Genomic DNA, 144179 nt, shown 5'->3' with positions numbered 1-144179 from the left:
AATAAAGAATGCCTAAATTAATATATTGTTTTCCAACTCTTCTAGTTGATACTTGGGAAATTTACTGGGAACACTTAACTTTTTCTACTGTTTTCATTGTTTGAATTGTAAGATTCAAAGTTATCATATTCATCAAAAGGAAAATGAACATTCTCAGACATGCAGTAGGGGTTACCATTAAAAAATGTTTCTAAGCCGGGCACGGTGGCTCACGCGTAATCCCAGCACTCTGGGAGGCCTAGGCAGGCAGATCACAAGGTCAGGAGATCGAGATCATCCTGGCTAACATGGTGAAACCCCAAGTCTACTAAAAATACAAACAATTGGGTGGAGCCAAGATGGCCAAATAGGAACAGCTCCAGTCTACAGCTCCCAGCGTGAGTGACGCAGAAGACAGGTGATTTCTGCATTTCCAACTGAGGTACCGGGTTCATCTCACTGGGGAGTGTTGGACAGTGGATGCAGGACAGTGAGTGCAGCTCTCTGAGCGTGAGCCAAAGCAGGGCGAGTTATCGCCTCACCTGGGAAGCGCAAGAGGTCAGGGAATTCCCTTTCCTAGTCAAAGAAAGGGGTGACAGACGGCACCTGGAAAATCAGGTCACTCCCACCCTAATACTGCGCTTTTCCAACGGTCTTAGCAAACAGCACACCAGGAAATTATATCCCACGCCTGGCTCAGAGGGTCCCACGCCCACGGAGGCTCGCTCATTGCTAGTGCAGAAGTCTGAGATCAAACTGCAACGAGGCAGCCAAGCTGGGGAGGGGCACCCGCCATTGCCGAGGCTTGAGTAGGTAAACAAAGTGGCCGGGAAGCTCAAACTGGGTTGAGCCCACCACAGCCCAAGGAGGCCTGCCGGCGCTGTAGACTTCACCTCTGGGGGCAGGGCATAGCCAAACAAAAGGCAGCAGAAACCTCTGCAGACTTAAATGTCCCTGTCTGACAGCTTTGAAGAGAGTAGTGGTTCTCCCAGCACGCAGCTGGAGATCTGAGAATGGACAGACTGCCTCCTCAAGTGGGTCCCTGACCCCCAAGTAGCCTAACTGGTAGGCACCCCCGAGTAGAGGAAGACTGACACCTGACATGGTGGGGTACTCCTCTGAGACAAAACTCCCAGAGGAACGATCAGGCAGCAACATTTGCTGTTCACCAATATCCGCTGTTCTGCAGACTCTGCTGCTGATACCCAGGCAAACATGGTCTGGAGTGGACCTCCAGCAAACTCCAACACACCTGCAGCTGAGGGTCCTGACTGTTAGAAGGAAAACTAATAAGCAGAAAGGACATCCACACCAAAACCCCATCTGTACGTCACCATCATCAAAAACCAAAGGTAGATAAAACCACAAAGATGGGGAAAAAACAGAGCAGAAAAACTGGAAACTCTAAAAATCAGAGCACCTCTCCTCCTCCAAAGGAACACAGCTCCTGACCAGAAACAGAACAAAGCTGGACGGAGAATGACTTCGACAAGTTGAGAGAAGAAGACTTCAGACGATCAAACTACTCTGAGCTAAAGGAGGAAGTTCGAACCCATGGCAAAGAAGTTAAAAACCTTGAAAAAAAATTACACGAATGGCTAACTAGAATACCAATGCAGAGAAGTCCTTAAAGGACCTGATGGAGCTGAAAACCGTGGCACAAGAACTACATGACGAATGCACAAGCCTCAGTAGCCAATTTGATCAACTGGAAGAAAGGGTATCAGTGATGGAAGATCAAATGAATGAAATGAAGTGAGAAGAGAAGTTTAGAGAAAAAAGAATAAAATGAACGAAGCCTCCAAGAAATATGGGACTATGTGAGAAGACCAAATCTACGTCTGATTGGTGTACCTGAAAGTGACGGGGAGAATGGAATCAAGTTGGAAAACACTCTGCAGGATATTATCCAGGAGAACTTCCCCAATCTAGCAAGTCAGGCCAACATTCAAATTCAGGAAATACAGAGAACGCCACAAAGATACTCCTCGAGAATAGCAACTCCAAGACACATGATTATCAGATTCACCAAAGTTGAAATGAAGGAAAAAATGTTAAGGGCAGCCGGAGAGAAAGGTCGGGTTACCCGCAAAGGGAAGCCCATCAGACTAAAAGCGGATCTCTCAGAAGAAACTCTACAAGCCAGAAGAGAGTGGGGGCCAATATTCAACATTCTTAAAGAGAAGAATTTTCAACCCAGAATTTCATATCCAGCCAAACTAAACTTCATAAGTGAAGGAGAAATAAAATACTTAACAGACAAGCAAATGCTCAGAGATTTTGTCACCACCAGGCCTGCCCTAAAAGAGCTCCTGAAGGAAGCACTAAACATGGAAAGGAACAACCGGTACCAGCCACTGCAAAAACATGCCAAATTGTAAAGACCGTTGAGGCTAGGAAGAAACTGCATCAACTAACGAACAGAATAACCAGCTAACATCATAATGACAGGATCAAATTCACACATAACAATATTAACCTTAAATGTAAATGGGCTAAATGCTCCAATTAAAAGACACAGACTGGCAAATTGAATAGAGTCAAGACCCATCAGTGTGCTGTACTCAGGAAACCCATCTCACTTGCAGAGACACACATAGGCTCAAAATAAAGGGATGGAGGAAGATCTACCAAGCAAATGAAAAACAAAAAAAGGTAGGGGTTGCAATCCTAGTCTCTGATAAAACAGACTTTAAACCAGCAAAGATCAAAAGAGACAAAGAAGGCCATTACATAATGGTAAAGGGATCAATTCAACAAGAAGAGCTAACTATCCCAAATATATATGCACCTAATACAGGAGCACCCAGATTCATGAAGCAAGTCCTTAGAGACCTATAAAGAGACTTAGACCCCCACACAATAATAATGGGAGACTTTAACACCCCACTGTCAACATTAGACACATCAACGAGACAGAAAGTTAACAAGGCTATCCAGGAATTGAACTTGGCTCTGCACCAAGTGGACCTAATAGACATCTACAGAACTCTCCACCCCAAATCAAGAGAATATACATTCTTTTCAGGACCACACGACACCTATTCCAAAATTGACCACATAGTTGGAAGTAAAGCACTCCTCAGCAAATGTAAAAGAACAAATTATAACAAACTGTCCTTCAGACCACAGTGCAATCAAACTAGAACTCAGGATTAAGAAACTCACTCAAAACCGCCCAACTACATGAAAACTGAACAACCTGCTCCTGAATGACTACTGGGTACATAACGAAATGAAGGCAGAAATAAAGATGTTCTTCGAAACCAACGAGAACAAAGACACAACATACCAGAATCTCTGGGACACATTCAAAGCAGTGTGTAGAGGGAAATTTATACCACTAAATGCCCACAAGAGAAAGCAGGAAAGATCCAAAATTGACACCCTAACATCACAATTAAAAGAACTAGAGAAGCAAGAGCAATCACATTCAAAAGGTAGCAGAAGGCAAGAAATAACTAAGATCAGAGCAGAACTGAAGGAAATAGAGACACAAAAAACCCTTCAAAAAATCAATGAATCCAGGAGCTGGTTCTTTGAAAAGATCAACAAAATTGATAGACTGCTAGCAAGACTAATAAAGAAGTAAAGAGAGAAGAATCAAATAGCTGCAATAAAAAATGATAAAGGGGATATCACCACCGATCCCACAGAAATACAAACTACCATCAGAGAATACTATAAACACCTCTACGCAAATAAACTAGAAAATCTAGAAGAAATGGATAAATTCCTTGACACATACACCCTGCCAAGACTAAACCAGGGAGAAGTTGAATCTCTGAATAGACCAATAACAGGCTCTGAAGTTGAGGCAGTAATTAATAGCTTACCAACCAAAAAAAGTCCAGGACCAGATGGATTCACAGCCAAATTCTACAAGAGGTACAAGGAGGAGCTGGTACCATTCCTTCTGAAACTATTCCAATCAATAGAAAAAGAGGGAATCCTCCCTAACACATGTGATGAGGCCAGCATCATCCTGATACCAAAGCCTGGCAGAGACACAATCAAAAATGAGAATTTTAGACCAATATCCCTGATGAACATCAATGCAAAAATCCTCAATAAAATACTGGCAAACCGAATCCAGCAGCACATCAAAAAGCTTATCCACCATGATCAAGTGGGCTTCATCCCTGGGATGCAAGGCTGGTTCAACATACGCAAATCAATAAAAGTAATCCAGCATATAAACAGAACCAAAGACAACCACATGATTATCTCAATAGATGCAGAAAAGGCCTTTGACAAAATTCAACAACCTTCATGCTAAAAACTCTCAATAAATTAGGTATTGATGGGATGTATCTCAAAATAATAAGAGCTATCTATGACAAACCCACAGCCAATATCATACTGAATGGGCAAAAACTGGAAGCATTCCCTTTGAAAATTGGCACAAGACAGGGATGCCTTTTCTCACCACTCCTATTCAACATAGTGTTGGAAGTTCTGGCCAGGGCAATCAGGCAGGAGAAGGAAATAAAGGGAATTCAATTAGGAAAAGAGGAAGTCAAATTGTCCCTGTTTGCAGATGGCATGATTGTATATCTAGAAAACCCCATTGTCTCTGCCCAAAATCTCCTTAAGCTGATAGGCAACTTCAGCAAAGTCTCACAATACAAAATCAATGTGCAAAAATCACAAGCATTCTTATACACCAATAACAGAGAGCCAAATCATGAGTGAAATCTCATTCACAATTGCTTCAAAGAGAATAAAACACCTAGGAATCCAACTTACAAGGGATGTGAAGGACCTCTTCAAGGAGAACTGCAAAACACTGCTCAGTGAAATAAAAGAGGATACAGACAAATGGAAAAACATTCCATGCTCATGGGTAGGAAGAATCAATATTGTGAAAATGGCCATACTGCCCAAGGTAATTTATAGATTCAATGCCATCCCCATCAAGCTACCAATGAGTTTCTTCACAGAATTGGAAAAAACTACTTTAAAGTCCATGTGGAACCAAAAAAGAGCCCACATTGCCAAGTCAATCCTAAGCCAAAAGAACAAAGCTGGAGGCATTATGCTACCTGACTTCAAACTATACTACAAGGCTACAGTAACCAAAACAGCATGATACTGGTACCAAAACAGTGATATAGACCAATGGAACAGAACAGAGCCCTCAGAAATAATGCCGCATATCTACAACCATCTAATCTTTGACAAATCTGACAAAAACAAGCAATGGGGAAAGGATTCTCTATTTAAAAGATGGTGCTGGGAAAACTGGCTAGCCATATGTAGAAAGCTGAAACTGGATCCCTTCCTTACACCTTATACAAAAATTAATTCAAGATGCATTAAAGACTTAAATGTTAGATCTAAAACCATAAAAACCCCAGAAGAAAACCTAGGCAATACCATTCAGGACATAGGCATGGGCAAGGACTTCATGTCTAAAACACCAATAGCAATGGCAGCAAAAGCCAAAATTGGCAAATGGGATCTAATTAAACTAAAGAGCTTCTGCACAGCAAAAGAAACTGCCATCAGAGTGAACAGGCAACCTACAGAATGGGAGAAAATTTTTGCAATCTACTCATCTGACAAAGGGCTAATACCCAGAATCTACAAAGAACTCAAACAAATTTACAAGAAAAAAACAACCCCATCAAAAAGTGGGCAAAGGATATGAACAGACACTTCTCAAAAGAAGACATTTATGCAGCCAAAAAACACATGAAAAAATGCTCATCATCACTGGCCATCAGAGAAATGCAAATCAAAACAACAATGAGATACCATCTCACACCAGTTAGAATGGCCATCATTCAAAAGTCAGGAAACAACAGGTGCTGGATAGGATGTGGAGAAATAGGAACACTTTTACACTGTTGGTGGGACTATAAACTAGTTCAACCATTGTGGAAGTCAGTGCGGCAATTCCTCAGGGATCTAGAACTAGAAATGCCATTTGACCCAGCCATCCCATTACTGGGTATATACCCAGAGGATTATAAAACTTGCTGCTATAAAGACACATGCACATGCATGTTTGAGGCACTATTCACAATAGCAAAGACTTGGAACCAACCCAAATGTCCATCAATGATAGACTGGATTAAGAAAATGTGGCACATATACACCATGGAATACTATGCAGCAATAAAAAAGATGAGTTCATGTCCTTTGTAGAGACATGGATGAAGATGGAAACCATCATTCTCAGTAAACTATCACAAGGACAAAAAACAAACACCTCATGTTCTCACTCATAGGTGGGAATTGAACAATGAGAACACATGGGCACAGGAAGGGGAACATCACACACTGGGGCCTGTTGTGGGGTGGGGGGAGTGGGGAGGGATAGCATTAGGATATATACCTAATGTTAAATGACAAATTAATGGGTGCAGCACACTAACATGTCACATGTATACATATGTAACAAACCTGCACGTTGTGCACATGTACCCTAAAACTTGAAGTATAATAAAAAGAAAAGAAAAAAAATAAGGAAATAAAAATACAAAAAATTAGCCGGGCGTGGTGGCGGGCGTCTGTAGTCCCAGCTTCTTGGGAGGCTGAGGCAGGAGAATGGCATGAACCCGGGAGGCGGAGCTTTCAGTGAGCGGAGATCGCGCCACTGCACTCCAGCCTGTGTGACAGAGCGAGATTCTGTCTCAAAAAGAAAAAATATATATATTTCTCTAAGTTATAAAAGGCAATAAATCTAAAATAATTTAAGAGTAGTCTTGATGCTAATACAGCATTGGAATTGGAATCTGAATAAAATTGTAGCAGTTGTAAAAGTTGCACCAAAAGAAGCAAACCTGGCCCATAATACCCAGTTACTTTAACAATGAGACCATCTTAAAGCCCTTTTATTTATTTGCAAGAGTATCAGAAGTAGCTATTCAGAAGTTTTCCCCAAAATGAACTGATTTGAAATACCACAGATGATTAAAATTTCTGTAGTTGCTAATCACCTTGTTGTTTTAAATAAACATCATCTAGATGCATGTTATCCTTCAGACAAATCCCTGAGGGAAACCTATGTGCTGACTATAAACATGTTACCATTTCTAACGTATTTTGCATGTTTTACTGAACTGCCCTACCTACCTATAAAAATAAGAACATAAATATCATTACTTACAAATAAGTACATAAATATCACTACTTAATAACCCACATTATTTTTGGACTAAAAATGGTATTATTCAGCTTGAATACCTTATTCTCCATATTTGGGTATTTGTTTATTTATAAAAGTTATTTTCATCCAAACAATAAAGAGTTGCCAACATTGATATTTTGGGCTGTCAGGTCAGACTGTACACCTGGAGTCCAATCTTAGCCCATGGATATCAGAGTGCCACTTTCTTCAGGTAATTCCAAAGAGTTGTTGAGAAATACCTTGAGCAATGGCAGCATCATAGTATATGTATGTATGTATGTATTTGTGAGGTGATTAAAGGAAACAGGGTGTTTGGATAAAGTCTGGTATTGTCTGTTTCAAATGAAGTTACGTTATCTTATATTGTATATGGGTTGTTTCTTATTTTTGTTCTGAAATTAACAGTTATACATTTTCTTCCAAAATAATGTAATTGCTACTTATCTGATATATTTCATAACTTTATTATGAGCCTAAAATTATGAAGTAGAAAAAACAGAATCTTCCTTTTTCTTTTTCTTTTTTTTAGGCTACAACAAAATCACAATTAAATCCGGCCTTTGAAGATGCCTGGAGCAGCAGTGATGAAGAAGGATGAATATCACCCTTAGTACCTTTGTGTCTCTGCTGAAACTTTTTAAATGAGACAGTATGTTTTTTTCAACCGTACGGTCTGTTCCTGACAGCCAAATTAGCCCTAAATGTGGGTAATTTTTTTCCTCATGTTTTAAAATGAGGCTAATATTTGCATAAAATCCTAAAACAGACTTCTGTATAGTCTATTTAGTCAAAATGTGTTCGTTGATCCCAGATGCTGTGGCCTGGGACAGCCCTCATTGCTACAGTACAAGTACACAAGTCATTGTACCTCACTTGTGACCTTCAGCAGATTTTATGAACTATAAGATGCAGCCTCAGAGGATCAGCAAGTGGAGGCCATCAGTATTGACTTTCTCTTACTTGCTGTACTATCGGCCTGCTCGTTTCCACCTTCAAGAATGATTTTGCCAAGAATGATTATATCAAAAATAGTAGTTGAAATGGTAACATCAAAATTATTTGATTCTTTCTTCTTCACATATTCACATTTTTCAATGGTTTCATTTAATTAACCATGCTTTATGTTAAACATTTTGAGGCTCAATGTCTCCTACTCTCCAAAATGTGCATCACAGGAGGCTTTTAACTTTGTGAAAATCCCATGTTTGCTTTATTTTATTTTAATGTCAGAAGGCAGTTTGCACTAATGCTTGAACTCTTTTTCTATGAAACTCATTAAGGTATGACCAAATCCTGCCTCATTAATTCAAGCAGAAAATATCCTGGCAGGGAATCTGGCTTAAACATGAAATGCTGTAATAAAATTTCTGTTATTGTCTCCTTCTGTGTCAACCCACAAGTGATTATCGTGAAGGTAATCTTAATATTCCCTTCCTGATCCTTACCAGCAGTAGACTAGTAAATGAGGCTTTTATGAGCTTGAATACCAAAAGTATACAGTTGTTGAGGGTTTTTTGTTTTTTTGTTTTTTTTTCTGAGATGGAGTTTCACTCTGTCACTCAGGCTGGAGTGCAGTGTTGTGATCTCAGCTCACTGCAACCTTCACCTCCAGGTTCAAGCAATTCTCCTGCCTTAGCCTCCGGAGTAGCTGGGATTACAGGCTCCCACCACTGCACCCGGCTAAATTTTTTGTATTTTTAGTAGAGATGGGGTTTCACCATGTTGGCCAGGCTGGTCGCGAACTACTGACCTCAAATGATCCGCCCGCCTCGGCCTCTCAAAAGTGCTGGAATTACAAGCGTGAGCCACTGCACCCAGCCAGTTGTTCAGTTTTTAAGTGTATAAGGGTTAGACCTCCTATCAGACCTTTCCAGCTAAATGTTTTCCAAACACTTGCTTTTACAATTGATTTTTTTTTCCAATTGACAGATAAAATTGTATGTATTTACCATGTACAACATACTGTTTTGAAGCATATATACATTATAGAATGACTAAATCTAGCTAACTGACATATGCCTCACATGGTTACCATTTTGTGATAAGAACACTTTACATCCATTCTCTTATCATTTTTCAAAATTAATAGTAATCTTGTAATTGTTAACTATAGTTACTATGTTGTGCAATAGGTGTCTTGCACTAATTCTTTTTTAACTGAAATTTTGTATCCTTTGACCAATGTCTGTCCAATCACCCTAGCTCCTGGTAACCACCATTCTACTCTCTACTTCTATGAGATCAGCTGTTTGTGTATATGTACTACATTTTCTTTATCCATTCAACCATTGATAGATGCTTAGGTTGATGCCATATCCTGGCTATTGTGAATAATGCTGCAATGAGCCTGGTAGTGCAGATATCTCTTTGACATACTGATTTCATATCCTTTGGATATAAGCCCAGTAGTAGGATTGCTGGATCATATGTAGTTGTATTTTTAACTTTTGCAGAAACTCTATACTGTCTTCCATAGTGGCTGTACTAATTTACATTCCTACCAAGAATATGCAAGAATTCCTTTTTCTTCACAATAATGCAAGAATTCCTTTTTCTTCACATCCTTGCCAACACTTGTTATCTTTTGTGTTATTGATAGTAGCCATTCTAACAGGTGTTAGGTGATATCTCGTTTTAATTTGCATTTCCCTGGTGACTGCTGATGTTGATAATTTTTTCATATATCTGCTGGCTATTTGCATGTCTTCTTTTGAGAACTGTCTTTTCAGGTTCTTTGCCCATTTTTAAATGGGTTGTTTTCCTGCTATTGAGTTCCTTATGTATTTTGGATATTAACCCCCTGTCAGAGCTATAGTTTATATTTTTTCTGCATTCTGTAGGTTGTCTCTTCACCCTGTTAATTGTTTCCTTTGCTGTGCAGAAGCTTTTTAGTTTCATGTAATTTCATTTCTGTACTTGTGCTTTTGTTACTGTGCTTTTGAGACCGTATCCAAAAAAATCATTGACCAGACCAATGTCATAGAGCATTTTCTCCATGTTTTCTTCTGATAGTTTCAAATCATTGATTTATTAAGCCCAGGCAATTCTACTTTCAATCTTGTCCCCTTGGTGACGGTGCATTTGACCTTTGAAAAAGCTAGTTTGAAAAAGCTATTGGCCGGGCACGGTGGTTGTAATCCTAACACTTTGTGAGCTGAGACAGGCCGATCACTTGAGCTCAGGAGTTCAAGACCAGCCTGGGCAACATGGCAAAACCTCGTCTCTAAATAAAAAATATAAACATTAACCAAGTGTGTTGTGCACACCTGTAGTCCCAGATACTTGGGAGACTCAGGCTGGAGAATCACTTGAACCTGTAAAGTCAAGGCTGTATTGAGCCAAGATCATGTCACTACACTCCAGCCTGGGTGATATGGCAAGACCTTGTCTCCCAAAAGAAAAAGAAAAGAAAATCTATTAAAATTGGAAATTTCTTTTTAAGAAAAAGGAAGTCTTCTTCCAAACTGCAAATAACTGTGTTACTTACTTCTAGTTATATAGATATATAGGCTCATTATAAATAATTCAAACAACATAAAAATCTAAAAAAGAAGGTAGTGGTCACCTGGAATTATAATACCATAAGGTAACCACCACTAACATTTTCATGGTCATTCTTCATGAATCTCTTATGATACATATAATTTTACATAATGGGATGTTGAACATGCTGTTGTTATAAACACCCCTCTCTTTCCACATTAGTACCACATTCCCCATTCCTTACCCCTGCTGCCACAAACCAAGTTATTAACCTAGACTGTGTTCATTCATATGGCAATCCTATATAGATCTATGTAGACATATAGGGGATGTATTTTTATTTTGCAGAACTGGGATATACACAGTTTTTTTATTATATTTTGCAGTTACAGCTTATATAAATCCCTGTCTGTCATTTGTTATAACAAAGTTACTCTTTTTGTTAACTGCATCATACTCCATTTTGTGAATGTACCCCAGTTGTTTTCAGCTGGTCCCCTGTCTAGAGCTACATGTTTATTAGTGAAGACTGGGAACTGACGTATATTTTTCTTAATTGGTATATTTCGGTGTACAATTTGCACAATTTAGTTATTGAATATCATCTTTTTTTTTCCCCTCTGAAATGATAGTTTAGCTGGGTATACGATTTTTGGGTTGTAGTCCTTTTCTTTTATTGGTCTATAGATACTGTGCCCACGTTTTTCTAGCTTCTGGTATTGCAGTTGAGAATTCCAAAGCCACTTTGGTTTTTTTTCCCTTTGTAGGGAATTCATTTGTTACAGCTGGAAGCTTGTAAACTGAGGTTTAAAAGAAAAAAGTAAAAACTTATAGTTTCTTAATCTTGTCAAGATATCTGATGTCTTTTTTTGTTCTCTTCCGTCACTTCTTAGACTTCTTGGGAGCTCTTTCAATGAAGGTCCAAACCTTTTCTCAGCTCAGGTATATTTTCTTCTAATATTTGTCTAATTGTTGCTTCTCCTTTTTCTTTCTTCTTTTTTTGGATTATCTAAAAATTGCATGTAATTGACCTCTCTATGCTTCTTCCTTTTTTTTTTTTTCTTTGAGACAGAGTCTCATTCTGTCACCCAGACTGGAGCACAGTGGCACGATCTCAGCTCACTGCAACCTCCGCTTCCCAGGTTCAAGCAATTTTCCTGCCTCAGCCTCCCAAGTAGCTGGGATTACAGGTGCCCGCCACCACACCTGGCTAATTTTTGTATTTTTTTTTTTTTTTAGCAGAGGTGGGGTTTCACCATGTTGGCCAGGCTGGTCTTGAACTCTTGGACTCCAGTGATCCGCCAGCCTCGTCCTCCCAAAGTGCTGGGATTACAGGCGTGAGCCACTGTGCCGGGCCTGACTTTGACTTCTCTTTCATTGTCTTATCTTTTCGTTTCTCCTTGCCCTTTTTGTTTTGTTTTAATTCTTAGAACTGTAGTTGGCATGTAGTAGGTGCTTAATAAGTACTTGTTTTGTTGTTTCTGTCCTATACTTTAAGAGTTTGTATTTGATGTTCAAGGTTACTAATTCAGGCCTGACTGTGATAATTAGGGGAGACTTTTGATTATTGTTTTATTCCCCTGCCCACCCTAAACCCTTGTTTTGTTTTGTTTTGTTTGTTAAGCACTTGCAGAAATATAGCGGAGAAATATGGGAGGCTTCCACCTGAAACTTCTTAATAATTGTTTATTCAACTGGTATTTGTCAACCCTTATTCACATTGTATATCAATGAATCTATTATGAAGGCAGTGATTACGTATAACTTCTCTCCAGTGCCTTGTACATTCTATATGTTTTCCTTCCACGCTGTCTTGGCTGTCTTTTCGTCACCTAAGGTACTTGTATCCTGCCATATTTCAAAGAATACTTAGGCCATTTGTTCACTTCAGTTTGATTCCATTTTTAACTAGTCATTATGGTACACCTATGAAATGCCTAGTTTTAAAAAATATGTAGAAATACTAAATGCACATTTTATTAACATAGCCATAAATCTATTTTTAACCAGAAGCCTAAAAAATCACATCATCGATCAGCTTGACCTCTCTTTTAAACTTGCTACCAAGCCTTTACTTTAGAATTAAGGAAACACCTTAATAGAGAAAAAAAGTTATCCCATGAACTGAAGTGTTCCTTGTGTCCAGTTTATACTAAAAAGCCCCATTTAAAATAGATTTTAAAACCTTTAAAAAATTCTCTAAAGACAAAACCTTAAACTGTACCAATTATAATAGATAAAGTAATTTCAAAATGAAGCTCTTCAGTAAGAGACACATAGGTTTATAGAGCTGAGTATTGGTGAGAGACACACCATTAGCTTTATTATTTAAAATCGAAATGAGACAATGGTAGAAAAATATTGCATCAGCAAACTAATCTCAATTATTTTTCAAAGAAAAATCACTATTTCACAATGGAAAGGAAAACCTCAAATTAGATACTTAAATAAGGGCTACACAGTTTTCATTCAGAAATATTTCATTACTGTTGAGTAATATACTAATACTTTGTTATTTCTATAAAAATATAACTACTGAAGACTAGAAAAGCTAAAGACGTTTCTGTGAATTCTATAATTTTTATAAACAAATACTTTGGTAAATTTCCATTTTTTTAATTTAATGTTTTCCATGTTCAGGTGCTAATTATTGAGCCTGAACTAAAAAACTTATCACTAAAGCAGTCAGCTTAAAATCAGTCTAACTATGCTAGAAATGGAATGACAAGCTTAGCACAATTAGAATATTGCCTGTCAAAAAATATAGCAGGGAAAGCTAATTACAGAAAGGAAAACAATCACTTTGCTTTCTATCGTAATGAATTTCTGGACATCAGAAGGTTAAATCTAGGGCTCAGGATAGTGCTAGTTCTTCTGTTTTAATTCTGGAAAAGTATTAAATTCAGGGAAGAAAACTAACGAAGTTCAATCATAAACATTTTTTCTTCTTTGCAAAGAATATGTGTGTAGTTCTTAATGTGCTACCTAGAATCACTGTTGTAAACCTCCTTGGTGCTTAGAATTATTATAAATCATTTATTATAATACAAATTTTTCTATCTTGCTAGCTCTATCAGCAACATCCTCAGATATAGAAAGCATGCTTCTTTTGCTGCCATGTGGCTTCTTGTTTTTTGTTTTTATTAAAAGTAATCACAAAAACTGCAATTACTTTTACACCAACCTAATAGACAATTAAAATTTCAAAGGAAGGGGGGAAAATTAAAGAACTATGTTGTGACCTCTCTTAGTTCTCCATGTGTAGGACTTTTCAGGTGCCCAATGTCCTCTTGACTGACCACTCCTCACGAAGATACTGGTAAACTTTGTGCTAGTGGATTGATAACTGCTCTCCAAAGTTCATGCTCTTCTGAGGCCTGGAAAGAAATGGGTGTCACTGTCCCAACCTGGTTAGTTATTCTGTCTCTAAAAACACAAGTCAATGTTAAGACTAAGTTCATTAAGCAGCTCGTGTTTTTATGCCTTGACAGTATGTTAATGGTGGTTGCATAAGTTTTACAGAACTAGTTTCGTCTTGTTGCCCAGGCTGGAGTGCAATGGCGCTATCTCAGCTTTCCACAACCTCCGCCTCCCAGGTTCAAGCGATTCTCCTGCCTCAGCCTCCCGAGTAGCTGGGATTACAGGCATGCGCCACCATGCCTGGCTTATTTTGTATTTTTAGTAGAAACAGGGTTTCTCCATGTTGGTCAGGCTGGTCTCAAACTCCTGACCTCAGGTGATCTGCCCGCCTTGACCTCCCAAAGTGCAGGGATTACAGGCATGAACCACCGCGGCTGGCCTGTAGTCAGCTCTTTAAGGCAACAATTTATTGGCTCAGGTGACTGGCACAAGCCACTTTTCTTTTGTTCATTTCATCCATTGTGGCAAGGATTAGCAACAGTACTAAATGAGAGCTTGTCAACACCTTCTGTAAAAACACTACCAGGAGGGAGAGCTGCTTCTCTCATGTGGCTAAAACACTTAATTCCAGCTTCTCTACACCCTGCATGATGGTATCATCCACTGTTGTGTAAATCCGTGTATTTTCTAAATAAATACACTGTTCAAAGTTATGCTACAACAAAGAACATTCCTAATAAGTCTTTGAGAACTGAGTTATTAACTTTTATTGTACTACTGTAATGGTTTCTTATATATATTATATATGCAAAATTCAGAGTACTATGGAAAAAGTTATTAGAATAACTCAGTGATGATCACTATGGACATTAAAGAATGGTAAGATTATTTTTAAAATTATAATGGTTTTATAAAGAAATAAGGCCAGGTGCAGTGGCTCACACCTGTAAACCCAGCACTTTGGGCATCAGAGGCAGGAGAATGGCCTGAACCCTGAAGGCAGAGGTTGCAGTGAGCCGAGATCGCCCCACTGCACTCCACCCTGAGTGACAGAGCAAGACTCTGTCTCAAAAAAATGAAAAGAAAAATAACAGTGGACTGGAAATCAAGAGGCCTGAGTCTGTCTTAGGTCACTACCAAGGAAACATATACATTTGGATATTTTTTTACCTTCTTTTTTCATTGGTTAAAAATGAAGGAAGGGCTGGGCATGGTGGCTCACGCCTATAATCCCAGCACTTTGGGAGGCCGAGGTGGGCGGATCACGAGGTCAGGAGATCCAGACCATCCTGGCTAACACGGTGAAACCCCATCTTTACTAAAAATACAAAAAAAATTAGGCGGGCATTTGTAGTCCCAGCTATTCAGGAGGCTGAGGTAGGAGAATGGCGTGAACCCCGGAGGCAGCGCTTGCAGTAAGCCAAGATCACACCACTGCACTCCAGCCTGGGCAACAGAGCAAGACTCCATATCAAAAAAAAAAAAAACAGGAAGGGGACAGAAAACTGGAATAGAAAATTATTAAGGTTCATTCCTGCTCTAAAATCACAAGTCATCATATTTTCTAAAGCATTTAAAAATGGTATGCATAAATAATTAGAGGCTTATGTTCTAAACTAATTAAAGTTCATTGAAGGCAGAGGTAGAGTGTCATTATAAAAGTTTCATGAATTGTCTTAATACTGAGTGAACACTCAAATTCTAATGGAATGAATTTTGCCTGAATTACACTTTTAAAGTAAAGTTTCCATGTGAATTATTATGGAGCCATCATTGATTAGCTATTTGATTTTGCAAGTTTCTTCATTTGTAGAAAGGGAATAAAATACATCTTAGAAAGTTGTAAGAATAAAAGAAATAAAGTTCTGAAATAGAAGAATCACTCAGCCAATAGAGCTCTTTTTTTTTTTTTTTTTTTTTGGAGATGGAGTCTTGCTCTGTCACCCAGGCTGGAGTGCAGTGGCGTGATCTCGGCTCACTGCAAGCTCCGCCTCCCGGGTTCACACCATTCTCCTGTCTCAGCCTCCCAAGTAGCTGGGACTACAGGCGCCTGCCACCACGCCCGGCTAATTTTTTGTATTTTTAGTAGAGATGGGGTTTTACCGTGTTAGCCAGGATGGTCTTGATCTCCTGACCTCATGATCCACCCATCTCGGCCTCCCAAAGTGCTGGAATTACAGGCATAAGCCACTGCACCCAGCCAATAGAACTCTTTTTACTTAAAATCTCAGGATTATTGGGCTCTGAGCTCTTGTCAAAATTCACTCAAATTTCACCTTCTCCAGGACATGATCTGCTTATTTAGTCTTTCTTTCCCTTCCAAAATGTATACCCCATAAGGGCAGAGATTTTTGTTCTTACTGCTCTCCAGCATCTGGAACACTGCTTGGCAGATAGTTGATGCCAAAAAATATATATATATTTTAATTAATTAGTGAATAACAAAATTACCAAGCACTTAACTATGAACCAACAGCTCTACCTCACAATTCACAAATGATTAAGTTCTTAATTATTATTTCTGTAATTTATGATGTATGAATTTTTTTTTTTTTTTTTTTGAGACGGAGTCTCGCTCTGTCGCCCAGGCTGGAGTGCAGTGGCGCAATCTCGGCTCACTGCAAGCTCCGCCTCCCGGGTTCACGCCATTCTCCTGCCTCAGCCTCTCCGAGTAGCTGGGACTACAGGCGCCCGCCACCACACCCGGCTAATTTTTTTGTATTTTTAGTAGAGACGGGGTTTCACCATGGTCTCGATCTCCTGACCTCATGATCCGCCCGCCTCGGCCTCCCAAAGTGCTGGGATTACAAGCGTGAACCACCGCACCCGGCCGATGTATGAATTTTTTAAGTGTTATTAAATACTAGTTGATAAGCTGGGTATCACATTAATCTTGTAGTTTTTCTTCTCACAGTGTGGCAGAGGGTGCTATTCTCAAAGTTGCTATTGGCCTGTACTCCCAACATAGATCCTCCCTGCATCTTTCTAGTGGGCTCTGTGGGGCTTAGTAATTTTCTCCTGTAGACAGGCTATATTGAGACTTGCCTTGTGACTCTCAACAGCTAAACAAAAGTAAAAGAACTTTAGGAAATCTTGAGTTCAGATTTTTTTATAAGATCTTCACCTCTAGTCTGTTCCCATTTGGTAATATTATGGTTGGACTGAATTTCTCCATTGCCCTTGACTCTAAAGTTCTGGACTTTCTGCTCTTGTTTTCCTCCATTATGGAAAAATGACAAATCCTTCTGAAAAGTCTGTATGTTTCAGGTCACTGCTTTGTACCCAGAAAAAAATACAGGAAAGATAAGATGAAGGCTCACAATCTCAAATCCTCACAAAAGGCTGGAGGACATGGCAAATTAATGAAGGAGTCAGGGTAGCAAATGTAAGAATTATATTTTTTATTTGTATTGTACTGTGGTATAAGCATGTAACATAACTATATTAGAGATTAAATTTTCTGATGTAAAATTCAAATATCCAATTAAAAATAGGTATTTTGATTATATTTTTCTTGTATAAATATTTTTGCCTTGAACCACAGAAATGTAACAGTTTCTCCTGCCCTATTTGGGATCAGTATTTTATTCAAATAAATAAATAAGTTTTTCACAGATACGGTTTTTCTAAAATTTCCTTGCTCAGTTTTGTTTTTTGTGGGTTTTTTTTTTTTCATACATTGAAAATATCTGCCTGGGCCGGGCATGGTGGTTTCACGCCTGTAATCCCAGCACTTTGGGAGGCCGAGGCAGGCGGATCACCTGAGGTCAGGAGATCGAGACCAGCCTGGCCAACATGGTGAAACCCATCTCTACTAAAAATAAAAAAATTTAAAAAAAATTAGCCGGGCGTGGTGGCACGCACCTGTAGTCCCAGCTACTCACAGGCTGAGGCAGGAGAATCACTTGAACCCAGAATGTGGAGGTTGTAATGAGCTGAGATTGCACCACTGACTCCAGCCAGGGCAACAGAGCAAGACTCCCATCTCAAAAAAAAAAAAAAGAAAGAAAGAAAAAGAAAAAGGGCAAACTGATCCAAGTTTCTTCATTTTCATAAATTTTAAAACCAAATAACTATTTTGGAATTCAATTATTAGCTCCCCAAGGGGTAAACATCACTTAAATTTCTGGAAAATAACTTCTGCATATGAACGGCCAGATTTTTCCTGGCTGAATTTCCCAAAGACACAGTTTGGCTAGAAATTAGATCAAAAAAATGGTTATGAACATAGTTGCAGAAAAATAATGTATGTAACTGGTTATGAACATACGCTCATTTGTGTAACTTGTTATAAACATACTTGCAGAGGAACAGAGTGTATATAATCTCAACCGAAGTCACAATCTTTGACTAAATCTTTAACATTTGCTTTAGACAACATAAACCAATTTCTCACAACCATCCAAGAAAATATCTTCAGTTTCGTACCTCTTCTGTTGTGCACAATTTATCAAGTAAAGCATGGATATGCCTCCTGTGGTTCAAACCATGGTAGCACATCCATTTCATAGGATGAACTACTACATTCATAACATGTTTTCTTTTTCAGTTAAACATTACTCCTATTGAATTATGAAACAAATGTCATATGACTTGTGCAAACTGCCTCTGTGGGTTTACATTTTGTAAACCAAGTTCAGTGTTAACATTGATTTGCTGGAGTAACTCCTGCAGTCCTGTTTATAAGCACTTCCCTCAACACACAAAAATGATTTCCTGATGTACCCACTGCTGTCAATACGTTCAAAAGTTATTCAAGGCCAGTCACAGTGGCTCACACCTGTAATCCCAACACAGAGAGGCCAAGGTGGGAGGATTGCTTGAGGCCAATAATTTGAGACAAGCCTGGCCAACACAGCAAGACCCTGTTTTAAAAAAAGGTTTTAGGCTGGGCGCAGTGGCTCACGCCTGTAATCCCAACACTTTGGGAGGCCGAGGCGGGCAGATCACAAAGTCAGGAGATGGAGACCATCCTGGCTAACAAGGCGAAACCCAGTCTCTAATAAAAATACAAAAAAATTAGCTGGGTGTGGTGGTGGGTGCCTATAGCCCGAGCTACTCGGGAGGCTGAGGCAGAAGAATGGCGTGAACCCGGGAGGCAGAGCTTGCAGTGAGATGAGATCGCGCCACTGCACTACAGCCTGGGCGACAGAGTGAGACTCCGTCTCAAAAAAAAAAAAAAAGTTTTTAAAAAGTTATTCAGGCTGGGCGCGGTGGCTCATGCCTGTTATCCTAGTACTTTGGGAGGCCGAGGCGGATGGATCACCTGAGGTCAGGAGTTCGAGACCAGCCTGACCAACATGACGAAACTCCATCTCTACTAAAAATACAAAAATTAGCCAGGAGTGGTGGTGCACACCTGTAGTCCCAGTTCAAAAGGCTGAGGCAGGATAGTCACTTGAACCCGGGAGGCGGAGGTTGCAGTGAGCCGAGATCGCGCCATTGCATTCCATCTTGGGCAACAAGAGCAAAACTCCATCTCAAAAAAAAAAAAAAGAGTTATTCAAACACTTAAAACCTTTCTGATACCACAAATGACTATAGCTACCTGGGTGGTATTTATATATCTTATATCTCTACTCTTATTAGCTTAAAAAAAGCTACAAATAATTTAACCTTTTCATGAAACTTTGTATAAGTCCCTTCACCCCAGCTTCACCATACTAAGAAATATTATACCTGGTTAAACTTCTATTTGCAAATATTAGTTTCTGTTCAGGACACAATTTTTGCTACAGTCAACCTTTTTATAAATCCATCATTGGCACAAGGTTTTCATGCCAAGAAAATTTTTCGTTAAATATATTTTGCACCACTACCACTTACTGTATTTTTATGAAAAAAAAATCTGCTGTAATTCTAGTCCCTTCTTTCAGTTCATTGAGTTTTTCATTAAGTTTCTCATTACATGTCTTTACTATTCTGGTCATATTTCTTACTGTATTTTGTTTCAAAATAGCTTCCTAAATCATGTGCAATTAGTCCATTAATAGTTGGTGTGCAGTATTAGTCATGTAGGAACAATCTCTACTTCCACAAGGACATGTGCTCTTCTTTTGAAACACATGGCTGTGCAGTCTTTCACTGTCCCATTTATAATAAAGAGAAAAACAGTATTGTGATGTGATGATAAATGGCAGCTCCCCATCAATGTTAGGGAGACATTAGGTAGTAGTGGGAATTACAACAAACTTAAGAACACTTGCCCAATGGCAATGGCTTTCATGAATTAGAAGTAGGTTTATCTAAAAACCCAAAATAACATAGCTACAATGGAATATAAGTTTATTTTGATAAAATCCAGGAAAGTAGTCCTCAGTTGGTATGCTGGTTCCAAGATCATCAGGAACCTAGGCTCTTTCTATCAGATGACCCTTGCACCCTCTCTCAACAGCTTCTTCCTTGTGGTGCAAGGTGATTGCTTTAATCATTATATCCACATTCCAACCCAACAAGAAAGAGAAGAAGGAAGAAGGCATGCTCCCTCCCTTTGGGAACACTTCCCAGAGGTTTCACACACCATTTTCACTGACATCCTATTGGCCAGAACTCCTGGTCATACCTAACTGAAAAGGAAGCTATCTTTATTCCAGGTGGCCATGTCCTCAGCGAAAACCTGGGAGTTCCATTTCTGTTCCCAAAAAAGAAAACAGAGACTGGGGAGTAATCAACAGTCTATGGTATTTGACTACTCAGCTCCAGCTAACTTACACCATGTGGGAATGTGGGCCTGATGTGGCTAGAAATGCTCATTATTCAAAGAGAAATGAAAAATTCATATTTTTATATGAAACTGAAATTTTCAGATGTTGACAAGCAATTCAAAAAATTTTCATAGCCTAAAAAACTCATAAATCCAATAAATCCTAGGGGTGGAAAGACCCTTACTCACTAAGCAAACAGTTTTACCAGCTCAAATTCATCTATTGAATCATTCATTCACAAGTTGAGCTCCAACTAAGTGCCAGTGAATAAAACAGACCAAATCCTTACCTATGCTCAAACATTCCCCTCAAGAGTGGATGTTTATTAGCATGAATTTAAAGTCGTGACTACAGAAATAGGCATAATGTAAGAAAGATGCAGGCTTGAAAAACTGAGCATATATGGCCTTATTATACTGACGTAGAGGAAAAAGACAACGTAAATGTGCAAAATAAGGTATATTATTGAAACTACAAAGGAGGAAAAAAAGGCAGAGAAAAGGAATGGGAAGTGGGAAGAGGGAATAGCATTAAAATTTTAGATGGGGTATCCAGGAAAAGCTTCATTGAGAAAGGTGAATTTTGAGTAATGACCTCAAGGAAGTGAGGGACTTACCCATGCAGATACCTGAGGAAAGAACATTCCAGACAAAGGGAGTATCAAGTATAAAGGCCCTTTGAGATAAGAGCACTACGGCATTTCCAAGGATCAGTGAGAAACCTGAATGGAGAGGGATAATTAGGGGGATAGTGGTAATAGATTATCTCAGGTCAAGAAGGGCCTTGTAGGTACCTATAGGGCTGACAGGAAGCCACTGGAAGGTTTTGAGCAAAGGAGAGACATAATCTGACTTTGGTGTTAACAGGGGAACTCTGGTGTCAGAGTGGGGATTGGCCGAAGGCAAGTGCTATGGTCTGATTGTTTGTATCTCCCCTAAATCCTTATGTTGAAACCTAATCACCAATGTATTTAGGAGGTAGGGACTTTAGGAGGTGATAAGGTCATGAGAACAGAGCACTGCCTTTTCCCCTTCCACCACATGAAGACACAGCAAGAAGACACCACTATGAACCAAACAGCTAACTAGTCCTGACCAGGCACCAAATCTGCTAGTGTCTTGATCTTGGACTTCTCAGCCTCCAGAACTGTAAGAAATCAATTTCTGTTGTTTAGAAGCCACCCAGCTTAGCATATTTTGTTATAGCAGCCCAAAGAGACTAAGGGAACAATAAGCAGAATCAAAGAAATCAGTTAAGAGGCTATTGAAATATTCCAAGCAAGAGATGATGGTGGCGGTACCAATATGATGGCAGTGGAGACAGTGGGAAGTAGTTTTAGATATATTTTGAAGAGTTGGCAGAGAGGAAGAGAAGAGTCAAAGATGACTCCAAGGATTTTGGCCTGAGCAACCAAAAGAATAGAGTTGCCATTGAATGAGGTAGAGAAGACTACAAAAAGGGGAAATACCAGTGGCTCTGTTCTGGACATTTAAGTTTGAGATACGAATTATTAATCAAATGGTGAGACCCAGTGGGCACTCAGATATACAAATCTGGAGTTCAAGAAAAAGATACGGGCTGGAAAACACATTTGGGAATCATGACTATAGAGATGGCATTTAAGCCTTTTCTTACTCAGATCACCTGAAGTATGAGTGCAGATAGATGAGAGAAGACAGCTAAGAACAGAACCTTGGAGCACTCCAAAATTTAGAGGTGGAAGATGAGGGAAAAATTGGCGAAGAGCCTGAAAAAGAATTTCCAGAAAAAGGAGAAGAGCCAGGCAAGTGTGGTATCCCTGATGTCAAGTGAAGGCAGCATTTCAAGAAAACTGTAATCAACTGTGTCAAATGATGATGATAGGTCAGCTAAGATGAGGACTAAGAAGTGACCACTGGCTCGTGCTCGCAACAACTACATCACCCCCTAGTCCTGGTAGAGGAGCAAATTTCTCCAGAAAGTTTTTCCCTGCCAGAACCAGTTTGAATTAGGAGTTTCTCTTTAGTGTTCCTTTGGCATACTTTGCTTATCTGTATAATAGCATTTAATTATTTAAAAAAATTTGTTATTGTTTGCCAAGTGCTACTCTAGATGGGCAATTTTTTTAGAAAAAAAAGGTCAAAAATTCTCATGAAGCTTTCATTTTAATCGGGGTGTGGAGAGGGGCAGACAATAAACAATACTTCAGAGAAAATGTGTATAGTATGTTAGGTGATAAGGGCTATGTAGAAAAACAATGTAGAAGAGAGGGATAGAGAATGTGAGGAGTTTTAGTTTTAAATCGCATGCTCAGAAAATGCCTCTCTGAGCAAACACCGGGAAGATTTTAAAGAGCAAGCCATGTGGGTATCTGGGAGAAGAGCATTCTAGGCAGAGGGAACAAGCACAGAAGGGCTAAGGCTAAAGCATGCCTGCCGGGTCCAAGAGATAGCAAGAAAATCTGTGTAGGTGTATCTGACTGAGCAGAAAGGGAGAGTATACGAGATAAGGATAAAAGGTAATAGTGAGAGGTGGCAGATCACAAAGGCTCTTGTAGGTCATTGAAAAGACTTTGGCTTATTCTTTCAAACAAATGGAAAGCTTGGAGGATTTAGCAGAATGTCCTGAGGTCAGTCCGGTCATTGTTTTGATAATAAACTCTAAGAGCAGAGGACAACCACAGAAGCAGGGAGCTAGTTAAGAGGCTATTGTAATAAGGTAAAGTTAGGAAAACTAGTCCATTAAGGAAGAATACCAAGAGGTTGTCTGCCCTTACCTAGCAAAATATCAAGGAGAGGCCAAAGGAAGAGCTAACCATTTCCTGCTTTCTGCAGGGTGAAACTGTCAATCCTTCTCTGAGTACTATCTTCTCTGAGTATTTTATCACTTGAGGCAGGCTAACTGTTGTAACAGATTAACTACAAAGTTTCAGAGGCTTAATGCACTATAAACTTGTTTATAATTCCTAGAAGATCCTTCCCCTCCACAGGGTAATTTGAGAATGCAGAATCCCTTCCATCCACCACATTCAGCATATAAGGCTTCCTTCAGGGTGATGCAGGAGAAAGAGCACACAGGATTTCACTTGTTAAGTGTGAATGAGCCAGGCCTGGAAGGGACAAGCAACACTTTGCTCGAATTCCATTGGCCAGAATTCACTTTCATGGCCACTGCTAAACTGTAAGGAAGACTGGGAGATATAATCCAGCTGCGTGCCCAGGAGAAAGAGGAAACAAATTTAGTGAAAAGCTAGCCATCATCTGCTATAACTGTGAGTGGGCATGCTTTGCATTTCTACTCAGGAGGCCGAGGTTGCAACGAGCTAAGATCATACAACTGCACTGCAGCCTGGGTGTCAGAGCAAGACCCTATCTAAACAACAACAACAACAACAACAACAACAAGTTGGTGTGGTGGCTCATACCCTCATACCTGTAGTCTCAGCTACTCGCCTGAGGATCACCTGAGCCCAGGAGTTTCAGGTTGCAGTGAGCTATGACTACTGCACTGCCCTGTAGACTGGATGACAGAGCAAGACCCTGTCTCTTAAAAATAGAATATAGAATAGAATAGAATAGAATTTGGCCATTTCTATGCCCATCACTGTTTTCCCTTACAATAACTATTTTCTTAAGCTTTCTGAACAAGTCTAATTTTTCCTCATCCTAATCTAGAAAAAAACAGCTGAAACAAATGAGCCGTAACTAAATGACTCACAAACTTTGCTTTGGGGGATATGTCACAGCTCCTTCACTCTCATTTCCTAGAATGCTTTATCTGCACAATTGCTTAAAAATAGATAGGGAACTCATTTTAAATGCATTAAATGGATATATAAAACCAAGAACAACAGAGATAAAAGATAGCATTTTTTAAATCACATCCATTTGCAGGGTCAGCTCTTGATGATCTATGCCAAAGAAAAAGAAACATGAGTAATATAAAGCAATTTACAATTTCTTTTCTTCACTTAGGAAGTCAGTCATGGCCAGGCACAGTGGCTTAGGTCTGTAATCCCAGCACTTTGGGAGGCCGAGGCAGGCGGATCACGGGTCAGGAGTTTGAGACTAGCCTGACCAACATGGTGAAACCTTGTCTCTACTAAAAATACAAAAAAATTAGCCGGGCATGGTGGCGTGCACCTGTAATCCCAGCTACTCAGGAGCCTGACGCAGGAGAATCACTTGAACTCGGGAGGTGGAGGCTGCAGTGAGCTGAGAACGTGCCATTGCACTCCAGCCTGGGCAACAAGAGCAAAACTCCGTCTCAAAATAAAAAAAGGGAAATCAGTCACTAACACATATATGCTCATCTCTACTCAGTCTGATTTTTAAAGCTGGCCTCCACTGTCATTTATGCCAAAAGATCAGTAAACATTGATTAACTGACTACAGTAAACACTGATTAACTGACTACAGATTATAACATGATAAATCATTTTGAAAATATACCTTAAACTGTAAAATAAAAACATTCTAATAACAGTTTAAAATGTACATTTAAATCAAAGACTATGTTCCTTGGACAAGTAAAAATAATTTGACTAATTTGATATTTTTGTATGCAACCAAGGTTCACAAATATTGTCTAATAAATATAATCCCCTAGGTCAGGCTCGGTGGCTCATGCCTGTAATCCCAGCAGTTTGGGAGGCCAAGGCAGGTAGATCATCTGAGGTCAGGAGTTCAAGACCAGCATGGCCAACATGGCAAAACCCCGTCTCTACTAAAAATACAAAAATTAGCTGAGCATGGTGGTGGGCGCCTGTAATCCCAGCTACTCAGAGGCTGAGGTGGGATAATTGCTTGAACCTGGGAGGTGGAGGTTGCAATGAGCCAAGATTACACCACTCCACTACAGCCTGGGAGACAGGGCAAGACTCCATCTTAAAAAAAAAAAAAAAATTATGTGTGTGTGTGTGTGTGTGTGTATTCATATATATAATCCCCAGTGCCTCGTTTTGCTTACCACAATTTTATTTGGGTAGCATTGCTATGGTCTGAATGTTTCTGTCCTCCTAAATTCATATGTTCAAACCTAATCACCAGTGTGATGGTATTAGGAGAGTGGGCCTTTCGGAGATGATTAGATCATGAGGATTGGAGCCCTCACACATGGTATTAGTTCCTTTATAAAAGAGGCCCCAGATTCTCTTTTCATAGAAAGAGCCATCAGGGCTGGGTTCAGTGGCTTATTCCTATAATCCCAGCACTTTAGGAGGCCAGGGTGGGAGGATGGTTTAAGCCCAGGAGTTCAAGGCCAGCCTGGGCAAAATGGCAAAACCCCATCCCTACAAAAAAATACAGAAATTAGCTGGGTGTGGTGGTGCATGCTGTGGTCCCAGCTACTTGGGAAGCTCAGGTGGGAGGGTTGCTTAAGCCCAGGGGAAGCTGCAGTGAGCTGTGATTGTGCCACTGCACTCCAGCCTGGATGACAGAGTGAGACCCTGACAAGAAAGAAAGAAAGGGAGGAAGGGAGAGAAGGAGGGAGGGAGGGAGGGAGAAAAAGAAAAGAAAGAGCCATTGATAAATCAAGAAGGACTGCACCAAACACTAAATGTGCTAGCTGCTTGATCTTGGGCTTCCTAGCCTCCAGAACTGTGAGAAATACATTTCTGCTGTTTATAAGCTACTCAGCTGTGGTAGCAGCCTGATCAGACTAAGACAAGAAGTCTTTTGGAAATATTCAAAACCTATAAAAAATTTAAGAGCTGGGCATGATGGCACATGCCTCTAGTCCCAGATACTCAGGAGGCTGAGGCAGGAGGATTGCTTGAGCCCAGGAATTTGAGGTTGTGGTGCACTATGATTGCATCTGTGAATAGCTGCTACACTCCAGATTGGGCAACATAGTGAGACTCCATCCCTAAAAAAAATTTTTTTAACAGAGTATCATAGAATATGTAAAATCAAATATGTAAATCCTAATGTTTTTATTAAATCTTATAAAATGCGATAGCCTATTAATAAAAGCATTGTTTTTTTCTTACCTCAAATTGACAAGCCTTTCAATCACTACACTAAAAATGTAATGGTTATCCAAGAAAGTAATCATCCAGGATTGATAATAAAGTATACAGGTTATCTCTCCAAAAGCAGGCATATCTAGGGAATAAAAATAAAATATACAATGTTAAAAGACACAGATAAAACTCATTGAAATTCTTTTCATTGGTTATTTCATTGCCATCCAAAGTATGGCCAGCTTTGTAGTGGAGGGGCCTCAAAATTTGTGTTTTTTAGCATTTATCCTCAGTGATTGTTAAAATCAGGCTAATTTGGGAAACACCAACCTAGCATAAATGAAACTCCTCCAGGAAAACAGAGCCTCTATTTGATAAATTGTTATGTAAACCTATGAGGTACATTAGACATCAGTTAACTATTATTACATAAAACTTAGAGTAACACATAGCACAAAAAAGTTATGAGTAACATGCAGTGCAAGTAACATATAGTGTCTAGTACAAAGTCCCAAAACTCATGAGAGTTAAATGGAGTTTTAAAGTGTAAATATTTATGTTTTCTTGTTTATTGTTTCCATTAAATTACTAAAATAGTTTTTCCTGATGGTATATTATTTACCCATGCGAATTATGATAGTAGTTTTATCTATTTGAAGAGCAGTTTATTATTATGAAATGTAGGACATGAGAATTTTAACTAGATACTATGTTAGATTTGGCCTTCACAAAACTGTGATATCAAGATAAACTGATTGAATAAACATTCAGATAATATAGTTGGCACAGAAAGCATTTTTATAATATTTGAAGTCAGATCAAAGTTAATTTCATGATCATAATAAGTGGCAATTCTTCACAGTCAAAAATCATGAGTATTTTCAAATGATTGGGGTTTACAGGAAAACAATTATATTGATTGTTATAATAAATTAAGGGATGTTCTCATTCCGTATCTCACATTGTCTTGGAGATATTAATTTTACATATATCTTAGATATGTGAACAGGATTACCAGAAAGAAAATGATTTTTCTGAAACTCATAGTTTGCATTTCAATGCCAAAAAAAATTAAAAGGATGAAGCCTTTAAGTCTGGCAGGCTACAGATACCTTGTGGTAAAGAAACAAGTTGTGGGAATGGTTGATAGTCACTCAATGAACCTATCATATTGCAATTATGTTCTTCCTCTGATGATATCAGAGTTATCATTATGAAATCTATATTAAAAAACATAGGAAAACATTTTAAAGCATTTAAATATGAAACTCACAAAAGTACATTCCACAACTTTTCTAAATTTCTTTTTGCCATCTACATACTTATTTAGCACCCACTGTTTGTAGGCTAATATCCTAGGCACCACAGATATAAAGAGAGAGTAGATAAAATATCTTCCCTTTAGGGCTTATAATGCAGCTGGGGAGGCAATGATAAATATCAGAAAAGATAGGTCACATGTAAGGTGTCTCAGCAACTCTAACAGAATCAGTTAGAGTGTGTGTTAAGATGCACATTCCTTGACCCACTCTCCTGATTCACTAAATCAGCATCTCAAAATAATTTTCAGGAACTTGCATAACATCCCAAGGATTGTGACTCTCAGTAAAGTATGAGAATCACTGGTAATAGTTAAATCCATATGACACTGACATAGAGTAAGGAGTTGACAGGGGTCAATTTTCTCTTAAAGAATAAAATATAGTGAAAAAATTGTAATTATTCACAAGGATTATCATTGCCTCAAGAGGATACCAGAGGCACTCTACAAATTACTAATAATTTAGTAAAGACAAAGGATTTACAACCATTAAACAAAAGTTAACATTCTTATATTTACATTTAGAAAATGTAATTTAAAAATATATATACCAGGCCAGGCACGGTGGCTCATACCTGTAATCCCAGCACTTTGGGCAGCTGAAGAAGGAGGTTCTCTTGAGACCAGGAGTTCAAGACCAGTCTGGGCAACATAGCAAGATCCTGTCTCTACAAAAAATTAAAAAATTAGCCCCCCATGGTGGTGCATGCCTGTAGTCCTAGCTTCTCTGATGCTGAGTCTGGAAGATCGCTTGAGCCCAGAAGTTCAGGGCTGCAGTGAGCTATGATTGTGTCACTGCACTGTAGCCTGGGCAACAGAGTGAGACCCTGTCTTAAAAAAAAACAAACATTGATAGTAGTGGCAATAATTATAAGGTTCTTAAGAATAAGCATAATAAAATATGTTGTGAAAGAGCAACTATGGAGATATATGTTCATGGGTGGGTCACCTCAATATCATAAAGATGACAGGTTATCCCTAAATAATTTTAAGACAATTAAAATAAAAATCCTGCCATAGCTTTTCATTGAAAAGAAGAAAGAAAGCTTCTTTTCACATTTACATAAAACAGTAAAAGTAAAAGAAAATATAAGGCAGGACACATAGACAGTGGAATGGAATCAAGAGCCTAAACACAGAACCCCGTGTGTGGGAATTTAGCAAGTGGGGAAAGGAGGGATAATCTCTTCTCTATTCTCACTCTTGGTGCTCTTAGCCATTCTCATGCCTTTCAGTGTCATCTGGAAACCGACTACACCCAGATTTATATGGCTAGCCCAGACCTCTCTTTCTTGACCTCCAGACTAGTGTAATCAACTACCTACTTGACATTCATTCCCATTTAGATAGGTAACAGGCATCTCAAATTAAAGCAATGCCAAACAACCCCTGACCTGCCCTTCTCCCTACTTTTTTCTTTCACAGTCTTTTTTTTTCTTTCAGTAAATGGCAATTTTTTTCTTCCAGTTACCCAAGGCAAACACTCTGGAGTCATCCGTGACCTCTTTTTTCTCTCTGTCATAGCCCATATCAAATTCTCGGGAAATTCTGTTAATATTACTTTCAGAATGTATTTTTAAAAATCTTATCTTTCACTACTACCAACTTGGTCAAAGCCACCTTTCTCTCTCATCTGGATTTCCCAAGAGCCTCCTGATCATCGTCTTACTTCTGTCCGTCTTCTCTGCCTCCATATCCCATGCCCTATTCTCAAAAAAGTTGCCAAAATACTCTTGAAAATGTCAAAGTATGTCGCTTTTCTACTCAAACTGCTTCCTTAACTCTTTGACCTCATTTCTTACTGTCCTTATGTCCTCACTCACTGAAATTCATCTGACCTCTCCCCTTTGCTGGTCTATGAATGGAATATCCCACATCATGCCCCCAGAGCTTTCAGCCTTGCCATTCCCTTTGAGTGGAATGCTGTTACTGGATAGGCACACAGGTGTGTCACCTTACCTGTTCAAAATCTTGGCTGAAACGCCTGCTTCCACTGGGGCCTTCCCTAACCACTTTAACATTTAACACAACTCCCCACCTCCGTAAGTCTCTATCCCCTTCCCTTCTTTATTTTTCTTCATAGCACTTATCAAACCCTGAACACCACATTTTTTTTTTTTTTGAGACAGAGTCTAGCTCTGTTGCCCAGGCTGGAGAAGTGCAGTGGCGTGATCTCTACTCACTGCAACCTCTGCCTCCCAGGTTCAAGCAACTCTCCTGCCTCAGCCTCCCAAGTAGTTGGGACTACAGGCGCACACCACCATACTCAGCTAATTTTTGTATTTTTAGTAGAGATGGCGTTTCACTGTATTGGACAGTCTGATCTCGAACTCCTGACCTCATGATCTGCCCGCCTCGGCCTCCCAAAGTGCTGGGATTACAAGCGTGAGCTACCGCGCCTGGCCGAACACTACATTTTTTTTATTTCTTTATTCATGTATTGTCTGTCATCTCCAACTAGAATGAATGTATAGTCCCTAAGAACGGGGAATTTGTTATCTATTGAAACTTCAGGGCCTGGAACATAGCAGCACTCCAGTATTTGTTAAATAAATGAATCCATTTGAACTTCTGCATATTTGAAATTTCATAAGTATATATAAATGGTAAATTGTGATAGACTCAAAGGCAAGTATCATTAGGCAATTGTCTCCCATTCCCAAAAGCCTTCCTAAATCTACTAAATAATCTCTTTTTAATATGAAAGCAAAGTTATCTAAAAGAAAGGAGAAATCTTTAGTTTCTTTGACTTTGAGATTCTTTGCAATTTAAGCTTTTTTTTTTTTTGCTTTTCTTTCAATGGACACTTTCGAAGTTTTACATAAAACATTAAAACCTCTTGTTTAATGTAGTGGGATTAAGCTGCCGACGGCAATCCCTACATGTGAGGAAAATATGCTTCCGACACCCCAATTTTTTTTTCTCCCTACCCATCCTCTCTGGTTCTCCTGAGGCTCCCCGCTCCTTTTTGTGTTTCTTGATTCCATGCTGAGAACTCACAACACAAACTCAGAGCCCACATTTGTGAGGTGCTTGGGTCAGGACTGCAACTAAAAATGGTTGTTTTTTTTTAGGTTTCTGGACAGCTCAACACCAGCCTTTGGTTTTGCCTCAGAAGCAGGGAACTTCTCTAAGCTCCTATTTTGCCTTCCAGCTATTGATGCCATGACTCCAAATCATACCAGCGATTAGGAGGATCATTACCAGACACAAAGCCAGGTACGTTTAAAAAATAAATAAATAAATAAACCAAGCGCAGGTGTACACTCCGAACGCTCATCCCCACCCCACTTTCCAATCCGACAGTAGATAACGAGAAATGAATTTGCTAGACTTTGTTCCTGCAGCAGTTGCTGTTACCAGAAACAAAGTTAGATTATATACAATTTAGTCTTCATTGCTCTAAAAGTCCTCTCCCCATGCCCCCCAGGCTGCCGCAATTCTCTAGTTTCTTATTCGTTATAAGCAGGAGATGGAGCTGACCCAAGTCGGCCTTCCCCTCCCAGGGCCTTCTCCTCTTGGTCTGGCTTCCATTTTAGATGTGAATTAACCCTCCCAATACCCTTTCAGGAGCAGGGAGTCCCCTTTTTCTCCGCCTCCAGCCTCAGCTAGGTTTTCCTCATTTCGGATTTTTCTACAACTCATTCCCAAATGAGTCACGCATGACGACAATTTCCACTCTGCTATGTCAGCCTGGAGATGTCCCCCAAGTGATGGCATCTACTCTCGGAAAGAAAGGTCATCGGTGCCACGACCAGCCCCGCTAGCCCAGAGAGGCCGGTGGGCCCCAGTCCCGAGAGTCAGGGCGCGCGGTGGAGGCGAGGCCAGGGCGGCCCCCGCCCTCCCGGCCGCTCCCCCGCGCGCCGCCCCGGCTCCTCCCTCCGGCCCTCGGCGGGCACCTGGCGGTGGCGGGCAGGGGGCGGCGCTGCGCGCGTCACGCGGCTGGGTGGGATAGCGGGCAGGTGACACCCGGCGGCCTCCTCCCTTTTCCAACCCAGTCGGCGGCCGGGACAGCAGGGGCCGCTGTGAGGAGCTCCGCGCTCGCGCCTCCAGCCGCCGCCCGCTCTCCCGCGCGCGCCCGGCGCTTCGGCCCCGCTCCCTGTGCGGTGAGTGCGGGGTTCCAGGCCGGCGGGCAGGGGCCAAACTTTCCCGGCGCGCGGAGGAGAAGAGACTGGGGAGGGAGGCAGAGCCGAGGGGAACGGCGTCGGGAGCGGCCGGATGGAGGAACTTGGGCGCCGCGCGCGAGAAGTGGGACCCGGGTGCGGGGGCCCCGGGAGCGGGGCCAGGCCCTCCCTGGGCTCGGGAGGCGCTTGGGAAGTTCTGTCCCCGCTGCCTGCGCGTGGGGAGGATCGAGGCCCTTTTCCGCCGGAGCGCGGGGCCGCGGCGTTCACCTGCGCCTTCTCCGGGAGCCCCCACCCGGCAGCATCCCGAAGGGAAGGTCGGGCCGGGTGGGCGCGCCGCGGAGCGGAGCCTGGACTGGGGTCCCGCGCGGCGCCGGCCCTGCGGAGCTGAGCGGGAGGGGCAGAGGTGCTTGCCGGCGGGACTGGGAGGGAGAAGGACCTGCTCGACCTTGGACGCGGAGGTCATTTTCCCAGCTCCGGGGTCTGGCCTCGGTAGCCACCCCCCAAATTCCGGAGCCCCTTTCTTTCTGTTTCCTTCCTTCCCCTTTGGGCGCTTTTTTTGCTCTCGCGGCCGGATGAACTTGGGGCGCTGTCCCTTCGGCTCCCCGAGCCGCATCCTGTCTTGGTGGCTGCTGCTGGCCGAGAGGAGGCTGATGAATACAGAGCCGTGGAACAGGTCGTGCCGGAGATGGAAACAGGAAAGCCTGTTGTGTCGTCCCAGGTATCGTTGGTTCGTTGGGAAATGGGCTTTCCCCCTTCAAGTCAGCGCTGTTTCAAACTTCCCCCGGCGCGGACAGAGCGCTGTTTGGAGCTCCCTGGGGAACTCGGGACGGGAAGGAGCGGGTCTTTACACCTGTCCTGCTCCCTGTGTAGTTAGTCCCGCGCCGACTGAAGGAACAGTTTTAGCGACCCGAGTTCCTCGCCAGTGGCCTTTTCCCTCTTGCTACGCTCTCCCCTCGGAAAGCATGTTCACTTAACCCTGTGCTCTCGGATTACCCTTTATTTCACTCCTCACTTATATTGCTTACGTGCTCCCAAAGGGTCATCGATACCGGGTGGCTGCCTCTGCGTTCTTACCACGCACCCGCTTATTCATTCCCTTTCTTTGTAGTTTCCCTTCGTACTACTGATCAGAAATTGGTCTCCCCAAGGTCACCGATAACTAAAGCCCTCACCCCGTGGCAGACATTTATCAGTGCTTAGGTGCCAGGCACTGATGTCAGTTCTTGTGTTAAAGCTTTTAATCTTCACAACGATCCTGGGAAGTAGATATTAATATTATCCTCATTTTAATGATGAGGTAACTGAGGCACGGAGAGGTTAAGTAACTTGCCCAAGGCCACACCCATCTCAGTAGTAGGAGATTCCAGCTCTGGGGTTCTGTCTCCAGCACTGGAGCTGTTAACCACTGTCCTACACTGCCTCACCTACAGTTCCTTTGCTCGTCCTTATTTTCTGAAGTCCCGTGCTGTTGCAGGCATCGTTGAACAGACTGTCAATCTCAGGTCCCTCTTTTCCTTCTTATGTGTCTTTATACTAGTTTAGGATCCCCACACCCTGCCCCCGCTCCCCGCTTTTTTTTTTTTTTTAAAGAAAAATAGATTTATGGGACTTTGTTACTTCATCTATCACCTGTATTTATCTGGCTTAAGATTCTGTGCTTTCCATGTCTTCTTCAGTTTTAGTGTAACATCTCTCAGTGCATATTATAATATGCCCGGCTTTTCCCCAAAACAGCTCTAGATGCTCATTTCCATTAAGGGTCCTGCCATTATCCTGGTCTCCAAGGTGCCGTGTCTCATGCCATTCCTCTCCCATTCGTTAATTATCTTCTATCCAATTTTTGCATGGTCTCTTCTAGCCTTTATCAGTCTCACCCACTCCAATCCTCTCTTCACCACTCTCTCTCTTCCCCACTTTGAACACATCATATGCCCTTCTCTACTATTTGTTATCATCTTTTATGTTTGCTTTCCACAGAAAGATTGCAAACAGCTTGGGACATTAAATCTTCAGGCCTTACAGCTAGTAGTTGCTTGATAAATGTAGAATATGATACAGTATAAATTTTGGTAGCACAGATCAGGCAGGTTTGATGATGGTGGAAATTTTTAAGCCAGGTTTTACAGGATGTTAAGGAGTTTGCATTGGTAAACGTGGAGGAGCTGGTAGACATTGTACACGAAGGGGAGAAAAGCCTGTGTTCACTCCGTTGTCACAAACAGGTACCCAGCTCTTCTGATGAAACATTACATTTAGAGGTATAATGAAGCAGGGCAAATCAGCAGAGAACCATTTATCCTTATCTTGACAAAACAAAATATGAAAACACATAAAGTTTAAAAAAACCTTTTTATTGAAAAACATAGCACATACATAAAAGTGCATAAAACATAAATGGACAGATTAACACAGTAGATGTATTCAGCAATAGAACGACTGTGTTATTCTGGCCATAGATAGGCTACAGTCAGGCCAAATAGGAGTCTGTTCACAAAACCTGTATAAGGTGAAGTGGGCCTGGACTGCTTCCAAGAGGCATTGCCAAGAAAGAATTGGCTGTGCGTGGAGAGGCTTGAGGAGAGAGAAAATAAGACTGGAAATTGGTACCAAAAGGATAAGATCAGGGAGCAAGAAGAGAGTTCTGACCCACCGAGCATAATTCTACCACAATGAATATTTAACCAGGTTGCCTTTGTCGCTCTCTTTTTTTCTATGCATATTTTCCTACATCATACTCCATATAGAATTTTAGTATTCTCAGGCTGGGCACGGTGGTTCATGCGTATAGTCCCAGCACTTTAGGAGGCTGAGGCAGGTGGATCACCTTAGGTCAGGAGTTTGAGACCAGCTTGGCCAAAATGGTGAAACCCCATCTCTACTAAAAATACAAAAGTTAGCTGGGTGTGTTGGCACATGCCTGTAGTCCCAGCTACTTGGGAGGCTGAGGCAGGAGAATCGCTTGAACCCAGGAGGCGGAGGTTGCAGTGAGCTGAGATCATGCCACTGCACTCTAGCCTGGGCAACAAAGGAGACTCTGTCTAAAAAAAAAAAAAACAAAAAACAACAACAAAAAAAAGGAAAGTAATTTTTTTTTTAGTATTCTGTATTTCCCATATGATACCTAGTAAGCATTTTTCATCTTACATAATTTTCAGAACTCATATTGTTTGTATTCTAGTAATTATAATGTGATTTACTTAACTAAAACTCTATTGTTGGACAAGTATATTAGCAACAAATTATAAACAGCCTAAGTTATAGTAGTACTTATCTTTGCAGCTGTATCATTTTACAAGTTGGGACTCGTTTCCTAATGATACTGTTCCAGAAGTAGAATTACTTTGTCAGCAAGTATGGTCATTTTTATGGTTCTCAATACACGTAGTCAGATTTCTAAAAGCAATTTTAAAAAGAGGATCAATGCATTTTGCCTAACTTTTCTCTCTATGAAGTAACAGCAATTCAATTAAACATGAACAGTATTATTAAATGTTGTATCAGTTTCCTCAGGCTGCCATAACAAAGTACCACCAACTGGGTAGCTTGAAAAAACAGCAATTTATTGTCTCACAGTTCTGGAGGCTACAAGTCTAAAATTAGGGTGTCAGCAGTGTTGAATCCTTCTGAAAGCTCTGAGGGAGAATTTGTTCCATGCTTCTTCTAGGTTCTGGTGACAGCAGCAATCTCTGGCATTCCTTGTGCTGGCATCACTCTAATCTCTGCCTCTGTCTTCATATGCATTCTCCCTTTGTGTCTGTGTCTTCATATAACCATCTTATAAACATACCAGTCATATTGGATTTCAGGCCCATCCCAATCCAGTGTGACCTCATTTTAACATCTGCAAAAATTCAATGTCCAAATAATAGCACACTGTGAGGTATTGGGGGTTAGGATTTCAACATATCCTCTTTGGGGCACACAATTCAACCTGCCATAGGGTCTTGAAGTGTGCATAAAAGAAAGCGTCTATCTGCAAATAATTTCTAGGCAAATTGAGAACGTAGGATTTTCTCTAATTTTCGAGATTTGTTTATTCTCCATGATGTGCCACTTGTGCTTATCAGTTTTAAGATACGGAAGGAGGCTTTTTTTCCCCCCTGAGACAGGGTCTGTCTTTGTCACCCAGGCGGGAGCACAGTGGCACAATCATGGCTTTCCGCAACCTCAATCCCCAGACTCAAGCAATCCTCCCACTTCAGCCTCCCCAGTAGCTGGGACTACAGATACATGTCACCATGCCTGGCTAATTTTTTGTATCTTTTATAGAGACAGAGTCTCACTATGTTGCCCACATTGGTCTTGAACTCCTGGTCTGAAATGATTCTCCTGCTTCAGCCTCCCAAAGTGCTAGGATTACAGATGTGAGCCATTGCACATGGCCTGGAAGGTTGCTATTTACCAAACACATAATTCCGGAGCCATGGTAAATGGTAGCATGTTAAACTGAGAATAGCCAGAATTTCAAGAAGATACATCACATAGCATGGAAAGAAGCATGCCATAAACACACTTTTAGAAATACGTCTTACATGCGTTTCAGTGACTCATCCAATTTTGACCATGCACAGTTGCAAAAAGTTGAAAACTAATACCAGTTGGGCATTTTATAACATTGGTCTTCTAAAAAATTTGAAATTTCCATTATTTCTAATTGATTTCTAAAAGTACATATTATTACGTAGGCAAGTGAAATCACTCTTTTTGTAAATGATAGAAGTTGGCATACCATCGTAATTTCTTTTCTTTCTATTTTTTTTTTTTTCTAAGACGGAATCTTGCTCTGTCGACCAGTAAAGTTGTGCAATCTTGGCTCACTGCAACCTCTGCCTCCCGGGTTCAGTGATTCTCCTGCCTCAGCTTCCTGAGTAGCTGGGACTACAGACTCATGCCACCATGCCCAGCTATTTATTTATTTATTTATTTTTGGTAGAGACGGGGTTTCACCATGTTGGCCAGTCTGTTCTCGAACTCCTGAACTCAGGTGATGATCCGCTCACCTTGGCCTCCCAAAGTGCTGGGATTACAGGTGTGAGCCATCATGCCTGGTCCATCATAAATCAATCTATCTATCTATCCTATCTATCTATCTATCTATCTATCTATTTTTTTTTTTGACAGTGTTTTGCTCTCGTCGCCCGGGCTGGAGTGCAGTGGCGCCATCTCTGCTCACTGCAACCTCTGCCTCCTGGGTTCAAGTGATTCTCCAGCCCCAGCCTCCTGAGTAGCTGGGATTACAGACGCTCACTACCAAGCACAGTTAATTTTTATATTTTTAGTAGAGACGGGGTTTCACTATGTTGGCCAGGCTGCTCTTGAACTCCTGACCTCAGGTGATCTGCCCTCCTCAGCCTCCCAAAGTGCTGGGATTACAGGCAGGAGCCACCACGCCCGACCCATAAATATTTTTAAACAGACTATTATTCAAATGAGATAAGTTTCCACATAGCTTACAAATTCCCCATGTTAAAGACAAATCTTAATCAATCTGGATAAGCAGCTACTTAAGCCATGAACACCAGCAGCCCTGCTTCTTGGACTTTCTAATATAGGGTAAAAGAGCCAAACCTAGATAAAACTGGGGAGTTTCAGAAGCTGCATACTCAACAAACATTTGAGTGTTAGCTTTGTGTCAGGCAAAGTGGCTGGCAGATTGCTAAAGCCATTCCAGGTCCATATGAGTTGTAGACAAGTAAACGTAAGTTACAAAATTACAGTTCAGTATGATAAACTGCTGTGATATACACAGACCAGGTCCTGGGGAGGCAAGGCAGAGGTGGGCAGACAGGAAGTCCTTCTGAGAGGAAAGAAAGAAGAGTGTGGGTTAGGGCAGCTGAGAAATGGGATGAGGAGTGGGAAATAGAATCTAGGGAGAGAGTGCAGGTGCAATCAGGGAAATGCAGATACTTTAAAGTAACCAAGAAGAGGGTGTGAGTTGAAGTTGCCTAGGCATGCAGAGGCCAGGCTTACTGAGAGCGTTTTTTAACCCCATAAAGGTTTTGGATTTTATCGTAACATCAGTGGGGAATCCTGGGAAGCCTGTGAGAAGGAAAAGGACGTGTTAAGATTTGTATCTCCCTGGTGCTTGCCATTTCACCTTTATGAAACCTCTCCTCCTCCCATCAGGCTTTTGTCTCATTTCCCTATCTGATCTGGAAAGGACAGCTACCTTCCTTGTTTACATTAGATATCTTTTTTTTGAGACAGAGTTTTGCTCTTGTTGCCCAGGCTGGAGTGCAATGGCATGATCTTGGCTCACTGCAACCTCCACCTCCTGTGTTCAAGCGATTCTCCTGCCTCAGCCTCCCAAGTAGCTGGGATTACAGGCATGCACCATCATGCCTGGCTAATTTTGTATTTTTAGTAGAGAGGGGTTTCTCCATGTTAGGTCAGGCTGGTCGCAAACTCCCGACCTCAGGTGATGCACCTGCCTTGGCCTCCTAAAGTGCTGGGATTACAGGCGTGAGCCACTGCGCCCAGCCTACGTTGGATATCTTGATTATGCTTAGCTTGCATGTGAATTTTGAAACAGAAAATTAACTTCATGGGCATCATCTGTACCTCTGTCCTTACAGGATACTCAAGGCTGCATTTACATTTAAAACATCTTATTGAAAATTATGGGGTGAAAGGTTTGTCATCTTTTAGGCATAAGTAATAGTTGCAATGAATCTTTTTTTTTGAGATGGAGTCTCATAGTGTCACCCAGTTTGAAGTGCAATGTTGCGATCTTGGCTCACTGCAACCTCTGCCTCCCAGGTTCAAGCAATTCTCCTGGTTCAGCCTCCTGACAAGCGCCGCCCACCGCCCCCCGCCCCCGCCCCGCCCCTCTGCCCTACCACGCCTGCCCGGCTAATTTTTGTATTTTTAGTAGAGACGGGGTTTCACCATACTGGCCAGGCTGGTCTCCACTCCCAACTTCAGGTGATCTGCCCGCCTCGGCCTCCCAAAGTGCTGCGCCTGGCCTGCAGCGAGTCTCTTTACATGTATTTTCTAATGAATCCTTTGAAGCCAGCAAAGTCTGGCTCATCATATGCACAGGTACAGAAAGGTGAAAAAAGCAGAAAGGGTGCTCAGGCTACACTGGTAGAAGTATGCAGCCAGGGTTTAAACCTAGGTGTAATTACAAGGTTTAGGCTCTCCCCACTCTGAATACTAACTCTCTGGGTTGATACTCTTGAGAATATAGGAGGCCCTAGGACTCTGATATCTTACAATAGTTTTGTGAGGGCATAAGGGCAACCATAAGAATAAACCCAATTTAGATTTTTTAGGGTCAATGGTAGAAATGTGAGATCTAGACAAAGAGAGTTTCACTAGCGGCCCTTAATCTAAATACAACCCCGTCCCCCAACTCTTCTCCTTCTTTCTGTCCCAAATTTTTGGGTTTTGTCCTAATAGCACATTTGTGATTTGTTTGTGTGTTTATTTTAATTAAATGCTCTCACAAGGGCAGAACAAAAGTAAAGGGCACTTATTACTTGAGGGTGACTTATTTTAAGTCTGTTCAGGGGCTTCTCTGCCCCTCAGAGTCTTACCTGTCTTTTTGTACCTTCTTCAGGCAGACAGTGCTGTGTTGCATCCTGTAGGACAGAAAGATTTATGTCTCAGAAATAAACCAGCCAACGAACGATGTTGACCCACATTTTAATCCCTTTGCTGCTTATCATTCAGTTAGCTAGAAAGCACAGCTGATAGCTTCATCCTTCATCCTCTTCTTTGTGTGTGACTGACAGGTGTGACTTTAACTTGAAGAAAGAAAGAAGATAGAAATGGCATTCCTAGGAATCCAGAGTCCAATGACTAATTATTCAGTAGCTTAGGGTGAGTTCCTGAGCAAATGTGGAATGGAATTTTTTAAATCAAGCTGTGAGAACCACTATTCATTCTTCAAAAGGAAAAAAATGGTAGTGGATGTGATATTTAACATAAAATATAGTCAGTGTTTTTAAATAAAATGTATATATATACATTTATATGTGTGTATATATATGTGTATATATATGTATATATACATATATATGGTTGAACATATGCAATTGCCCTTTCTGTAGGTGAATGAACAGTTGGATGTTGGCAGTTTGCATGTGGTTCATCCTGATTCAAATACAATACCGTTGACATCTAACAGTTGACCAATGAGCCTATGCTCTTCATTTCCCTATAAGCACATGGGGTGGTGCCCAGGCATGATGAACACTGGCTTCTAGTAGTCTCCTTCCTTCTCCAGCTGCTGGGTTATTGGCTTAACAACAATTTATTGTATTTATTGCAAACATGTTAGTGCCAGTTATACTTGTTATTGTGATAATTTAGATGTGCGTGAACTTATGAAACATAAGTGCAAAAAAAGAATATTGTTATTGTGAAAGGAATGTTGAATTCTTTGGAAAAGTTCCATAAAAGTGAGTCACTAAGGGGTCAGGAAAACTAAAAAAATCACAAAGATGGCTGGGTGCAGCAGCTCATGCCTGTAATTCCACCACTTTGAGAAGCCTAGGTGGGAGGATCACTTGAGGATAGGAGTTCAAGACGAGCCTGGGCAACATAGTGAGACATCCATCTCTACAAAAAATTCAAAAAATAACTGGGTGTGGTGGCATGCGTCTGTAGTCTTAGCTACTCCAGAGGCTGAAGTGGGAGGATCCCTTAAGTCCAGGAGGTCTAGGCTGCAGTGAGCTATGATTGCACCACTGTACTTCAGCCTCGATGACAGAGTGAGACCCTGTCTAAAAAAAAAAATTAAAAATTAAAAACAGAAATTGTAAAAACTTGAAAAATATCCTGAGCTTGCCTTAAAAGTGTGTGTAGTTGTTTTATTTTGTTTTGTTTTGTTTTCAATTCACTTAGAAAGTTAAAACTGGAAATTGCAGAAGATTAAGTTCTAGGTATGGTTTATAGCAGGAAAATATTGGTGAGGAGCTCTTCCTCAAAGGACAGTCTTGGGACTACTCTGTCTTTTTTTCTTTTCAAGATGGGATCTCACTGTGTCACCCAGGCTGGAGGGCAGTGGCTTGCTCTCAGCTCGCTGCAACCTCCACCTCCCGGGCTCAACTGATCCTCCCACTTCGGTCTCCCGTGTAACTCGGGGTACAGGTGTGTGCCACCACGCCCGGCTAATTTTTGTATTTTGGTAGAGACAGGGTTTTGCTGTGTTGCCCAAGCTCGTCTTGAACTCCTGAGCTCAAGTGATCTGCCCGCCTTGGCCTCCCAAACTGCTGGAATTACAGGTGTGAGCCACTGTGCCCAGCCCTTGGGACTACTTTGGAAAATTGGAGAATTAATGCCTATTTATATATTTTTTTAAAAAGTAAATGTTTATGGTATCTAAATAAATTTTTGATTCTTTGCTATAAATTTTTAAAAATCAACTAACCAAAACTAGTCAGAATTCCTGCTCCTGTTAGTCTGACTGTAATAGTTTACGCTATAGCGTAGTAAGTAGTCAGAACCTTCACTTAGCATTCCATACTAATGGTATATAATCAACTCATACTTCTTATTTTGTATTATTTTTTGAGAGACAGGGTCTTACCATGTTGCCCAAGCTGATCTCAAACTTGTGGCATCAAACATTCCTCCCTTCTCAGCCTCCCAAGTAGCTGGGATTACAGGTGTAAGCTACTCTGCCTGGCTCATGCTTCTTATTTTAAATTGGGCTTTCATTAATAACATCTATATAACATTTAAGTTTATTTTAATAATGTGAACCGGTCAGGCGTGGTGGCTCATGCCTGTAATCCCAGCACTTTGGGAGGCCAAGGCGGGCAGATCACAAGGTCAGGAGATCGAGACCATCCTGGCTAACATGGTGAAACCCTGTCTCTATTAAAAATACAAAAACAAAATTAGCCGGGCATGGTGGCGGGCACCTGTAATCCCAGCTACTTGGGAGGCTGAGGCAGGAGAATGGTATGAACCCTGGAGGCAGAGCTTGCAGTTAGCCGAGATCATGCTACTGCACTCCAGCCTGTGCAACAGAGCAAGATTCCATCTCAAAAAAAAAAATAATAATGTGAACCAATATGTAGAACTTAGAGCTGCTTCCTACCTGCATTAAATGGCTTACATAAAAACTGAAAGCAAAAATATATCATTAACTAGAGTTTATTAAACTTGAAAAATTTGTTAGTGTTATTATGCTGACAAGTTGAATTGGTCAAGGTGTAACTTATTTTAGATTCAAATAGTAATTATAAAAGTATAGTTATTCTTTTCTGAAGTATTAGTAGGTTGATGAAAAAAGGCCAAACTTTTAAAATGAGAAAAATAAAATTATATTTTATAATAATAGCAATTATTAAGCACTGGCTATATTCCAGCCACTGTGCTAAAGTCTATTTATGCCTTATCTCATTTAATCCTCACAGAAGCCCTAGAAGGTGGTATTGTTCCCATGTTATAAGCAGGGAAACTGATGCAAATAGAAGTGAAGAATCTTACCCAAGGTCACATGATTAGTGATAGCACTGGGAATCAGACCTAGTTTAGTCTGAACTCCAGTGCTCATGCGCTTACTACTTCATAACTTAGTACTTTAAAATTGATTTTAATTTCTAATGTAGGTTTAATTTTTTTTCTTTTTTTAGTGTAAATAATATATTTGGGAGATAATCCTAGACAGTACCAGAAGTTGGGGAGTGGGGAAGTCAGACAGGAAAAGGAGGCAGCCAACACAGGGAGTGTTACTGAAGAGTCTACTACCTCTGTGGGCACCTGGTGCTCAGTCCCACGGGACATCTCTCAGTGTTGTCCCACCCAAAGAGCTGAGAAGTGAAGCCTTTGCTGGGTCATGAGCATGTTGGTCATTTTTCAGAGAAACATTAGTGTTTTGAGCTGCAAAGGACCTGAGAGGTCATTCAGGCTGACCTCTTATACTGTTGAGGACACGAGGCCATTTCGTTTGGCCAAGACCACAATCCTATTTAGTATGTTGGGACCAGAGACAAGTTCTCCCAACTAGAGCCCAAGTGCTTTTCTAGCTGATAATCATATTTTCATCATTAGCCTTATGTCTGAATATGACTTGACCCTGAATTTTTGAAGCTCTTGGATTGCCCCCCTCCATCTTTGTCTACAAGGAACAACATTAATGACTCCTACAGATGTTACTGTAGAATATGGCAGGGCGAGGATTATGCTTCCCCCGTGTTACAAGTACAGAAACTGAAGCTCAAGTCAATGCAATGCTGTGCCTAGTCCTGAGGCCCATGTATTATAAAACCTAAGCCTGAACCATGAGTAAAGGTGTCAAAGAAAAAACTGTATTATTTTAGCAGAGGTGACTAAATTACCTAGCCCAAGCCATGGACTTTATCTGACAGCCCTCTTCCTTTTCTCATTCTCTGCCCTTAGCACTTGAGTTTATCCCCATTAGGTGACTGCCTGAGTATCTCACTCATGGAAGTGGCATTTTTGGAATTGGGAAGGGGGAAGGTTAATGAAGAGTTAGTGCGCGTTGCGTTGATCTGCACTCTCAAAAAAAAAAAAAAAAAAAAAATCTGGCTGGGCGTGGTGGCTCATGCCTGTAATCCCAGCACTTTGGGAGGCTGAGGTGGGCAGATCACAAGGTCAAGAGATCAAGACCATCCTGGCCAACATGGTGAAACTCCATCTCTACTAAAAATACAAAAATTAGCTGGGTGTGGTGGTGGGTGCCTATAATCCCAACAACTTGGGAGTCTAATGCAAGAGAATCACTTGAGCCTGGGAGGCAGAGGTTGCTGTGAGCCAAGATGGTGCCACTGCACTCCAGCCTGGGCAACAGAGCAAGACTCTGTCTCAAAAAAAAAAAAATCTATCAATCCCCAATCCTTAGGTTTTACTATTTCATCAGTAGACAGAGCACAGAGCAAGTATGAGTTGCCATCTACTTATTAACAGGCAAATATGTGTTGCTGCTCAATTCTGATTGCAACACTGCCTGTGGTGTGTGCTCTAAACTCACTTTTAGAGACCAAAAATTCTGAGGCTTCAAGAAATTTAAGTGAGTTTCCCCAAGGTCACCTGAGTGGTGGCTGGCAGAACGGGGTTCCAAGAATACAAAGATTCTGACTATACATCCTGCTGCTTACTACATGTTGCCTTAGAGTTTATTTTCTTATCTTCAGAAAAAAAAGTGCTGGTTTGGGAGAGGCAGCTGATATGCTTATGAAATAGGAATATTGCAGATTTTAAATATGATCATATATAATTCACATTCTACTTTTTTCCCAGAAAGACTTGAAATGCTTACAATAAATATATTAAGATCCAAGCATAGAAGGGGAAAATCTAGGTAATGCAGTTGTGATAAATGGAACACTAGATTTTAACAGTTAGTCCGGAGCTTATATTGAAAGAGTAACCACAACTCTAATGGTTTATTTTTTGCTTCTTTAAAAGCATAAATATATAAGGTACTTTTTGTCCTGGAAGTAAAGTGCAAAAGGAATTTATCAAATTGGCACTAACTAACAGGATCTTGAATCACTTTATGGATAATACTTTAACAGTTTTGCTAAAGATGCAAAGATATTTTAAAAATTAATATTGGGTTCTTGATAACTCACTAATTGTGGATGTTAATGAAGGTAAACTCTTTGAAAGCATTTATCGAAAAGCTCCAGGGCTAGGCTAATAAGATTCCCCTGATGTTGTATACAATAAAAACTCTAGCACTAGACAGAGCAGAGCCTTTTAAAACTTGAGGCTGGTGTATGGATGGACTTCAGAAGGTCCATAAACTCCCAAAACATCACATTTGTGTATACATGTAATCTCTGGGGAGGTGGCCCTATATTTGAGACTATAGCACCATAGTCTCAAATTTTAAAAGCTATTGATTTAGAAAGGGATGAAATAATATATGTAAAATGCTTAGTAAAATTTAACTTGCTGTATACATTATAAAGGATTGGCCTTTAATGATAATATTGAAATTAGGCAGATTATGTTAAGATGAACCAACTGTACAGACTTTATCCATGTTATAAGGACATGATTATTATAGACAGACACTAGAAAGAAGGTAATCTCCTGTGTCCATAGTAGTTTCATTTCTGTTGTCCTAGTTGTCTAGGAAGAAAGGTTTTTACTTTTTAAATGTTAAATCAGTATTCATTCACTTATGTAATAAACATTAGCTATTTGCAATGTGTTAGACACTGGACATATGAAATCTAGAAGTCATTTCTCTTCGTTTTTTTCTCTTTCTCATGCCCATATGTGAATTAGCAGCAATCATGTCAGCTATGTCAACAATATCCATCCTGAACCATCTACTTCAGTAAACTACTTCTGCTGTATTCCCACAATCAGTTCTCTACCAAGCAAAAATTACTTTTTGAAACATAAGACAGATCATGTCACTGCTTTGCTTAAAAGCCTCTGATGAGAGTTTCAGTTTCACAAGATGAAGAGTTCTAGAGTTGCGTGGTAGTGATGGTTGCACAACAGTCTGAATGTATTTCACTTAATACTGAAATATACTTTTAAAAACGGTTAAGATGGTAAATTTTAAGTTATTTGTATTTTACTATAAATTTTAAAATTGAAAAATGAATAGTCATACTACCAAAAAAAAAAAAAAGAAAAGAAAAAAAGCCTCTGATGGTTTCCTCTTGCACCTAGAATAAAACCCAGGTACCTTACCTGAGGTTAGAAGACCATCAATGCCCATCTGTCTGTGCCATCGAGCATCACTGTCTTTGTGCTCTGCTTTCTGTTCCTCTGCTGTTGTCTTTCAGGACCACTCGGCTGCCACATCCTCCCCAGTATCCTAGCTCTTTCTCACTACCCTTCTACTGTTGCAGCCCTCTGCCCCAGTTACTATTACTTCACTCTGTTATGCTTTATTTTCTTCATCACTTTTGCCACTATTTGTCTTATTTATGTTTGTCTCTTTGTTTACTTGTATGTCTTCCCACAAGAATGTAAACTCCATGAGAGCAGGGATCTCACTCTATCCCTAGTGTCAAGAAGGCTGCTTGGCACATAGCAGGTGCCAAATATTTGTTGAGTAAATGAATAGAGACATGGTCCCCCTACCCCAAGGACCTGACAGTTTCTGATACTGTTTGAGTCTCAGGAGCCCTGAGCTGTGGTTGTGAGCAAGGATTTTAAGAATCTGTCAGCCAGGCCTCACGTAGAGAATGGACAGTGATTTCTCAAAATGAAATGATCAGGGGGAGGAGAAAGAGGAGCAGATGATATAGGAGGCAAAGAGCCAAAATTACAGTAAATGTTTCCTCTATTCAAGGGTAGAATAAACTTTTTCTCTCTTCTATCTCCCTACTCATCTAAAATAAAAACAAGATAAAACAAAAATATAACTGTATTATCAGTAGCCACTCATGAACCTTGCCTAAGCCAAATGTAAAATGAAAGTGGTATAAGATATTGTATGTCACATTTCCAGAAATACCTGACTCCCGTTTATCATCTGCCCTTAGAGAGCCCATTATGAGCACTCAGTTGTATGAGTCAATATGTCTGCCTTGCCAGAATGAGGCCAAAATCTTACCATCCTTTTCATCATTCCAGAATTATCTTCTTCTCTAGTATGTCTTTCCCCTGTGACAATCAAAACTCACTCTTTCCATCCTGCTGTCACAAACAGGTAGATTTATAGACAGCTGGGTTCTTGTGTTCCTGTGTTCATTAATATTTTTCATGGTAAATATAAAAGATAGAGGGATTTATGATATAGACAGATTTTCTGTACTTGACATGCAAGAATCTTCCATGTAATCAGAAAAATCAGATCATTTTTTGACTATGTTAATAATATATGCTGACTTGAGAAATATAGACTTCTAACAGAAAATAACAAATAAAAAAACTTATAACATCAAAGAAAACAGTTATCTCTTACAGTCTTACCAACCAGAAATAACAATTGCTAACATTTTGATAAACTGCTTTGTGGCTTCTTGTAGCCTTTTAAAAAAGGTTGTTAAAGTTTTTCTGAGGAAAAGAATTGGGAAATATTTAGATGAGGAACAAGAACCATCTCCTAGTATGCTTTTTTTTGGTAAGCTCTAAACATAAAATATAAACCTTTCCAACATGAACATATTTCTTTCTTAAAAAACTCTTATAGAAATTTCTAAACATTTATAAAAGTAGAATGATGTAATGAACTGATATACTCATCACTCAGAATTATGGCTAATTTTATTTCATCTGTAAATATTCCAGTATACCTCTGAAAATAAGGACTTTAAAAAATTACAGCCATACCATTATCATGCCTAAGAAGTTAAAAATAATCACTTAATGTCATCAAATAGCCAATCAACCTGAAAATTTTTAAAAACCACCACTTTGTTATGACTAAAGTAGTGAGAGATTCTTGGGTAATAGGATGATATGCAGTCTAAGTAGCAAATTATATAAATAATCACAAGAAAAGTTTTAAAACAATACGAGTTATTTAGCTGTGCTTATTGCATATAGATAACTGTTAATACATTAGTAAACAATCTGTCATTTTATATTTTAATAACTTTGCTATTTCTTTATTCTCATGGTTTAAATTCAAAATGCAGTGTTCACCTATGCCTAATGATTTTTTAAAAAATCTCTTATGCATTTTTGGGCTTAGCACAGGGAAAAAGTATGAACTGGATACATAAAAGTCAGCAGTTTGACATGTTTCCATAAGGTTCTATACTATGATACAGTTAATATATTTTTCTAAAGCTATAAATACTTTTCCTGAAGTAAAGTAAAAATGAGCTGTTAGGCATATGCTTTGTTAAATTAATAAAGCAGAGAAAATCCATTTATTCTTAGAATTTCAGTAGTAGAAATAATTTTTGTGCTCTTAAAGATATATGTTAATTTTTAATGAAAAATGCTAAATCCTCCACGTCTCTGCATAATTTATTCCTGTTATAATTTTTACCATATGAGGGTGTAACAGAGAGAATGCAGGGAGCAGCAAAAAAGTTTACTTGGCTGAAAGATTAGTTTATCAGGAATCAGAGTGTGAGGTGAGGGTGAGGGGTAAAAGGGGTCCTGTTAATGAAGCCCATGAGCAGGAATTCCGGCTTGGTTCCAGACCCCACTAACAAATTGCTAGAGGGTTCTGAAAAGACAAAGGTCCTGGTGAGAGGTGCTTTGAGCTGGGGATTCAGACTGCTGCCTCAACACACTGTTAGGGGAGAGGGAACTAGGGGTGTAAAATGGGGGAAATTGAGGACTTGGTCCAGCACAGAGCCTAGACGGGGGTGTGCCTCTGTGGATGGAAAGGAGTGAGAAGGGCAGAAAGAGTGAAAGAAAGGTGAAGAAGGGGAGAGTCTGGGTGTGCAGGAAGGATGGGAGGCCAAGGTTGGGGCCTGTACCACAGGTGGGTTGTGGTACCAAAACTGGTCACCTGGGGAAACTAGGTCAAGGGTATGTGTTGGTTGTGATCATGGAAATTCCTTTATTTCTATTCCCTATTAATCATTGCAGGTTAAGTTAATAAATTACATGCTCATTTGTAGAATTTGAGACTTTTCACTCTTCTGGGCAATTCTTTCATGATGGGGCATTTAAAGGTTTAGAAATTATTGGGCTATTTCAAACATCAAATGTATGAAATCTCATTATAGTAGCTAAAGCCAGCCGGAATAACCAGGATTTCTTTCCTACTCCCAACTAATTAGGAAGAAAATCCATGCTATTTTAATATCTTGTATAAAATTGTCTAGAAGAAAATGTGTTTGTGTTTACCTAGAAAGATACTTGTAAATATTTGACATGACAGCTTTTATAGGGTAGTCATTATTTTAATTTCGCATTGTCTACAATTTGTTTGTTGATGTTCAGCTGTTGTTTGAAAGGGCCATAGTTGGAGGAACCTACATTGAGGAAATACTGAATTAAACTATATATATCTTATCCAGATAGATAGTGGAAGGAAATATTAGTCTAAGTTTTTTCTGGCATCTTTTCCTTCATATCAAAATTACATAACCTAAAAATTAAGTAATGATATTTTTAGCAATACTGTATTGCAGATGTATACACAGATTATGCATTAAATCAATTTGTCTACTAGCTTAGGTCTGTAACTACACTTTCCCTGGGAAAATGTTTTCTTCAGTTAAAATAACTAAATTATACATTTCGTTCTCAATTAGAGATTTTTTTGCAGACATGGAATAAATGAAGATCCTCTGTTGTTCTAAATCTGTTCACGTTTAATTTGTTAAAGAGAATTGAGACACCTTAATAACAGTCGTTTTAGTCTGACTGTACTGAAGAGAGTAGTATGGATACACATACAGTCTGCTAACCCAGAGGCCATTTATCATGAAGTTTCAGTACCTAAAATGTTTCTGTAAATGAGTAAGCAGAGAAATTATCCCCAAGCAGAGAAACCAATGTCCCAAAGTCTTTTGAGTACATCTATGCTCCACCTGGTTTTTAATCTCCACCCATTTAGCACTATTTTAAACATTCCAATATCATTGTTTTTCTCATTTCTCATCCCATAGCATATTAGGGAAAACAAATTAGAATGAGTGAGATTTTGTAGAAACAGGAATGCTAGTAACAAACAGTAAGAAGAGCAGTGGCCAACAAACTGATAGGGAGGAGACAGGACATTTGTTAAAAGACAGGCACTGGCATTAGAAATGCCTTGCAATTTGGAACTTTTAGTGCAGGGCAAAGATCCATAGCCATAAATGGGGTAGTCCCAGAGGACACTGCTATGATACTGTTGTCTTAATAGTATCCTTGAATCATCCAGAAAAGTTCAGTTATAGGATGATTGAAATCTTTAAAAAAATGTTTTACAGTAAAAAAAAAAATCAGAATCACAGATACACGTGTATCTGGGCAGATGTATCTTTGATTACACCTAGAGATAAGCATTTCAGTTATCTAAAATACTTTTATGAAACACTGCATTACAAGATGAGGCTGGATAAATGAACTGTACTCATAAATACAAAACAGGATGAATTAATTTGATCTTACTGTTGGTTACTTTTCTTAACCACCCCTCTCTTTGAGTACCATTTATTTTTCCTCTCTTTCTGGCTTACCTGTACATTTTATAGATATGTACTATTTGGTGTATATGTACTGTAATACCTCCCCTGTGTTCAGATTTGTAATAGGAAAGACCATTATGCTTTTTGCTCTCTATAGGATTCATCAGTCCATGTGCCCTGCCTGTTCACCGCTGGGCATTCCTTCCCCAGATGGGGCTCCATGCCCTATTCCTGTCCCTACTTGGACTGAACCTATGACTGCCAATTCTTGCTGGTCTCAAGGCAGGGTATTTAAGGCTATAGATTCCTACCCTTCCTCTCATTCTTGTGATTTTTGGTTACTGACTAAAAGAGAAACCCTTTACTGGGTATTATAGCCTTTCTATTGGCTCCTGTTACTATTAACCATACTTTCAGCTCTGTCCTTTATTCTTTGAGACTGGTGTTCCATTGCGTTCCAGCTCTCTTGTATCCCCAGTCTCATCATTTTCCAAATATAACTGAATCACAGATCTTTCCCTCAACCTCAGGCCCATACACTGCTTATGAGAAGGTTCATCCATCCATTCATTCAACAAATATTTCAGTGTCTGTTACATGTCAAGCACTGTTTCAGGTGCCAGAGAGGTAGGAGTGCACAAAACAGAAGCAGATCCCTGCCCCTAAGTAGCTTATATTATAGCGCATTCTTGGGGGCAGAGAGGGCCAGACTGTAAACAAGTAAATTTAGAATATTGGTGAAATACATATAAATATATATAACACTGAAAAGTACGATGCAGAAAAATAAAGCAAGGTAAGGGAAGTGCATGTTGGTGGAGTGGTGACATTTTAGCAGGGATCTGAGGAGAGTTAAAGAGTAAGCCGTGGCAGGTATCTGGAGGAAAAGAACTACAGGTTGTGGGGACGGTGGTTTCCAATGCCTTGAGGCAGGGCATTCTTGGTGTGTTCAGGGAAGGACAAGGGGATCAATGCAGCTGAAGCTAAGTATGAGAAGTGAGGCTGGGCATGGTGGCGCACGCCTGTAATCCCAGCACTTTGGGTGGATCACCTGAGGTCAGGAGTTTGAGACCAGCCTGGGTGTGTGCCTTTAGTCCCAGCTACTTGGGAAGCTGAGGCAGGAGAATCACTTGAACCCAGGATGTGGAGGTTGCAATGAGCGAGATCGCACCACTGCACTGCAGCCTGGGTGACAGAGTGAGACTCTGTCTCAAAAAAAAAAAGGAGTGAGAAGAAGGAAAGGTCAGAGGTCAGAGAGGTAGTCAGGGCCCAGATCATGTAAGGCCGTAGAGCCCATTATAAGAACTTTGACTTTTACTGTGAGTGAGGTGGGAAAATATTGGTGCATTTTAAACAGAGAAGGGACATGACTTGAGTTTTTGTTTTGTTGTTTTTAACTTGAGGAAGATATTAAAGAGGGACAAAGATGAAGTTAGGGAGACCAGCTAAGAGGCTACTGCAGCAATCCAGGTAAGACAGGACAGTGGCTTGGGCCACCATTAAAGTAAAGTAGTTGGATTCTAGAATATATTTAGAAGATAGGGTTATCAGGATTTGTTCATGAATTTTATGTAGAGAGAAATGGAGGCTTTCTTCCATATTTAAAGATCTGGGTGGACTGGCCAGGATTCCCCTATCTATCCATTGCCACATTTGAATCTAACTTACTTTTTCACTTCCATAGGAAAATGAAACAAAACTCTCCTTTTTTGAACATCTCACTGTTGGGCTTTGTTGCCTCTGCCTTTCTTAGTCCTCTTTGTCTGTTGTTCTTCGCTTCAATCCCACATGCCTTAGGGACTTTGACGTTTCTCCATCCTCACTCCTGCTGTTGCTCTGGGAGACTTCCAAGTCCCTTCAAATGCTGACTTGTGACCGGCCTTAAAGTTCCTTGTCTGACTCAACTGTGATAACCTTTACAGCACTGTAATCACCTGCTTTCATGACCAGTCTCTGGGCCTTATCACCTAGAAATATGCCAAGAAGATATAATTAACTCCACTATCCCATTTTCAAGCCACAGTCTCTGGCTGTTCAGCTGTCTTATACCTCCCTCTCTTCACTCTCTCAGAGACTATAATTTTCCCTTGGTCTCTGAATTTTTTATTTTTCCTACTTCCATATTTACCTGGCAAAGCCCTAATTCCAAATTAATCCTGCAGTCATCCTCTGCATGGATACCCAGGCAGCTGAACAGTGTGGTGGAAAACTGGGTAAAATGGTCAGTGGATCAGTTCATGGTTTCCAGTCTTGTCTCAATCCTGACCAGCATTACTTAAGTCTTTCACTCAGTGACTCTCAATCTCGGCTGCATATTAGAATCATCTGGGAACTTAAAAAAATCCTGGAGCCCAGGCTACGGAGGCCAGTTAAATCTGAAATTTGGAGGCAGGACCCAAGCATCAGTAGTTACTCATGTTCTTTAGTGATTCTAATGTGCAACTAAGATTGAGAACCACTACTTTAAACTTGTTCTTGAAGGATTTTCAGTTTCCATTTCCCTGAAAAGCTATTCTATTCTTTCACTAATCTCTAAAAAGCACTCTACCTAACTCCGTTTTATAAACCCTTGGCAATTGATCCCACCTCCTACTTGCTAGAAAAATTGAAGCATCTATTGGTGAATCCTCTTTTTTAGTCCCCATTTAGTCAACTATACATTTAATTAGGGCCTAGATAAGCCAGGCACTGTGGTAGGCATTGGGCATAGAGTGGTAAATGGGACAGTTATAGTCCGTGCCTTCCTGGTGCTTATGGTCTAGCCCTGCATCCAGGCAGGCCAATTAGGCAATTACTCGACATGGTGAGTGCTATGGGCGCATGTAGGAAGGGCCCTAATCCAGACTTAGGCTCTGGAGAAGGCTTCCTCCCCTTTACTGATTCATCTATTCCATGCCCTTCTCTCCCGTTTTCCTTCTCGGAGGAGGTATCACCCTTGCTCCATTGGAGGGAGCATGCTGCCTTGCAGGGCGTCTGTCCACTCCCTCTCATTTTCTCCTCTAGACCTTCATGGGTTGTTCCTTACTGTTTCTCTCTATTATTTCATCCCCTCACTGTAAAAATACTCAAACAGTTATCACCTTAAGACTAATAAAGCTTGATTTTGCCTCTCCTTCTTCTCTTTTAGCCTTCACCACCAGGCTTCGTGAACAAGACCTGTTCAATGCCTGCTATCAATCACCTGCCTTTGCATTTTGGCTTTAGCCTTATCATTGCTTAATTTCCCATTCCCTCCAGTCACAGAGGCTTCCAGGTTGGCTGAATTTGCTGAAGACCATTCAACTCTATGCACTGAACCTCTCTGATGCATTTGACCCTGTTCATCCCTGCCTCCCTCTTCAGAATTTTTCCCACTTTTGTTTTTGTGATTCTGCACGTACTGAGTTCTCCTCATGTCTTTTTGACTCTTTCTTTTTTGTCTTCTTTGTGATATTCCATCTTTTGGCCCTCCCCTTAAATGATGATATTCTCCAGGCGTTTGTCTTTAGACCACTGTTGTTCTCATGCATCTATTACTGTGGTTTTAATCACCATCTAGATGTGAAGTTCCAAAAGCTGTATCCTTAGCCTTGACCTTCTTCCCAAGTGCCTGCTAAACATCTCCACCTGAATGTTCCCTGGGCTTGTCACATTGGGATTTACTTTACCAAACTATCTCTGCCCTTGTTCAGGCCTATAATGATTTCTCCTTGGGATGATGGAATTAAACCCCACTCGGTCTCCTTGCTCTTAGGCTTACCCGTCACATTCATCCTTTACATAGCTGATTTGCCTATAGCTAAAGCTTGCACTAGGGGGATTCTTCTGGTACAGGCTTGGGGTTTTCAGTGGGTAGCACTCTGGTGACCTGTGTGGTTGAGCTCTTTTACATATTGAGCTTATGAATAATAATTCACCTTTTCAGCGCTTCCTATTGCCTATGCAATGTCTTTCACACTCTTCCTCATTTGCACTCCTTTCTCAGTGCATTTGCCCATCCTACAACCCGAAAGTACCCAATTCTTACTGTTCACCAAGAAATAGCTCAGTCTCACATCTTTCACAAAGCCTTCTTGATCATTCACATCTTCATTTATTTATTCACTGATATTTATTAGACATTTACATTGTTGCATTGTCCCAGGCAGCAAACAACATTCCCAAAAGGAGGAAAGTAAGAACACACCTGAAGGCATTAGAGAAGTGCTTCTCAAACTATCTGTGGTGATAGACCAACTGGGTTTTTAATTTGTTTTTTTTTCTTTTTTTCCCTATCGTGGATCAGTAAATGGTCCTATTGCACACAGTGAATATGCAGGTTGCACTACATGTGACTCACCTCACAAATTCAGCAACACTTGAACTGGTCTATGCCTTGTTCAACAAGCATCACATATTTGGATGTCACAGCAATGTCAAATTGCTATAAACATTTCTAAATGCTTACACTTGATTTCTGGACTTAGCTGGTACCAGTCTAGTAACAAACCATTTGTGCGTCAGCACTGGTCACAGGCCACTGCCCTAGAGTGTTTGCTATAGATGCCATGGTAGAAGAGGGGACAGCTTATGTCAGGGGCTCAGAAGAGACTGGACAGTTTGCCTGGGTGGTTTAGCTGTAAGGGGAACAGAAAGCATGTTAGAGGAAGGCAGAATTATAAAAAGTGAGCTAGGCTTCCCAGCCAGCCGAACAAGGATTTTTAGTCATGAAGAGAAACTGGAGCATAGATAGAGGGGGAAGGAGGAGCACCTGGGCTTGCTGAGTTGGAGAACAGAGGGGACATAGTGGAAAAGATTGCTGTAAGGCAAGAGATGAAGCTAGAGAGTCAGGTGGGGTTGAGATCATTTTTTCAGCGAATACTTTTTGGGAGTCAACCATGTGCCAGACCCTGTCTAGGAACTGGCATTAGAAGTCCAGCAGGGACAGTTTTTCTCTACTAGAGATTAGAAGGGTGCTAAGCATCATCAAAGAGACTTTTTAGTAACTATAGGCAGTCTTTGAAGGATTTTGAAGTAGAGCATGGTGTGATTGCTTTAATCCTTGGGAAGATGACTCTGGTGGCCTTGTGTACAATGGATGGCTGTTCATTTAGGAAAGTTAGTTGAAAGGTGATTTCAGTAATCTTGGCCACACAAAGAAGGAAGTGAACTAGGCAGTAATTGTAATTATTACTCAAATTTACTGAGAACTTGGTATAGGGCTTAAAGCTACAGCATACTAAAAACAGATAATTCACTAGGCAGACAAGAAAACATCAACACAAGACAGACTTATCAGTAGACAAACTTATTAGTTCACTTCCTTCTGTGTGTGGCCAAGAGATGATAAAGCTCAGGAAGTAGCAGTCAGGGGTTGAGGGGAGGAAGTGGAGTTGAAGGAAAGGGAAAAGGACTTTTAGGAGAAATATCATAAAGATGGCATACGCCACAGGTCTTAAGGGGTCAGTGGAGTTTAAGGATGGCTCACAGTTTCTGATTTGTGATCAGGTTCATGGTCCAACTCATGGTGAGAATTCATAATAGAAGAGGAGGGTGTTGGAGAAGTGAGAAGTCAAGAGTCTAAAGATGTCACACCAGTTAGGTGCCTCTCTGTGCTCCTGTAGTGCTTTGTGCTAACTTCTTGCATAGAATTGTCCATTGGGCTGAAGTACTTATGAGCTCCTTGAGAATGTGTACCCATTTTTCTATCCCAGACATTGGGCACAGGGCCTGGCATGTGGAACAGGCTTAACAAATGGTTCTTAAACTAAACCAAAAGATAGTGTATTAGTTTTCTATTGCTGCCATAACAAACCACCACAGACGGGATTTTTAAGTTCATTGAAATAACACAGATGTATTATCTCACAGTTCTGTAGGTCAGAATTCCAGGTTGGCACAGCTGGTTTTTCTGCTCTGTGTTTCACAAGGCCCAATTAAGGTGTTGGTCAATTGGGCTCTTATTAGGAGGCTCCATTTGGAGCTCCAGTGGGAGCTTGGAATCCATTTCTAAGCTCATTCAGGTTGTTGGCAGGATTTACTTTTTTTGTGGCTGTAGGACAGAGGTTCCTGTTTCCAGGCTGTCTGTCAGAGGCCACCCTTACCTCCTAGGAACCTCTCTGCAGTCTTTGAATGTGGGCCAGTCCATCCCAGAGCCAGCAAAGTTGCATTGAGTATTCATGCTTCAAATCCTCCTTCTTCCAGCCAGAGACAGTTCTCTACTTTTAAGGATGCATTTGATTACATCGGGCCCACCATGATAATCCAGGGTAACTCTCTATTTTAAGGTCTATAAATTTAATTACATCTGTAGAAACCCTTTTGGACATATTAGGGGCGGAGAGGAGAGCATCATTTTGTCTACTACAATAGTAATTATCCACCAAGTCATGTAGGCATTATGGTTGTGTTTTTTTTTTTTTTTTTTTTTTTAATCTCAAGACAGAGTCTCACTCTGTCACCCAAGTTGGAGTGCGGTGGCTCGATCTCGGCTCACTGCAACCTCCACCTCCCAGGTTCAAGTGATTCTCGTGCCTCAGCCTCCTGAGTAGCCAGGATTACAGGCGCCCGCCTGCTACCACGCCGAGCTAATTTTTGTATATTTAGTAGGGACGGGGTTTCACCATGTTGGCCAGGCTGGTCTCAAACTCCTGACCTCAGGTGATCCACCCATCTTGGCCTCCCTAAGTGCTGGGATTACAGGCATGAGCCACCGTTCCCAGCCTATGATCGTGGTTCTTAAACACTTAGGCATTCTAGCACCTCTCATTTGTACAGGGAAGCAAAAGGAGACTGAATTTGCCCAGCGTCAGAAGGGAATGGGAACAGAGATAGATCACAACCCTTCACCTTCCACTCTTTCTTCTAACCATCAGTACATTGTCCATCTCATCCATCTGTCTATCCATCTATCCCATCTATTCAACTCGTAGTCATTCATTCATTAATTCATAAACATTTGAGTAGCTGCTTTTTTAAAAGAGTCTGTGCTAGGTTGGGAAATGAGGAAGAAAGTGAGATACAAAGATAACATTTCTGATTTCTGTCAGTTCGTTTTTAGTATATTGAAGTCTATATCAATCTCTGCTCTCCCCTCCCCTCCCCTCCCCTCCCCTTCCCTTCCCTCTTTTTCTTTCTCCCTGTTGCCCAGGCTGGAGTGCAGTGGCACAATATCTCAGCCCACTGCAACCCCCGCCTCTCAGGTTCAAACGATTCTCCTGTCTCAGCCTCCCGAGTAGCTGGGATTACAGGTGCCCACCACCATGCCCAGCTAATTGTTTTGTATTTTTAGTAGAGACGGGGTTTCACCATGTTGGCCAGGCTGGTCTCGAACTCCTGACCTCGTGATACAGCCGCCTCAGCCTCCTAAAGTGCTAGGATTACAGGCGTGAGCCACCATGCCCAGCCTCAAGTTTTCTTAAATCCATGCTGTCTACTGATAGGTTTGTCTTGTGTTGATGTTTTTTTCTCTGTATAGTGAATTATCTGTTTTTAGTAAGCTATAGCTTCAAGCCCTGTACCAAGTTCTCAGTAAATGTGAGTAATTGTTACAATTACTGTTTAGTTTACTTCCTTCTATGTATGGCCATAAAATTTAGGAACCATTACTATGTGTATCTTATCGTTGCTTTCCTTTTTAACTTTATTCAAGTAACCAGTGTTACAGTTGCTTATTACTCTTTCCAGAGATCTGTGCACATACAAGGAAGTATTTGTCTTGTGTCTGGCATTAATTATATATTTTAGTGATTATTCCATAGCAGCATAGGTAAAGCTATTTCATTCCTTCATTCTTTTAATAACTTTTTTTTTTTTTGAGATGGAACCTCACTCTGTTGCCCAGTCTGGAGCACAGTGGTGCGATCTTGGCTCACCTCCACCTCTGCCTCCTGGGTTCAAGCAATTCTACTGCCTCAGCCTCTGGAGTAGCTGGGATTACAGGCACCCGCCACCACACCCAGCTAATTTTTGTGTTTTTAGTACATACGGGGTTTCATCATGTTGGCCAGGCTGGTCTCGAACTCCTGACCTCAAGTGATCCACCTGCCTCGGTCTCCCAAAGTGCCGGGATTCCAGATGTGAGCCATTACATCTGGCCCTTTTTATAACTTTATTCTTTTATTATGGCATAGTATTCCATTGTTCAAATATACCAGTTTTTTTTAAACAAGTCTCATATTGGTGGACATTTGGATTGTTTCCACTTCTTTTGCTATTAAAAGATTGCTACAATAAAAAAAATCTCCTGTGTATATCTTTCATGCAAATACACACACACACACACACACACACACACATATATGGTGTGTATATATATGGTGTGTGTGTATATACATGGTGTATATATGGTGTGTGTATATATATATATGGGGGTGTGTGTGTGTGCATATACATATATATATATATATACACGTATATACACACACACACCATTTGTTTTATAGTTGATATTGCCACATCACTCCCATAGAGGTTGTACCAGTTCACATTCCCATCAGCAATGTCTGAGAGTGCCTGTTTCTCTATACCTTGACTAACAAAGTGTGTTATCAGACTTTATGGTCTTGGCCAATCTGATAAGTAAAATGATATTTCACTCTAATTTAAATTTGCACTTTTCACATTGTTGAGTAACATTGGGCGTCTTTTTGAATACATTTTAGAGCTATTTGTATTTACTTTTCTGTAAACCCTCTGTTTTTTGTATCTTTTTTTCATTTCTCTGCTGAGAAATGTTGAGTTTTTTTTTTTTAAGTTTGTTGAAAGCCTTTATGTATTAGAGAAAGTAACCTTTTGGGATATGAGATACTTATGTTTTTCTTTCAGTTTGATTTCTCTTTTGATTTTGTGTGCTTAAGCTTTTCACTGTATAAATATTTAAAGTGGTCATATTTAATCTTTACATCTGTGACTTCTATGTTTTGTGTCATTGTTGGAAAAGCCTGCCTCACTCCAGTATTATAAAATAATTATCTCAGGTTTACCAATTATTTAACTTTTAATTTTGAAATAATTATAGATTCACAAAAAGTTGCAACATTACTACAGAGAGATCTGTGTACTTTTTGTTCAGTTTCCCCCAAACACCAGGTATTTTTATAATTTCATTTTTAAATTTGAATTTTGTATTTATCTGAAATTTGTTTTAATATGAGATATGGATTTCAATTAATTTTTTTTCAGTTGGCTACCCATTGATCCTCACGTAATTTGTTGAATAATCTGTATTTTCCCCAATAATTTAAAATGCATGTGTATCTACTACGAACTAATTCCTGCATCTACTGGTTAATTTCTTAAATATTTAAGGTATCAACTGGAAGAGAAGCTGCCATGGCATTATCATTGTACATTTTTCCAAGGGCCACATGTTGAAATAACCAGTGCTGACTTTGTTTCAAAAATCCGTTTATAGTGTAATTTGGCCTATTTGGCTAGAACTGTGTGGTATTGTGGGTTGTGGTAGGGTATAGGTAAATAACATTTATTCTTTGCCCTCCAGGAGTTCACCTTGTCTTATTGATCCCAATCTATTCAGGTAAAGTCTTTAGACTACATAGTGCTTACGGTTCACCAATTAATCCTCCCTATACTTTTTTTTTTTTTTTTTTTTGAGATGGAGTCTCGCTCTGTTGCTCAGGCTGGAGTGCAGGATGTGATCTCGGCTCACTGCAACCTCCGTCTCCTCCGAATCCTAGTAGTAATTCTCCTACCTCAATATCCTGAGTAGCTGGGACTACAGGGGCCTGCCACCATGCCCGGCTAATTTTTGTACTTTTAGTAGAGATGGGGATTCATCATGTTGGCCAGGCTGGTCTCGAACTCTTGACCTCAAGTGATCCACCTGCCTTGGCCTCCCAAAGTGCTGGGATTACAGGCGTGAGCCACCGCACCCGGCCCTTCCCAAAACTCTTCTAAATGACATATATTATCTCCATTTTGTAGATAATACAGACTCAAAGATTAAAGTTTGTTCCGATATCCAGTCACAGAGCAAGTTGGCAGAGCTCAAACCCAGGTTCTGGTCTTTTGATTACTAGTGTTATTCCGCACCATTCCAGGACATGCCTCAGATCTGCCCGAGATGTCTTTTCACTCCATTGACCTCAGATAAAAACTACCATAACTTGTGAGCTACAACGTAACTCTACTATTCCATCTTGGCTTTAGCAAACCTAAAGACTTTCACCATTTTAATCTTATTTTTAAAATAAATATTAAACAACATGGTGAAACCCCATCTCTACTAAAAAGAAATACAAAAATTAGCCAGGCATGGTGGCACAAACCTGCAATCCCAGCTATTTGGGAAGCTGAGGCAAGAGAATCGCTTGAGTCTGGGAGGCAGAGGTTGCAGTGAGCTGAGATCGTGCCATTGCATTCCAGCCTGGGTAACAGAATGAGACTCAGTCTCAAAAAAAAAAAAAAAAATTTTATTGCGTATATTTGAGATTTACAATGTGATGTTCATGTTTAGTTCCTACTTTTTAATGAAAGGGTTAAGCAAAGTTAGATAACTTCTGCAAGGTTTTTCTGATTTCACTTTGAGCGATGCTAAAGGAAAATGAAATACTCATCTGTTTATTCCATTACCTGAATGTAAGTAGTAGATTTAGTGTATATTTAGGTTATTTAGATTTAGGTAATTCTAAAATTCTTCCCAAGCTGTGATTCTTGCTAGTATTTTCCATAGTTTTATGTTCTCGTATAGGAGGAAGTGAACAAAAACATTTAAAGAATGATAAGTATTTTCATGTGGGTTATTTAGAGGGAAAACATGCTACAAATTCCTTAATCCAATTAAAATCACACTTGTTACGGAAAGTAATGTGGGCTGATTATTGTATAATAGTAGTTTTGATTTCAATTCATTATGTATTAGCTTGGTAGCATATGTTTAAAGGCTACCACTTAAAATTCTGTATATGCTTTGAATTTAAGACTATCAGCTCATATGCTTTGTTAGGGTCCTCTTATAGTTTCCTGGTAATTAGCTGCAATGTAGTTCATGTGATGTTTCTCATGGGATACGGATTTTAGGAGCAGTAAATGGGGATGGGGTGGAGGTAAGTCTCCAGCCCTGTATTTTCTGCTTACCATTCACAATTAAGCCCAGCATAGGTCTTAGTGTGGTGTTAATAAATGTTGGTTGATTGACGAAATTCATTTCACCATGTTGTTCTTCTTACTGCCCTTCACACTGGGAAGCTGTGTGCTATCATGATGAGCATAGACTGGAACCCTGAACTTTGAACACTTCCTCTGCAGCTTAATAACTGTGTGATCTGGAGCAAATTTCTTAACTTCTCTGAGCTTCAGTTTCCTTGTCTGTAAAATAAAGATAATGGTATTTCTCTGATAGAGCTGCTAGGAAGATTGAATGTGATAATGTCAGTGGAACACCTAGCACAGTACATGACCCAGAGCCTTCAGTTAGTGGGCGTTATTGTTATTCTCTTGGATAACTTGGGTAGCAACTCACTATACTCCCTTGCCTCAAGAAGTAGAGACAATAGTTGGTTTCAGAGGATGTGCCTAGTTGTACTGCTTGTGGTATGCTGGGTCAGCTCCCTTTGTTTCAAGAAAACTCTGCAATCTCCTCACAGAATCTGTTAACACCTCTTTGACTTTTGAGCAATACTCCAAGATGACTACTGAGGCTGGATGAGAAGGCTGATTGTCACCTGTGGTTCTGCTTCTTCCTTATGCACTTTTGACCCATTTCACAGATTTCATAATAACTCATTATGAAAAATTTATTTTTTCAGAACCACCAATTTTTAAAACTTTAATCAAGACAGCTTTCTTTTTGCAAAAGATTTCAATAATGAGGATTCCAGGTTGGCACAGGCTGATTTGGGCAACTGAGAGAAGTCTTTCCAACCTTTGTCAAAGAAGTAGCTTAGCTGAGTTCGTTCTTGTTGCCACCTTGCTTTTGAACCTCTTGGTTAATGTATAAAAGCAGAGGAACTGCTTTCATCTGAGGCACATAGTGGCAAAGTTCCCATGGCAGGAAATGTTTGTTCTTACAAATCTCATACATGGTGGTCACAAGGGAGACCTTTGTATTTTGTTTTGCTTGTCTGGGCTTTACCATAATTTGATGATTGTTTCAGTGTTTTTGCCGGAGAGCTAACTGTCTAAGAGAAAAGACTATGATGCACTTGCCCTTAGGGACCTTCTTAGCCCCAATCTACCTGTCGAGTTTTAGCTCCTGCTTCCCCTCTTCGCAAATCCGTTTTGTACTACAACCAGGCTGGTGGTCTTTTAACAAGTGTTCTCTGAAGTAACAATCCCTGTTTCTGTTAACAGAAAAAAAAAAAACATGATAGAAACAAAAACAAAGAGTTGATGACTTCTGAGATTGGGAGGGAGGAATGGGGGCAGGTGAGAAATAACTTACTGAAGGGAAATAGAGATTTTTACATTGGAGGGCAGTAGGGAGTGTTGAATGAGAAGAGTGGAGTCAGATAGTGGAGCTGAGAACTTGGGACTTGATGTAATTTAGAATAGGGAAAGGGGAAAAGGTGATGAAAGTGGTATTTTAGGGCTATTTTTTTCTCTTAATAAGATTAACCCTAAGCATAGATTTAAGGGATATACGAGTAGAGGCAAGAGTTATCCAGGCCCAGTTATAGTAATACACGCGTCAACTGAAGTTCTGGTTGTTAGCAGTGAGAATTGTGGTGAACATTTTCATTTGAGAAAAGTCGTTGTAACAGCTCGCAGGTTGGAGGTGAAAGAGCACAGTCAAAGATGATTCCAATGGCTTGGAGTAAAAGAAAAGTCAAGCCATTAACACCTGTGAAGGCGATGGATCAAGAAACCTGTTGGTTCAAGATAGAAGCTGGGAAAGATGAGTTCCTTTTGGGATTAATTAGGCTTCCTGTGATGGTGGAATATCCAAATTATAATGTTTATTGGCAGTTGGAAAAAATGGACTCTGGCATGGATGAAAGGTTAGGGTTCAGAGTATAGACTTAGGGTCATTACCATTGTTTTAGGAGCAAGTAGATAGAAAAGAGAGCACCAAGGATTGAGGGGAGAAATCCTCCATTGCAGGGGTATGGAGAAAATAACCAGCTAAACAAAACAAGCAAGAGCTGAAAGATGGAAAGGCTTGAGGCCAGTGAGATGAATGCTATACTGTGGAAGCCAAGGTCAGGGCTGTGAGAAGGAAGGAGAGGTCAACAATGAGGGTCTGCAGGCAGATCAGAGTAGATAAAAACTTAGGATAAGTCTTTGGGTTTAGCAAGAGGGAGGTTCTCTACCTTTGTGTACAATTCCAGTGAGAGAGGAAACCTTTAACCAAGCAAGATGGTTATCTGAGAAGAGTCACACCTTCCATCAAGAATCCCTGTAGAGATGCTGTGATCCAGAATCCCTGCCATGCTAAATCACAGTCTGTCATATCTACTCAAGAACAGTTCCTTTCCCTTATTCCATTATCATATGCCTATTCTTTTTTTTTCCAATTAAATTTTGCAGCTTGTCCTCTCCAGCCTAGAGAGGGCTTGTCACTATTGTTATTGAACTACATAGGTCACAACCAGTAAAACTTTTTTCTATTCCAACACATTTTCTGATGAAAATTAAATATATACCAAGTGATAAATTTGATTCTCTATTGTCAAACTTAATAGCAAGAAACTCTTTGTTACATTGTACTACTTCATTTTCTCTCAAGATAACATTTTATTCTTTATATTTCCTTTTCTTTATTTAATTAAATTAATTAATTAATTAATTTATTTATTTTGAGAGATAGGATCTTGTTATGTTGCCTAGGCTGCAGTGCAGTGGCACAATCATTGCTCATTGTAACCTCAAACTACTGGGCTTCAGTGGTCCTCTTGCCTCAGTCTCCTGAGTAGCTGGGACAACAGGTGTGTGCCATCATGCCCAGTTAATTTTTTAAAAATAATTTTATAGAGATGAGGTCTCCCTGTGTTGTCCAGGCTGGTTTCAAACTCCTGGCCTCAAGCAATCCTCCTGCCTTGGCCTCCTAAATTGCTGAGATTAAAGGTCTGAGCCACTGTACCTGGAATTATATTTCTCATTTATGTTTTTTTTTCTAGAATTTATCTTAGATTAAGATTGAGATTAGGTGTCTTACTCTTTACGTTGCTATAAGAGAATACTAAAGAACGGGTCGTTTATAAGAAAATTATTTCTTACAGTTCTGGAGGCTGGAAGTCCAAGGCCAAGGGGCTACATCTGGTGAGGGCCTTCTTGCTGGTGGGACTCTGTACAAAGTCCTGAGGTGGTACAGGGCATCACATGGTGAGGGGGCTCATGAGAGTTGGCTAGACTGGCTTTTATAGGAGACTCACTCTCCTGGTAAATAACTCACTCCCTCCATAACCCATTGATCCATACATCCATGAAGACAAAGGTTGATGGCCTTTGTGTGAGTTATACAGGCCCCAGTTTTTCAGTTTCTAATCGTTTATTCTTGGTATGTCATTATTTATTTATTTTTATTTTTACCTTTTCCATTTCCCCTTTCAGGAATATGTCATTATTTATTAGTCTAACAAAATGTAGTGGGAAAGAGGAAGACATCTGCTACTTATCAGAAAATAAGTCAGATGGACTACTTGAGAAAGACACTGAAGCCAATAAAGAGAAACACTTAGAATGCCCAGTATGCTAATGACTATACTATCTTCTATGCTATATATAGTAGTATATATATAGTATGTGCATAAACACACACATACTATATACTGTTTTTTCCTTCTAGGTATGAATGATCATAGTTCAAATGAATAAAATGCAGCTAATTCGCAAAGTTTTTTTTTTTAAAGTACAACTGACCTTAATGAAAACACATTCCTCAAGTTTTTGAGAATCAAATCTCAGTAAAGAAGATCTTTTGAGAAGATAAATACAGCCTCTCAGTAAAGGGCAGAAGCACAAATAGAATACAGTTAGACACCAGAAAGTTGAGAAGTTGACCTGGTCATGTGAGTTATTTACAGATAAATATACCTTATTTACTTACTCTTCTAAGTTAAAATTGAAACTGAGAAAATAGGGCCTTCTTACTGCCCAGTACAGCTATGAGAATTTATTTACTGATTGATGAATACCATGGATATTTAGTCCTTGACTCACCTCCCCTGGGTCGGTACTGTGCACAATACAAATTTGCTTAAGAAACCCTTCCACCCTACCCTACAAGAACTTACAAAATTCTGGGTGAGGTAAAACATATCTACAAATGACATGCAGTATAATGACTCCCAAATATAGAGGTATGTGCAGGAGTTAGAACCAAAATATTAATAACTAGTGTGGTATGGATGTCCAATGAATCAGATCAGATGCCAGCCCTGAAAAACTGACCTGCCTGTCCTGAAGCACAAGAGTGGAATATCAGTACTGGTTACATGTCATGTGCTGTAGGATTGCATATTTGTATAATTTAGTAATTGATTCCATTGAATAATCATGTATAGGTAATGGGCTAATCTATCGTCAGTTTTGAATAAAATAATGTTTCTAACATGAATTCTCTGTAGAAGCTTTTTAAGCAGAAATTTAGATAAGCAGTGGGCTTAGAAAAATCCACATGAAAAGCCTTTAATAAATGAATGAATTCATCATCTCCCTTTCCCTTCAGTATGTGATTCCAGTGTCCGTGTCCTCACCCATGAATGGGAAATGAAGGTGTGTGTTAAGTATTGAAATATAGCAGGAGGAGAATCCTAGGGGTACTGCCTTAAACTGGGCCAACCTGCTTTTTTAGTTCTTCTGCCCACAAATGTTTTCCTTCATACTATAAGAAATGCCCCATTTTCTTAAGTACCTAAAATATTCAAAGTTTCATTTGTGTTAACAATCCTCAAGTGAAGTTCCACTGGCCACAAATGCAAAGCAGGCAGGCAAGATAAAGTTTGTTTTTTCTCACCGAGCGATAGTTTGAGGGCTGATAATTTCAGTTTATAGTCATTTTTTCCTGTAGCCCAAGGACATGGAAAGTGAAAAAAAGAAGAATTCAGGAAGCTGAGTTGTAGTGTTCAATATTCATACCAAGATTCATTCCACCTCATAGGTTGCATCCCATATCCTTTAAGGCATTTTTATCTGTTCACTAGTGTATAGAGTTTCCATAATCAGAATCAATCCTGTTGTTCCATTCACCACCCGGAGAAAAAAATTAGGATTGTTAGTCTATTTGCTTCTCCGATGTGAGGCTGTGGTTTCTCTATTTTCCTACTTTTTTTCTGATTTCCTGTGAAATCAAAGCTTTTGCCTTAGGCATATACATAAACACTCATGCAATTTCAGCTTCTCTCCCACGAACTTTTCTTGGCCTTACAAATGTATTCAAGATGTTTTTGTCCTTGAAATAAATCTCTCCTTCACTCTACTATCTTCTTTCTTCCTCCTATAAATAAGTATCTTGAGTAACTGGGTCATAGAAAGGGAGTGATCCCTGAGTGTTGGGTCCAACTCCTTCTTGGAAAATCCTTCAGAACTTCAGTCATCACAGCTAGACACTAGGAGTCCTTCCAGTTCAAACCTTCCTCCGGGATGAATTTATATTTATCAAGACTAGCTACTTTCAATGCCTCCTCACTCCTTGGGGCCTGGGTTTGATTTCTGCCACCCAACTGTGTATTATACTGTAGAAGTTTATAAATTTAGCTAGTTTCAAAATTCAGCAGGTTTTTTCTTCATCCATATTCACTCAACACTGGAGAACTAGTTTTCTTCCTTAGATTCTTCGACACTACCAATACCAGTTGTCATCTTAACATTCTTTTTCTTTCTTTCATTTTTAAACATTTTAAAATAGAGTTATCAGACATACACAGAGGTAGAGATTAACACCCATGTACTATCATCATCCATTCTCAAAAATTGTCAACGTTTTACCAGTCTCTTAATATTATTTTTTAAAGAAAAAAATCATTTTGTTCTCATAACATTTCCATCACCCTCCAGAATTCTCTTGTGCTGCACTTTGTAATGAACCCCTCTCCATCCTCCAACCCCAGGCAACCTCTGACAAGTTCTCTATCTTTATAGTTTAGCTTTCTCCAGAATTTCATAGATGAATTTTATAGTATGTGTTCTTTGGAGTCTGGCTTATTTCACTTAATAAGAATCACAGAAATTGAATCACAGAAATACATTTCAGATTCAACCATGTTGTATCAGCAGCCTTTTTCTTTTTATTGCTGAGTAGTAATTCATTGAATGGATATACCACTGTTTGTTTATCCATTAATTAGTCAAACAAAATTTCAGTTGTTTATTATTTTGGGTGACTATGAATAAAGTCACTATAAACATTTGTGTACAAGTTTTGGAATGAATATAAGTATTTCTTTGTCTTGGGTTAATATTAAGGGTAAAATTGCTGGGTCATTTGCTAAGTGTATGGGATTTTAATAGGAATTGTGTTGATCAATTTAGGAGAATTGATATCTTAACAATATTAAGTTTTCCAAACCATGAACATGGTATCACTTACCATTTATTTAGGTTTTCTTTGATTTCCTTAATTTGATTTTTCTGCATAGATGCATAAGAATTTTTTTCTTATTCTTTGAGTTCATCAATTTAACCAGGATTTGTCTTGCTATTGATTGTTATGCATCAGATTATCTTACAATCTTGTTTTCTCAGTCTGTCTATAAAGTCCGTAGGAAATTATTTTTTGTTACGTATTTGAATATGTTACTTTTTCTTTTGTTGAATCTTGTACTTTAGAAAGACCAATTACCCTTTTATAGGATCATCTTTGCCCTTCTTTTTTTTTCTATTGCTTTAACCTTTATCATTTTCATTTGAACACTTCAGGTTTTCTTCTATACCTAGAAATCACTGTTTGGCTCTGAATACTGTGTTTCTGGCTGTTTCTGATTTATTTTTTAGTGTGCTAATGATGCTTTGGTCCTCAATTTGTTTCATTGGTTCTACAGTCTCCCATTCCATTTTATTCTTTTATCATTTTATGAATGCCTGTTTTTAACTCAAAACACTTCTGGAGAATTTCTTTTTGTTCCTTTAGTTACCTTTTGTTGTTCTTGGTTATTTTTTGTCTTCTGTGTCCTTTTTGCTTTGCTTTCTTTCCCCCCACAGTTTATTTGTAAAGTTTTCCAGTGATTTTTTTTTTTCATCAAATGAATATTAGGGCACCTCTAGTCAGACCACATACTTACTCTGATACAATTTGGGTGCTTTGCTGTCTCTTTCCCTCAGTGTTTTTGAGCCAGTTTGTTTTTTCTCACTGAGCGATAGTTCGAGGGCTGATAATTTCAGTTTATAGTCATTTTTTCCTGTAGCCCGAGACATGGAAAGTGAAAAAAAGAAGAATTCAGGAACCTAAGTTGTAGTGTTCAATATTCATAACAAGATTCATTCCACCTCATAGGTTGCATCCCATTCCCTTTAAGGCATTTTTATCTGTTCACTAGTGTATGGAGTTTCCAGAATCAGAATCAATCCTGTTGTTCCATTCTCCACCTGGAGAAAAAAAAAACAAAATTAGGATTGTGAGTCTATTTGCTTCTCCTCTGATGTGGGGTTACTTGTGAGGATTCTCAGGCTCTTTTGCATCCCCAGCACAGCTGGGGGAAGAGGCCATGTTGAGTTAGGAACCCTGCCATGTTGTAGATGCCACTGTGCTCCCGACCCTTTCCTGGGCCACAGCGTTTTGCCATTTAGAACATTTGTATGTAGCCCTTCCTTATTTGGTTGCCTCTGTGAAATTTTGTGGGCAGTTTTTCTTTTGACAATTTATTTTTCTTTTTGCTGTATTTGCAGCTGCTGCCAATACCAAAGTAGAAGCTCCCTTCTACAGCTCTCTGACTTGCTTCTTTATGTTTGTCCCTGGATTCTCTTTCTATTTCCCCAACATGGGTGTTCCCTGAGGGGCTTCCTTCCTGTGAACATAAAGATGGCAGTTCACAAGCCAAGGACAGAGACCACAAACAGTTCCTTCAGCCCTCAGAAGGAACCAACTCTACCAAGACTTGATTTTAGACTTCTAGCATCCAGAACTGTGAGACAATAAATTTCTGTTACTTTTTTTCTGTCATTTCTTTTTCTTTTTTTGCAGTATTTGAAGCTCCTATCAGGCAGCTTCCTTCTGCACCTTTCTGGCTGTTGCTTCTTTAAATTTGTCTCAGCTGCTCTTCCTGATTCCTAAACATGGGTGTCCCCTGGGTGCTGCCCTTTGCCATGTCTCCTATATTATTTCTCACAGAGATTTAGTCTGCTCCCATGACAATGATTGCCTCTCTTTACAGGTAACCCTGGCCTTAATCCTGGGCTCTGATTCTGGATTTTTCTTCAAGTTGAGTGAACATCTTCACTTTGGTGTATTAGTTTGCTACAACTGCTGTAATAAAGTGCCATAAACTAGGTAGTTTAAGCAACAGATATTTATTACCTCATGGCTCTGAAGATGAGAAATCTGAAATCCAAGTGTTGGTAGGGTTGGTTTTCTCTGAGGGCTATGAGGAAAGGATCTGTTCAGGCCTCTCCCCTTGGCTTATAGGTGGATGTTCTTCCTGTGTGCATGTCTGTGTCTAAATTTCCTGTTTTTATAAAGACCCCAGTCATAGTGGATTAGGGACCACCTAATGACCTCATTATAATTTGATGACTTCTGGAAAGACTCTTTCTCCAAATAAGGTCACATCCTGAAGAACTGGAGGTTAGGACTTTAACATACAAATGTTGGGAAGACACAATTCAATCCATAACACTTGGATATTTACTCATATCACACATATTTCCTGCTACATGCCAGGCGTTGGTCTAGGCCCTGGGAATATGGACGTGATGAGGCTCAGTCTCTTTCCTCTTCATGAGTAGAAAAGATAAGAATAGATTTGCAATACTATATACAGGAAGTGCTCTCATAGATGAGAGATTCTTTTGAGGATACCTTAGTGGCACACCTAGCCCTGACTGGCTGAATCAAGAATGACATCTCAGAGGAAGTGATGCTTATGCTGGATCCTTCCCAGTAGGATGCAATATTGGCTTATGCTGGATCCTTCCCAATAGGATGCAATACTGTGTAATTGCTCTCCCTGCTTTTAAACCACACCCTTAGTTACCCAGCCCTGGATTCCACCACCCAGACAATCTTTTCAAAACACCACGTTGATTAAGACATTTCTCAGTTGAGAAACCTGTAATGACTCCTCATGGTCAACAGAACTAACTCTAAAAAAATTGTTTAGCCTGGCTGGCCTTTGATTCCTCCAGAATCAGGTGCCACCACTGTAATCTACTTTCCCTGTCTTGATCTTCCTATTGTTTCCATCCTTAGCCCTGTATGTTACCAAGTTGTAGTAACAAACATTTTGGAAACACATGTGCAACTTTTCATAATCTCATGAAGCTAGGATTTTTGTTTTGTTTCCTACTGTATCATTGTCACCTAAAAAAGTGTTTGGCCTATAACATATACTTCAGAATATTGGTTGAATAAGCAAATGAATTTTCTCTACTTGCAATGCAGGCCTCTCCTTTCAGCTGTGCACATTTTTGCCCTATTGAAATTTTATTCTCAAGGCTCAGCTCATGTATCCTTTCCTCCATTATGCCTTTCTTCTAGGTCACATGTGGATACAGATGTGACTCTTCATTCCTAAGGACTTTTGCAGTCTGTGTGAACTGTTTGCATGCCCCTGCATTCTGCTTTGCGTTGGTGAAATCTGAGTAGGTGCCTTTTACCTGCCAGATTCAGTTGTTTGAATTTAGGAACCATATTTTAAAAACAATATTGTGTCTTGCTTAGCACTTTCTTGCACAATAATAGATGCCTAAAAGTTAATTTGTGTTTGAAGAGAAAATGAATGACAGGAGTATTTTGTATTTGTTTCAAAAAAGTGGGGAAGAAGGCCTAAGAAATGGAGCATTTGGTCTGTCCCTCTTGCCTTCCCTTATTTTTCTGAGTTTACAACATTTTTAAATTCATTCAGCAGATATTTATTAAGCACTTGTTCTATTCAAGACTAGGACTATTCAAGTCCTAGCACTTAAATTACAAATAAGAATTAAACTGCCTTTGGGGTACTTATAACTTCTTCTGATAGAGAGACTTCCCAATTGGTCCCAGTGGTCACTATCATCTGTACAGTTTTTAAGATGCTTTTCTTTACTCACATTTATTCATCCCAGAGTCTAGACTCTTTGCACATGTTGAGGCTGCCTGAGAGTAGGGCCCTTGTCTTTATCCTCCCATTCCACACTGCCTAGCACTGAGCTTATACTTCTTGATGGCGACTTCAGTGGGTCCTTTATTTCCCCTAAAGATTCTCTGACTCTTTTCTAAGTTTGCCCTGTCTCTCCAATTATAGAATGCTGAGTTAGGACCAGAGACTTCGGAAGGATACTGATTGCTCTGCTTAGATTCAGAGGCCCTCTATTATCAATAAGAGTAAAAATAAGCGCAATTAAGTAGCACAGTATTTAGCACTCATGCTAAGGTTTTTATGTGAATTGTATTTCCTAGTGGGGCCTGTTGCTGTATCATTGGCTTCTAGGACTCCTTCATTTCTTACAAGTTGACATGTTAACATGTTGAGGTTGGTGAGTGAACATCTAGTTTGCCTCTGCTCAAACTCAAGAGTCATGATTATACTGAAGAGCTTGTGCCAAACAGAAATGCAATCTGAATTACTTTGGTGGGTCATGCACATATGTTATATTTTCTAGAGGCATTTAATTCTTAATAAATCCCTTTATGAAGGGAAAATGAGGAAGTGAAAATTGAGATGAAATAATGGAGTAGTAGGGAGTGGAAAGGATGGTAAAAATACTTGTTTTGAGGTTCTGTTTGACGTGGAAATGACTACTCTTAAACTTGATGGAAAGACAGGCCTGAGTTAATTCATATAGAAAATGTGGTAATATGTTCTATGATGTCATTGTTATTGGGGGATGGGAAACATCTATTTTATTTAAATATGTTGTATACCCATCAGAGCAACATGAGTTCATGGAAGTGATATAACAACAGTTACAAGTAGTAGCCCAACCCTATGCTGTCTGTGTTTATAGGTTTATAGTGTGTTATCTGTATCAGAGAGACAATGGCACAAGATACTTCTAAATAGCAGGTATGTAATTCACTAACAAGTCTTATATGGTGTTGCAAAGTATGTTTATCAGGCATACTTAACATATTCACTTATTAATCATGCTTTGTTTAAACGAAAATCAAGATTAGTTTTTCCTGAGCACCTATCAGCAGGAAAGGTAGAGATCACTCGGATAGGCTCAGGCCGTCAGATTCAGTTTATACTTGAAATGACACTACAGAGTAATCTCTGTGTCATGGCTACAGCCAACATTGTCTCTCAACTTTCCTTCTTCCATGTGAGCTAACCACTCTTCTTCCTTATTCTGGGATTCTTTCTCCCTGAGGTCATGTGCTTCCCCTTGTGACTTGTGGGGTGGGATGGGACGGTAAATATAATGTAGATTAACCAAGAAATCATTGCAGTCCCAGTGTTTTTTTTTTTGTTTTTTGTTTTTTTTTTTTTCAGTGCTTGGTTTAAATGTTGGCATGTGATGCAATTCTGGGAAGTGACATTTAAGGGCCTCTGGAGGAGAATTGAGAAGGATTTTGAAGCTCCTAAAAAGAGACACAAAGTTCTCTTTCACTGCTCTAAATAAAGGTGTATGAGAATGTGCTATTTGGAATGGTTGCTACTATCTTTTTCCGTAAAAATGACAAAAGAGAATTTTGCCAACTCAGGAGAACTGCCGTATCTTTGGACTTCTTATACTATGAGAAAACATATCCCCTTACTGGTTAAGCCATTTTGAGTTTTCTGTTACTTGCAGATGAAAGCATCTTCCCTGATGCTGTAACATTGCCATTGGAAAAATAGAAAGTTAGGTGTTTAGTATCTTTGATATTTCATCAATTTTGTTTGCCTAAATTACAAACAAAATTGTCTAATTTTGGTCTAATTTTCTGTAATTTACTAAGAAAATTAGTAAATTAGTAAATAAAATTAGACCTAATATAAGATCTAATTTTCTGTAATTTACTAAGATATAAGATATAGTAGTGATTTTCTCTTTCACAGATACTTAGGAACTTCAAGCAATCATCCCAGATATAAAAGGTTAGTTTACATCCTGGATATATGTGCTGATTCAAAGATCGGTCCCCATATTTCACATCTCTTGTGAGTTCTTTTGAAATCCCAGATTAATCTTTTCCAGCATTGATTGCACCTCCTATTCCTGCCCTTCTTGACCCAGATGCCTTATCGTTCCTGAGTGACCTTTAACTGAATCCTTTGTCACGTATTTTATGCCTGTTGCTCATGTTGTCATGGGTGTCGTCATGTCTGAGAATGATTTATGAAGCATTAAGAAAAGATTCTCAAACCTGGCCCATCAGAATTTTCCCAAACATTAACTGAATCCAAATCTCGCTCTGGGTGATTCTGATTTTCAACCAGGTTTAAGAACCATTGACATAAGGGATATAAAAGAAAAATTGTACAGACCGAATCCCATACCTAAAGTAAATGGTTTCAAATCTCACTTGACAAACTCTTCAAGTCTTTATTAGAGTCCTCCAGAGGGACAGAACCAATAGGATATATGTATATATATATAAGAGAGTTTATTAGGGAGAATTGGCTCACAGGGCAAAGTCTCAACAATAGGCCATCTGCAAGCTGGAGAAAGAGAGAGAAGCTAGTGGTGTGACTCAGTCCAAGTTCAAAAGCCTCAAAACTAGGGAAGCCAACAGTGCAGCTCTCAGTCTGAGGCCAAAGGCCTGAGAGCCCCTGAGAGGCCACTGGTGCAAGTTCCCAGAGTCCGAAGGCCAAAGAGCCTGGAATCTGACATTCAAGGGCAGGAGGAGATGGAGCAAGCGTCCTACAAGGGAAGAAAGACTGAACAGACTCAGCAAGCTGCTTATCCTTCCTTCTGCTCGCTTTGTTCTAGTTTCTTCATTTTTTTTTCTTTTTTTTGAGACAGGATCATGTTCTGTCACCCAGGCTGGAGTGCAGTGGCACGATCATGACTCACTGCAGCCTTGACCTCCCGGGCTGAAGCCATCGTCCTGCCTTAGCCTCCTGTGTAGCTGAAACCACAGGTGTGCGCCACCATGCCTGGCTAATTTTTAAATTTTTTTGTAGAGATGGGGGCTCACTTTGTTGCCCATGCTGGTCTTCAACTCCTGGGCTCAAGTGATCCCCTTGCCTTGGCCTCCCAAAGTGCTGGGATTACGGATGTGGGCCACCACACCTGGTACTCTTTAGGGTTTTCTAGTTATAAGACACTATTGGCTGCAAGGAGACACACTAACTTCTTCCTTTCTGATTTGGATGCCTTTTTATTTCTTTTTTGCATAATTGCTGTGGCTAGATCCTCCAGTACAGTCAGCCCTTCATATCTGTGGGGGATTGGTTACAGGACCTTATACCCAAATCCGAGATTCCTGTAGTCCAGGCCAGGCATAGTGGCTCATGCCTATAATCCGAGCACTTCGGGAGGACAAGGTGGGAGGATCACCTGAGCCCAGGCATTTGAGACCAGCCCGGGCAACACAGTAAGACACCCATCTCTACAAAAAATAAAATATTAGCCAGGCATTATGGCATATGCCTGTAGTCCCAGCTACTCGGGAGGCTATAGTGGGAGAATTTCCTTAGCCCAGGAGATCAAGGCTGCAGTGAGTCATGATCATGCCACTGCACTCTAGCCTCGGTGACAAAACGAGACCCTGTTTCCAAATAAATAAATAAAACATTTTTAAAAATTAGAATGCTTAATGGTGTAGTACAGTTGACCTTCCATAGCTGAAGATTCCACATCCACCAACAGTGGATTGAAAATATGTACAATTGGCCCTCTGATTCCATGGATGCAGAACCCATGAATATGGAGGGAAGACTACTATGTTGAATAGAAGTGGTGAGGGCACAACAAAGAGGTCATTCAAACACACAGTGAGATGTTTGCCACCTGCAAGCCAAGAGAAGAGACTTCAGAATGAGACCTTATCTTGCTGGCACCTTGATTGAGAACTTGCAGCCTCTAGAACTGTAAGAAATAAATTTCTATTTTTTAAAACAAACAACAAAAAAAGTGGTGAGAGTGGCATCCTTGTCTTGATCTTAGAGGAAAAGTTTCAACTCTTTACTGCTGAGTATTATGTTAGCTTTTTATATATGGCCTTTATTGTTTTGAGGTTTCTTCTAAACTGAATTCATTGAGTTTTTATTATAAAAGGATGCTGAATTTTGTCAAATGCTCTTTTTGCATCGATTGGAATGATTATGTGGTTTTTGTCTTCCATTTTATTAATGTGGTATATCACATTTATTGATTTGCATTTGTTGAACCATCCTTGTGTCCGAGGGATAAATCCCACTTGATCATAGTGAATGATCCTTTTTATGTGCTATTGAATTTGATTTGCGGGTATTCTCTTGAGGATTTTTGCCTATATGTTCATCAAGGGTATTGACCTGAAGTTTTCTTTTTTTTGTAGTGTCCTTGTCTGGTTTTGGTATCTGGGTAATGCTGACCTTATGAAATGAGTTCAGAAGTATTCCCTCCTCTTCAGTTTTTTTTCGAAGAGTTTGAGAAGAATCACTATTAGTTATTCTTTTTTTTTTTTGAGATGGAGTTTCGAGCCCAGGCTGGAGTGCAATGGCGTGATCTCAGCTTACCGCAACCTCCGCCTCCCAGGTTCAAGTGATTCTCCTGCCTCAGCCTCCTGAGTAGCTGGGATTACAGGCATGTGCCACCATGCGTGGCTAATTTTGTATTTTTAGTAGAGACGGGGTTTCTCTATGTTGGTCAGGCTGGTCTCGAACTCCTGACCTCAGGTGATCCTCCCACCTCGGCCTCCCAAAGTGCTGGGATTACAGGCATGAGCCACCACACCCAGTCTATTAGTTATTCTTTAAATGTTTGGTAGAATTTAACAGTGAAGTTATCAGGTCCTGGACTTTTATTTTATGGGAGGTTTTTGATTACTGACTTGATCTCCTTACCCACTGTTGGTCTGTTTAGATTTTCTCCCGCTTCATGATTCAATCCTGGAAGGTTATATGTTTCTAGGAGTGTATCCATTTATTCTGGGATATGTCGGTGTATCATTTTTCACAGTAGTTCTTATGATCCTTTGCATTTCTGTGGTCTCAGTGGCAATGTCTCTTCTTTCATTTCCAATTTTATTTATTAATATTCTTTTTTTTCCTTTGTGCAGCTAAAGGTTTGTCAATTTTGTTGAACTTTTTAGATAACCAGCTCTTAGTTTTGTTGATCTTTTTATTGTTTTTCTAGTCTTTATTTCCTTTATTTCTACTCTAATCTATATTATTTTCTTGCTTCTGCTGACTTTTTCTAGTTTCTTGAAGTGTAATGTTAATTATTTATTTGAAGTTTTTTTTCTTTTCTATTATAGGCATTTAAACTTCCCTCTTAGAACTGCTTCTGTGGCATCCCATAAGTTTTGGTAAGTTGTGTTTTCATTTTCATTTGTCTCAATATTTTTAAATTTCCCTTTTGATTTCTTTTTTGACCATGAGTTGTTCAGGTGCATGTTGCTTACTTTCCATGTATTTGTGAATTTTTCAGTTTTCTTCCTGTTATTGATTTGTAGTTTCACACCATTGTGATAAGAAAAGATGCTTGATATGATTTCAGTCGTCTTAAATTTGGTAAAACTGGTTTTGTGGCTCAATATATCATCTGTCATGGAGAATGTTCTGTGTACACTTAAGGAGAATGTGTATTTTGCTGTTGTTGGATAGAACGTTCAGCACATGGCTGTTAGGTTCATTTAATCTAACGCGTACTTCAAGTTCAATGTTTCCTTATTTATTTTATGTCTTCATGATTTATGCAATGTTGAAAGTAGGATATTAAAGTCCCCTACTATTATTGTATTGTAGTCTCTCTCTCCTTTCAGATCGATTAATCTTTGCATTATTTTTGGTGCTACTATGTTCGGTACATATGTATTTATAATTGTTATATTCTCTTGATGAATTGACCCCTTTATCACCATATAATGATCTTATCTCTTGTGACAGTTTTTGACTTAAAGTCTATTTGGCCTGATATAAGAAAATAATTTTTTTTACAGCTTTATTTTTATTTCAAACTTTTATTCCTTGAGGTGGTAGAAAACTACTTAAGTCAACTTTAATCTCTAAGCACCTCCCCTCCACCCTCAGCAAGTTAAAAAAGCTTATGTAGTATCAAGGTAATTGGGAGGAGGAGCCCTTTAATCCTCCATGTTCTCTGTCTACATTGCCATCCTTTGAGATATCCAGGGTCCCATCAGGTCTTTGGCCACTTGTGCTTGCAGATCTGGAGAGATATATGTTGTTTCTACTTTTATGACTCCTTCATTTTCTATGGTTCTTCTGCAGTACTTCCATAAACCCAGAAAATCTGAAAGGTTTCTCAGTTAATTTTGAAACTTTATTTGCCAAGGTTGAGGACACGCACCTGTGACACAACCTCAGGAGGTTCTGACAACATGTGCCCAAGGCGGTCGGGGCACAGCTTAGTTTTATAAATTTTAGGGAGACATGAGACATCAATCAATGTATGTAAGAAGTACATTGGTTCGGTGTGGAAAGGCGGGACAACTCAAAGCAAAGGCAGGAAGACTCGAAGCAAGGAGGGGGCTTCCAGGTCACAGATAGGTGAGAGACAAAGGGTTGCTTGCATTCTTTTGAGTTTCTGATTAACCTTTACAAAAGAGGCAATCAGGTATGCATTTATCTCAGTGAGCAGAGGATAACTTTGGAAAGAATTGGGGGCAGGTTTGCCCTAAGCAGTTCCCAGCTGCTTTTTCCCTTTAGTGACTTTGGGGGCCCAAGATACTTTCCTTTCACACTTCCATGCCTATTGGGGATGCTCAGAAGTCCTTGTACTGCTCTTGCACCAGACTGGAGCAAAAGAAACTTTCAGTGGCTGTCTAAAGTCCTACTGGCCACCTGTCCCAGCTCTGCCCAGGCAAGAGTGCCTGACCTCTCCTGCTCTTGCCTCCCGTTATCCTACCTGGCACTTCCTCAGGGCTTATTACCTTTCTCTCTGGGATCTGTACTAACTCCTTTCCTCAGACTCTCCTCAAGCCTGAAGGATGCTTTTCTGTGCCAGGAGGCATGGGCACCTCTTGTCTCTGCCCTATGTTCTGTATGGCTAAGTGCCTAAGCTTTTGTAACCCAAAAGCTAAGATAAAACTTTCTTTGCTTTCTGCGGTTCTCTTTTATTTCCAAGGCAGTGTGAACAACCTATTCAATGGAGAGAAACGGCAAGAGGAGAATGGAGGGTGATAAATAAAATACCAAGGAGAAATGTGGGTTAATATACATGAGCCATCAAAACAAAACACAAAATCCTGTATAGTAGGTGGAATGGACATGTATTTTTGCTTCTGTAATGTGTGTGTGTACAGTATGTATATATTGCTGCAAACACACATGCGTAAGTGTTATAATTAACAAATTTGAAAATTTGTCATTTGAAATAATTTTTCACTGAGGCTGTTCCACATTCTAGGTTTGCTTCCTTTTAATTGGAGTTATAAGTGACAATTCCAGCAGATAAACTATTCTGCTGGAATATATACATCTAAATGAGTGTTTCCTCAAATATTCACCTCAGACTACTATATATCTTTTCCACTAATACTGCCATAGCCCCAAACATTTGCCAAGTTGTTTTTGGAATTGTTCTGAAAATGTCCGTAGTATATTAATAAGCTGAAATATGTCCATAGTAAATTACTTTTTCATTAAACCCAGCTCTATTCCCCACCCTTTCCCACCTCATTGATAAAAATATAGCTCCACTTGATCCATTTGCCTCTAAACCAACCTTAACTTTTGATTAGTTATGAACTTGTTGTGTAAAAGCAGTATGCAAAGATTTTTCCTCCTTTAAAACCATTTAAATGAAATGCTGAAAAACTCTGAAGTTGATTTTTAAAGCAAAGCTCAAAAATTGTTTTGATGACTGTATCACTCACACAAATGTGTAATTGCCAGAGTGGTTACGCTGAGGCAAACATTTACTTGAATGAATACGTGTTGGCAGCTTCCTTTAGAACAATAGTTCTCAACTTGGGAGGATTTTGCCCCATAGGGGACGTTTGGCAATTTCTGGAAATGTTTTTGATCATCTCAACTGGGGAGGACTTGTTCATGGCACTCGTGGATGGAAGCCAAGTTGTGGTTCTAAATATCCTGCAATAATCAGGACACTTCCCCACAACTAAGAATTGTCTGCCCCCAAATATCAATACTGTCGAGGTTGAGAAATCCTGCTTTAAACAAATAATTACTTTATAGTCATCCTTCATGTTTTAATATACTTCAGAGCTGCTGGTCACTTTCCTCTAGCCTCACAGCCTCTTTATTTTGTTTCTGCTAAAGTATAAAGGATGGGGACGAGAGTGGGGAATCAGTTCCAGTGAGAAAACAGATGAGGAAGGGAATACTAGGAAATGTGTAGATTAGTATCTAGGTGGAAGTTTCCCTAGCAACCTTTAAATTCTTACTAAGAAGTTTATTTCTTATCTCAGGGATTTTTCCTGCCAAAGATGGTAGGAGCAGAGACTTGGGGCCTCTGATTTTCTAGGGTCATAACCCAGAGAGAGACCATCTATGCAATACTGTTACCGTGTGTGGATCTTTGTTCTTAGAGCCCCCAGGATGGTGGCGGGCCGCTCCCAAGATGGCGGCGAGCCTTTTGTTCTCTGACCTGGGGTTCTTGGCCTCACAGATTCCAAGGAATGGAACCTTGGGCCATGTGGTGAGTGTTATAGCTCTTTTAGAAGCCATGGGTCACGGAAGAGAACCGTGGAACCTAGCGACTAGTGTTCAGTTTGGTTAGGATGAACCTGGGCACTTAGCCATGCAGGAACAATGGCGAGCCTCTAGCCCGATCGAGAGTGGTAATGGGCGCCTCACTGGATCAGAAGCACAGCGGACACCCTGCCGGATCCGGAGGGTTGGAAGTCAGTGGCGAGTCTCCGACGTCGGCGTTCAGCAGTGGTGGATGGCAAGCAAAAGTTCAGCTTGAGCCAGAGCAAATACGGACCAGAAGAGTGTGCAGTTGCAAGATTTAATAGAGTGAAAACAGAGCTCCCATACAACAGGAGGGTACCCAAAGGGGTTGCGGCTCCCTGCTGGAATGCCTGGGGTTTGTTAGGTAACAGGGGTACCTTAATGGCGCCAGTTTCGGGTTCTTTTCCCCTCCTTGACCGGGCACTGTCTGAACCCGCCAAAGGAGGGCCAATCAGAAAGAAGCATCTCCCGCCTTCCCTTGGGCCCACCCCATGTAGGCCCAAGGGATATAAAACCCAGCACACCAGCAGCTCTCTTCCCTTCCCCTTCCCCTTCCCTTCCCTTCCCTTCCCTTCCCTTCTTTCCCCTCCCCGCCCCTCCCCTCCCCTCCTCTCCTCTCCTCTCCTCTTCTCCTCTCTTCTCTTCCTTCTCTGCTCGATGCCTCCAATAAAGATCTCTTGACCTCGACGGGTGTAGTCTGATCCTTGCCTGCCTCTTTCAGGGTTTATATCCCAATCATTGTCCCTCCTCCTGTGCTCTCAGGTGATATATGATTTGACTATTTCTTTACCTCCTGCTTTTAGCCTAATTTGTATTTTTGTGAGCCCTCTTTACTACCTGATTGGTTGGGTGTGAGCTGAGTTACAAGCCCCGTGTTTAAAGGCGGGTGTGGTCACCTCCCCCAGCTAGGCTTAGGAATTCTTAGTCGGCCTAGGAAGTCCAGCTAGTCCTGTCTGTCAGTACCTTCCTCTCAGGGAGGCTTTCACCACCTTGTGGGCTGTGATCCCACTTCCCCGTTCTGACTCACATCTGGACTTCCCTGTCCCTATCTAATCAGTCACAGTTAGCTGCCTTTGCCTTTTTATTCTCCACACTGCTTTTGCTCAACAGCTTCTGCATTTGAAGGCATGTTCTGATCCGTTCTTCATTAAGCATTTATTATTTCTGCGGAATAGCTTGATTTGCCCTGTACCCTTCTCCTCCCTTACTCTGTACAAGGGTAAAGTTTCAAACACCCCATCCCCCATATGAGGCCAGACAAAGCTTCCCATAGGAAGGTTAGCTGTTTGGTTTTTACCCTGCAGTACCCAGTTCCACCACAGAGCTCCATCCCTATGTTGGTACCTTCCTGCAGTTCATTTCAATGTGTGGTCCCTTGAGCAGCATCTGTGGCTGGCCAGTTCTATTCTTCCAGATTTGTCCCTGATATGTGATTCGCAAAGCAGAGATCAGTGGGGAGGCCAGAACCTCCCAAACATCAAAAGAGAAAGAGAAAACCATATGGCTGTGTTCCTAGATTAAAGGTATGCCCTAGAAAGCCATGTGCTACCACTCCTTTCCCTCAGATACAGTGTCTCCAATGTCTGTTGCAGAATTAGAATAAATCTCTACATTTGAAAGTCTACCTGAAAGTGGTTGGCCATGATTTCTGGGCTCTTGTCTGGTGCTTCTCACTGCAAGCACCTCTGAGGTCCCATCCTCATCTGAGTGAATTCCAGTAAGATGCTGTCCCAGAGTTCTGCCTTCTGATCACTGTTGAAATAGACTTGGGCAAAAAGGACAAAGTGACCAGGTGCCCAGGCACACTGTGTATGTTCTGGTGTTAGGTCTACATCATGCTAACGTAGGCAGCTTGTGGCTCTGAGTAGTCTCCAGGTAGGTTGCCCTGTGGGAAGGGATTTCTGCTCTACGAAGAAGGCGCATTTCTCATGTTTGAACCTGACATCTTTAATTGGGGTCTAAAGAGGCAAATTAAGTCACTTCTTTACCAGATGACCGAGTTGTCATGTGATACTATCAAAATCAAGGAGCAGCATTCATGGGGCAGTTGCAGACGTGGGGCAATGAAACACCAGCACCAGTACTCATGAGTGAGCTCCTGTTTACTCTACTCCTGCCATATATTTTTCAGGCCTTTGGAGGCAGGCTGAGCTCTGACTGTGAGCCTTAGCTGTTCCTCTGAAGTATCTCTCTTGTTTCTTCCACCCTTAATGGAGGGGTGGTGATTTTTCTACTGCCTTATAATCTAAGGTAGCCCCAAATTCTGGGCCACTGCTTTCTTGTGATTACCTTCCTCTCAACCTCTCAATGTCTTCATTGCTGAGCTCTGATCTCTGACAACTGCTAAAAATATAGTCAGGTAGTATTATGGTACAATACTTCTTTTTTTAGTGTACTTTCTTCTTTTTCACAATCATGGGCCCCAGGACTTGGATATTGTATGCAGCTGGCACCTCTTTATTGTAGTCTTACAGGTAGATCATTTCAGACAAGTCCTCTGAGAGTCCTCCCAGAAAAAGGACAAGGATCTCTTGCTTCTGTCCTCTGCTGCTCACTTTGTAGGAGGTCCACATCCCCTTAGCAGCAGGATAAGATATTACCCTTGTTTAGAGTTTTAAGTCTCTGCTTCATTTCTTGGGTATCAGGAGTCTGTCAGATTAAAGTTCTTGAACTTTAATGTTTCCAGGGCTCTGTGGATGCTACCCCCAAACCCAAATCTAGTTCCTCTACTTGATTTTGCTTTAAGCAGCAACATGTCATCCTGGTATTTGGTGCCTGCTAGCTTAGGGCAGTGTTGAGCTAGCGCTTTGAAGATGCTGGAGTTCAGTCTCATGAGTCTATTTTTATCCCCATGGCTTCCAGGTCTGGGCAAAAAAAATTGTAGCAGTATTATCCTATTTATGAATTACCACTCTTCCTTTGAGAAATTGCATGTTCATGTTACCCAAATATGAGATGAGTTTCTGAACCTTTGTGGCATAACACCAACCTCTTTAACTACTGCATTGAGAGTTACAGTGGGTGCTTGTCCAAGAACAATCTGAACACCAAAGCTTCCTGTAACCCATCTTGAAGGGCCTCCCACTCCTCAAACTCTTGATAGTGTCTCTTCAGTCTTCTCATAATACCTCAAGCAATTAACCAACTCCCTGCTCCAGCTCTCTGCTCCATGAAAAGTTTGTGTGGACCATATTGAGACTATGGGGCACCTCCACTAAACTTAGGCCAGCCATGGTCAGACCTGGGATGAGGCAGGGATGCATCAAGGGGATAGGTTTGTAGATCATTTTTAGTTTTCCTTCTCTATCCAGTTCTCTTGTGCTCAATAGTCTGGTGAGCTTCATTCATACAAGAGCCTTGATTTTTAAGCCATTGCCAGGTCTGAACTTCTTTGCCATCAAATATTCTAAATTGTCTTTTCGGGTCCTGGTTCTGCTGTTAACTAAAGGATATCTCTACTACCTATACACCTATACCACATGGAGTAAATTGCTCCCTCTGATTTTTTTTAGAGATGGTGTCTTGCTGTGTTGCCCAGGCTCAAGCAGTCCTCCCACCTCAGCCTTTCATGTAGCTGGAACTACAGGCACATGCCACCATGCCAGGCTTGCCTCCTATCTTTATGTGCCCATCGTCTAGCAATCAAGTGCCCATGATGAGTCATGGTAAAAGAAGGCAAAGATATGTCTGGGTCTAGTCTAGGGGTATCACTATACTTGCAATATAATTCAATTGTTAACACTTTTCTAAACCAGTCAGTCCCTACAATGTAACATTGGCATCCAGTCCATCACTCTTAGCTCATGAGGAAATTCTCAGTAGTTCGTGTTCAGTTCCAACAAGGTAAGGGGGATCAGGTTTTTCTGTTGTGCCCCATCCCTGTGCAATTGTGGATGTTCCTTCTGTTCTGGTGGGCCCACAAATAGTAAAGACTATGGACAGGACAACAGATTATCTACAAGCAGTGGATTAGTGAGAGAGGAGTCCACACTCCAAAAAGCTATGGTTACCGGATCTTTTTCATACCTCTGTAGTCCTTCATCTCCTGCTGGCTTTGATGACATCTACTCCTGCCTCATCCAGTTTGGGTTCTTCCTCTGTCTGCCTTTCCTCCTTCCTTCATCTCAGTCTTGTGTAGTTTTTAGGATTGGAGAAACCACCTTTCTTGGCTGCCTGTGAATATTTATGACCTGCATTAGAGTGTGGTTTCTTTGAGTCTTTGTGCTTCAGTGAGGACTGGGGAGGGGAAAATGGCCTATGTGGAGGCAGTGAAAGAAGAAGAGGAAAAAATCGCATAGAAACAGAATAACACTTTGAAGTCTAACCCTGCCACATGGCTTGTAAAACTAAAATATTTCACTCTGATTCTGAATAACTCAATGAGCATTATTTCAGTACTTTAATTTTGAGAATAATGGGTCAAGGGCTAGTATATCGGTGGTTAAGGTGAGGGGGAAATGTAGCTTTTTGTGTGGTCTAAAACACTCATACTAAGACAATTGGAAGACACAATGGGAAGAATCATACAATCTGTTATATGCTAGCTCTTAAAGTAAAAGTAGTAGAGTTTTTTCTAGATTTGTTCCATAAACTGCCATTTATCTGTACCAGATAATGAGATGGCCAGATGTTTTCCTATTAAATTGGCACAACTTAAAAAAATATATTTTAGATTTGGGGGAACATGTGCAGGTTTCTTACAAGGGTACAGTGTGTGATGCTGAGATTTGGGCTTCTATTACCCTTGTCACCCACATAGTGAACATAGTACCCATAGGAGGTTTTACAGACTACATCTTCCTCTCTCCTTTCCTCTTCCTCCTCCCCCATTTTGAAGTCCCCAGTGTCTAATCTTTATGTCTGTATGTCCCCATAAATTGGTACAATTTCTCTCTCTAAATGATAAATGGCTGATTTTGGCTGGGTACGGTTGCTCACGCCTATAATCCTAGCACTTTGGGAGGCAGAGGCAGGCGGACTGCTTGAGCCCAAGGAGTTTGAGACCAGCCTGAGCAACACAGTGAAACCCATGTCTACAAAAAATAAAACAATTAGCCAGGCATGGTTGGCACACTTTGGTAGGCCCAGCTACTTGGGAGGCTGAGACAGGAGGATCGCTTGAGCCCGGGCAGTTGAGGCTGCAGTGAGCCAAGCTCTCTAAGTGCACTCCAGCCTGGGTGACAGAGCCAGATCCTGTCTCAGAAAAAAACAAAACAAAACCAAAAAAACAAACAAAAAACCACCCTAAAACTAAAACAAAAGGATAAGTTTGATTGAATGCTCATTTAAAAAAATCAGATTCTGTGCTACAAACCTTACAAATATATATTATTTAATATTTGTATTAATTAATTGTATCAGAACAACTCTATGAGTTAGTTTCTTTTATCTTGGTGGGTAATGAATGGAATTCCCATTTTACAGATTAGGAAATTGAGCTGTAATTTTGCTGGAGTCACACAGCTATTAAATGGTGGGATTGAAAAACTAAGGTTGTTGTGAGCCCAGAGCCCCTGCTCACAACCACACATTACCCCTTTGCTGTAGAGATGAGAGATGATTTTTTAGGAAAATAAGAGTCCAGGCCGACTCTGGCAAGACCCTGGCATCACCACAGCCAGTCTTGAGTCTGAACTCAGCTGAGAAGACTGGGTGTATCAATACAGAGGCCATGCTGACATGCCTTCCTGGACTTGGAGAAATCCTCTGGAGGGGATGAACTCTTAAAGAATTTAGACAAAATTCCTATTTTGGGTGTATCTGCATATGTGCATTTGTGTATGGGTTTTTAAGTAGGAATGTTCCAGTAAAGGTACAGCTGATTTTATTCTTTATTTTTAGATAGGTAAAATATCCATATGAGCCACAAAACAACGGTATAAAATCTTCCTTCCATTCCTTCAGCCCAGTTTGTACCCCATTCCCTTTTTCATGTCTACCTCTTAAGAGTTCCTTTTATACAACTATGAGTAAATGTAAAATTATATTCATATGCCTTTTCTCCTTTTATATACAAGGTCATCATTTTTAAATTTTGTACTTTCTTTGTTTTTTTCTTTTCGAGAAAAGAAAGAAGACCAGTGAGGAGAAACTAGCCTTATTATTTATTAAAAGGTATTATAAATCTGCAATAATTAAGACAGTGTGGCACTGGCACATGGGCGACTCTTTTTGTCGCCCAGGCTGGAGTGCAATGGCGCAGTCTTGGCTCACTGCAACCTCTGCCTCCCAGGTTCAAGCGATTCCCCTGCCTCAGCCTCCCGAGTAGCTGGAATTACAGGTGCCTGCCACCATGCTCGGCTAATTTTTGTATTTTTGTAGAGACAGAGTTTCACCATGTTGGCCAGGCTAGTCTCGAACTCCTGACCTCAGATGATCTGCCCACCTCAGCCTCCCAAAGTGCTGGGATTACAGACGTGAGCCACTGCACCCAGCTCTTTGCTTTTTTCAAATAGTGATTTATCTTGGAAATAGTTCCATATCAACACATGGAGAGGTTCTTCATTCTTATTTACAATGTCATAATATTTCATGGTGTTAAATCTAGACATTTGGATTGTTTCTAGTCTTTTGCTCTTACTGATGCAATGAATAAACTTGCATATATGCCACTCTGAATATGTGTATGTATTTATACAGGATAAGTTTCTAGAAGTAGAAATGCTATGTTAAAAGTATGCATTTATAATTTTGACTGATAATGGCAAATTATCCCAAGAGTTACACTAATTTGTACTTCCACTAGTAATGCATGAAGAGAGAGAATTTCCCACACTCCTGCCAACACAGTTAATGGTTGTCTGGATTTTGGCTATTTTGATAAAAAGTGTTTGGATTTTGGCCTATTCAATAGATAAAAAATACTGCAGATTATTTAAATATGATTAGTTAACAACTTTTCATATGTTTAAGTGCCACTTGTATTTCCTTTTCTGTGAACTTTGCCCATTTCCTATTGACTTAAGGTCTTTTATCAATTTCTAGAAACTTGTCATATATTAGGGAGAGTAGCCCTTGTCTATGATATGAATTGAACATATTTTTTACTGTTTGCCATTTATGATTAAATTTGTTAGCCTTCTCTTATGTCTTCTGAATTTTAGGTCTTAGTAAGCCTACAAGGTTATAAAAGTCTTCTACTATGTCATCTAGTGATTTCATGGTTCTGTTTTTCTTAAATATTTGCTTTATTTGGAGTTTATCTTGGTTTATATTATAACACTTGGATTGAACCTTTTTTTCTCAGATGGCTGTCCAGGTGTACCACACCATGTAGTGAATAATGTCTGGTAATTCAGTGCCCAATCATTGGAAATGCCACCTTTATCATATACCATATGCCATATATAATTTTATCTATACTTACATAAATAAAATGGCTTTACTTTAGAATCCTAGAGGAAAGTCTGAATTTTCTTGTGGGAACCCTAGAGGATTTTTTTTTTTAAGGCCGAGTCTCACTCTGTTGCCCAGGCTGGACCAGGCTGGACCAGGCTGGAGTGCAGTGGCGCAATCTGCTCACTGCAGTCTCTGCCTCCTGGGTTCAAGCAATTCTCCTGCCTCAGCCTCCTGAGTAGCTGGGATTATAGGCGCCCGTCACCATGCTTGGCTAGTTTTTGTATTTTTAGTAGAGATGGGGTTTCACCATGTTGGTCAGGCTGGTCTCCAACTCCTGACCTCAGGTGATCTGCCTGCCTCGGTCTCCCAAAGTGCTGGGATTACAGGTGTGAACCACCACACCCAATTTTTTAAAATCGTGGTAAAATGTACCTATTATTTTTACCATTTTATATATATTTTCATTTAAATGGTTACCACTTTAACCATTTTTTTTTTTTTTTTTTTTTTTTTTTTTGAGACGGAGTCTCGCTGTCGCCCAGGCTGGATTGCAGTGGCGCGATCGCGGCTCACTGCAGGCTCCGCCCCCTGGGGTTGACGCCATTCTCCTGCCTCAGCCTCCCGAGCAGCTGGGACTACAGGCGCCCGCCACCTCGCCCGGCTAATTTTTTTTTTGTATTTTTAGTAGAGACGGGGTTTCACTGTGTTAGCCAGGATGGTCTCGATCTCCTGACCTTGTGATCCGCCCGCCTCGGCCTCCCAAAGTGCTGGGATTACAGGCGTGAGCCACCGCGCCCAGCCAGACCATTTTTAAGTGTGAATTTCCATGGCATTAAGTACGTTTACATTGTTGTGCAGCCGTCACCACCATCATCTCTAGAACTTTTTCATGTTCCCACCACATGGCTTTGAATCAAATATACCAGTAATTTTACGACACACCATTCATTTATAAGGTGAGCCCTGATTTTACAGATGTTAAAATATGGTAAAATATACATCTTAGGTATATTTTAGTTACTAAAATATTTAGTTACTGAAACATAGTCTCAATTTTCAAGTGTATTTAGTTTATTTCTGAACATTCTAATCTATTACATTCATTTGTCTCTCCCTGTGCCAGTGCCACACTGTCTTAATTACTGCAGATTTATAATATCTTTTAATACCTAATAAGGCTAGTTTCTCCTCACTGGTCTTCTTTTTCAGATTTCTTTCTCCAGTTATTCTTGTCTATCTGTCTAGATAAACTAAGCAGCTTTTCCTTGGATACTACAGACCTTCCTTTCCCTCTTTCTGTCTCTATTCTACTTAAATTATAAAAATTTGCATGTAGATGACTTTATGAGGCCTGAAGATGAGCTCTAAGTCTAGGATCAGTTTATCTTCTCTGAAAGTTTGTGTATCTCTTGACTTTCTTCTCCAGGGTTTCGGCTTTAGCTTTGCCACTTCAAGTGCAGTCCGTTCCTGAATTATGTTGTCAGCATAAAAGGGAGCTGCTCCTATGAAAGTTCTTAGAGTCATTTACTGCTTTTGAGTCTTGTACATAGAATATTAGTCTTTTTCAGTGATGTTAGCAGTGTCTCTAGAAGGATGGAAAATCCGAAATGTCTGCAACTGCATCAGGGTTTAAAGTAATTTGCTAATGCATTTGCCTTCAGTGGGAGTTTGTTGTCTTGCCAGTTATTCGTATTAAATTTTTAGCATTTTAAATAATGTATTACTATAAGCTTGACTTTATTTGCATTTATAGATCATAAACTCATTTCTGTTTTATTTTACTGAAGAATCCATTAAAAGAGCCAGTAAATCCTGTGGAAAATGGCCTTCAGTGATCTTACATCAAGGACTGTTCATCTTTATGATAATTGGATCAAAGATGCTGGTGAGTAACCACATTTCCTAATTGAGGTTCATCCTTCCTTTTTATGTCAGATTCTCATATTTAATAGGGTTTCATTGGAACAGAATGAGAGACTTTGCAACTTAACAGTCCCTTATTACTAGTTAACGAAGAGGAAGTGCACGAGTTTCATTACAGATATTTACAAAGATGGAGCTACACAGATGTTCATTACAATGTTTACAGTAATGAAAATAGCCTAGATATCCAGTGAAGGGAACTGATCAATAAATGATGGCTCATTCTAACTTAGTAGCCGTTAAAAGTGATTTTGGAAGGACAGTGCTCTTCAGCTTGATTCTTCCCTAATGCTCCTGAGGGAAATTACAGTTACTGCCAACTCTTTTTTTTTTTTTTTTGAGATGGAGTCTCGCTCTGTTGTCCAAGCTGGAGTGCAGTGGCGCAGTCTCGGCTCACTGCAACCTCCGCCTCCTGGGTTCACACCATTCTCCTGCCTCAGCCTCCCGAGTAGCTGGGACTACAGGCGCCCACCACCACGCCTGGCTAATTTTTTGTATTTTTAGTAGAGATAGAGTTTCACTGTTAGGATGGTCTCGATCTCCTGACCTCGTGATCCGCCTGCCTCAGCCTCCCAAAGTGCTGGGATTACAGGCGTGAGCCACTGCGCCCGGCCACTGCCAACTCTTTTGAATGAAAGAGTTGCAGCCCCCAGGAACCTGTCAGAGTGAACAGGGAACAGAAAAACCAGGGAATGACTGCCTGGGACACCTCTGTGTGATTCTGATATGCCTCCCTTTTACCCTTGCCCATTTATTTTAAAAGTCAATGTTTCAGAAAACGTTAATGCCATAGCAAGAAGTTTAAAATATGTTAAATGAAATCAGGTTATAAAATACTCCATACATTTCTTTCATGGGGTTTAGTAGTTATCTCTGGGTAGTAGGATTATGGGTAATTTTTATTTCCTTAGTTGTATTTCTCTACATATTTTTAAATCACAACAAATATGTTGTGTTGCTTTTATAACCATTTTTTAAAGTTTTCAAAGCAGAACAAAAGTAAAATTTCAAAAACAAAGAATCAGAGCATCTTAGAGCTGAGATGGATCTTAGATATCATCGAAGCTAATGCCTCATTTTACAGTTGAAGAAATGTGACCTCAAAGTCAAGGTTAGTTGATGGCAGAAAAGACTAGAACCTATGTGTTCTGGTTATTAGTTGTAGTACTCTGGTATTTAACATTTGAGTTTATTTTTGAGATACTGAGCTATACATACTCACCACCATCACTACTTTAGGTTGATTCTTACCTATCAGCTAGAAATTGCAAGTCTACCAAATTCAGGAAGGAAATGCACCACCTGTTGGCACCTACCACAGTTGAAATTATAGTCAAATTTACAATGATTTCAGCAAAGATACACTGTTTCATCATTTGCAGCTTTCTCAGCAGACTACTAAAGACCAAATTTATCTCACTAAAAATGTTCCCAACAGTTTTTCCTTTGAGGAATGCCAAGGTTCTTTGTAAGTATCTCACAGAGAGAGAAGCTTCACTGTGGTAGGGGATACATAGTGACTATGCCTATCTTTTCTTCTTCTTTTTTTTTTTTTCTTAGTTTTCCAATATATGTAATGATACACAGAATATTCAGGTTTCTTTAGGGGTCATCCTTCTCTGAAGGTTTACAGTAGTTCTCATAAAGTCTGTATTAATTTAAATACTAATATTTTCATTGCTTTTCAAAGAGAGGTGTGCCTTGCTACCTGAACTCTCACTATTTGAACTTAGGAACCAAGTAGATTTGGGTATAGTTTTTGAAATAGAGTTATTGGAAGAACAGATCTCTTGCTATCCAATTCTTGATAGTCACTATCCCAGATACAAGAATCCAAGAGACTCAAATAATCGATATGCTAACTCAAGAGCTGAATAGATGTAGATAATGATAAATATCTATGTATTCCTAGAAGTTAAAAATGCCTTAATATGAACTTCTTTAGAATTCCACTTCCACTTTTATCCATGGATCAACTCCGTAATTTTTATTAGGAATACCTACACTGAAATTGCTGAGTGAAATTAGATTAGATGTGGAGTGGAGGCCTGACAAGAGCATTGCAAACGGTGCAGGGAAGATGAGGGGAGAGAGGCAGGGAGAAGGCAAGGAATACTTGTATTTGAAGTTATGCTTATTTGAAGACTTGGGAGGGGAGAGAGGATATGGGGATTTGGAGTGAGAAGACCTAGATTTAAGGTCTGACACTGCTATAGCCCAGCTGGATGATCTTGAACACGTTATTTATTGGCTGTGAGTCTTTGTTTCTTTATTAGCAAAACATAAGTGAGAATAGCATCTACCAGCTACCAGATAACATACATGAAAGTGCTCTGCTGTTTCGGAAGTATCCCAGCGTAAATAGTGGTTCTGGTTGTTACAGATGATAGATTTCATCTGAAAATACTCTTCATATAGCATATACTTAAAAATTGTTTTCTTTACATTATTTTTTTCCCAAGCATGGTCTAAAAGGGTTAAAATGTTTTGTTTTGAGATATACAGCCTTATGAAAAACCCTGTTAGGCCTAACAGGAAAGTTTTTTCCTTCTACTTAGTGAGTTATTGATCTCTGAGATCCATTAGGAATCATTTCTGGCCATCTTAGTCCAGTTTTAGTTTGCTTACCCTGGAAATGTCTGAAGTTATGATCAAGGGCCAAGAATTTCAAGTGTATTCTTGGCTTTAGCCCTAACCCTGAGTAGCCTAAGGAAACTTACTGATATTCATTGGTTTTCTGATTGCTAGAGAAGTAGTGGTCATGCATAGTTATTTCATGTGGAAAAATTCCACAGCTACAGAATAAAAAATGGTTTAATTAATACTTAGCTCTAAGAGGATTTATTTGGATTCTTAGATGTGAAATGTGAGAGTTTGAAATAATGCTATAGTAGCATTTTGGATTATGGAGAAATGAAAAGGTTTTTAATGTTTAAAATACAGCTTTCCTTGCATTTGATTAGAAATGATGACTTTTCAGACTTAGTCATGATACTTTTTTTGCAAGAAGATGAAGTATGCGTAAGATTGCTGCCATTCTGAAACTTTAGTACTTCAAAAAGTACTTAAGGTACATGTTTGCTTTTCCTTCCAGCTTCTTCATTTCATTGGTACTTGGAATCTTAAAGATGTACTCTTTCAGCCAGTACCTGCTACTTAAGAAGAGAATACTCTCTTAGAAGCAGTTGATGGAAAAGCCCATTAATATTCTATGTATGTGGCATTCTGCTTTCCCTATGCTCTCTCCCTGGGACACTCTTAGAAAAGAATTATTAAGCTAGTAATAAATCAGAACTTTGGTAATCATTGGGGTATAGACTGTCAGACCGCCTGCCTTCCCATCCTCTGCTTCTATCATGGCTCTACTCATGACACTTAAACCAAATCTGATGCCGAAAAGAAGGTACATGAAACATCCCCCACCCCATTAGCCTTTTGTTTCTGGGGAAGACAGAGCACCTCATGCCTAACCCTAACTTTTGCAACTTATGTAATGATACAGGGAACATTCAAGTTTCTTTAGGGGTCATCCTTTTATGAAGGTTTATAGTAGTTCTCATGAATTCAGTATTTAACTTCAATACTAACATTTTCATTGCTTTTCAAATAGAGGTGTGCCTTGCTACCTGAACTCTCATTATTTGAGCTTAGAAACCAAGTAGTTTTTGGTGCAGTTTTTTGAAATAGAGCTGTTTGGAAGAACAGATCCCCTGCTATCCAACTTTTGCTATTCACTATCCCAAATGGGATCATAAACAGAGTCAGAATTAACTTTAACTGTCACCCAGCAGGTGCATTGATACTCCCTGTAACATGCCCACTACCTTACATGGAAGTGGACTCTGTATTCAGAAAGGTATAACTGTTGCTGAGAGAGAAGGCCAGAAAAGTGAACAATGGCCAGAGTCATGGGTGTCATCCCAATGATTTTGTATTTTATTTGCTCAGTAAGGGAGAGCTAATTTAAGCAATTTTATTTCTCAGTAAGGGAGAGCTAATTTAATCCGAGGAAGAATTTAAGGGCAACTTGATTTTTAGAAAATGAATTTGACAATTGCATGGAAGACCAATGTAGCAGATTGGATCAGGAGGCAGTGAAACCATATAAAAGACTATTGAAGAGTACCTAGTGAGGGGTGCTGTAGCCCTAAATACAGGTGAGGAAACGTGGTCTCACACCAGACCCCTAGCTCTTAACTATGACAGTTCATCACGGTCACCAATTAACAAATCATTGGCTGCTGACAAATTATAATTACATATATTTATGGAGTACAAAGTGATGTTGTGATATATGTATCCAATATAAAATGATTAATTCAATCTAAATAGCATATCCATCACTTCAAATACTTTTTGTGGTAAAAACATTTGAAATTTACTCTTTACAATTTTGAAATATACATTATTATTAGCTCTAGTTATCATGCTGTGCAATAAATCTCGAAAAGATATTTCTTCTGTTGAACTGAAACTTTGTACCCTTTGATCAACATCTCCCTATTCCCCCAGCCCCCTGGCCTCTGGTAACCACCATTCTACTCTGCTTATATAAATATGATTATTTTAGACTCCTTTATAAGTGATAACATGTCTTGCCTTTTTGTGCCTGGTTTATCTTACTTAGCATAATGTCTTCCAAGTTCATCCATATTGTCACAAATGATAGGATTTTCTTTTTGAAGGCTGAATAATAGTCCATTGGTTATTTCTATCTATATATCTACAGGTCTGTAATTCAGAAAGGCATAACTTTAGATTGACAGATATCACATTTTCTTTATCCATTCACCCACTGATGGACACTTAGGTTGATTCCACATCTTGGCTATTATGAATAATGCTGCAGTGAACATGAGAGTGCAGATATCCCTTCAATATGCTGATTTCATTTCCTTTGGATATATATCTGGAAGTGAGATTGCAGGATCATATGGTAATTCTATTTTTAGTTTTTTATAGAGCCTCCACGTAGTTTTCCTTATAGCTATAGTAATTTACAGTCCCACTAACATTGTACAAGGGTTCTCTTTTCTCCACATCCTTGCCAATGCTTGTTATCTTTTGTCTTTTTGATAACATGTAAGGTTATATCTCTTTGTTTTTTTAATTTGCATTTTCCTGATGATTAGTGATGTTGAGAATTATTTTCATCTATCCGTTGGCCATTTGTCATCTTTTGAGAAATGTATATTCAGGTCCTTTGCCCATTTAAAAAAATGGATGCACAGAAACCATGTCCTAGGATTCTGATTCAATTGGACCAAGGTTGTTTTTTGCAATTTGACTTTTAAATACTGCAGAGGCAATTTGGCTGTGCTAGCAGAATTGAGATCTGCTATAATAACAGTAGCAAGCTTATTGAGCACTTAGGCTCTTTACATATAGTAGCTCAATCAATCCTCTATGAAATACATGCCTTTTAATGCCCAATTTGCAGATGAGGAAACTAAATACAGAGAAGGTGAGTGAATTGCCCAAGGTGACATAGCGAGCTAGTGGGAGAACCAGGATCAGAATGCAGACTGTCTGACTCCAGAGTTTTGCTGAAATAGAATTTCTAAAGCTTGGTATTTTAAATTAACCAGTGTTTCCCATAATTATTTTTTTATCTGTAGAACTTGAAAGTCATGTACAGGACTTAAGGTGTGTGCTGAAAATATTAAATTACGGGAAAAAATTATTTATTTTAAAATTATTTTGTTCTGCTTCCTGAGCCAGCCCAGCATGCTTTTCCTGGCTTGTTTTCTTTCTACTGCTACCAGAGGAAGAACAGAGAAATGATGTCATTTGATTTTTCCCCCTCCTGAGTCAATGAAAGAATAAAATAAAATATATCTCTAATTCAGCAATTCTTTTACTGACATTTAAGCTCATTTCTTTTTTTTTGAGACGGAGTCTTGCTCTGTCACCCAGGCTGGAGTGCAGTGGCCCGATCTCGGCTCACTGCAAGCTCCGCCTCCGCCTCAGCCTCTCCGAGTAGCTGGGACTACAGGCGCCCGCCACCACGCCCGGCTAATTTTTTGTATTTTTAGTAGAGACGGGGTTTCACTGTGGTCTCGATCTCCTGACCTCGTGATCTGCCTGCCTTGGCCTCCCAAAGTGCTGGGATTATAAGCGTGAGCCACTGCGCCCGGCCTTAAGCTCATTTCTAACCGTATGTGTGTTGACTATTAATAATAGAATCATTTGAAATTGTTTATAAAGCAAAAGAAAAAACAAAAGCCAACTAAACTCTCACCATGCAAAGGTGGCGATGTAACATCCTTCCAGAGGTCTTCTTTTGTTTTTTTTTGTTTTTTTTTTTTTTTTTGAGACAGGGTCTTACTCTGTTGCCCAGGCTGGAGTGCAATGGCCTGATCTCTGGTTCACTGCAACCTCCACCTCCCGGGCTCTTCTCACGCCTCAGTCTCCCAGATAGCTGTGATTATAGGCGCGCGCCACCATGCCTGGCTAATTTTTGTATTTTTAGTAGAGACAGGGTTTCACCATGTTGGCCAGGCTGGTCTCAAACTCCTGACCTCAAGCAATCACCTGCCTTGGCCTCCGAAAGTGCTAGGATTACAGGTGTGAGCCATGGCGCCTGGCCAGTATTGTTTTCATTAGTTTTTTATTTCATTAGCAATAAAAACTAGACATAGTAATATGAATCTCATCTTGAACTGTAGTTACCATAATTCCCATGTGTCGTGGGAGGGACCCAGTGGGAGGTAACTGAATCGTGGGCGCAGTTCCCCCATGCTCTTCTCATGATTGTGAGTTCTCACAAGATCTGATGGTTTTTTAAGCATCTGGCATTTCCCCTGCTGGCACTCATGAGGTGCCTTATGTCATGATTGTAAGTTTCCTGAGGCCTCCCCAGCAAATTTAAATCTCTTTCCTTTATAAATTACCCAATCTTGGGTATTTCTTCATAGCAGTGTGAGAATGGGCTAATACAGTAAATTGGTATCTAAGAGAATAGGGCGCTATTATAAGGATACCCGAAAATGTGGAAGTGACTTTGAAACAGCCTAAAGGCAGAAGTTGGAGCAGTTTGGAGGGATGAGAAGAAGACAGGAAAATATGGGAAAGTTTGGCCGGGCATCGTGGCTCATGCCTGTAATCCCAGCACTTTGGGAGGCTGAGGCGGGTGAATCACCTGAGGTCGGGAGTTCACAACCAGCCTGACCAACATAGAGAAACCGTGTCTCTACTAAAAAATACAAAATTAACTGGGCGTGGTGGTGCATGCCTGCAATCCCAGCTACTGGGGAAACTTAGGCAGGAGAATCACTTGAACCCGGGAGGCGGAGGTTGCAGTGAGCCGAGATTGTGCCGTTGCACTCCAGCCTGGGCAACAAGAACGAAACTCTGTCTAAAAAAAAAAGGGAAAGTTTGGAACTTACTAGAGACTTGTTGAATAGCTTTGACCACAGTGCTGATAGTGATATGGACCATGAAGGTCAGGGTGAGGTGGTCTCAGATGGAGATGAGGAATTTATTGGGAACTGGAATAAATAATACTATGCTTTAGAAAAAAGACTGGCAGCATTTTGCCCCTGCCCTAGAGATCTGTGAAACTTTTAACTTGAGAGAGTTAATTTAGGGTATCTGGCAGAAGAAATTTCTAAGCGGCAAAGTATTCAAGAGGAAGAACCATAAAAGTTTGGAAAATTTGCAGCCTGATGATGCAATAGAAAAGAAAATACAATTTTCTAGGATGAAATTCAAGCCTGCTGCAGAAATTTGCATAAGTAGCAGGAGCTGAATGTTAGTCACCAAGACAATGGGGAAAATGTCTCCAGAGTATGTCAGAGAGACCTTGGTAGCAGCCCCTCCCATCACAGACCTGGAGGCCTAGGAGGAAAATATGGTTTTTGGGGCTGGGCCCAGGGCTCCCTGCTGTGTGCAGCCTAGGGACTTGATGCCCTGCATTCCAGCTACTCCTGGAATGGCTAAAAAGGGCCAAGGTGCAGCTTGGGCCGTGGCTTCAGAGGATGCAAGCCCCAAGCTTTGGCAGCTTCCACATGGTGTTGAGCCTGTGAATGCACAGAAGTCAAAAATTGAGGTTTGGGAACCTCTACCTAGATTTCAGAGGATGTATGGAAACTCCTGGATGTCCATGCCGAAGATTGCTGCAGAGGTAGAGCCCTCATGGAGAACCTCTGCTAGGTCGATGTGGAAGAGAAATGTGGGGTCAGACCCCAAACACAGAGTCCCCACTTGGGCAGTGCCCAGTGGAGCTGTGAGAAGAGGGCCAGCATCCTCCAAACCCCAAAATGGTAGATCCACTGATAGCTTGCACTGTGCACCTGAAGAAGCCACAGACAGTCAGTTCCAGCCAGTGAAAACAGCAGGAAGGGGCACTGTACCCTGCAAAGCCACAGGGGCAGAGCTGCCCAAGGACATGGGAGCCCACCTCTTGCATCAGTATGATCTAGATGTGAGACGTGGAGTCAAAGGTGATCATTGTGGAGCATTAAGATTTAATGCCTGCCCTATTGGATTTTGGACTTACATGGGGCCTGAAGCCCCTTTGTTTTGGCCAATTTCTGCCATTTGGAATGGGTTTATTTACACAGTGCCTGTATCTCCATTGTATCTAGGAAATAACTAACTTGCTTTTGATTTTACAGGCTCATAGGCAGAAGGGACTTGCCTTGTCTCAGATGAGACTTTGCATTTGGACTTTTGAGTTAATGCTGGAATGCATTAAGACTTTTGGGGACTGTTGGGAAGGCATGATTGTGTTTTGAAATGTGAGGACATGAGATTTGGGAGGACCCAGGGGCAGAATGATATGGTTTGACTGTGTCCCCACCCAAATTTCATCTTGAATTATAGTTCCCATAATCCCCACATGTTATGGAGGGATCTGGTGGGAGATAATTGAATCATGGGGACAGTTTCCCCGTGCTGTTCTCGTGATTGGTTCTCACAAGAGCTGATGGTTTTATAAGTGTCTGGCATTTCCCCTGCTGGCACTCATTCTCTCTCCTGCCACTTCATGAAGAGGTGCCTTCTGCTATGATTGTGAGTTTTCTGACGTCTCCCCAGCCATGCAGAACTGTGAGTCAATTAAACCTCTTTCCTTGGTAAATCACCCAGTCTCGGGCATTTCTTCGTAGCAGCGCAGGAGTGGACTAATACAATGATGTTCATGTATTTAAGGTTTGCACTACCCACTTATAAAATAAATCTATCAAAGTTTGATCAGTTCTAATTTTTTCCCTTGGTCCCTGGTTCTGTGACAACTTTTATTTATGGAGACTTCCTTTGTGACATACAGACCCATAGCAAGCATTCCTTGTGGTGGTTTTAATTGCACAAAGCAACCAGACATCCTAGAAAGTTTGCCATTGTTAAAAGGAAGGAGGGGAACCAATAGAAGCAGTAAAAGATTTCAGTGATGTGTACCTGGGTAGCTGATTTTGAAGTTTTTCCTGATTTAGAACTGTGACAAATCTTAATATGAGAAAATACTTCCAAAATTGTAGAACTTTGTTTTGAAAAGTATCTGTCGTCAAGCTTTTTTTTAATTTCTATTTTGTTCATGATACCTTGTTAAAATTATTCTTGCTAAGAGCATCAGAGACGTCCTTTTGTTAAATGTAGTGGCATTTTTCTGTCCATATTTTATTTCCCCTTTCTGCCACACTTAATGCTTTGACTCCTTCCGAAAATCCACTCTTCCCTGGCTTTGGGATATCTCACTTTTATGGTTTTCCCTCTACCTCTCTAGCTGTTCCTTTTTGGTTTTTATGTTTTTTCCTTCAGTAATTCCTTCTGTGAATGCTGAGTCCTCAGGATCCTAACTTCAGCACTTACTCTCCTTACTGTACCCACTTAGCCTAAGCCAATCTCACTGCTTTTATTGTTCATCATTTATATGATGGCAACCCTCAATCCTACATCTCTGGCACAGATCTCTCTCCTAATTCTAGATCTATATATCCAGCTGCTTATGAAAGACTTCATATGAATGTGTTAAAGGCACTCTAAGTGTAAGATGTTTTAAAACATAAGCCACCTCTGCTTGACCAATATTGCTCCTAATCCTGTGTTCCCAATCTAAGTGATTTTAAAGATCTGAGTATTTTTCTTTTAAAATTTTTGTTTAATTTTTGTGGGTAAATAGTAGGTGTATATATTTATGGAATACATAAGATGTTTTAATACAGGCCTGCAATGTGTAATAATTATATCATGTAAAATGGGGTATCCATCCCCTCAAGCATTTATCCTTTGGGTTACAAATAATCCAATTATATTTTAAAACATACATTTAAATTATTATTGACTATAAGTCACCCTGTTGTGCTACCAAATACTAGGTCTTATTCATTCTATTTTCTTTGTACCCATTATCTATTCCCACCTGCCCCCCAACCCCCTAGTACCCTTCCTAGCCTCTGGCAACCACCATTCTACTCTATCTCCATGGGCTTAATTGTTTTGATTCTTACATCCCACATATAAGTGAGAAATCTGAATATTTTTCTTAACATTTACCTATTTCCATTCCCTGTGTTTAACCAATTATAAATTTTTATATTTTCTTCTTCCTTACTGTATATCAAAATAATCTCCTATTTATCTTTTGCTATCACTACCTGTTTTTAAAATTTTTATTTTAGATTCAGGTGGTGTATGTGCAAGTTTATTACTAGGCTATATTGTGTGATGCTGAGGTTTGGGCTTCTAGGGATTGCATCATGAATATAGTGAACATAGTACTTAAAAGTATGTTTTTCAGCCCTTGTCCCCTTCCTTCCCTCCCACATTTTGATTCTCCAGTCTGTTGTTCCCATCTACACCTGCATGTACCCAAGACTTAGCTCCCACTTACAAGTGAGAATGTGCAGTATTTGGTTTTGCATTTCTGTGTTCATTTGTTTAGGATAATGGTCTCCAACTACGTTCATGTTGCTGCAAAGGATATGATTTTGTTCTTTTTAATGACTGCATAGTACTCCACAGTGTATATGTGCCACATTTTCTTTATCCAATCCACCATTAATGGGCACCTAGGTTAATTACATGTCTTTGCTGTTATGAATAGTCCTGCAGTGACCATGCAAATGTATGTATATTTTTGGCATTTTCATTTCAGTATGTACCCAAGAGTGGAATTGCTGGGTTGAATAATAGTTCTATTTGCAGTTCTTTGAGAAGTCTCCAAACTGCTTTCCACAATGGCTGAACTAATTTACATTCCCACCAACAGTGTATAAGCATTCCCTTTTCTCCACAGCCTCAATGACTTCTGTAATTATTTGACTTTTTAATGTTTGTTGGCCACTTGTATGTCTTCTTTTGTGAAGTGGCTGTTCATGCTCTTTGCCCACTTTTTAATGAAGTTATTTATTTTTTCTTGTTGATTTCAGTTTCTTGTGGATTCTGGATGTTAGTCCTTTGTTGGATGCATAGTTTGTAAATGTTTTCTCCCAGTCTGTAGGTTGTCTGTTTACTCTATTAGTTTCTTTTGCTGTGCAAAAGCTCTTTAGTTTAATTAGGTTTTAATTGTTGATTTTTACTTGTATTGAAATTGCTTTTGAGGACGTGGTCATAAAGCCTTTGCCAAGGCCATTGTCCAGAAGAGTGTTTCCTAGGTTTTCTCCTGGGATTTTTATAGTTTTAGGTCTTGCATTTAAGTCTTTAATCCATCTTAAGTTAATTTTCATATATGGTGGTAGGTAGTGGTCCAGTTTCAGTCTTCTGCATATGATTAGCCAGTTTTCCTAGCACTGTCTATTGAATAGGGAGTCCTTTCCCCATTGCTTATTTTCATTGACTTTGTTGAATATCAGTTGGTTTTAGGTATGCTCCTTTATTTCTGGGTTTTTCTGTTCAGTTCCATTGGCTGATGTGTCTATTTTTGTATCAATATCATGCTGTTTTGGTGACTGTAGCCGTGTAGTATAGTTTGAAGTAAGATAATGTGATGCCTGTAGCTTTGTTCTTTTTGCTTAAGATTGCTTTGGCTATTTGGGCTCGTTTTTGGTTTTCTATAAATTTGAGAATAGTTTTTTCTAATTTTGTAAAAAACAACATTGGTAATTTGATAGGAATAGCGTTGAATCTTTAGATTGTTTTGAACAGTATGGACATCTAACAATGTTGATTGTTTAATCCATGAGCATGGAATGTTTTTCCATTTGTATTTTCCATGATTTCTTTCAGCAGTGTTTTGTAATGCTTGTAGAGATCTTTTACCTCCTTGGTTAGATGTATTCCTATGTGTTTTATTTTTTGTGCGTGTGGTTATTGTAAATAGGATTGCATTCTTGATCTGGCTGTCAGCTTGAGGTTGAAGAGCTGTCCAGCTCTTAAGGATAATGCTTTGGTGCATAGAAATGCTACTGATTTTCATGCGTTGATTTTGTATCCTGTAACTTTACTGAATTCATTTATCAAATATAAGGGTTTTGGCCGGGCGCGGTGGCTCACGCCTGTAATCCCAGTACTTTGGGAGGCCAAGGTGGGCAGATAACAAGGTCAGGAGTTCGAGACCAGCCTGGCCAACATGGTGAAACCCTGTCTCTACTGAAAATACAAAAATTAGCTGGGCCTGGTGGCAGGCACCTGTAATCCCAGCTCCTCAGGAGACTGAGGCAGGAGATTCGCTTGAACCCAGGAGGCAGATGTTGCAGTGAACCAAGATCGTGCCATTGCACTCCAGCCTGGGTGACAAGAGCAAGACTCCATCTCAAAAAAAAAAAAAATGAGTTTTATGGTGGAGTCATTAGGTTTTTCTAGGTAGAAGATCATATCATCAGCAAGCAGGGATAATTTTACTTCCTCTTTTCCAATTTGGATGCCTTTTATTTCTTTCTCTTGCCTGATTGCTCTGGCTAGGACTTCTAGTACTGTGTTGAATAGGAGTGGGCATCCTTGTCTTGTTGCAGCTCTTAAAGGTAATACTTCCAGCGTTTGCCCATTAGGTATGATGTTGGCTGTGGGTTTGTCATAGATGGCCCTTATTATTTGAGGTATGTTCCTTTAATGCCTAGTTTGTTGAGGGTTTTTATCATGAATAGATGTTAGATTTTATTGAAAGCTTTTTCTGCATCTTTTGGGATAATCATATGGTTTTTGTTTTTAATTCTGTTTATGTGGTGTATCACATTTATTGACTTGAATATGTTGAATCAACTTTGCATCCCAGGAATAAAGACCACTTGATCGTGGTGAATTAACTTTTTGATGTGCTCCTGGATTCGCCCGGCTGGTTTGTTGAGGATTTTTGCATCTATGTTCATGAGGGATATTGGCCTGTAGTTTTCTTTTTTGTCATTGTTGTTGTTGTGTCTTTGCCAGATTTTGGTGTCAGGATGATACTGGTTTCATAGAATGAGTTAGGGAGGAATCTCTCTTCCTCAATTTTTTGGAATAGTTTCAGTAGGATTGGTACTAGCTCTTCTTTGTATGTCTGACCACCTAATCTTCAGTCATTTAATTTATAAATTTATTTTAGTGAACGGCTATATTTCCCAAACTGTGTTCCACAGAACATTAGTTTCATAAGATGTTAAATAACATTCTACAAAAAAAAATAGTGTATTATGGCCAAATAAGTTTGGAGAATATGGCATACTGCTATTCCCATCATGGCAATTCATGATGAACATGAAGCATTAAGAAATCCTGCAGTAATGCAACCTGTTTGTTTAACCCAGCATTCCAGTACTCCCCAATTCTTTGTGGAAAGTCTTTAAATAGCTTGTTTCCATGCATAGTTTGGAAAATTCTTGTTTGTATAGGATATAAGATAAGAAACAAACTCATTTTTCTCCCAAGCAGTCAGTTTTCCTATCAACATTTGTTGAAGATCTCTTCCTTCCCTGCTTGTTTCTGGGACTTCCTTAATCATATATTAAATTCTTAAATGTCCTGGGATCTAGTATGGAGCTGACTCTTGACTCTTTGGCTTTATTTCTTTATTTTTTTTTTTTTTTGAGACAGGGGCCTCTGCCAGTATTTTTGAGGGAGGCTTATTTGAATGCAGAATAATCACCCATGCACATCTGACGGTCAAATGTAAGCACTCCAGCACTAAAATTGAAGCCAAGTGAGTTATCAGTCATAGGGTCCTACTGAAGAAATTTTGAGTGGGAAGTCCACTTGCAGGTGTATTCAGAATTTGTCAGTGCTTGGCCACATCATTAGCAGCTTAAAAGAGCAAGAGCTGCATTCTCCCTACCCTTCTTTTCCAATTGATAAAAGTGACAGTAGTTAGCATCCTGAGGTTAGTCGTGGCATAATTTTGAGTCAGATCCTTCTGGAAACTTGTCCATACTTCCTTTCCTTCATAATACTCTAGCTTCATGAGGCCATTTAGTAAAATTAAACTTGAACTACTAGAAATTGTAGACTTAATCACATTTCATCCTGAGTTGTAATTTTTTATTCATCCATCTCTGCTGGCCTGGAGCTGGCAGTAAGCAGATAAGTTTTTGTTTGCAATTGTGAGACTGTGCATTTTTTTTTGCTCAGAATATCACATTGGTTAGCCCATATGGACCCCAAAATCCCATACTTTAAATACTTAGAGGATGTTCAGCTCCCTTTCTATTCTGTGATCCTGTGATACAGTATATGTGGAAGTGTGCCAGTTTTCCTGGGGAAGGAAAAAAATTAAGCAGCAAACACAAACATTTTTTAAATATATAAAAAAGCATGTATGGATGGAAAAACTCCAAGATATTAATAATGGCTATAGACACATAGTGGGATGTCCCTGGGTGTTCTCTCTTCCAGATAGCTTTGCACCCTGTGCTGGGCCCTGGAGAACGATCCATGAAGACTGTATCCTTGGGTTTGCTCCCCTGCCATATGCTTTCTGGTTAGATTCAGCCAGTGGAGAGAGGGAGGAGGGTGGAGTTGGGGTATCTATTCCTTTGGCCCCATACTTACAGAATTGTCTTGGGCTGGCCGAATCCCTCAACTGACAGTCAAAGCTTGTCTTAGCACACTCAGGATGCTATAAGAAATTATCATAGACTGGGTAGTTTATAAGCAATGGAAATTTATTTCTCACAGTTCTGAGGGTGGAAGTCTGAGATCAGGATGCCAGCATGGTCGGATACTGGTGAGGACCCTCTTCCAGGTTGCAGACTGCCATCTTCTCATTGTATCCTTACATGGGGAAAGAGGGCAAGAGAGCTCCCTGGGGTGCCTTTTATAAGGGCACTAATACCATCATGCAGGCGATCAGTTTCCTTCTCTTTCCTTTTGGGTTCTGGTAACTACTACTTCCCCCAGCCTGCTGAGGCTTGGGGTGTTGACAGCCCCACTGTTTCTAGCCCCAGGATACGTCCTCATTCGTGTTGATTTCTTTTTCACCTTTCTAAAGATAGTAGTGATCACTGCCCAAATAGCTCACAGTTAATAGTAGGATCTGGGTGCTCAATTAAAGAAATGTTGGTTGCTGTTAGTTATCCCTTGGCTAAGCAGGTGTGTACTCACATACTGTTTTTCTCTTAGATCCAAGAGTTGAAGATTGGCTCCTCATGTCCTCGCCTCTGCCACAAACCATCCTCCTAGGATTCTATGTCTATTTTGTCACTTCTCTGGGACCAAAGCTCATGGAAAATCGCAAGCCCTTTGAACTCAAGAAAGCGATGATAACGTACAATTTTTTCATAGTACTCTTTTCTGTGTATATGTGTTACGAGGCAAGTGTCTTCAGTATTCCTAATGGGAGAATTTTGCCTGAGTTTTTCTGTCTATGTGTCATTATGTTTTCTGTTATAAGGGTAACCTTTGCAATTTAAGGAATTAAGAAACTGATCTCACTAGAGCAGGTATTTGCCAAAATAGTGTTAGGTATAGACCAAATAATAAACTCATTTGAGGATCTCAGTATAATCTATCTCACAGATAATGAGAAAAATTAACATCTATTCCATGGATTTGTACATAATTGCCTTAATGGATGATTGAATTAATTCATAAATTTTAGTTTTGAGGAAACTCTTAAAGTAACATAGCTGGTAAGTGGAGGGCTGATATTTGAACCCAGGTCTGTCTGACATCAGAGTTCATCTTGACTCAGTAAAGAGTTGTCATCATCGTGGTAGGAACCTTTGGTTTCTGGATACTCTGATGAACTATAGGATGGTAGACTGTTTTGGTTGGTTTAGCTGGGCTTTGTGGGGACAGAGAGCATAGACTCATATAAAGCAGTAGGTGAGGAAGCCTGTTCCTTAATTTTTTCCCATTAACTCATTAATTCATTACTGTCCCTTAATTGTTAATAAGAGAGATGGGGCTCTTCCAGGACCCTAAAACAGATTCATGAATTCTCTCTCTTCCCCTGTGCTATTAACATGCCTCAGCCACCCCCAAGTATGTTCTTTTCTGAGATTCCTTCTTTTCCAACTCTGGCTGGCTTCATTATCCTTTTTTATTAACTTCCTCTATAGCATACCTTGTGCTTAGTCATAAGTAGGGCTCACAAGGGCCCAATATGGCCCCACTGACCTCTCCTGGCACCATAGTTTCTCCACATGCATTCTTCTGACCTGACTGTTGCTACAGATCCATCATATTGATCACTTTAAATCTACTGTGGCTGGCCAGGTGTAGTGGCCTACACCTGTAATCCCAGCACTTTGGTAGGCTGAAGTAAGAGGATTGCTTGAGCCCAGGAGTTTGAGACCAGCCTGGACAACAAAGGGAGACCTCGTATCTACAAAAAATACAAAAAAATTAGCCAGGCATGGTGGTGCACGCCCGTGGTCCCAGCTACTTGGGAGGCTGAGGTGAGAGGATCACTTGAGCCTGGGAGGTCGAGGCTGCAATGAGCGGTGAGCATGTCTAGTGACGGAGCAAGACCCTGTCTCAAAAAAAAAAAAAAATACTCTGGCCTTATTTCTCACAGTCCTCCCTATAGTCTGGACTCACTCTGCTGCTTTCCGTTTCTTCTATTTTATTTTCAAAATTAACTCACAGGCCACTCTTAATGTCCCTTCAGGAGAATGAGCAACTGAGAGGAAAAGAGTGATAGAGATGGGAGCAAAGAAAACATAAGGTCCTCGTATGGTCTTAGGGGACAGCATGTTGTAGTAAGGTGTTAAGAACATACCTGGAAGCCAGGAGATTAGGAACTAGTTAGTTCTGGTTCTGCCACTGACTGTCTGCCTGATTTTTAGCAAGTTATTTAACCCCTCTGGGCCTCAGTTCTCTCATTTTATAAAGATAGGATTGAACCAAATAGTCTCTCAGATCCCTCCTTGCTCTCATATTCTTAGGGTCTATGTCTGATTTGTCATTGAGTGTAATGTCCCCAAATATATTTCTCAGGCTTGGAAAGAATCCAGTCATCACCGGTCAGCTTTGATTCCTACTTGATCAATTACAATGTAAAAGAAAGTTTTAAAATATCTGAGAGTTTCTGACTCTCATTTACTGCTAATACTTGAGTTACTTATGTGTTAGTTTCAGGAACTGCTTGCCAAATATAAATTATTACTTTTTGAATTCAGGGAATTCATCCCCCCCACCCCGCCCCGCCGAAAGAGTCTCGCTCTGTCGCCCAAGCTGGAGTGCAGTGGCACAATCTTGGCTCACTGCAGCCTTGACCTCCCAGGCTCAAGTGATCCTCCCACCTCAGCCTCCCAAGTAGCTGAGACTACAGGCATGCGCCACCATGTCTAGCTAATTTTTTGTATTTTTTGTAGAGATGGTGTTTTGCCATGTTGCCCAGACTGGTCTCAAACTCCTAGGCTCTAGTGATCCACCTGCCTGAGCCTCCCAAAGTGCTGGGATTATAGGTGTGACCCACTGGGCCTTGCCTAATTTTTCTTATTACTAGCCTAGAATATAGACATATATGTAAAAAGTGCCACAGGCTGTTGGAATGTTCTTAAACTTTCTACTCTATTTAAACAAAGGCTTTTGATAGCCACACAGCATGCCATCCATCTGTTGATGGCACATCTGAACACATGGTTTATTGTATGGAGTATGATTTCTTTCGGTTTACAAAGCAAACACCTCCACCAGTGGTATTAGGCCAAATCTGAAGAAGTTGAAAGGGAAGCACATCAGACTCAAGGAACTCAGATGCCTTCTTGTGTAGTGACTGTTTGAAAGTGCTAGTTACTTGGCACCAGTCAGACTCTAGCAGAGACCACTTAAGACCCAACAGAAGGCCAAGTCACACAACTTTCATTGAACACAGTGCTTGTTTGGGGTAGGGTAAGGTGGAGAATTATTCATCACAATTCCAATAAATAGCTTCTGGCCATAGAGCGTTACATTAGTCAAAAATTAGTCTGAGCACAAGAGAATATGAGGACACTCACTGACGGTAGGACTTTATAAAACAGAATTAGCCATTTCTATGTCATGTGCCCTTATTCATTTGGCAAAATCTATTGATTTGTTTCTGTTAACTATTTTTCTCATTCATGAAATATATATCTTGTGCTTTTCTGAGTCTTAATTTTCAAGATTTTATAACTTACCAAGTTAACAGTGTGATTAAATTATCTTATAAGTCAAGCTAGAGGCTAGTCTCAGAAAAGAATTATGCATTTTATAATACTATAGTGTCTAATAATTGTTCTTCTCGTTTGTTTCTTTTCTTTACACCATCAGAATATTATTCTGACAATGCCTCATAAGCTTTTGTTTTTAGAATTTAATTAATTGTAAAGTTCTAATTTTAGCTTAATAGTAATTAAAACTAGAAATTTAAAATATGGTTCAATGGAGAAAAGGATATAACCATTATACTGAGAGAGAAGATCTCCCTGGGGGATTTGGCATGTATGAGAATAAGAAGTCAGAAAAGAGAAGAACTGATCATATTGTCAGTACCCTAAATTAAGCCAACCATTTCATATATGTGTTAAGTTAAAATTGAGGCCCTTGGCTTTTCCTTTTCAGTTACTGTTTTAAAAGAAGACCTTCCCACCATCAGACTGAAAGAATGTCAGTATAATCTTTATAATCTTTGAATTACAGTTCAGATTTATCAACAATAGGCTCTTTCTTCTCACCATCAGCCTTGGATCACTTTGTGGGTGTGTTGGAATTAAGGCCTGCCAGATTGCACTTTTATTGTTAACAAGAGCATTTTCCTCTTTTACTTGTCTTGTGAATCCACAATAAAACTGTTAATAATATCTGAGCCATGGACTACTACCTCACATCACACTCACCAGCCAATGATGGGAAAAGCCCAGTTGTCGCAGTCATCTTATGAGTACATTGAGGCATTTTGGTTTTCATGTTTAGTTATTGACTAAGTAGAAAGACTGGAAATTGCTAGAAATGACTGATTCAGATCCAAGTGTTCCCTTTAAGAGTACACAAACACATTCACTCACACATATATAGATGAACCTAAGATAAGTCACCTACCAGTATTTGCTGTTTAAGCAAAACTCACCATATTAGAATAATCATCCCAAGAGATGAGCATTTTAGTCAGAACACAGTTTATATAAATAATATATGAGTTTGTGGTTTTGAATATTCTTGATATCAAGCTTTGATATCAAGCATGTTCATTTTGTATTTGTTCCAGCTACCTTTTCCTCTGCACCGAATATTGACTCAGCTGAAAATGTAATGAAGAGACACTATCAAAACTACCTTTGTTGTGGCTGTTGGGAAAATGCTTTCCTTTCTTAATATGCATGTGCTCTCTTGCAGTTTGTGATGTCTGGCTGGGGTATAGGTTATTCATTTCGATGTGAAATTGTTGACTATTCACGGTCACCCACAGCTTTGAGGGTAAGTTTCTCTTTGGAAAAACTTGAAATTCAAAATCAGTGTTAAAATTTTGTGAACTGTTTGTAACATTGGATGTAAACTTAGAATAAGCAAATGACTCAGTTATCAGATTGTGTGTGTTGTGGTGGAGAAAGTGAAAAATTACAAGAATAAAAGAAAGTCACTTGTATAATTTTCTATAAAATGAAAATTGGTGCTTTTCTGTTTTAATTTCTTGGATTTAAAAATAAATTCACATCTGTTTCCTCAAAAAATTGAAAATAGAATTACCATAAGATCCAGCAATTCCACTTCTGGGTATATACCTAAAATAATTGAAAACAGAGACTTGAAGAGATATTTGTATACTCATGTTTATAGCAGCATTTTTCATAATAGCCAAAAGGTAGAAGCAACCCAAGTGTCCATGGATAGATAAATGGATAAACAAGGCCAAGTGCAGTGGCTTACGCTTGTAATCCTAGCACTTTGGGAGGCTGAGGTGGGTGGATTGCCTGAGCTCAGGGGTTTGAGACCAGCCCGGGCAACACGGTGAAACCCCGTCTCTACTAAAATACAAAACTTAGCCGGGCATGGCAGCATGGGCCTGTAGTCCCAGCTACTCGGGAGGGTGAGGTAGGAAAATCGTTTGAATCCGGGAGGCGGAGGTTGCAGTGAACCGAGATTGCACCATTGCACTCCAACCTAGATGACAGAGTGAGACTCCATCTCAAAAAAATAAAAAGATAAATGGATAAACAAAATGTGGCATATGTATAGAATGGAGTATGATTCAGCCTTTAAAAGGAAGGGAATTCTAACTCATGCTACAACAGGGATGAACCCTGAGAACACTATGCTAAGTGAAAAAATTAGGTCACAAAAGGACATATACTGCATGATTTGGCTTATATGAGGTGCCTAGGGTAGTCAAATTCATAGACACAGAAAGTAGAATTGTAGCTGGGGTTAGGAGAGAGGCAGAATGGGATGTAGTTTAGTGGGTGTAGTTTCAATTTTGCAAGATGAAAAAAGTTATAGGGATGGATGGTGGTAATGGTTGAACAACAATGTGAAGGTACTTAATGCCACTTAACTGTGCACTAAAAAATGGTTAACATGACAGATTTTATGTTCTGCATATTTTGCCAAAATTTAAAAATATAAGCTTTTCTTCCATATACAAAATAAAATAAAATAAATTTAGATTTATTTGTGCTTCTGCAGATGGCACGTACCTGCTGGCTTTATTACTTCTCCAAATTTATTGAGCTATTAGATACGGTGAGTATATGGCCACCACATTTGGTAAATGTTTGATCTTAAATGTTTGATCTTTCAGTGAAACCAATAAACTGCTGTAGTTTCAGTTGTCTGATAAGTTTGGTTATTTCTCCTTTTCAGGCAGACCTACTGTTACCTTTTTTACCTTTTATTATCAGTGACTTTAGAGAATAGATAGGATAACCTTTTTTTTCCCAGTATTTTGCAAACTCTATAACGTTTCTGTTATATAGCTATCAGTTGATTAAGATAAGCATGGTAACTGTGTCATATACTACAAAACTGCATCTTTATATAGATGGATGACAGTTGTTTTATGAATCAAGTTCAGGAAGTAAAAAGCAGAAAACATCTTACCTTTTTTTTTTTTTTTTAATCCCAAAGCACAGCCATCCATATTCCTTTAGGAGGATAAATGCTTAAAAATTCATAAACTTACACAAGAATGTTGCATTACCCCTGGGCTGTCAGTAATTCAGCTGCTTTTCTGAAGTTTGTGCTTACTGGGCCCTGTCTCTTCTTACTTCAGATCCTAGTGAAGATCACCTCTGAACTTGCATGACAGGGTCTTGGGAGAAGCATGTGTCATGAATTAGGGTCTGTGATTTAGAGGAGAAAGCCATGAACCTTTGTTTCCAGAGGAGCTAGGAAAGCTGAATATTTGTTGTATCTTTGCAGCAAGTGTATCTTAGTTATTTGGAGCTAGTTTTGGCTCTGAGACGGAAAAGTGTGTTTTCTTTGGAATGCATACCACGATATTTCTTGTAGGAAATCTCCATATGCTTCACCTTTTGAAATGACTAATCACATAACATTAGAATTGGAAAGGACTTGTGTGAACATACAATCCAGTGGTTCTCGAACTTTAACATGCGTTTAGAATCACCTGGAAGACTTGTTAAAACACAGATGCCTCGACCGCCACCCCCAGAGTTTCTGATTCACTAGGCCTTGGATGGGGATCAAAATTTGCATTTCTAACAAGTTCTCAGATGGTGCTAATACTTATTGGTCCAGGGACCACGTTTTGAGAGCCTGTATTCTAGTAGTTCTAGCCCGCATTGTGCAATAAAATTAATTGCATTAGGGAAAACAATGACGACAAAAAAAGGCCCTACCTCCAGAGATTTGGTGCCAAATGGTCTGGAACAGAGACCAAGCATAGCTATTTCTAAAAAGCTTCTTGGCTATTGTAATATGCAGCCAGGGTTGAGAAGCATTAGTCCAGAACCTTCACTCTGAGAAACTGAAGCCAAGAAGTTAAGTGACTTACCCAGAGGAATGCTGCTACTAAGTGGGACTAGGACCCAGAGTGTTAGTGTATGGCTTTTTCTGTTGCACCACTCAGCCTTCTTCCATGTGCATAAGCAAATGCATTTTGCACTTGGAAATTGTGCAAAATCTCCATATTCTCAGTTGCTTTGCATATTCTCAGTTCCAGCTTCCATAAGGAAACTGTACTGCTTCTATATCCTTCTCTAAACTACATTTCTCAAATACTCCTCTTAATACTTTTCCTTGTGCTATTCTGTTTAGTCTTGTATTTAAAAATCTTAACACTCATATTCTTAATTTCACTTTGGAATATTTTTTGAACATTTCCCCCTCTCCCAAATTCTACCATTTTGTTGATAGGGTTTTTACAAACCACTGGATAACGTTCACTCTGAGTGTTATCTTCCTTCGCCTTCTCATTTTTTTCTATGCAGTTTTGCTTTCTTTTCCCTCATATGTCTCAAATTAACTTTTCAACTTTTTCTCCCTTCATTTTTCTTTAATAATAATTTGCTAACTTTTGATTTGTTGCAAGTCGTCTTCGTTTGCCTAATCCCTTATCCATATCAGTAAGATGTATTGGAGAGCAATGTAGAATATTTCAATCCTAAGTCTTCTGCTTGCCCATACACTTCAAAATCCAGGAGAATTTTTCTTTTTACCAATACAATTTCTTTCAATAATTTTGGCCATATTCCTTACTTTATATCTTTGATTTTAAAATCTGCATAAAGTTTTTTTTCGCCTTTTTGTTGGTGCTTCCATGTGTAGGCATCGTACCTAAGTTACTTCATAATAATTAGATTTGAGCTGCCCCTTGGGGAATTAGCGGCTTCTGTAAGCATTCTATAAGGCAACACTTTTAGAGGAAATTATGATATGAAATACTTTGCACTTTGCCAATATTTTTTATAATACTCAATACACTATCAAATGATTTTCTATGAACTTGATATTCTTTACATTATTTCAGATCTTTTTTGTTCTGCGCAAGAAAAATAGCCAAGTGACTTTCCTTCATGTATTCCATCATACCATCATGCCGTGGACCTGGTGGTTTGGAGTCAAATTTGCTGCAGGTAGACAAGGGAAAGTTGGGATCACGTGTTATAAACAACATTTCTATATGCTAAAAACAAAATATTTTTCTAAAATGTGATTTCTAAGAAACTCAAAAAATCAAAGAGTCACTTTGTTTATACTTCTCTCATTAATTGTTACTTGAAAAATAAACATAAGACTCATAATAATTAGGTTTACCCCACTCTTTAGAGATACATAACTTCTGGGCACAGCCTTCTACACATATTCTTTAGTTGTTTTGTTTGTATTTTATTCTTTTCCCAGAGAGGTTTATTGAATATCTTTAAATAAATAAATAATAAATCAAATGGTAAAAGCTTTGGCTTTATAGGAGTATAGAGAACGATTTCCTGTACGTTCCCAGGAAGTTAGAATGCTTATCTCAAATTCTATGTCTTATTTGCCTTCAAATTTCTAATAGCTGACACACACTCTAACCCCTAACAGCTCTTTAAAGATGTGTCAAATTGTGGTTACCCCAATTTCCTAAAGCATCCTACCATATTAAAGAATGTGTTGATACTGTTTTTAAGGTCTAAAATAGTTTAAATTGAAAGCTTGGAAAACAGGTTGTTTCTTTTTCGTTTTAGGCTTCTGAACGTCAAGAATTGGAGAAACCAGAAATAATTTTATCCTATTATACAGTTTTAAATAAGTGATATCCCCAAGGATATATTCTTGCCTTAGGAAAATTTGGTTGGGGGATTTATTTGTTCCAGTTTCTTAAATTTTGAAAGTCTTCAAATAGACCTATAGCTGATAACATTTCTGTGAATAGCTTGCCTCTATTGGCCTTTCTAACTCTGCTAGACTAAAAGAAAGGGGGAACCACAATTGAGGAACTCTTGTTTGAGTTCTAGACTCTCTAAACATGGAGGAAAAATATCTACATGTCTCAGAGCATGAGAAGACATGGATAAGCCCGTATCAGGAAGGGGATGCCAGAACTCAGAGGAGCCACAGGGGCTGTGAATCATGAGTAAACAGCTGTAGCTATCATGGCTTATGGGCATCGGATTTTCCAGGATATAAAGTACCTCCTTGCTCAAAATTGGCATTTATTATTGAGGAATGTTTTTAAGTAAATGTAGCTGCTTTTTCTTATGAGGGTTGTTAGTATAAACCTTTCATTTGCATTAAAACAAGATAGTCTCAGCGGTGTCCATTTGTCAAATCAACGGTAACTATGTTAATCTCCATTATTTTATTTATCCTTACTTTCTGTGTTTCTGTTTCCCCTTATATGCATATTGACCCTTCCCATTCTTTCTACAGTGATATACACTGACACTTATTGGTGTTTGTGAAAAATTGGAAAATACCTAAACACTCACTAATAGAGTGGTTATTATTACTTGTGTGTATATAACTGTGAAACAAAAATGATATTGAGATGTATTAAATGTCCTAAAATGAGGATCCTATACACAAGGATTTAACAAAGCTCATCTTATTTGTTAAGTGGCTTGACTCCTAAATTATCAGAAATAGATGACTATTCTATTTTTAAAGTATGCTAGAAAAGGTGCTTTCACATCCTTATAATTTATTTATTCTGATTTCTCACATGAGGCCAGGATACACACTGAAAACTAAATGTGAATAGAAGAAAGATTGGAAGGCAATATCCCAAAATATAAACAGAGGTGATTTGGAGATATTGAAACAAAAAGTGGTTTTTTTCTCCCTCTTTATTTCCGTCCCTTTCTCTATATTTTCTAATTTTTAAATATTGACTATCTGACAGTTCAAGAATGGGAGAAATAAATTTTATTTAATGAATACAATTGAGCATTTTTCTAACTTCTATGTTTGAGTTCATTGATAGTGTAGTTTCCATTTCGAAAGCAAGCAGTGCTTTCAATAATGAGAATTTAAATATGATATACCTCAAATTTTTTTTTTTTTGAGGCAGAGTTTCACTCTTGTTGCTCAGGGTGGAGTGCAGTGTTGTAATCTCAGCTCACTGCAACCTCCGCCTCCCAGGTTCAAGCGACATACCTCAGTCTTTAAGTGGTACTATGTTTATGGACATCAGTCACTTTATAACGGGTTTCTTGTCCATACCTTAATCCTTCTTCTTCTTTACAAAATGAAAATAGTAGAAGATAGTTTTCTTCTCTCTCATATGTTCCATGCATTGGCACTTCTGTTCAATCTTACATGTGGAATTCTAGTAAACACTGACTACTCCTACCATCATGACCCCTAGCCATAATATGATTTATCTCCACACTAGCAGAAACTAACTGAGCCCCCTTCGATCTTACAGAAGGAGAATCAGAATTAGTCTCAGGCTTCAATATCAAATATGCTGCAGGCCCATTTGCCCTCTTCTTTATAGCTGAGTGTATAAACATTATTATAATAAATGCCCTAACTGCTACAATTTTTCTAGGAGCACTATACACTATTTATTCACCAGAACTCTATACGATATATTTTACTATTAAAACTCTCCTCCTAACCTCCCTATTTTTATGAATTCAAACAGCGTACCCCCAATTCCACTACAATCAGCTTATATGCCTTTTATGAAAAAACTTTCTGCCACTCACACTAGCGTTTTTCATATGGTATATTTCAATACCCGTCACAATCTCCAGTATTCCCCCCAAACCTAAGAAATATGTCTGACAAAAGAGTTACATTGATAGAGTAAATAATAGAGGTTTATTCGGCAGACCTGATACCTATTTCAGTGACAAGCACAGCAACAAAAGCTGTTCCCAGAAATGTTGTTTGGCACTGATGTCCACTCCTAGAATGAAACTGTCCATTCTAAACTGTTTTTTGCAAAAACTTGAGCACAGCTGATCTCTATCTAGTATTTAATTTCCTGTTTTTCTGTTGTACTCCTCAGTGGGGTAATAGCAATCCAGCTTTTCTTTTGAATAGGATGAAGATATTTCTGTGGTAGGTTTTTATATTAATTATGCATATATCCCCTTCCAGAGATATGGAGAATTTGATTATTACCCAGGTGATTCCTTTATTTTTTCCAAAGGCGTAAAATGTGATGGTAGTAATCGTAATTCATTCTGAGATGTTTGTTTACAGACCCATTATCATAAAGAAGAAAACAGGCTTAGAAAATATTTTGTTAGGAAAGCCTTCCAAAGAAGATACAAAAAACATTATTAATTAAAATACGGTTGTTTTGTAAATAAACTGATTAAAATAGCTTGTCAGAAAATAATCATAACTAGAGAAAGTAAACATGTTACTTTTATTTGATAGCTTATTTTGATCAGTAAACCTTACTAAACACTCTTGGCTACACTAGTGCTTTGTTAAATCCGTGTGCCTAAGATCCTCATTTTAGGATATTTAATGGTGAAAGTATCCAAATAGAAAATAGGCACTCCTCTTTTAAGTAATAGGAGAGGTGTCTTAGTTAGAAAAGCTCTGACATAGTTCCATATCAAAGGTGAAATAGATGTCCTATGTGTATATTATTATGAAACACAAATGAATTTGAGAGGTATTTGGCTTATCCTCCTTTTAAGCACCTTGACTCCTAAACTATCAGAAGTAGACAACTATTCTATTTTTAAATTAACCTAGAAAAGGTGTTCTTACACCACAATAATGTGTTTATTCAGATTTCCTTTGGGAAAGAAGACCAATCCAAATGTAAATAATTCAAGCTGGAAAGTTGTTAATAAGCTTAATTAATTCAGTTCCTTCTGACTTGAAATTTATGGTAATTGAGGGATTAGCTAAAATACAGCTTTCTCTCGTCAGGAGGAGAAAGTTTATGTAGAACAGTATAGCATAAATCAGGCTTTGGGAGAATACTTAACTACTTAAAAGTAATTATTTAAAACAGGTTATTTTAACAGAGTACTTCAGCAGTGCTAGTATCTAGAAATATCTAGAATTGCTGCAATTAGGAATAATTATTTAAAAGCAATTTCTACTGTGTAACAGATTTATTAGATTTTCTCCAGATTATATTAGAAGTGATGAATTTGTATTTTCCTTTAAACTTTCTGTAATGCATAGTGTTTATGAATTCATTTCTTCTTCTACCGTAATCTAAATTGATGAGGGTTTGCTTTATTTCCAGAATTAAAGAATACTGGAATTAAGAAAATAGAATGTTTTAGAGAAAAATGTAAATTCCAGGTGAACATTACTAAGCTGAGTCAGGCTATACATAAAGAACACATATTCTTCCAGATTGTTCTCTTAGGAAACAGACCCCAGGGAGAGTGTTCCCCCCGCCACACTATCAGCTAAACACCGTTTCCCCTTCTGCTGTATTACTGGTCCAGCTAAAGACAATTGAAATGATCTTGTCTTACATACCCATGTGTTCTTTGCTTCTATTCTCAGTTGAAGGTGATCGGTAGGAAATGTGGCGAAATGAGAAGAAGAAAACCAAGATAGGAAGGCATAATCAATTGGAAGCCATAAATAAGGATGGTTTCACAGTTAGTAGATATTTACTTTGGGAAAACGATAATTAATTAAATTCAGCAGTTTGCTACTGAAAGCCAGTGGTTTTACTGCCAAAATTATTTAATGAAGATTATTGAGAGTAGGAAAAGTAAATTTGATTCCACACAATGACATATACAAAAATATTCTTAGCAGCTTTATTCAGAATAGCCCAAATTGGAAGCAACCCACATGTCTGTCAATAGGAGAATGGGTAACTAGTGATGCATTTATATTGTATAATACTACACAGTAGTAAAAAGACAAGCTACCAATATATGTACCAGGTACAAAAGAGTAATCCTGTGTAATTCCATTTATGTGAAGTTTAATAGCAGACAAAAATAATCGTTGGTGATAAGTTAGAGTAAAGCTACCTTGGGAGGAGTATATTCTTGGAAGGAGCACATGGGAATCTTATGTGGTGTTGGAAATGTTCTGTGTCTTGATCTTGGTAGTGACATGGATGTATACATACATGAAAAATCATCAAGATTAATGTACTTTGTATACTTTTTATATGTTAACCCTCACTAAAATATGAACGTTATTACTATTATTTAGCAACATACTATATTTAAAAGGTAACTCAACTAAGTGTAAGTAAGTTCAAATCGTAGACCACCTTAAGCTAAGATATAACAAAATAAAGATATGCTAATTTGCTTTCTCAGGTTCGTATCTTATATTTTACTACATATACTGTCCAGCCCCCTCTAATTTGATAGTTGTTTAAAAGGATTGATATTTTATATATTTTTTTCCAAAATTCAAGAAATAATTATACAAAAATCTCAGTTCAGATGAAAATGTGGTTCATTTTAAGGAACAATGGCCTCATATTACAATAATTTTATTTTCCAGGTGGTTTGGGAACATTCCATGCCCTTCTAAATACAGCTGTACATGTAGTCATGTATTCCTACTATGGACTTTCTGCGTTGGGACCAGCCTACCAGAAGTATTTGTGGTGGAAAAAATATTTGACATCATTACAGCTTGTGAGCAATTAATTGCCTTTAAAACCATATATGAAGCAACTAGAGTCACTTGTTTTCACTGTGAACTAGGATACTAGTTAAATAAAGAAGAAAGACAAAACAATAGGGGTAGAGAGTCTGGCCCCTACATGATATGCCATCATGGTTCTTAATATGTTAGATGAACTTTGGTAACCAAGAGGCTCAGACAGTTAAACAAGCATGTGTAGTTTTATGCCATCTTTATACTATTTTATGCATTTATACAAGAATAAATACATTTGTGATTAAAATAACTCCAAAGTTATATGACCATCAATAGGCATAATACCTATTAGAAATTAGAAATTCCATTAGATCTAAATGACCTTGAGGGAATGCAACTTTGAGGGAATGATGAGCCTTCCTGTGTGCTTACCTATCTAGTCCTAAGATTTATAAGTCCATCTTTCCTCTAGTTAATAAAAAGCATTGTGAGAATTAAAAATGTAGAGGGTTAGACCAACATATATGTATTACCTAAATTTGAATACTGCCCTTATATAAACAATGTTTGAAAAAGCCAGAGGCACTCAGTTTAGACCTAATAATGCATTCTAAGCATTAATTCTCAAAATATATTTAATTTTTTTGGAGACTCATTATGGGTTTGAGATGATGATTTGCTTTACATTTTATTGGTGTCTATTAAAAGGAGAATTCTGCCATCCTTGTATTTCCACATTTGCAGTCTATAATAAATTGATGTCATATTCTGCCAGTAACACCGATGAGAAAGTATGAATTTGGTTTAGATAGCATGGTGAAGATTAATTTTTTATTAAAATCCTGTGACTTCCTACGTGAAATTTGGCACATTCATATAATGTGTTCTTCCAGGTGAGAGATTGATATTTTAATGGGTAAGGATCCTAAATCAAGATCAGAGTATTTCCTTGCAGAGTTATTTGTTGTATTTGAAGTTGGCAGCAAACTAAATGACCAACCATAAGGATATGGTAAAATAAATTATTTTAATTCATACTTTGAAATACTATGAAGTCATGAAAATTACTCACCATTGCTTCTTTAAAAAATACTATTTTCTCAAAGTAGTATATGCTCATTGCAAATACGTGAGAACACCTAATTAAGCAAAGAGAAAAAAAATACATGTAATTCTGCCACCCAGGGATAATCACTGATGATATTTTTATTTGGTTTTCATCCAGTTTTTCTCTCAGGCATATGTGTACACCTTTTACATTATTTGTATAGTATTGCATATATAATTTTGTGTTTTGTATTTAGGCTTTTTTTTCTCTTAGCATACTCTTAAATGTTGTACAGACTTTTTAATAACATGAAAAAATACTGATGTAGAAAAAATAGGATGGACATTTGTTCATTATATTCTCAAATATGTCAATTATACACAAACATACACATGTATAGAATGTTGAGGATACCGTTTAGCCTTCCTAAAGTTTTGTTTTCTCTTTTGCAAAATGAGAGGAATAAGTGGCTATGCTGTGGGAATGTCATAAATATACATTAAGATAATGCAAGGAAAGTTGATGATGACAAGGATAAAATGATAATAAAATAAACTGTGAAAATCTTAACCATGATTATAACTAGACAGATTGTGAGTAATTGTTGTCTGTTTCTTTATAGAGTTTTACTTTTCTAAAATTTCCACAGAACAGATGTTGCTTTTTAATCAGGGAAAACATGATAACCAGAAAATCTGAATATTAGCCTAGAAAAGGTCCGTCTTGGGACTGTATAACATGTTCTGCCCTACAGAGCCCTTGTGCACTACTAGAAGGGCCACCAGTTCACTCTCACACCTTGTAGATTCTCTGCCTCAGCTGGCAGTTCAGACACTTTTTTTTTTGAGATGGAGTCTCGCTCTGTCACCCAGGCTAGAGTGCAGTGGCACGATCTCGGCTCACTGCAACCTCCGCCCCCCAGGTTCAAGCGATTCTCCTGCCTCAGCCTCCTGAGTAGCTGGGACTACAGGCGCGTACCACTGCGCCTGGCTAATTTTTGTATTTTTAGTAGAGACAGGGTTTTGCTATCTTGGCCGACCTGGTCTCGAACTCCTAACCTCGTGATCCACCCGCCTCAGCCTCCCAAAGTGCTGGGATTACAGGCGTGAGCCACCGTGCCTGGCCCAGACACATTTTTATCTGTGACTGTGGAGGACAAGTGGCAGGTATAAGGACTCAGAGATGCTTTGGCTACTACAAAATTCAAGGGGCTTTAAGTAAAATGTTATTATTTTCCAAAAATTAAAATATCTGGTCCAATAACAGGACAGAATATTTGAAATTGAAATCATCCTGAAAAAAATAGGCCACATGTAGTGCATGGTCATTTCATCATAGTCAAGGACTCAAGTCAGAGACTTATAGAGAAAACCTGCTCTGTTGATTCTCTGAGTAGTAAAAAGGTTGCTGCACTGCACAGCTCCAGGGAACATTTAAATATAGACTCTGTGGTTGTGCAATTTTGCGGTTCTGAATAGTGGATCCATACTTCCAACTGGCTTTTGACATTATACCACCCATTATCACTCTCAGGGAGGCTAGATTTAAAGGTGGACTTCTCTGCCCAATAGTGCACTCTCTGCACTTTGAGAGTGCATAAACATAGGTAGGTAAAGAATTGTTAACTCTTCATATCTGAATAATTTTTTTTCACATTTTCATTTCTTAGGTCCAGTTTGTTATTGTCACCATCCACATAAGCCAGTTCTTTTTCATGGAGGATTGCAAGTATCAGTTTCCAGTCTTTGCGTGCATCATTATGAGTTACAGTTTCATGTTTCTGCTGCTCTTTCTCCATTTTTGGTACCGCGCTTACACCAAAGGTCAGAGGTTGCCCAAAACTGTGAAAAATGGAACTTGCAAAAACAAAGATAATTGAAGCCCAACGTAAGTCTGTGATCGAAACTGATACATTGTCTTCCTTGACAATCAAGAGGTATTTACCTATGCAGTGCATTTTGTATATTTTTCAAAACTAAGAGCTTGTATTTTTATGATAAGTTATTGGGATGTCTGATATTTGAGAGCCCGAAGCTTCCAGATAACAGTCTTCTGATAATTAGAGCCTACAGCCGCCAGAAGTTTTTTTTGTTTTTTGGTTTTTTTTTTAGCTGCTTTTAAACCTAATCCAAAGGTTTTGTTTAAAACATTTTGTTACAGTGAAAAAAAGATATGAAGCAATACAGTACTCTTCAAGGAAGTCCAATAAAGATGAAAAATATCATTAGGTATTTTGAGCACAGACAGAGATCCATGTGATACAATACATTCCTTCTGCTGGGTCTGGAAAGTCTGGAAACCAACTGTAGGCCCTGGCTTTGTCATTTATTGACTGTAATCAGAAGATACTATATTTGCTCTAGAGTTAACTCCCATTTTAGCAAGCTAGCACAGGTGAAAATTGAGTGAGTTTTTGATAACTTGTCATTTAAAATCTTTAATGATAATTTTCAATGGATCTTTTCAGTAGCCATCACCAGTTTTGCTGTTAAGACTTCCTCACAACCCATTTGTTGTACAAACTGTTTCAAAGTAGCAATCCTTTGGGTTAGTACACTGATGCCCTTGACACCAAGTTTCATTCAGTTGATTATTTTCAAAACAAGGTGATTTGTTTTAATGGGTTAATGAATACTTTGCTATTACTGTTTTACAATTAACTTTGTATATCTCTGGAAAGAGATGAATTTGTCAATGTAAAAAGTATTGTGTAGTTCAGTGGGAAAAACCTGTTGTCTGTTATAGTATCATATCACTTTCTTACATTGTCATGGTTTAAATTATTATCTTGGTTAAATATATAGGTTAGATACTTACATGTTCGTATTATTAGCACACTACAGGTACTACCCTTAAATCATAAATAATATTACCTATTGTACACAGTTTCCAGATTTGGGTTAGAGTGGCTGTGAAGCAACTAGAGGCAAATTGTGGCACAGAGAATATCCAGGGGAAAATTGAATATGTAAGCAAACAGACTACATAACGGTAATAGATTATATAATTAATGTTATAGGTATACTGAACAATAAAATATTTTCTGGAATTATGAATTAATTAACAACCTGGATTTCTGTTTCCAGACCTATAAAACCATGTAATGAAGGACTGAAATTCATTTGGCATAGGCTTTGTTTCTTTAAAATTGCTACTTTCTTTCTGTTATTTTTACATTTTCTTGTCAGAGAATCAAAACTACTAGTCAGTAGAGTTTTGTCCAAGAAATAATATTTGGACATTTGTGAATTTTTCCGTATTTTTTTCTTCTTTTATTTATACTCAATTTCGAAGCACTGTTTATGTTTGTAGGACTTTAAACAATTAGTACTTAAAGCCCCAGTTAATTTTGAACACACAGAGATACTTATTGTACAATGCCTAAGTTTTACTCAATACCATGGCTTGTTATGTTTACACTTACCAGATTCATAAGGTTATTTGCCTTTAAGTGATCTTTTGTGATTTTACTTGATTACAGCATGAGAAGGTAAAGGTTGATAAATGGGAGTAATTACATATATATATATATATATATATATATATGTATATAATTTATTATTTTTTTTTCTGAAGCAGTTTTACTTTTGTTGCCCAGGCTAGAGTGCAATGGCGCAATCTCAGCTCACTGCAACCTCTGCCTCCCAGGTTCAAGTGATTCTCCTGTCTCAGCCTCCCAAGTAGCTGGGATTACAGGCACCTGCCACCATGCTCAGCTAATTTTTGTATTTTTAGTAGGGACAGGGTTGGCCAGGCTGGTCTCGAACTCCTGACCTCAGGTGATCCTCCCACCTCGGCCTCCCAAAGTTCTGGGATTACAGGGGTGAGCCACTGCGCCTGGCCATAATTTTATATTTTTAGAAAATAAAGAATAAAGGACAAAAGAGCACAGCTAAATGAAACTGCTGCTCTAATTTATTCCACTGGAAAGGTCTCAGGACGCCTTAACTGTTTTCCAGGTTTGGCTCTTCATATCTAACCTGTGCTAAAATGAGAAGGTATGCTAGGTGCTGTTATAAATCACACCATTTCCAAAGACCCCAAGTAGTATAGAGACCAAAATGAGGCAAAAATTAAAGAGATGAAACAGGAGAGTTTATTTCTTGCATACTTGCCGACCGTCATCATACAACCTCTCCTAACCTCCCTGTAGTCTAAAATGTTTGACTTGCCTATAAGCTAGCATGTAATAAAACACATACTCAATTATATGAATAGAAGTGGAGAGCCAGAATGCTACAAAAGAAATCACAGCTGCTAGAAGTATCCTCCATAGAAACATCAACATGATTGTGGATCAAAATGATTTTCACTGGATATAGAATTTGTATGGGCCGTATTTATTAGAGTTCTGTGTGGTCACATAGAGTTCCTGTGGGATTTCATCCCACTTTTCAGGACTTAATTTGTTTGGGTTTGCTTACCTAACAAGCAACAACAACAACAAAATAAATAGTTCCAATATCTAGTTTATTACATAAATCTCTATGAATCCTTGAGGGCCTATATCTATATTATAAATAAATACAAATATAGATTTTTAAATATCTATGGGACTTTGCCATTTACAGCCTTAATTATAAAATTATGAGATTATATTCTCTCCATTACCCTTTATTTCTGTTAACTTTTTAAAGACTGGAACATTCTGTGGATGTTGTCAAAGTTTGAGTTTGTTTTTCCCTGTGTATTATAATAAATTTGTGGTATTGCATGTATATGTGTGTGTATTTTTCATTTTGGAATCTAGCTGCATGTATTTGCATGGGTTGGTGACTTTTAATTTGAATACTCACCAATCAAAGTTATTTTACATATTTCTTGTACACGTGCTGTGTTCATCTTTGGGATACAAAGATACCTAGAACATAATTGGGATCTCCTGGAGCTTACCAACTGGCAGATGAAATCATGTGACAGGGCAGTAGATGATAGGTGCCAGATGAGTGACAGTTCTGCCACTTAGCAGACAGGGAAGACTCTATGAAAGAATTTGAATTTGAGTTATGTGTTTAGGTTGTACAGAATTTCAAAATTGGCGGTATGTTAGTAGGCAAGGTTTTTTAAGTGGAAAGAATTAACAAAAAAGAATAATTTTGCCATCCCCACTGTCTCTAATAAGTGGGAATAGCTAATGATCACTGGTTGCTAAAACAGTTAGATGAAAGGTTGATGGGGATGGCTTGTGCTGATACGACTGAACCCACTGATCAATCTTAATGTCATTCAAAGTGGGACAACCAGGTGTTTTGTCTCATAATACACTATAATACTCTGAGGTATTCGTGGCAAAAAAAAAATTTGAACTTGAATCTAATCAATCCTCTGTATCTAAATTACTAGTTACAGGAAGTACAGTATATAAGAGTTAAAAGACACCAAGAGGATACAATCAGCCGAGTCCAAAATGCAGGAAATTCCATAGAACAAATGACCTGGTTTCTTCAATAAATAAATGTCATTTAAAAAAAAGAAATCCAGAGAAGGCAACTTTTGTAGATAAAAGACTTAAGATATATTAACCAAATGTCATTTGAATCCTGATTTGAACAAACCAAATCATAAAAGGGCATTCTTAGAACAATTAGATATAACTGAACATGAACTAAATGTTAAAAGACAGAAATTATTAATATTAGATATTATTACTGTATTGCAGATGTATATATTTTAAAGTCCTTATATGTGAAATACATACACTGAAGTATGTATATGTAAAATGATAGGTTGTCTGATTTCACTTTAACATACTCTAGTAAAAAGAAAAGGAGATGTTGATAATTGTTAAAGTTGGGTAATGGGTTCACTTAATAGGAGTTTATTATACTCTTCTGTCTACTTCTGTGTATGTTTGAAATTGTCCAGTTTTTAAAAAGTAATGTATGTATTATAATGTTCTGTATAGATGTTATTTAAGTTAGGAACCAAAATGACAGAATTGACATGATTTTCACTGGTAGTCAGTCAGTATTGAGGGTGCTTACTGCATCTAAGTGTCATGAGAAACTTTAAAATGTGCTGGATGTGGTCCCTGCCCTTAAAAAGTTTACAGTACAGTTTAAAAAGACAAGCCTACCTCAAATTTTAATAAAAACAAAGGTGGCATACCTGTTGACAAGTGAAAAGTGTATTACAGATTTGCAAGATATGTTATCCTAATGTTAAATAGTTACCTTTGATGAAACAAAAAATAATGTTCATCAGGACCCACTGAAGATGTTTGATGGAGGAGTAACATGATCAGCCTGGTTATGAGAGCCTCTGGAAAAGAATCCCTTCCATGGAGCCTGAGGCTCCCTGTCACCAGCATTTTCCAGTATATCCTTCTCGTAGGAAGCAGTTGGGTGTAATAGACTGTAGTTAGTGTCTGTCATTCCAAAGCATCATGTCATGTAGCTAAGTACTCTGGGGAGGGGCAGGGATACAGAGAAAATCTGCATATACCATATACCACCAGGGAAGAAGATGTCTTTGTATGCCTCCTTGGGTACCAAATACAGTAGAGTCTAGGTCTGTTTCTTTCTAAAGGGCTTTCCCAGGGGTCCCACACAACAACTTCCACTTATATCTCAATGGTCAAAACTGCCTCATGGCCATCTCTGGCTGCAGGGGAAGCTGTGAACTAATTTTCTAGATGGGCACATTGTCATCTCCAACAAAATTAGATTCTATTAGAAAGAAGGTAAGAGATGACATTTGAGTAAGCACCTGATGTAACCTCACCCACTGAGAATCCACCACCATGATGGGCCATTATTTTGCACAGAAGTACATATAATTCTTCAAGTGTCTAAATGGAAAAGTGATTGAACACACTTATTTAGGGCCAGCACTCTGCCTGGCATCAGCAAATGATTAAATCATTACTTTTGGATGAATATATATACACATAAGTTATATATAATGTATTATAATAGATTCAAAATGATTGATATACTAATATAATTTTTATATAGTCTATATATTCAGTGTATATATTTAGCATATATTTTTCCATCAGTATGCTATTTGTATAGCCTTTGTTATCTTTATATAAATAGTATTGTTGTTTCTCAAGCTGTTACAGTTTATCTATTATTGACTAACAAAAATCACCCCTAAATTTGATGACTTACAGCTACATCAAGGCTACATCTCTTACCACTTTGAAGGATCAATGATTTGAGAAGCTGAGTGGTTATTGTTTGGGGTCCTTGGTGCAATTGCAGCCAGACTGTGGCTTAACCAGGAACCAGGAGGTTGAGGCAGTGGGGGATGGCTGGAGATCTCTGTGTAGTCTCAAGTCCTGTCCGTGTAGTCTTTCCCCTTGGGCTACTTTGAGCTTCCTCACAGCATGGCAGTCTCAGGGAAGTCAGACCGAAGGCTTCAGGAGTAAGCATTCCAGTGAACAAAATGGGAGCAGTATTGCCTTTTATAACCTAGCCATAGAAGTCAGGGAATATCACTTCCCCTGTACAAAAGCCCACCCATTTTCAAGAGGAGAGGACACAGACCATGTCCCTCAATGGGAAAAATGTAAAAGCTACCTCGTAAGTACATGTAGGATGGGAGAAATATTGTACTTGGAAACTACAGTCTGCCACACAAAGTATTACCTAAAATAGACAGGAATACTTATTTTTCTCTTTAGGAGAGTTAAAGCCTATGTTTAATTCACACAGTTCTGGTTTGTATTGACTAGTTCTGTAGGTGAAAGTAAGTGCTGTTTTAATTTTTCACTAAGAAAGTGGCCCCTTGCACAGAGAAATAGACTCAGATTTGAGTATGGAGTTGAAGGTAGGTCCCTAGATTAAATGAGAGCAAGGGTTATGGTTTTCTTCGTTTCAGGCAGCATAAGATACACGATGATTGGGGAGATAGAAATTCCTCCAGATGTTTCTAGCAGATACAACCACAATATAACAGGCCATACAACATGTCTTTTATACCAGGCTGCCCCAGAGAGAGGGCCAAAGGCTCTTACTTTCCTGGCGCTGGCTCGGCATGTTCATACTTTTTATTGACAGCCAGTATTATCAGGTCAGGCTGCACATGTACCTATAACTCAACAAAGTTACAAACTATAATACTCTTCAAATCTAAATATGAGCATTTTTGCCTGTATTCAAACTACAGCATTATTAAAACATTGCTGCACCTTCTTTGTATTCTAGGACCTACAGGATTCAATTAGTTTGGGATGTACTCTGGTTACTAAAGGGAGAAAGCTTGATATGAGGTAAGTATCTCTTAAGTGCCAAGGCCACACGAAAGGACACTCTGTACATAGTCCTTACAACTTAAATAAGAATGATACAAGCATCTGAGTATTTGAATGTGGAGATGTAAACTTGGAGCTACTGTGTTCCTTTTATTTTTTTTATAAGAGATGGGTCTTCCTCTGTTGCCCCAGCTGGAGCACGGTGGCACCTTCATAGCTCACAGTAGCCTCACACTACTGGGCTCAAGCAATCTTCCTGCCTCAGCTTCCTGAGTGGCAACATGCCTGGATAATTTTTTTTATCTTTTGTGGAGACGAGGTCTTGTTATGTAGCCCAGGCTGGTCTTGAACTCCTAGTGTCAAACGATTCTCCCACTTCAGCCTCTCAAAGCACTGGGATTACGGACAGGAACCCCCCCTTGTAGCCTTCTATCTTAAAAGTTGTACAGATTCTGGTCAGTGTGTCTTTTGCCCATTTTGGGTTATCTTGCCCATGAATTTATGCCTTTCTTTTTATTCTTGTGGCAACCTTCCTTGTTCAGACCTGAATAATTTTTCCTAGATTATAATATTATCCTAGATTATAATATAGTCTAGATTATATTATAATAATATTTGCCTAGATTATAATATTATATTATCCCTGTATAAAAGCCTTTCATCCTACTAGATGCTGTCACAAAGAGGAAGCGTGGTACACTGGTTGGGGGCACAGTCTCTGGAACCAGCCTGCCTGGTCAAATTCTGACTCTGTTTCTTGCTAGCTCTGTAACCTGGACAGCTTCTCTGTCTCTTAGTGTCCCAACTGAAAATGGAAACAATACTTCTTTATCCAGTTATTGTGGGATATTAGATGAGTTAAAACAGGGAAAACTTTTAGAGCAGTGCTTTCCTTCCAGTTATTCAGGCTAAAAACCTCAGAGTCATCCTCAGGTCCTTTCTCTCTCACTCAATGCCAAATCCAACAAGAAATCCTGCTGGCTTCCTCTCAAAGTATAACCAGAATCTGACCAATCCTGGGCCCTTATCTCATGCCTGGATTCCTGGAATAGCTTCCTATCTGACTCTCTGCTTTTGCCTTTGCTTCCCTAAAACTTCTTGTCCAAATAGCAGCCAAAGTCATCTCAACGTAAATCAGATCATGTAACTCTTTTATTCCGAACCCTACAATGGTTTCTGGTTTCACTGAGCGTAAAAACTCTGTCATTGCTTCTCTGGCCTCCTTGCTGGTCGCTGGACCATTGTAAGTGCATTTCCATCTTAGGGTTCTTCATTTATTTTTCTCTGCCTAAGGAACTGTTCCCAAAATAACTGCTGGCTAAACCCTTCAATTCTCTCCTGTGTTCAAATCTCACTTTTTCAGTACTGCAGCCTGCACCCTCATCTTTCTTTTTCCTATACAGCACTTATTACCTTCTAACATGCTATACAATGCATTTAGTTACTATTAATATTATTTATTGACTGTCTTCCTCATAAGAAAGTAATCTCTTCAAGGGTAGATGATTTTGTCTATTTTGTTCACTGCAAGTGCCTAGAACAATGGCTGGCATATTACGGGAGTTCAATAACTGTTGTTGAATGAATGAATGAAGCACTGAATAAGTATGTGCTATTATTATAAGTTCTCTTCCTCTGCTCACTCTTTAGTGGTTTAGTCAATCATTCAACAATTTGTTAAACTCCTACTATATGCCAACTGCTGTGCTAGAATATAAAAATAAAGTCAAATAATACCAATCCCCACAGAGATTTTCACTTGGATAGAGGGCAACAAACATGCAAACAAGTCCAGTCAGATATTCTGCTGTTAAACAAATAGTTTTTGTTTTTTCGCTTGTTTGTTTGTTTTGAGATGGAGTATCGCTCTGTCGTCCAGGCTGGAGTACAGAGACACAATCTCAGCTCACAGCAACCTCCGCCTTCCGGGTACAAGCAATTCTCCCTGCCTTAGCCTCCTGAGTAGCTGGGATTATAGACACCTGCCATCATACCTGGCTAATTTTTGTATTTTTAGTAGTGGCAGTAAAAACTGGACCCTTTCCTTACACCACATATGATGGATTAAAGACTTAAATGTATACCCCCAAACTATAAAAACCCTGAAGGACAACCTAGGTAATACCATTCTGGACATGGGAATAAGCAAAGATTTCATGACAAAAATGCCAAACGCAATTGCAACAAAAGCAAAAATTGACAAATGGGATATAATTAAACTAAAGAGCTTCTGCACAGCAAAAGAAACTATCAAGAGTGTAAATAGACAGTTTATAGAATAAGAGAAAATTTTTAGAAACTATGCATCTAACAAAAGTCTGATATCTAGCATCTATAAGGAACTTAAACAAATGTATAAGAAAAAAACATTAAAAAGTGGGCAAAGGACATGAACACTTTTCAGAAGAAGACATACATGCGGCCAGAAAGCACATGAAAAAAAGCTGAACGTCACTGATCATTAGAGAAACACAAATCAAAATCACAATGAGATTTCATGTCACACCAGTCAGAATGACTATTATTAGAAAGTCAAGAAATAAAACAGATGCTGGCAAGGTTGCAGAGAAAAAGAATGCTTATACACTGTTGGTGGGAGTGTAAATTAGTTCAACCACTGTAAAAAGCAATGTGGTGATTCCTCAAAGAGCTAAAAACAGAACTACCATTTGATCCAGCAGTCCCTTTACAGGGTATATACCCAAAGAAATATAAATCATTCTGTCATAAAGACACATGCACACGTATGTTCACTCCAGCACTATTCGCAGTAGTAAAGACATGGAATCAACCCAAATGCCCACCAATGGTAGACTGAATAAGGAAAATGTGGTACAGATACACCATGGAATACATGCAGCCATAGCAAAGAACAAGATCATGCCCTTTGCAGGAACCTGGATGGAGCTGGAGGCTATTATCCTTAGCAAACTAACACAGGAACAGAAAACCAAGTAACATATGTTCTCACTTATAAGTGAAAGCTGAATGATGAGAACACATGGACATATAGAGGGAACAACAGAACAACAGACACTGGGGTCTAAGGGTGAAGTCTGGGAGGAGGGAGAGGATCAGGAAAAATAATGAAAGGGTCTAGGCTTAATACCTGAGTGATGAAACAGTCTATGCAACACAGCCCCGTGGCACAAGTTTACCTGTATAACAAACCTGCACACGTACCCCTGAATTTAAAATATAAATAAATAAATAAATAAATAAATAAATAAATAAATAAATAAATAAATACCAAGAAGCAGCTTGTCCTCTCCTTCTGGAATCTCTGCCTGGTTCAGGCCACCTGCCTCCACTCCTGCCTCCACCATGTCCATCAGGATGACCCAGAAGTCCTACAAGGTGTCCACCTTGTGGGCCTGGTGCCCGCATCAGCTCCTCGAGCTTCTCCTAAGTGGGCAGCAGCAGCTTCCAGGGTGACCTGGGCAGAGGCTATAGTGGGGCCAGTGGCATGGAAATCATCACCGCCGTCATGGTCAACCAGAGCCTGCTGAGCTTCCTTAACTAGAGATGGACTCCAACATCCAGGAGTCTACACCCAGGAGAAGAACTAGATCAAGACCCTCAGCAACAAGTTTGCCTCCTTCATAGACAAGGTACGGTTCCTGGAGCAGCAGAACAAGATGCTGGAGACCAAGTAGAGCCTCCTGCAGCAGCAGAAGATGGCTCGGAGCAACATGGACAACATGTTCGAGAGCTACATCAATCAACAACTTTAGGTGGCAGCTGGAAACTCTGGGCCAGGGGAAGCTGAAGCTGGAGGCGGAATTGGCAACATGCAGGGGCTGCCGGAGGACTTCAAGAACAAGTATGAGGATGAGCAATAAGCGTACAGGGATGGAGAATGAATTTGTCCTCATCAAGAAGGATGTGGATGAAGCTTACATGAACAAGGTAGAGCTGGAGTCTATTCTGGAAGGGCTGACTGACGAGATCAACTTCCTCAGGCAGCTGTATGAAGAGATCTGGGAGCTGCAGTCCCAGATCTCGGACACGTCTGTGGTGCTGTCCATGGACAACAGCTGCTCCCTGGACATAGACAGCGTCATCGCTGAGGTCAAGGCACAGTACTAGGTGATCGCCAACCGCAGCTGGGCTGAGGCTGAGAGCATGTACCAGATCAAGTATGTGGAGCTCCAGATGCTGGCTGGGAAGCACAGGGATGACCTGCGGCATACAAAGACTGAGATCTCCTGGATGAACTGGAACATAAGCCGGCTCCAGGCTGAGACTGAGGGCCTCAAAGGCCAGAGGGCTGCCCTGGAGGCCGCCATCAGAGCTGCCCAGTAGCGTGGGGAGCTGGCCGTTAAGGATGCCAACGCCGAGCTGTCTGAGCTGGAGGCCGCCCTGCAGCGGACCAAGCAGGACATGGCGCGGCAGCTGCGTGAGTACCAGGAGCTGATGAACGTCAAGCTGGCCCTGGACATCGAGATCGCCACCTACAGCTGCTGGAGGGCGAGGAGAGCCGGCTGGAGTCTAGGATGCAGAACATGAGTGTCCGTATGAAGACCACCAGCGGCTGTGCAGGTGGTCTGAGCTCGACCTATGGGGGCCTCACAAGTCCCGGCCTCAGCTACGGCCTGGGCTCCAGTTTTGGCTCTGGCGCGGGCTCCTGCGCTTTCAGCCGCACCAGCTCCATCAGGGCCATGATTGTGAAGAAGATTGAGACCCGCGATGGGAAGCTGGTGTCTGAGTCCTCCTGACGTCCTGCTCAAGTGAACAGCTGAGGCGGCAGCCCCTCCCAGCCTGCCCCTCCTGCGGCTACCCCAGAGCACGCGAGGGAGGCGGCTGTGCAGGGGAGCACAAGAAATGGGAGACTCACCTGAGACTCAGCCCTAGCCCTCAGCCCACCCCCAGGGGAGTTTACTGCCTGGGGATCTCCCATGCTCGTCTCTCCAGCTACAAAACAATTCGATTGCTTTTTTTTTTTTTTGTGGTCCAAAATAAAACCTCAGCTAGCTCTGCAGAAAGAGAAAGAAAGAAAGCGAGAAAGGAAGAAAGAAGTTTTTAGCCTGTACAATGTAGGCACAGAAAGGAGAAATAGCTCTATCTGGACTGTGGTAGGACTTAAGCAGAGACTTTAAAGGGGAGATAATATCAGCTGCCTCATGAACAATAAGGGGATGTTTGCCAGACAGAAAATGAGGCAGAAGAGTGTGCCCAACAGGTAATTCCAGATGAGGAAAGGAAAGAAACACCCTGGCCTGAGCTTGAGGGAAATATGGAAGGTGAGCCCAGTGTTTCGGCTTTAAGAGTGCAGGACCAGGAGCAGTACTGATTGGGATGGGAGGGGCGGGGTGAATGGTGAGTTGTTTGTGGTCAGAGAAGATGCTTGATGTTATTTTTCCCGAATGTTTTAAGATTTGTTTTGTAATATAACATGTGGTCTATTCTTGAGAACGATCCATGTGATGAAAAAAAGAATGTGTATTTTGCAGCCTTTGGATGACATGTTCTGTAATTATCTATTAGGTCCCTTTGTTCTATAGGGCAGATTAAGTCCAATATTTCTTCACTGATCTTCTTTTTGGAAGAGCTCTCCCATCCTGAAAGTGGGGTGTTGAAGTCTCCAGCTAATATTGTATTGTGGTCTGTCTCTTTCTTTAGCTCTCATAATATTTGCTTCATACATCTGGGTGCTCCAGTGTTGAGTGCACATATATTTACAATTGTGATATCCTTTTGCTGAATTGACCCCTTTATCATTCTATAATGACCTTCTTTGTATCTTCTTATAGATTCTGTCTTGAAATCTATTTTGTCTGCTATAAGTATAGCTACTTCTGCCCTTTTTTGGTTTCCCTTTGTGTGGATTATCTTTTCTCATCGCTTTATTTTCAGTCTGTGTGTGTCATTACAGGCAAAATGTATTTCTTGTGGGCAACAGATCATTGGATCTTATTTTTTTTATTCAGCCACTCTATGTCTTTCCATTGGAACATTTACTCCATTTACATTCAATGTTATTACTGATAAGTAGGGACTTTCTTTTGTCAGTTTGTTATTTGTTTTCTAATTGTTTTGTAGTCTCTCTTCCTTCCTGACTTCCTATTAGTGAAAGTTACTTTCTGTGGTGGTATGTCTTAATTTCTTTCTTTTTCTTTTTTATTTTTTTGCATCTGTTGTATATTTTTAGATTTGAGGCTACCATGGGGCTTGCAAATACTATCTTATAACCCTTTTATTTTATTTTATTTTATTTTATTTTATTTATTTATTTTTTTTTTTTGCGACAAAGTCTTGCTCTTATCCCCCAGGCTGGAGTGCAATAGAGCGATCTTGGCTCACTGCAACCTCTGCTTCCCAGATTCAAGCAATTCTCCTGCCTCAGCCTCCCGAGTAGCTGGGATTGCAGGTGCCTGCCACCATGGCCAGCTAATTTTTGTATTTTTTTTTTTTTTTTTTGAGACAAGGTCTCACTCTCGCCCAGGCTGGAGTGCAGTGGCGCAACCTCTGCTGCCCAGGTTCAAGCGATTCTCCTGCCTCAGCCTCCCGAGTAGCTGGGATTACAGGCACCTGCCACTGTGCCTGGCTAATTTTTGTAGTTTTAGTAAAGACAGGGTTTCACCATATTGGCCAGGCTGGTCTTGAACTCCTGACATTGTGATCCACCTGCTTCGGCCTCCCAAAGTGCTGGGATTACAGGCGTGAGCCACCATGCCCAGCTTTAATTTTTGTATTTTTAATAAAGACGGGATTTCATCATGTTGGCCAGGATGGTCTCAAACTCCTGACCTCAGGTGATCCGCCTGCCTTGGCCTCCCAAAGTGCTGAGATAATAGGCATGAGCACTGTGCCTGGCCATAACCCATTATTTTAAACTGATGATAGCACTGATTGCATAAGGAAACAAAGTAACGAGCAAAAAGAAAACTAATAAAAACTCTACACTTAACTTCATTTCCCTACTTTTTAACTTTTTGTTGTTTCCATTTATATCTTATTATACTGTGTATATCTTGAAAAGTTATTGTAGTTATTATTTTTAGTTGGTTCATCTTTTCATCTTTCTATTTAAGATATGAGTACTTTACATATCACAATTACAGCATTATAATATTCTGTGTTTTTCTGTGTAGTTACTATTACTAGTGAGTTTTGTGCCTTCAGGTGACTTATTGTTGCTCATTAACATCCTTTTCTTGAAGATTGATGAGCTCCCTTTAGCATTTACTGTAGGACAGGTCTTGTATTGGTGAAATCCCGTGGCTTTTGTTTTTCTAGGAAAGTCTTTGTATCTCCTTCATGCATGAAGGATATTTTTGCTGGATATACTGTTCTAGGATAAAAGTTTTTTTTTTCCTTCAGCACTTTAAATATGTCATGCCACTCTCTCCTGGCTTGTAAGGTTTCTACTGAGGAGTCTGCTACCAGACATTTTGGAGCTCCACTGTATGTTATTTGTTTCTTTTCTTTTGTTGCTTTTAGGGTCCTTTCTTTATCCTTGACCTTTGGGAATTTGATTATTAAATGCCTTGAGGTAGTCTTCTTTGGGTCAAATATTTTTGTACTTGAATATTAATATCTTTCTCTAGGTTTGGGAAGTTCTCTGTTATTATTCCTTTGACTAAATTTTCTACTCCTCTCTGTACCTCTTCTTTAAGGCCAATAACTCTTAAATTTGTCCTGTCGAGGCTATTGTGTATATCTTGTAGGTGTGCTTTATTCATTTCTATTCTTTTTTCTTCTGTCTCCTGTGAATGTGTGTTTTCAAACAGCTTGTTGTCAAGGTCAGTAATTCTCTCTTCTGCTTGATCAGTTCTGCTATTAAGAGACTCTGATGCATTCTTCAGTGTGTCAATTATATTTTTCAACTCCAGTATTTATGCTTGATTCTTTTAAATGATTTCAATCTCTTTGTTAGATTTATCTGATAGGCTTATGAATTCCTCTTCTGTGTTATCTTGAATTTCTTTGAGTTTCCTCAAAGAACTATTTTGAATTATCTGTCTAAAGGTCACATGTCTCTATCTCTCCAGGATTGGTCTCCAGTGTATTATTCAGTTTATTTGGTTAGGGGATGTTTTCCTGGATGGTTTTGATGTTTGTGGATGTTTGTCAGTGTCTGAGCATTGAAGAGTTAAGTATTTATTGTAGTCTTCACAGACTGGGCTTGTTTGTACTCATCCTTTTTGGGAAGGCTTTCCAGGTATTTGAAAGGTCTTGGGTGTTGTGATCTAAGTTTTTGGTCACTGCATCTGTGGTTCTTGCAGACTCATAGAGGTACTACCTTGGTGGCCTTGGATAAGATCTGGAAGAATTTTCTGGATTACCAAGCAGAGACTCTTGTTCTCTTCTCTTACTTTCTCCCAAACAAATGGAGTCTCTTTCTCTGTGCTGAGTTGCCTGTAGCTGGGAAAGGGGTGACACATGGACCCCTGTGGCCACCATGACTGGGATTGCACTGGGCCATACCTGAAAGCAACACAGCCCTAGGTCTTGCACAAGGCCCACTGTGACTACTACCTGGCTACTACCTATGTTTGCTCAAGCCCCTAGGGCTCTACAGTCAGAAGGGGTGAAGCCAGCCAGGCTTGTGTCCTTCTTTTCAGGGCAGCTAGTTCCCCTGGGTCCCAAGCAGGTCCAGAGATGCTGTCTAAAAGCCAGGGCCTGGAGTCAGAAACCTTAGAACTCAACCTACTGCTCTATTCTACTGTGGCTAAGCTAGTACCAAAACCACAAGACAAAGTCCTTCCCATTCTTCCCTCCCCTTTCCATAAGCAGAGGTATCTCTCCCTGTGTCCCCCACCACCACAGATCCACAGGGAGTACTGCCAGGGTGCCGATGATGTTCACTTAAGGCCCAAGGACTCTTCAGTATCTTCAGTTAGCTTGTGGTGACTGCTGCCAGGCCTGGGACTCATCCTTCAGGGCAATGACCTCCCCTTTGGCCCAGGGTAGGTCCAGAAATGCTGTACAAGAGCCAAGGCCTGGCATCAGGGACCCACAGGCCTGCTTGGTGCTCAACCCCAGGGTGGCCAAGCTAGTACCTAAGTTGCAAGACAAAGTCCCCTTTATTTTTCCATCTCCTTTTCTTAATCAGAAGGAGTTTCTCCCTATGGCCATCACAGCTGGGAATATAATGGGTCACACGTGACACTAATACATGTTAGTCTCATCCAAGACCCATGGCGTGTACTACTTGGTTACTCTGCTGATTATTCAGGGCCCAGCCTTCCATCAGCAGGTCATGAATCCTGCCAGGACTGGGTTTTTTCCTTCAAGGCAGCAGTTTCTCTTCTGGCCCAGGGTGTGTCTAGACATGTCATCTGGGAGCTAAGGCCTGGAATGGGGGGCCTCTCAACTCTGCCTGGTGCCCTATTGTAATATGGCTGAGCTGGTATCCAATTGCAAGACAAAATCATCTTTAAGAGTTGTAAGCTACGGTGCCTGGGTTTGTGAGAGGGGTGGTGCAAGTTCTTCCCTAACTGCCCTGGCTAGTGTCTTACTAGGTTGCATGCTCCCCAAGTCCGTTGGCTCTGAGCCCACCTAGCACAGCATTCAGACTTGCCTGGGAGTTGTAGTCCTTGTGGCCTAGACTTCAAGTTTATTTAGTTCCCTAGAGCACTTTAACCTGCAGTGGCGAGGCTTGCTGAAACTCATGTTCTGACTGTTGGTGTGGGTGGTTCCCCTCTAGCTAGGGCTGGTCTGAATGCTTCTGCTGTGGACATTGGCTGAGTTCTGCCTAATGTTGACAGCACTGAGTTCCAATGCAAAGTTTCACAATCGCTATGTTCTCCCTAAAGTGCACAGATTCTCTATCTGCACCACATGGCTGCTGCTGGGGAATGGTGGAGGGGTGGTGTTGGTGATTCAACACTGTCTTTTCTACCCTCTTCAGCACCAGCACTGTGACCATTCATCTGATTTTTGGTTCTTATGATGGTGCTTTTTTGTTCTTATGAAGGTGCTTTTTTTGTGTAGATAGTTGTTAAATTTGGTGTTCCTGTTGGGAGGACGATGGCTTCTGTTTGGCTATCTTGCTCTGCCTCCCCAGGATATGTTTTTATGGCTGAAAAGAGCCAGGTAGCAAACATGGACACTCACTTATAATCAAAGACAATATGAGCTAATATGGAAAAAGAACTTAGCTGTATAGATAAATAACTTCTACTGTGATACATGAAATAAGAAAATGGGACAGAGTATTATCATGGTTTAAAAGTAGACAGATGGGTGGGATTCTTCCCTATTATGAGAGCTACATTTCAATCTTTTCCCTGTAATTAGCTGATGATTAAATAACATATCGATCCTTCACAGTCCGTCTTTTTCTTGTTTTTACAATTAACAAACTGTTTTTAAAATAAGACAGAAACGTATGGTTTAGGTGTTTAAAGATTAAAGACAGTAGAGGGTAGAGACGAGGTCTTGCTGTACTGCTAAGGCTGGTCTTGAACTCTTGGCCTCACGGGATCTCCTGCCTCAGCCTCCCAGAGCATTATAGGTGTGAGCCACTGTGCCTGGCCTAGAATTTCCTCTCTCTCTCTCTCTCTCTCTCTCTCTGTGTGTGTGTGTGTGTGTGTGTGTGTGTGTGTGTGTGTGTTAAGGCCAAATAGTACTGTATATAAATACTTTTTTTTGTTTGTTTTTTGAGATGGAGTCTCACTCTGTCACCCAGGCTGGAGTGCAGTGGCATGATCTCGGCTCACTGCAACATCTGCCTCCTGGGTTCAAGCGATTCTTCTTCCTCAGTCTCCCGAGTAGCTGGGACTACAGGTGCTTGCCACCGTGCCTGGCTAATTTTTTTATTTTTAGTAGAGATGGGGATTTCACCATGTTGGCCAGGCTGGTCTCAAACTCCTGACCTCAGCTGATCCACCCACCTCAGCCTCCCAAAGTTCTGGGATTACACACGTGAGCCACTGCACCCAGCCATAAATACTACATTTTAAAATCCATTTGACATTAGGGATCGTGGCAGATAGGTGGCAGGACTAGATTGCAGCTTTGACTTGGATGGACAGAGCAGCATGTGGAGGAATCACATGACGGAGCAGCATGTGGAGGAACCAGAACGACTGCAGGAATAAATCAGGAAACCTGAGAGGACCCACAAACCCTCTGAAGGAAGTGGATTGTTCCTGCAGGAACTGGGAGACACCCCAAACACTGTTCTGGTATTCACGACTGAGAGACCCACAGACGGTTCACATCACAGGACTCTGTGCAGACAATCCAGTACCAGCCCGGAGCCTGGTAGACCTGCTGGGTGGCTGGATCCAGAAGAGAGATAAAAATCACTACACCTTGGCTGTCAGGAAGCACATCCATAGGAAAAGGTGGAGAGTACTACATCAAGGGAACAGTGGGACAAAAGAATCTGAACAACAGCCTTCAGCCCTAGACCTTTCCTCTGACACAGCCTACTCAAATGAGAAGGAACCAGAAAGCCAACTCTGGTAATATGACAAAACAATGTTCTTTAATACCCCCCAAAATCACACTAGCTCATCGGCAATGGATCCAAACCAAGAAGAAATCCATTATTTACCTGAAAAAAATTCAGGAGGCTAGTTATCAAGCTAATCAGGGAGGCACCAGAGAAAGGTGAAGCCCAATGTAAGGAAATTTTTAAAATGATACGAGAAGTGAAGGGAGAAATATTCAATGAAATAGACAGCATAAAGAAAACAGTCAAAACTTCAGGAAACATTGGACACACTTACAGAAATGCAAAATACTCTGGAATGTCTCAGCAACAGAATCAAACAAGCAGTAGAAAGAAATTTAGAACTTGAAGACAAGGTCTTCAAATTAACTCAATCCAATGAAGACAAAGAAAAAAGAATAAGAAAATATGAACAAATCCTCCAAGAAGTCTAGGATTATGTTAAACGCCTGAACCTAAGAATAATCAACATTCCTGAGGAAGAAGAGAAATCTAAAAGCTTGGAAAACATATTTGGGCAAATAATCGAGAAAACTTCCCCAGCCTTGCTAGAGACCTAGACATCCAAATACAAGAAGCACAAAGAACGCCTGGGATATGTATCACAAAAAGATCATTGCCTAGGCATATTTTCATCAGGTTATCTAAAGTTAAGACAAAGGAAAGAATCTGAAGAATTGTGAGACAAAAGCACCAGGTAACCCATAAAGGAAAACCTATCAGATTAACAGCAGATTTCTCAGCAGAAATCCTACAAGCTAGAAGGATTGGGGCCCTATCATCAGCCTCCTCAAACAAAACAATTATCAGCCAAAAATTTTGCATCCATTGAAACTAAGCTTCATATATGAAGGAAAGATACCGTCTTTTTCAGATAAACAAATACTGAGAGAATTCACCACTACCAAACCACCACTACAAGAACTACTAAAAGGAGCTCTAAATCTTGAAACAAACCCTGGAAATACATCAAATCAGAACCTCTTTAAAGCATAAATCTCACAGGACATATAAAACAAAAATACAATTTAAAAACAAAAAACCAAGGTATACAGACAACAAATAGCACAATGAATGGAATGGTAACTCACATCTCATACTAACATTGAATGTAAATGGCCTAAATGCTCCACTTAAAAGATACAGAACTGCAGAATGTATAAGAATTCACCCCCCACCCCCAACCATCTGCTGCCTTCAAAAGGCAGCCTAACACATAAGGACTCACATAAACTTAAGGTAAAGGGGTGGAAAAAGACATTTCATGCAAATGGACACCAAAAGCAAGCAGGAGTAGCTATTCTTATATCGGACAAAACAAACTTTAAAGCAACAGTAGTTTAAAAAGACAAAGAGGGACATTATATAATGATGAAAGACTTGTCCAACAGGAAAATATCACGATCCTAAACATATATGCACCTAACACTGGAGCTCTCAAATTTAAAAAACAATTACTAATGGACCTAAGAAATGAGATAGACAGCAACACAATAGTAGTGCAGGACTTCAATACTCCACTGACAGCACTAAACAGGTCATCAAGACAGAAAGTCAACAAAGAAACAGTGGATTTAAACTATACCCTGGAACAAAGGGACTTAACAGATATATACAGAACGTTCCATCCAACAACCGCAGAACATACATTCTATTCAACAGCACATGGAGCTTTCATTTATTTATTTATTTATTTATTTATTTATTTATTTATTTTTTATTTAAGTTCTGGGTTACATGTGCGGAACATGCAGTTTTGTTACATAGGTATACACGTGCCATGGTGGTTTGCTGCACCCATCAACCCGTCACCAACATTAGGTATTTCTCCTAATGTTATCCCTACCCTAGCCCCCCCAACCCCCATAGGCCTCAGTGTGTGATGTTCCCCTCTCTGTGTCCATGTGTTCTCATTCTTCAACTCCCACTTATGAGTGAGAACATGCGGTGTTTGGTTTTCTGTCATTGTTATAGTTTGCTGAGAATGATGGTTTCCAGCTTCATCCATGTCCCTGCAAAGGACATGAACTCATCTTTTTTTTATGACTGCATAGTATTCCATGGTGTATATGTGCCACATTTTCTTAACCCGGTCTATCATTGATAAGTGCTGCAATAAACATATGTGAGCCTGTGTCTTTATCGTAGAATGATTTATAATCCTTTGAGTACATGCCCAGTAATGGGATTGCTGGGTCAAATGATATTTCTAGCTCTAGATCCTTGAGGAATCACCAGACTGTCTTCCACAATGGTTGAACTAGTTTACAGTCCCACCAACAATGTAAAAATATTCCTATTTTTCCACAATCTCTCCAGCATCTGTTGTTTCCTGACTTTTTTTTTTTTTTTTTTTTTTTTTTTGGAGACAGAGTCTCACTCTGTCACCAGGCTGGAGTGCAGTAGCACCATCTCAGCTCACTGCAACCTCCACCTCCTTGGTTCAAGTGATTCTCCTGCCTCAGCTTCCCGAGTGGCTGGGACTACAGGCATGCGCCACCATGCCCAGCTAATTTTTGTATTTTTATTAGAGATGGGGTTTCACCATGTTGGCCGGGATGGTCTCGATTTCTTGACCTCGTGATCTGCCCACCTCGGCCTCCCAAAGTGCTGGGATTACAGGCATGAGCCACAGCACCCAGCCGTTTCCTGACTTTTTAATGATCGCCATTCTAACTGGCGTGAGATGGTATCTCATTGTGGTTTTAATTTGCATATCTCTAATGACCAGTGATGATGAGCATTTTTTCATATGTCAGTTGGCTGCACAAATGTCTTCTTTTGAGAAGTGTCTGTGCATATCCTTTGCCTATGTTTTGATGGGGTTGTTTTTTTTCTTGTAAATTTGTTTAAGTTCTTTGTAGATTCTGGATATTAGCACTTTGTCAGATGGATAGATTGCAAAAATTTTCTCTCATTCTGTAGGTTGCCTGTTCACTCTGATGATAGTTTCTTTTGCTATGCAAAAGCTCTTTAGTTTAATTAGATCCCATTTGTCAATTTTGGCTTTTGTTGCCATTGCTTTTGGTGTTTTAGACATGAAGTCTTTGCCCATGCCTATGTCCTGAATGGTATTGCCCAGGTTTTCTTCTAAAATTTTTATGGTCCTAGGTCTTACATTTAAGTCTTTGATCCATCTTGAGTTGATATTTGTATAAGGTGTAAGGAAGGGGTCCAGTTTTCTGCGTATGGCTAGCCAGTTTTCCCAACAACATTTATTAAATAGGGAATCTTTTCCCTATTGCTTGTGTGTATCAGGATTGTCAAAGATCAGATGGTGGTAGATGTGTGGTGTTATTTCTGAGGCCTCTGTTCTGTTCCATTGGTCTATATATCTATTTTGGTACCAGTACCATGCTCTTTTGGTTACTGTAACCTTGTAGTATAGTTTGAAGTCAGGTAGTGTGATGCCTCCAGCTTTGTTCTTCTTGCCCAGGATTACATTGGCTATGTGGGCTCTTTTTTGGTTCCAGATGAAGTTTAAAGTAGTTTTTTCCAATTCTATGAAGAAAGTCATGGTAGCTTAATGGGGATAGCATTGAATGTATAAATTACTTTGGGCAATATGGCCATTTTCACGATATTGATTCTTCCTATCCATGAGCATGGAATGTTTTTCCATCTGTTTGGGTCCTCCCTTTTTTCCTTCAGCAGTGGTTTGTAGTTCTCCTTGAAGAGGTCCTTCACATCCCTTGTAAGTTGGATTCCTAGGTACCTTATTCTCTAGGAGCAATTGTGAATGGGAATTTGCTCATTATTTGGCTCTCTCTTTGTCTGTTATTGGTGTATAGGAATGCTTGTGATTTTTGCACATTGATTTTCTATCCTGAGACTTTGCTGAAGTTGCTTATCAGCTTAAGGAGATTTTGGGCTGAGACAATGGGGTTTTCAAAATATACAATCATGTCATCTGCTAACAGAGACAATTTGACTTCCTCTCTTCCAATTTGAATACTCTTTATTGCTTTCTCTTGCCTGAGTGCCCTGGGCAGAACTTCCAATATTATGTTGAATAGGAGTGGTGAGAGAGGTCATCCTTATCTTGTGCTGGTTTTCAAAAAGAATGCTTCCAGTTTTTGCCCATTCAGTGTGATATTGGCTGTGGGTTTGTCAGAAGTAGCTATTATTATTTTGAGATACGTTCCATCGATACCTAGTTTATTGAGAGTTTTTAGCATGAAAGGCTGTTGAATTTTGTCGAAGGACTTTTCTGCATCTATTGAAATAATCATGTGGTTTTTGCCATTGTTTCTGTTTACGTGACAGATTACATTTATTGACTTACGTATGTTGAACCAGCCTTGCATCCCAGGGATGAAGCCCACTTGATCATGGTGGATAAGCTTTTTGATGTGCTGCTGGATTCGGTTTGCCAGTATTTTATTGAGGATTTTTGCATTGATGTTCATCAGGGATATTGACCTAAAATTCTCATTTTTAGTTGTGTCTTTGCCAGGCTTTGGTATCAGGATGATGCTGACCTCATAAAATGAGTTAGGGAGGATTCCCTCTTTTTCTCTTGATTGGAATAGTTTCAGAAGAAGTAGTACTAATTCCTCTTTGTACCTCTTGTAGAATTTGGCTGTGAATCCATCTGGTCCTGGACTTTTTTGGTTGGTAGGGTATTAATTATTGCCTCAATTTCAGAACCTGTTATTGGTCTATTCAGAGATTCAACTTCTTCCTATTTTAGTCTTGGTAGGGTATATATGTCCAGGAATTTACCCATTTCTTCTAGATTTTCTAGTTTATTTGCATAGAGGTGTTTATAGTATTCTCTGATGGTAGTTTGTATTTCTGTGGGATCGGTGGTGATATCCCCTTTATCATTTTTTATTGTGTCTGTTTGATTCTTCTCCCTTTCCTTCTTTATTTGCCTGGCTAGCAGTCTATCTATTTTGTTGATCTTTTCAAAAAACAGCTCTGGGATTCATTAATTTTTTTTTTTTGAACGTTTTTTTTTGTCTCTGTCTCCTTCAGTTCTGCTCTGATCTTTGAATTTGTTTTCTCTTGCTTTCTCTCCTGCTTTCTCTCATGGGCGTTTGGTGCTATAAATTTCCCACTGAACACTGCTTTTGCTGTGTCCCAGAGATTCTGGTATGTTCTCATTGGTTTCAAAGAACATCTTTATTTCTGGTTTCATTTTGTTATTTATCCAGTAGTCATTTAGGAGCAGGTTGTTCAGTTTCCATGTAGTTGTGTGGTTTTGAGTGGGTTTTTAAATCCTGAGTTCTGATTTGATGGCACTGTGGTCTGAGTAACAGTTTGTTGTTATTTCTGTTCTTTTACATTTGCCGAAGAGTGTTTTACTTCCAATTATGTGGTCAATTTTAGAATAAGTGTGATGTGGTGCTGAGAAGAATGTATATTCTCTTGATTTGGGGTAGAGAGTTCTATAGATGTCTATTAGGTTGGCTTCGTCCAGAGCTGAGTTCAAGTCCTGGATATCCTTGTTAATTTTCTGTCTTATTGCTCTGTCTAATATTGACAGTGGGGTGTTAAAGTCTCCCATTATTATTGTGTGGGAGTCTAAGTCTCTTTGTAGGCCTCTAAGAACTTGCGTTTTGAATCTGGGTGCTCATGTATTGGGTGCATATATATTTAGGATAGTTAGCTCTTCTTGTTGCATTGATCCCTTTAGCATTATGTAATGTCCTTCTTTGTCTCTTTTGATCTTTGTTGCTTTAAAGTCTGTTT

At 39.7% G+C, this 144179-nt stretch overlaps 1 protein-coding gene and 1 pseudogene across 2 annotated transcripts; both read left to right on the top strand.

Annotated features, from left to right (window-relative positions):
- Positions 1-76429: 76429 nt before the first annotated feature.
- ELOVL7 (ELOVL fatty acid elongase 7) lies at positions 76430-127093 on the top strand. Of its 2 annotated transcripts, XM_058433990.1 has the most exons (8): positions 76430-76453; positions 88928-89025; positions 104532-104722; positions 108714-108794; positions 110001-110057; positions 112306-112411; positions 117726-117862; positions 120545-123579. In XM_058433990.1, exons 2-8 carry the CDS (start codon positions 88962-88964, stop codon positions 120752-120754), a joined length of 846 nt encoding a protein of 281 aa, XP_058289973.1. In that variant the 5' UTR covers positions 76430-76453; positions 88928-88961; the 3' UTR covers positions 120755-123579. The 2 variants fall into 2 exon arrangements, with proteins under 2 accessions (XP_058289973.1, XP_032000945.1); XM_032145054.2 differs by lacking the exons at positions 76430-76453; positions 88928-89025; positions 104532-104722 and adding an exon at positions 127029-127093 and having other exon boundaries at positions 108720-108794; positions 120545-120762.
- A 3264-nt stretch (positions 127094-130357) lies between these two features.
- Positions 130358-131793, top strand: LOC116462569 (keratin, type II cytoskeletal 8-like; annotated as a pseudogene).
- Positions 131794-144179: the final 12386 nt, after the last annotated feature.

This window comes from Hylobates moloch, unplaced genomic scaffold (assembly GCF_009828535.3).
Source record: "Hylobates moloch isolate HMO894 unplaced genomic scaffold, HMol_V3 SCAFFOLD_23, whole genome shotgun sequence".
Taxonomy (NCBI): Eukaryota; Metazoa; Chordata; class Mammalia; order Primates; family Hylobatidae; genus Hylobates; species Hylobates moloch.
The sequence above is the reverse complement of the archived record's forward strand: the minus strand, read 5'-3'. Positions and strand labels throughout refer to the sequence as shown.

Excerpts from the sequence above, each read along its gene's own strand:
- ELOVL7 (XM_058433990.1), top strand. The coding sequence starts at position 88,962 with ATGGCCTTCAGTGATCTTACATCAAGGACTGTTCATCTTTATGATAAT. Across the intron at positions 112,412-117,725 it reads TGGAGTCAAATTTGCTGCAG|GTGGTTTGGGAACATTCCAT; the intron begins GTAGACAAGGGA and ends TTTATTTTCCAG. Across the intron at positions 117,863-120,544 it reads ATTTGACATCATTACAGCTT|GTCCAGTTTGTTATTGTCAC; the intron begins GTGAGCAATTAA and ends TTCATTTCTTAG.